At 44.4% G+C, this 112,164-nt stretch overlaps 1 protein-coding gene and 2 long non-coding RNA genes across 6 annotated transcripts; all 3 read right to left on the bottom strand.

Annotated features, from left to right (window-relative positions):
* Positions 1 to 52,323: 52,323 nt before the first annotated feature.
* Positions 52,324 to 57,802, bottom strand: LOC106559529. 2 transcript variants are annotated; one of them, XR_005367232.1, is made up of 5 exons: positions 57,671 to 57,802; positions 55,152 to 55,224; positions 54,587 to 54,736; positions 54,278 to 54,346; positions 52,324 to 52,578 (listed from the first exon to the last, which is right to left on the bottom strand). It is a non-coding gene; the product is annotated as an uncharacterized LOC106559529 (long non-coding RNA). The 2 variants fall into 2 exon arrangements; XR_005367233.1 differs by lacking the exon at positions 54,587 to 54,736.
* A 1,437-nt stretch (positions 57,803 to 59,239) lies between these two features.
* Positions 59,240 to 88,890, bottom strand: LOC111097892. 3 transcript variants are annotated; one of them, XR_005367231.1, is made up of 4 exons: positions 83,905 to 88,890; positions 81,828 to 81,900; positions 61,602 to 61,845; positions 59,240 to 60,262 (listed from the first exon to the last, which is right to left on the bottom strand). It is a non-coding gene; the product is annotated as an uncharacterized LOC111097892 (long non-coding RNA). The 3 variants fall into 3 exon arrangements; XR_005367230.1 differs by lacking the exon at positions 59,240 to 60,262 and adding an exon at positions 60,952 to 61,365; XR_005367229.1 differs by lacking the exon at positions 59,240 to 60,262 and having other exon boundaries at positions 60,952 to 61,845.
* A 1,634-nt stretch (positions 88,891 to 90,524) lies between these two features.
* TLR4 (toll like receptor 4) lies at positions 90,525 to 101,308 on the bottom strand. Its single transcript, NM_001002950.2, is given in 4 exon segments — positions 90,525 to 91,193; positions 91,195 to 93,350; positions 96,790 to 96,956; positions 101,208 to 101,308. Coding segments are annotated over 4 exon segments (2,502 nt in total). The 5' UTR covers positions 101,301 to 101,308; the 3' UTR covers positions 90,525 to 91,107.
* Positions 101,309 to 112,164: the final 10,856 nt, after the last annotated feature.

Here is a 112,164-nt window from a genome sequence, read left to right as displayed (position 1 = left end):
TCCACGAGGCACAATTGGAAAGAAGTAAAGGCAAGGCAAAAGTCCATATCATCTTCCCCCTTGTTTTACATCCGTTCCTTATACCATGTTTCTTTCAGAACCCCATAATCTTCCAGAATAAGATCGAGTTTCTCGGGTCATGAAACTGGGAAGCCAGACTTTAGAAAGCAGGGGTCCCTCCAAGGCAACCCTTCCATCTCCACGTTCTACTTGATTAGGTTTTCCATTTCCTCATCACCTCTCTCACTGCCACCACCTACCCTCCTGGTTTCCAGACTCCTCCAGCACCCAGCATTATCCTCAGAGGAACCAGAGGAAATTTCAGGTGCAATACGACCATATCTCTTCTTCCGTATATCCTTTCAAGAGATCATCTTCAAAACAAGGGGCTCTTTGACATAGCCTGTGATGCCCATCATGCCTCGCTACCCTCTCTAACCATGAACCTCTCCCTTCTCACGTTTGTGCTCAAGCCAGATCACACTACTTCAGGACACTAGATCAGCCCAAGTTCCTTGTACCTCTGCACCTTGCTGTTCCCTCTGCCTGTATGGGTCTTTTCCCATTTCTCTTCCTCTCCAATCACCATTCACTTGTAAAACTCACTTTTGGAAGTATGTCCTCATAAGAGCAGATGTTCTGCTAGCACTCTTTGTCCCCTCCGACTCAGTACTTCTTATTGCATTAGAACTGTCTTGTTATAACCCCTCCTTCCTCAACCCCAGCGTACACACTAGACTAGGATTTCCTTGAGGACAGAAACTTTCCCTTCCCCTTGTATATCCAGAACTCCTAATGTAGGGTAAGGCCCACAGGAAGCCTGACAAATGCCTAGAATGAATAAAGGAATGAATGAGAAGACCTAAAGCCAAGGACATTTATTTTTCTAAACTTCACCACCATGTCTACAAAAATCTGAGGACAGTTTTCAGATCACCTTCTCCCTCACCTTTTGGAATGAGCTGGAACTAGATATTTGAAGGCTGAGACTTAGAGGATCCCTAAGTTTGTAGGAAGTTAGAGAGAGGTCACAGATAAAATTAATCTAGCTGTGTGACCTTCAGCACATGACTTGACCTCTCTGCTCCTTAACTTCCTTATCTGTTTTCTTTTTTAAGATTTTATTTATTCATAAGAGACACACAGAGAGAGGCAGAGACACAGGCAGAGGGAAAAGCTGGCTCCCTGCGGGGAGCCCGATGTGGGATTCGATCCCAGGACCCCATGATCACACCCTGAGCCAAAGGCAGGTGCTCAACCATTGAGCCACCCAAGCGTCCCATCTTCCTTATCTGTTATTTGAAGTGAGTATAATACTCTTTCAGACTATTGCAGGAAAAGAGAAACTTAAGAGACATGAGCCAATTCAGTGTGTGGACTTTGTCCCAATTTAAACAGGCAGACTGTAAAAAAGATATCTTTGAGGTAGTTTTGAACTTAATGAGTCCTTGATATCAATGAATTATTGTTAATTTTGTTCGGTGTAATAACAGCATGGTGGTAGGTAGATAGGATGGATGGATGGACAGATCAATTGAGCAATCGATATTTCCCCATTAGAGATTCATAATAAATATTTATAGGTAAAATGGTATGCTGTCCTGAATGTGTCTTAAAATATTCCAGAAAAATAAGTAAAATTCCATAGATAAAACAAGATTGGCAAAATGTGGATAATTGCTGAGGATGGGAGATAGGTACATAGAGGTTCATTATACATTTTCTCTAAAAATTTTTCTATGATAAAGTGTAAAAATATATATAGTACCCTCACAGAGTTATGAGAAGTTAATATTTATAAAAATGTAGAAAACTGTTTCCCATACAGTGTTATTATAGTATATTAAATGCATATATCTCATTTATTTGCACTCACGTATTCATTTGCTTTTACAGACTTAATCACATTCCTTATTTGAATGTGATTCCTATTTGAATTTGCTTATATACAAAGTTATGCACTAATAACAAAAAATGAGGTAATAAGACTGACAGCTAATATTAAGGAGGCACTTATTCTAAGCCAGAAAAGTAGGTACATTGTCTTCTTCAACCTTCATGGGAACCCCAGAAAGTGGATCTATTTTAAACTCCATATTACAAGTGGGTTAGCTGAAGCACTCGAAGATGACATCATTTTCTCAAAGTCACCTAGTTAGTCAAAGCTAAACTAGAGCTCGAACCCAGATTTGTCTGATTCCAAAGCCTTGACTAGCATAAACATAATGAAACTCGTGGTATGAATAAGGGCAAAACTGGAAGACATTTAAAGGTGCTCACTTGGTTTTCTGGGTTGGTGTGATCTAGTGTGAAAGCCAAGCTCTTAATAAGATTACGGAGGAAATTCTTAACTCTTCTTCCCATCCTCCTTTGATCAGTCCCCTAAAGGTGAACTGATGTTAAGTAAGCGAATGACCCCTAGTCTCAGAAAAGTAAGTCTAACCCTGCATCAATCAGTCTGATTAAAACTCACAGGATGGTGAAACTCTCTACTCCGTCCAGATCACAGAAATGTAAAATGTGAAGGTGCCTCAGTCTCTATGTCCTCCCTCTATTTCAAATCCTTTGAATTTAAGATGCAAGATGATTTGTGATGCAATCTGGCTATTGTGGCTTCATCTTCCTCTTTCCACATTTATCTACCACTTCTTTCATCTGAACAATGAGGATGTGTATCTTATGAACTCTCCGAGTGCTTTTACTCCTGTTTGTTTACTATTGTATAGCTGAAGTCTGGAAGAGTGTTTTTCACCATCAGCTGCATATTACAAAACCCCAGGAGGTTTATTAAAACATAGTGATTCTGGGGTCCCATCCTATGTCAATGGAGTAGAATTTGGTGGATGACCCAGGGATTTATTTTTTTTAAGTGCACTTAAAAGATTTATTTATTTATTAGACAGGACGTGGGTCACGGGAGGGGAGGAGAGGGAGAGAATCTCAAGCAGACTCCTCACTGAGCATGGAGCCTGACATGGGACTTGATCTCATGACCCTGAGATCATCACCTGAGTCCAAGCCAAGAGTCAGACACTCAACTGACTGAGCTACCCACGCACCCCTTAAGTTCACTAGGTTATTCTAACATGCAGCCAGGATTGATAAACATTGGCCCAGAATAAAGCCTGGCATAAAATAGGTATTTAATAAACATTTGTTGAAAGAATAAATAAATGAATGAATAAATATTCTGTCTTAAGATGTACTTAATAAGATGCATTCTTTATCTATCCAAAGCCCTAAGCACACACACACACACACACACACACACACAAACTGTGAGCTGCTTGAGAGTGGACATTCCATATATTTTTCATTTTTCATTTCTTAGCACATAATAGAATCTCAGTGTTTAAGTACATATGCTGTCATACATGCCCAGGACAAGGAAAAGAAGATCTATTGGACAGACGAAGAAGGGTGGTGATGTAAATGAGGATACATGGAGCACACCTGGGGAGTCAGATGGAGCTGAATTTGAATTCCGGTTTTATTACCTACCACCTCTTTCAACTCTGGGAAAATTTCCTCATTTGTGAATGAGGGTAAACTCCCCCTAACAGCATTACTGTGCAGCTTAAATGGAAAGACAAGTATTGAAAAGTATTTAGTCCAATGCCGAATATATTAAAGATACCTAAATAATGTCACCTTCCCTTCTATTCCCTTATCTTTGAGATCCAGGTAGGTTGGTTAGCTGGAACCTTTGGAAGATAACCAGAGAAGAGCAAGACAGAGAAAATGAGAGATTGGAGAGAGCAATGTGCAAAGAATAGAAATAGGGAAATCTAATGGTGGTTATAGAAAAGAGAGATAATTACTATTAGCTAAAGCCCAAAGAAGCCAAGTCTTCAGGCCTTGTATTTGGCCTTCTTCCTCTGTCAAAACCAGATATGTAACAGCCATAAATTACTGTCCTTCTGCATAAGCACCGGATGGTTAGTGCCAGGGACACAGCATCCATCACCAGGTAAGCAGCTCCATATTGAGGTAGCTTGGGCCAAGCTTCCAACCATTTGGAAAAACTCCAAACACCATGTCTCATGCCTTATGTCCTAGCCTTTCTTGGAAGGAGGGACATGGTGCCATTGAGAGAACCCTGGCCAGGGAATCTGAAGCAGATGGGTTCTAATTCAGTTCTAAATATGATCCTAAATGTATTCACCGGCAAAATAGAGTCAGGGACTCCATGAAATTGCCTCCTGAGGTTCTTTCTAACATTCCATAAATCTGGGCCCCTGAGGCTGGTTTGAAAGTCGTCTTTATTCCATTTCAGCATTTAGTGATATATTCAACTAAGAATGCTACTTAACAATTTAAAGAAATTGTACTTGGTCTCATCTTTGGTGATACTAAAACAGGACAACTTCTTTTTTTGTAACGGATTGATCTACAAATTGGGTGGAAATCAGGTCCTTTATCTTTAATTTTGCTAATGATTTGTATAAGCTCTCACCTGCTTTAATAGCATAAATCCTTGTATTTACCTCTTGAGTTTTTCTTTGTCCTCTGATTTAATGAAAACTACGAGGCTCAAGTGTTCCTAAAGGGAAAGTTAGACAAAGATATAAGGTGGCTCCAGAGCTGCTTCTAAAGGGTTATTGGTTATTAACCTCCTCCTTGGAGGCCTGGGATGAGCATCCTTCTCCGTGATCTGGGGAGCAAATGTTTTCTCTCTTTCATCTACCTTGTTTCTTCCCCCTTCCATTTTTTTTTCTATCTTCCTTCCTTAAAAGGCTAAAGTTTAAATTGCCCAGCCCTCACCCAGCTGGAAACTAGACAGAACCAGGGAAATCCCACACGCTGACAAATTAGATCAGCTAAGCTCTCAGCCTTAGGGAGAAAACATTTTATCTATGATGTGTTCTTCCTTGATTTTCTCCTTGGACTTGCCTTTTCTCATCATAGTGGTGATACCTTGGCACGGACAGAAGTAGTCACCTATGTGGCCCAGCTTAGCCTATCCTGGAACCACCTAGGGCTTTGAATAAAGAACATCAAGGGTACACTTTGCTCCCTCTTTGTTCTCTGGGGAAATACCTTCTCCTGAGAGCTCTCAGGGGCACCGGCTGGGTCAAGGTTGAATTTGAGCATTCGAGGATCCTGAGTCACCTCAATTGCCCACTACTCCTACCACAATTGACAGACATTGGAGAATAAACAGTGTAAGTGAGAAGAACTTAGAAATTCAATTGATGCGCAAATACCTTTCCAAAGGAATTTATTCTGCCCACCAAAGAAATGCTTCATGGATCTTTAGTTTTTAGTTTGTTTGTTTCCATTGCAACATGCTGTTTCTCATATAACTGCTGTAGTTTGTAAGATCCCTATGGTCTCCAGCTCCTGCTTCCTTTTTATTTTATTTCAATTTTTTTTCCTGCTTCCTTTTTAGATTCATCTCCCCCCACTCTTCCCTTGCCCTCTCCATTCCAGCCACATACATCTACCTATTTCACAAGGACAACAAGGTCTTTCCCCTTTAGGACCTACACACATGCTTTGCCCACTATCATGCAATGTTTTAACAGTGTTTATGCCTCCCCTCAAACACCTACCCCAAACAAACACACGTTTTTGTCTGGATCTTTCATTCCCTGAATGTAAGTTTTATTGTCTACTTTGCTATTGCTGTCTCTCTAACATTTAGAACAGCTCTTGGCACATAGTAGGTATTCCGTTAATATTTATTGAATGGAGAGATCTCTCCATTAGCACGTTTTTAGCCTCCAGGAAAGAGAGCAATTGGGTAATTGAAGAGAAAGAAAATCATAAATACAGTAATAGGCAGGGGGACAGCTGGGAAGGGGAAGGCATGTAGGCAAGCTCAAAGGTCTCCTGGTCAGCAAGAAGACCATTTTCGGGCATGGAAGCTCCTCCCAACAATCTGGCACCACTCAGAGCAATGAGTCTTCTCTTCACAAGCAGCAAATACATTTGCAAATGAAAATAAATAAAACTTTATTGAAATATGAAATTGCAAATGGAAATGGCTGGTTGGGGCCCTTTGTAGCAATTATGCAAAAGACATTCATTTGCTTGCTTTTATATGCAAGTAAAAAAGATACTTTATTTTTGCAATTTATTTATACAGGGAAGCTTAGCTCGGCTCAGAGGTTTGCATGCATCTTGGCAGCCTGTTTCATTCAATTTTCCAATCAGCTAGAAGACATATAGTTTCATTAAGCAGCAGGGTTCTTCCAGGGTAGGAAGTGGCTGACTCTTTAACTTTGAACTCATGATCCTTGTGGAGTCCACGGATTTGATAAATTACGTGGTCAGTTACCAAAACAGGGTCTCATTCATGCCACTGGATTGGCTCTATTGGCGCAGTGGTAACTGAGGCAGCACGTCCTGTCCCCGATTTATCTCATCCTAATCTGCAGGCAGCATGACGATAGACATGCATATCCTAAAAGATGGGGTTTGAATCATAATGCTGGGTATACGGTGACAGTGTCGGTTATTAGTGGCAGCTGTAGCTGGGTATAGCAATGGCTAAGATAATCCTCCCCAGAGTCGGGCAGAACTGGTCTTGAATTCCAGTTCTGCCACTTGTTCAGGACAGGGCTTCGGGTGCATTACTTACCCGTACTAAGTCCACATTTCCTCAATGGTAAACTGAGCACAGTAGTGATAAGACATAAACGCAGTGCTTGGCACATAGTAAACTCTACACTGATGGAAGCAGGAAAGAGTCAGAGTGGGAAGCAATGTCACTGAAGCACTGGAAGGAGCAGAGATGTCCAAGTCCAAACCAGCCCTGCTCATAATCTCAGAGCCAAGACCTTGCTACATGATCCTGGACAAGTCACTTCAGCTCACTGAGCGCCAAATTTCTCAGCTGTAAAATAAAGACGATGATACCTAACTTCACCATATTGCTTTTGAGATTAGCTTTGGTGCTTGTATAGTTTCCCACCTACAGGTGGGTTCATAGAAGGTACTAAAACAAAAAGGCAGTTGTTATCGTTGTTGTCATTGTTGCTGTTATTATCTTTACTTATTAGTCTCTTTGTGCCTTAGCTTCCTTATCGACCAAATATAATGATGATGAAAATCCCATTCCGATGCTGCAATTTGTCTATTCTGTGCTTCATTCCACCACCACCACCCCCCCACCCGCAGACGTAACTTCTCTGCTGAGAGCACTGGCCTTCAGCCCAGACCTCAGCTCCTATTTCACCCTCTTCCCCTGTGCTCTCATTAACTACTACTCTTTACAATTAAATTGTGCAATGAATGTCAAGTACCTGGGTTGAAGGAAGTCTAGCTTACTGCTCTGAGTATAAATTTCCACCAACAGTCTTTCTGGTTGGATCATAATTCAGGGGCCATTAATCACCTACCTTGCCTCCAGGACCCAGCAGAGGCAGAGGAGTTAATAAAGACCTCTTAGAGAAAAGAAAAAGCATCACAGCTAGTGTTGGGAGATCTTTTGATGGTCATGGAGTGGGCTGTAGATTGCTGGCGAAAGCCCTGGGTAATTAGAGACCTTACAGCTGGAAGTGGTATTGAATCTACCACATGTAGCAAAGGTTACTGCCTTATGGAGGCAGATACAATGTCTGCCTATGTGGTCGACATTAAGGATCCTTTGGCAAGAACACCCTCCTCTAGCTATAAATCCCCACCCCAGCACCACTTGTTACAACAGCTAAAATTCTACGAATAGAGATTAGCTCCTCTGGATCATTATTAGTAACTTTATTATGATGAAAATAACATCCTTTATGATATTTTAAAGTACTTTATAGTTTATAAATTGCTTTCACTTTATCATATTTAACCGTCAAATCAGGTAGGTAGGTAGGGGTAGGAGATACTATATTTTCCTGATTTTGTAACGGAGGAATATTTAAATGGTTTTCCAAAGGTCTCACAACCACTAAACTGGAGATCAGGGACTCAAAGTCCTGCTGCTAGATAGCACGTCTACTACTTTCTCCATGAACGCCACATTGTTTAGACTGAGGAAGAAGTTTTAGGACTAAGGGTAAGGACTGACAACAATTGAGGAAGAGAGTTAAAACACACGATAGATGTTGGATCTCTCAGAAAGAAATTAATTTCAGCTTTCTCTGGAGACAGAGAGATATTGTTAATGCCTTTGGTGCCATGTTTTGTTGATTTTCACATGAGCAAAAACATGAGAAATTGGAAAAGAGTATAGGTCCTGGTTTCAACAGATCTAAGTTTACTTCTTGAGTCTGTGTTTTTCATGAGACATTGAATCTCCGTTTTCTCGCTAAAAGATTAGTGTATAATACCAACCTTGCTGCATATGATGAGGCTTAAGTGAAATAATTAATGTGAAGCAATCGGCACATAGTAAGTGCTCAACTAATGATAGGTATGATTTATTTTACTGGGCTCTACTCTTTGTTCATCATTGTTCTGCAAGATTTTAATAGTAAGGATATTTTTGGGCTCAAGTGAGAGAAATCTCAAAACTCAAACAGGGTTAAGTAAATAAAATGTGTTGGCTGACAAAATGGAAACTTACAATTACCATTGGATCCAAGTGCACATCTGATGTTCTTAGCACAGGCATAAATTCATGTGTTAAAACAAAGAACCTCCAGATATCTCAGTGGCTCCATATTCAAAGTTTTGCTTGTTGGCAAAATATATATATTTTATATTATATATATATATATATATATAATTTACACTATCATATATATATATCATTGATATATATATACCATAGCATAAATTATCATTAAATAAATATTCACTTCTATTCCTCCCCCATTGTGACTGAGTCTACTTTCTACCCCACTGAAGTTGGGCTTAACCATGACTTGCCTTTGGCCAGTGCAACATTGGCAGACATCACATGAGCAAAGGCCATACCTATAGTTATCCATTTTGGCTTAGGCTCCCACACACATGTGACCCACCATGAAAATAATGTGGCTTAGGTAACTACTACCAATCCATCCGGCTCCAGACTAGGACACATAGAGCAGACATCATGGCCTGTATAGCTACTGCTCTAACAATAGACGCATATGTGGAACAGACTTTAATCCAACCTTCAGCCTGGATGCTGGCATCTAGCCTACCCCATCCAAGTTGCAATCCATCCACAGACCTGCAAATGTGACAGTAAATGGTCAATATTTAAAGCACTAAATTTTGGAATGATTTATTATATGACATTATTGCACTAAGACTTCTTTCTGATATAGGTTAGTCGCTGCTGGGACGGGGGGGTCCTCTGCCCTGCTAGAGGACTCAGGCCAAAATAGGCTCTATTTCTCTTATTTTTTACCAGCTTTCTTACAGCAAATTGACTTACAATAAACCACACATATATAAATTGTACAACTTGATACATTTTGACCATGCATCACCACAGTCACCATCACTACAATCAAGAAAATAAACCCCCAAGTTTAATCATACCCATCTATAATCCCTCCTAACTCAATCCTTGTCCTTCACCTCTGTCCTTAAGCAACTATTTTCTTGTTACTATTGATCAGTTTGCATTTTCCAGTAGTTTTTATAAATGGAATCATTCATCTTGCATTCTTTTTTGTCTGCCTTTAACTCAGCATAATTATTTTGAGATTCACCACTGTTGTGTGAATTAATAACTTATTCCTTTAAATTGCTGGGTAGTATTCCACTTTATAGACACGTTGCAATACTTTTAGGTCATTTATTGATAAACATTTGGGTTGCTATCAGTTTTGGGCTGTTATGAGTAAAGATGCTATGAATATTTGTGTACACATCTTTGTAGGGCCATATGCCTTCATTTCTCTCAGGGTAATACCTGGGATTAGAAATGACTGGGCCTCATGGTAGTTGCATGTTTGGCTTTTACCTACCCCCTTTTAAAAATATATTTATTTATTTTAGAGAGTGTGTGTGAAAACAGGGGGAAGGCAGAGGGAGAAGGAAAGAGCCCTAAGCAGATTCCATGCCCAGCATGGAGCCCAACATAGGTCTCATGACCCTGAGATCATGACCTGAGCTGAGATCAAGAGTCTGATGCTTACCTGAGCCACTCAGGTGCCCCTAAGCTACCTCTTATTTAGATCTTTATCCTCAGAGGGTACATCACTTCTACTCAGAGAGCATTGACCTGACCTTGCCACACTGGCCTACCTCACTGTGAGGGGTAAGGAATATGGAGTATCCCTATCTCTACCTCACCAGGCTTTTGTCTTTCAGCATCTTGGTCCTGCTTTTCTCCCTGGTAGCTTCATTCCCAATCAGGCTCTTATTACAAGATGGCCAGAAGGTTATTACCCTGTCAGGCTAGCATCTCATTAGATCAGCAAGTCAAGGGAAAAGATAGTACTTCCTCTCTACATGTTTTAGCAAAGTCCAATGTTCACTCTAATTTGGCTAACTGGGATCCCATGCTTATTCATGAACTATGGCTGGGGAGATCAAATAAGCCAATCGTCAGGCTGGGGCCAGGGGATTTGATCAAACCTCCTAGACAGTATCCGAGTGTTGGGGAGAGATGATTCTCAAAAGGAAAAGGAAAGACTTTCTGCCAAAATAAGGAAATGCAGGCAAAGACACACTTAAACAAATAAAAACCTGCTACAGTGATTATGATGAATCATGTCCATGTTTATGACTTTGTTTTTAGTACCAGGGGCCTCTCACTGAAATCGAATTATGCTACTTTACCCATCTCTTCTCTTTCTGTCTTCCAATGGGCTAAGATGTTGTTAAGATAATGCCAGACCTTGGGATGCCTGGGTGGCTCAGTGGTTTAGCATCTGCCTTTGGCTCAGGGCATGATCCCAGGAGTCCCAGGATCAAGTCCCACACCGGATTCCCTGCAGGAGCCTGCTTCTCCCTCTGCCTGTGTCTCTGCCTCTCTCTGTGTGTCTCTCAGGAATAAATAAATAAAATCTTAAAAAAAAAAAAAGGATAATGCCAGACTTTGAATTCATCCATTTCTAAATATCAATACCATATAAAAGGAAATTAAAGTTTTGGGGCTGGGAAAATTGTAAAAAGACAAAGCATGACAAGACAGGACGAGCCCTAAGGTTCCATCCACTTCTAAGAGTATATTAGTCTATGGTTCTACAGGTCTTGTTCTATCATTGTAAGATTCTCTGATATTAGGATTCCAGCATGCCTTGATTCTTGAGGTAGTGTGTGCTCTTGAGCAGTGCATACTTTTATCTTGTTACCGAGTTCAGATCATGAGGTTGATATACCCCTCAGGACAGATTGACATTTTGATGCTCCTAGTTAGCAAAAACATGAACTGGGGAAGCTGCATTAACAAGCAAATAAATTTATGGTAGGCTGGCACTAAAACGAACCTTGCCGTTTGTCAGCAGCTTTTAAGAAGTGAAATATGTATATAGCCAATAGAACTGGGGGAGCTCTCTGTTCAAAAATATCTTTCTTCTCTGTTTCCCTAAGATGCAGAGAGAAGGAAGGGAATGTGGCAGATATTATGTGGCTGTGGGATTATTAATGAAGGGCCACTTTAAGGAATTGAAGGGACTTTTTATTGTTATTGTTCTTGCTCTTAACCCAGCTTCTGTAGTACACACTTTATAAGTAGGCACTCCCTTTGCTTTTCCCATAGACACCAAAGGTTTGTCTGATTTGTTTCTGGTCACAGTGATGACCTCATACTCATCTTTTAAATTTCTTTTCTACAAGAGAATAATATCTTGAAGGTATCTATTTTTCTGAGAAGTAACATTCTCAGGGTGCACAGAAATATAGAGCTTTCTTGTTAGGAGATCTAAATTTGACCCTGTGATCTGACTCCAATGAGCTGAGTCTTTGAGCAAGTGGTAACAAGCCTAGGTGTGCTCATCCACAACAGCTTCACCGAGAAGACTTAGTGATCCATCATGTAGGATGTTGGAGACAGGGGAGAGGTATGATAAGTGATAATTCTCTCCTGCCACTCCTTGCTGTCCCTGAAATAAGTTCCCTACTGGATTTTAAAATTCTTTAAAGAATTTTAGTGTAGAGAACAGAAAGCAGGTAAGTGGACAAACCATAAAGGCATGTTTTGAGATTTGAGTCATATCTCCCAGGACACCTGGGTGGCTCAGAGGTTGAGTGTCTGCCTTTGGCTCAGGTCATGATCCTGAGATCGAGTCCACATCAGGCTCCCCAAAGGGAGCCTGCTTCTCCCTCTGCCTGTGTCTCTGCCTCTCTCTGTGTGTCTCTCATGAATAAATAAATAAAATCTTTTTAAAAACTCAATATTTTCAGGCTGTTTGATTTTGATTGGCTAAGAATTAATGGAGTCTTTCTACCACAGCATGCAATTAAACCAACTAAATTTTGTGGATAATCTTAATTTCATATATCCATTCCTTTGTCTAATAAACCAATACAATATCCCAGAAAATCCAGTATTTAAAAATCTAAACTGTATCCAGGACTCTCATATTGAGTAGTTCATAAATCTTTTTTGAGAATTTGGCATTCAGGAGATGATTCCCTGGAGTTTCCTTTCTTGATGCAAGAAGTCACTAAAATCTCATAAATTGGTCACTGTTAACCATTCCTCAATTATCCCACTGGATTTTAAGTAATTCTAAAACATAGTAAGGATAAGAACATTTTCCATTTTATGAATGAGGAACTGAAAGTTTAAATGTATGAAACAATGTGCCTTACGATATTTAGTAGGAGATATTGCTGTGGAAATCAAAGAAAGAGAAATTGGATATCAGAGAACTTTGGAAACTTGAAAAATATGCATTAGTATAGCATAAGTGATGATTATTTTGATTGGTATGAGATAAGCAAGAGTTCAGGTAAGATGTTAGAGAAACACCCCTTCTAAAGTGTGTGATTGCAAAATATGACCACAAATTCCTCACTTCCCTCTGTGTAATGTACCTTTGCGATGTGGAATTTCTCATTCTCTCATTAGGAAATATAATCTATCTTTCTACTCCTGTGAGATGTTAAGCCTCTAAATGTGAGCTAGCTTCTAACAGGCTTGGACCTCACCGTTGCATAGTTTCTGAAGGAGCTCTCAGGAAGGCTTGCAGCTTCCTTTCACAATCCCTTGGAACCCAAGCACCATGTGGGGAAGCTGAATTAGCTAGCCGGGGTGTTTCATGAAAGAGAATCAAGGTGGCTACGTCAGCAACCCCAAAGAGTGACCAGACATATGAGTGAGGCCATTAGACACCCTCCAACCAACTTGTCAACACACTAGTCAAGAAAATATGTATTTAAAGGTCCGCAAAGCTCTTAAGAATAGGTCATATTTTACTTATTTCTAGCCAACTCTTTAAAATTTATTATCCATAATATCATTAGAAGTTGCTAATTTAAATTCACCTAATATTGGACTTTTAGAATTGAAAGGAAGCTGAGAAATCACTAAATGTATACAGAAAATGACCCTGGGTCTTTTGGTATGTCTACTATTCACACAAGATTATCTATATGCCTTTTATTATTTATATGCTGTAATGGACTTATAAACTATATTTTTATTTAAGACCTTTGTCCTTATACTTCCCACTTATCAGTCTCTGATACTTGAAGACTACTGTCATGACTAACTTCTATCACAAAACTCACAAAGCTTTATATAAAAATGCGTGTGCACACACAGAACACACACACACAAAGAGTCTTTTCCCTGAGTTAATGATCCTGAACTCCCCCCAAAATGTCCTCAATGAAAGAGAAGGACTCTTGGTTTTCCTTCATCATCTTCTTCTCTGAATATAAGCTTGTAATAAAACTTAAGGGCTAACCTTTGGACAGAGATGGTAGGTTTATTCTCTGTGCTTCACTCATTACCCAGAAATTTCCTGTTTTATGGAACTCTTAGGAAAATTTTCAAATTTCTTGGCAACCACGTCAAGAGTCACAGATTTTGTTTATAAGAATACTGAACAGGAAAAACTTTTAGCTATGGAGAATGAAATAAGAGAAAATGAGTTCATCTTTAAATTAAAACAGCAAAACCTTGGGTGGAGTACAAAAGGAATTGTTTGGTGCAAAGGAACTTACTGAGCCTTTGAAAAAGTATACGAGACAAGTTGCTGACAATGAATACGGATTCCAGTCTCTAATAGAACCAAGTTTAATCTAGGCTTTACTGTATACTCTTTCTGTGTCCTTATTTGAGTTCTTTATCCTGAGACCATCATGCTGTGTTTGTAAAATACTTATTGTAAAAATATCCAAATAGTATAGTTTCAGTGTAAACCCTTCATATATCTTTGTGGCAGTTAAGGAGTACGTAATGAATGTTTACTTTTATTACCTGGAATTGTTCAATGGAATCAAATTATAAGCATTATCTAATAGGTAGTATCATTTGAGTAAGTTTCTTAACCTCTTTAGATATTCTTTATTTGTATGAACTGATTAATACAACTGAGCTCAGAGGGATGTTGATTTCATTAGGAGAGTTAAGGGTTGACAAAGCATGGAAGAGTTCTGTAAACTAGGAAAACACATAACTTTGACACGGGTCTATGACAGATATGGTCCTTTCTCTCATGGAGTAATACCTAGTGCAGGAAATGGCCAAGAGAGTTGTCATTTTAATAATCACTATAACAGAGAAGAACAGAGCACTGTGCGAGCATAGAAAGGGACCTCCCGTCTAGATTTAGGGAAATGACCAAGAGCTCCCAGAGGAAATGGTGCAGAAACTTACATGGGGAAGTTGAATAAATGAGGGTCAGCTGCAGGAATGTGGTAGACACTGGAAACAGAAAACAATAGTATAGAAGTAAGTGAAGTCTTGGATGCCAAGAGAGCCTGGTGAATATGAGAATTAAAAGAAATCCAACATGACTAGGGTTACGAGTACCAGAAACAATTTGGGGCACCTTAAAATTACTATTGTAATTGATCCTTCTAATTCTATGAATTAAGGCCATAATCTCTGTTTCAGGAATAAGAAAACAGAATCCTAAGATAAGGTCATGACTTAATGAAAGGTTTAGATAAAAGAGCTGGGATTGGAACTTGGTTATTCTGGTTCCAAAGTCATTGTTCTTTCCAATGACCAAGAGAAGAGCTCAAGGGAGAGGAGAATTTTAAGGAGTTGATGCTCTGGACACTTTTGGTTTCCATCCATCCATCTTGAGGAACAGGGTAGGGTGGGTAGGTAGTCATGGGCTTGATATATCCTTGTTGAGGGTGGCATGACGGAGACAGGTGTTGTCCTCCCCAGAGATCAACTTAAAGCTTAATTCCTCTGGGAGAAAAGGATAGTCTTTGGCAAGCATGATTCTCAGATGGTCCAGATGCTTAGTAAACTCTAAAGAAGCTGTGAGAACAGAACAGGCAGGCTGCACAGTGAGAAACATGTCTTTAGACAGAATCCTGAACATTTAGACCTGATCAGCAACTGCAGTCTCACTGAGAATCTGCGTCCCACTGTGAGCGATTAGAGCTTTCTGTAAGCACAAGTGGCCTTCCTGATAAAATTCAGCTCCAAGGAATTAAGGAAGAGGCCCTCATTTGGTTATTTTTCAAGGCCTTTCCTATCTCAGGCCAGCAGCTTTATTGTTCTGTGGCTGCTTCAAAGGACCCCCCTCTGGAAAGACTCGCACATTCTCTCCCTGAGCCTTATCAGCCTCCCTCAGACCAGCTCATTTGCCTAATGGTATCACCACAAAGGCAGCAGAAAGCTCCAAATCTGAGCTGAGCAACTTCTCACTTTGGGCCAGCTGCAGGAACTTCCCTGGCCTCTATGTTAGAGGCTCAGAACTCACTGGGTATCCTATTTCTCCAAATCTTGACCTGGTTGCAGTCAGCTGCAAACCTGAGAACTTGGGACTCAGACATTCAAGACCTACTGGGGTCTCCAACATGTGTTTTCCATCACTTTTGGACTGGCATTGCACCTAGTGATGCCAGGGACTGCCTGCTGACTCTCCCCTGAATGGAACTATGAAAAGGTACCAGGGTGGAGAGAGACCATATCGTGTCATGCATAACAATCTTCTTGTCAGACAAAGCTACAGAACCTTATGCTACCTAGACGTCTGACCTCATATAAATTTTCAAAGCCTTGCCTCATTTATAAAACAGGAATATCAAAACCTACATTATAGGGAGGCTGTTAATATTGAATGATATTATGCCAGAAAAAATGTGAGGCATTCACCTATTTCGTCAAGAGATACTTATTTTTAATTTACTATCAGTATGACTTTCCTCCCAAGAAGACTCAGAGAGATACCTTGGATTGCAATAACTGTAGCTTCTTTATCGTCTCCCTAGCATTGATGTTTGAGAAATGTTTATTTAAACGGAGCTAAACATCTAGAGAAGACCCTGGAAATACGGAGAGGGGCAGTTTGGAATTAGGACACGAGGGTTTACGTTACGTGACATTAAGAGACTTGGATTGGATTCTAGAACTTTGCAACAATATTGGACACTAAGCAAATAAATCGTTTCTCCTCTTTAAGTGCCAGTCCTGCAAAATGGGTATAATTATGTTCTCAGATAGCAGGGAATAGTCATCACCGAGACAATATATTTGGAAGACCTCCACAAACAAAAAAAAAAAAAAAAAAAAAAAAAGATTATTTCTATTATTTCTAATGCACTAATAAAGAACAAATATATATTAAGATACTGAATTTCTCCTGTCTTAGGCACTCTACCTGCAGGCTCTCTGGTTCCATAATAGAACTCTGTGAAGCAGGGTATAGTACCTTTATAACAGAGATAAAAAGACTAAAAATCAGAAAAACTAATGTCACAGGTGGTATTCCATGCTTCCGGTTGTTTGGGCCGACATGGGAGACATCCCTCGTGACTCTTTCTCATCCCTCATATTAAATCCTTCTACAAATTAGTTCTACCTTCAAAATACACCTAGAATCTGACCATGTCCTATCACCTCCATTTAAATCCATCATGTCTTGCCTAGATTATTGAAAAAGGTTTCCGTGTGTTTTCTCTAGCCACATATAGTATTTTCTCCAGAATAAAGCTTTAGAAACCTTAGTCAACCTGTGTCCGTCCTCAAGTCAAAACATCCTCGTGGTTTTCCAGCACAGAACAAAACCAGAAGTCCGAGCAATGGTCTCAAAGGCCTGGTGTGTCTGGGTTCTGGTTTTCCTTGAAGACCCGAGTCATGCCCCACCACTCTCTACTTTGCTCAGCCAATCAACCCTCACCTCTTTCCCTCTCTTTGATTGGGACACATATGCCACTGTCTCAAGGCCTTTGCGCTTGCTCTTCCCTTGGTCTGGAATGACTTTCCTCACATGGCTCATATTTTTACTTATGGTCTTCTCAAATGTCAGTTTACAGGAGGTCATCTCTGATCATACCGCATAAAAAAACAACTCTGTCTCTCTCCTTGTCTTCCATCTTCTTACCTATTGCCCCTGCTATACTACCAGGTAAGTTCTGAACCTGCTGACTTATCGTCAACACCAGAACACAGCTCTAGGTGGCCTAGGAAGAAATCTCTCTCTTTTCCCCAACTTTATCGCATGATGCTTTACCTGAAATTAAATGTATTTATTTTAGTGTATAGATTGATGAGTTTTGGCAAAGAAATGTGCTATATTCAGATATAGAACCTTTTTAGCACCTCCCAAAAAGTTCCACTCCCCATCCCATGCAACAAACTGGTTTGATTTCTGGAACTATGATTAGTCTTCCTCTTCTAGAACCCATTTAAATAGAATCATGGAGTATGTACCCTTTTGTATCTGGCTTTTTGCTCAACATAATGCTTTCAAAATTAATTTATATTTTTCTTAACAACAGTAGCTTTTTATTGCTAAGTAGTATCCCACTGTAATGAAGAGACCACAGTTTGTTTATCTATCTATCTGTATCTGTCTGTTTATAGACCTAATGATGAACATTCAGCTTGGTGCCGATCTGGGGGCTCTCAGGAATGAAGCTGCTAGGGACATTCACGTACAGGTCCTGTTGTGAAAATATTGTCTTAGCTCAACGTGTACGAATGGGATTGCTAGGTAATAGGCTAAGTGTATGTTTAACCGGGCTCTAAATCTCTATTTTTGCTGATGTATCCCCACTGTCTAGAACAAGTGTCTAGCATGCAGTAGGTACTCAGTAAATATTTATTAATTGAAAAGTTCCAACATTTAATAGTGAGAGTGGATATATGGCCAGATCTGTCTGAGGCCCAAGTGAGAGCTCCATCCATGGCTCTAAACTGACTGCTCAGGGGGAAATTATGGATATGTATGATCCATCATGGACTGTGTGAGCCATGCTAGCATGAGCAGCCCCCATGAGTCCCTTGGAGAAACTGTTTACAGTGGGGCGTGAGTTTTAAAAATCCTGACATGAGGGAATGTTTCTCTGGCCTTTATATTTAACAGGCCTTGCTTGACTGTTTCCTTCTCACCGGGGAGCCGCTGTTATAATCCCCAGAGTCCTCTCTTCCCCTCCCCCCATCTCCAGACTTGCAATCCCATTATCCTCCTGCCTGGAGAGACAAGCTCCTCTGACAACACTGCCAGCACAGAGACTCACGTGGATGTATTGAATTCACCACCCGGTGACTACAATTAAAATTCCTCTCCTTTGATTTATTTTGGTTGGGGGAAAGAAATCATTTAAGTTCTTGGAGATGCAGATAAGAGATGATACATGTCCCATCCATTTCCCTGATAGCAACACTTCCTGCCACTAATGCAGATGGAAAAGAAACTTCAATCACACCCACACTTGACTACCTGTAGTGGAGGAAGGATGAGGTGGTGGGAGGGAGAAGAAGGAAGAGTAGAGGAGGAATAGTCCAAAGAAAAGAGATAATGAGAAACATGCATGATATTTCAGGGAAGAGGATTTAAACCAAAGAGAGATGTATGTCTGCTTGATTCACAATTGTCTTTTCTGCTGAGAACGCAGCCCTTCTTTTCAATCCATTGAATAGAGTCAGATATCACCTTGAGGGCAATATGATCCAGAAGTTCTCATCCTGGGGTCTATGGAGAGACTTGTAGAGGATTCATGAATTTCTTGACGCGGAGGGGGGACAGTAAAGGCATCTGTCTTTCCTCAGACACTCAGAGGGGTCTAATGACCACCAAAAACTTGAAAAATATACTGACCCAGTAAATCTCTATATTTTACATGTATATTTTACAGTTAAGGATACTTAAATCCAGCAAGATGAGGAACTTACTCAAATTTTTATTGCTGGTTATATTTGTGTCTGAGCCAAAACTAACACCCGAGTCTCCTGATTCTCATACTCCGTTTCTTGCTGTTCATCTGCATTCCTGCGAGCAAGTGTGATTTGCTCTGACTTCCATGCAGACCACTGCAACCCCTGGAGGCGGGCAAGGCGGGTGTAACTGAAGCCATTTGACACATGAGGAAAGGGGTTTGGAGTAACAGTCCACTTCCTCTAAGATGTGCTTAGTAGACCTAAGCTGCTGGGGTTTCGGGGTTCATGATTCTAACTCCTTCTTCTGCCAGCAGATCCTTTTACCCCCACAAGTCCTCCATCCACATCTCCAGCCCTACACAGGAATGGGCATGTCACTCGGCTGAGCCAATCAGAATATGTCACTGCCTTGGTGACTATGGTTGGCCCAAGTCAAGGGGACACTCGAGCCAAGCTGAGCCAATCAGAAATCTCAAAAACTCAAACTGGAAGCTTTTTCTTTATTTATTTTTTCTTTCTTTTCCCTCTTTCTCTCTGGTAAGAGATTAAGAGAGAGACCTCAGATGAAATGGGACTGCAGAGAAGAGGCTGGGAGAGTAAGACCTACCCAGCAAGGATGAGGGGAAAGAGACAAAACTGAAAAACCGGTGTTTCAACATCGATCCATTGTTTCTTTTCTAAGGCTCACTTTTCCGTTGCTGCCTCCTCTGGGGAGGAAAAATGGGGGAAGATGTCGGGGTAAGCTTGTTCCACTTAGATGTGCCCATGTGTAACCGAGTGAGTTCTGGCAGCGTGTACGCCGGGTGGCCAAGCACAGGCCTTGTCCCTTGGACTCCTTCTCTTTGAGAATGTCTCTGATATCATGGAAAACAACGACTCCCACACTCGCGGAACAGGAGAACGCCTGCGGGAGCTGTCTACACCACTGAATGCAGGGTCCCAGAGGGAGAGCCATTCACCCATCCTCCTAATTTCTAGTTACAAGGAGGGAGTCTCACCTCCTTCTTTCTTTCTTTTTTTTTTTTTTTTTTTTTTTAGCTTTTATTTATTTATTCATGAGAGACACAGAGAGAGAGAGAGAGGCAGAGACACAGGCAGAGGGAGGAGCAGGCTCCATGCAGGGAGCCCGACGTGGGACTCGATCCCGGGACCCCAGGGTCACGCCCCGGGCTGAAGGCGGTGCTGAGCCACCCGGGCTGTCCCACCTCTTTCTGTACATCCTATTTCTCTCTCTCTCTCTCTCTCTCTTCTCAATCTCTCCAGATATGCTTTCCCTTCCTCAAGCTTTTAGTATCTGTGGAGTTCTGATGCCCCCTGCTGCTGGCTGCTGGTTGCTAGCTGCAAGAACCACACTTTTCCCTGGTTGCTTGCCTCTCCTTTTAAAAAAACAATACATATATATTTTTTAATTTTTTAATTAAAGTATAGTTGGCATAGAATATTTCATTAGTTGCAGGTGTACACCGCGGTGCTTCGGCATTGGTGTACATCATGAAACGGTCGTCACGGTAAGTCTAGTTACCCTGTTACCATACTGACGTGGTACAGACTCCGTTCTCTGTTCTGGAAGGTTCTGCTTCTCAATCCTCTTCTCATTCTTGGTTTCCCTTGTCTCTGTATCATCTGTTCCTACTCTCATTATGCTTTCCTCCTGTGTCATCTAAGTGTTGGGCTCTCCTTCCTCACCGTTCCTGTGTCTTAATCCCCATATCTTGGTTTGAACATCTTTCTCTTCACCTTTTTGCTTCTCTCTCAACTTCAGTTTCCCATGGACTTCTCCCTGCCTTCATCTCTATCCCAAATCTCTGAATTCCTATATCCTGATTTATTTCACCAGCTCCATTTCTGTTGCACACCCTTACCCATTCGTTGGCAAAACGAGTGGAGAAACACACCAAGCGTTCCTCACTGATCTCAGAAAACTGAACGAGAAGCTGGTCAGCTTACTCAACAGCTGAGGTAGTTAGCTCTTTTTTACACATCATCCCTCTATTTCAGGGGCAAATCATTTTCACTATGTTCTAGAAAGTTAGATTTCTTCTGCAGTGTTCACCACAAACTTGCTGTGTGACATTGAGCAAGCTATTCTCTGTTTCTGAGCTGCATGTTTTAAAAAATGTATGCTTGGCAGGGGTGGGGGTGGGGGGGCGGAGTAAGTATTAGAAGACTCTGGGCCATCTTGGAGCTCAGAGAAGGGAGTTATGGTTCTCAGGCTCCCCGTGGGAGGACAGTGCTTGTCACATCTGTGCCTCTGGAGCTCTCCTCGTGAGATGCCTGCTCAGGAGGTCCTGTTGACGGATAGATTCTTTTGTTAACAAATGGGACTAATATTCCAAGAACCCCACTGGCCTAAGTTTGTTTCTCTGCCAAAGTGAACTATCATTAGCATTTGAGGCAAACACCCAAACGACCTAACCAACGTGGATCTCCATCCATCTGGGTTCACAGGATGGAGGCTGTACACGATTAAGCGGAGGGCGCATGATTTACAGTAATCCCCATGACTTTTCAAAGGAGAATGCTGGCTTGGGGGTACCACCGGAGGTTGTGTACTGAACACTACCATATCAGACACGCACCGTACCTGATTTCACCAGGGTGCTCACACTTATCTGGCAAGGTGTTAATTTATGGATCAGAAAACCGAGCTTCAAAGAAGTTAGCTATGTTGGTGGCTGGTAAGTTTAGCAGATCCAGGGTTTAGAGCTGAATCCTTCAGATTCAAAAACCTGAGGGATGTGAATCAAAAATAGACCGAATCACAAGGAGACATTGGACTAGATTCTTTGCTTCCTTGGGGCTCAAATCCCTCCATCTGTAAGAGGAGGGGGACTCACCTTATGGTGTCCTATAGGATCTCTGAAATTATAACACATTAAGGTTCTGATACTCTGTCAACTGCTCACTATCTCCCCTGACTTCCCACCCGTCTGTTCCTCCCTCCATCCACTGAGACCACAATCACACAGGTCGCCTGTTCTGGGGGGTGGGGGGTGCAGTGGTGTTGGGGCCAGAACAGGAAACTGACAATCAGAACGCTCTTGCTTCCCTCACCCATGGGGAGCCTGCCTCCTCTACAATTCCAGTTTCATTTGCCTGCCAGTGACTCGCAAATCCCCACCTCCGTCAGGTTCTAAGCACCAGAGCCCTGATGTTTGACCAGCCATTTCTACTTGGGGGACAGAACTGATTTTCTCTTACGATGGAAACCACTCTCTTTCTTTCCATCCGTGGCCAAATACAACTTTGCCTGAGGCTTACTTCTCAGTCATCCCAGACCCCTCCTTCTGCTCAACTTTTCATACCTGGTCATCTTCTTTTATTTATTTATTTATTTATTTATTTATTTATTTATTTATTTATTTATTTTTGGTCATCTTCTTTTAGTTCGTCCTCTAAACCTATCCCCTCTACACCATTACCTTCACCTCCACTCTGGACTAAGACTATCGTTGGTGAGAACATGTTCACGCCGAAGCATTCTACGTCGGCGGGTTTCTCTCGTTGCTAAGACTATGTCATAATCAACTTTTGGTTTCTCACAGTGCTTAACATCTCATCTTTATACATGTGCTAGACACTCTTTGTTTTTGCTTTCTGAAGGTCAACACTGTGGTAGAGGGAACAATTCAAGCATGAAAGGGAAAGGAAGGGAATATAAAAGACAGAAATAACGTAGGGAAGGGGAGATAAATATTTAAATGTTTTCCTGTATTACAGAACTCACTCAAGATATAAAATGCGCTTTGCTCTTGGTTCGCTTTTTATGTTTAAGTGGTGATCGCAGAGAAGGAAGACCAAAAATATCGAAAGATGAGAATAAGGAGTCAACTGAATATCACATTGGGAATGACAATTTCAATTCTCTGAAATCAGAATCTAGTAGGGAAGCAGCACTCGCTTTACGGGGTTTTGCCTCTGAAAACACCTTTTGTGAGTGTACAGTTATCCTGCAAAGCAAGATTCGTCCGTAGCCCAGATACACTCTCTCTTCCAGCTTTAGGGAAACCGCTGGGCATGCAGTGGCCCCTGGTGGTGCCCTTCCAACCATTATCATCGCTTCCCCCACAGCGCAGCCTCCCCAGGACAGATGCTAGCAATCGATACCAAACACCTTACACTTAAATCCATCAATGAAAAGGCTGTTACAATAACAGCAGCTATTTTATGTGGCTACTGATTTCTTTCGTGCCTCCCAGACCCAAAGGTAGGAAATAATAACTGGTCATTTTTCATCAAGACAGACAATATAGGGGGACAATCGGAGCAGAGCTGCTTCCTGTGAACTGTACCGCCCATGCAAGCCCTGCTTGCAGAGAAGACAAAAGCCTACTTCCTGCAAGGTGCATATGCATATACCAATGGAGAACAGCAATAGGAATCTCCACCAACTTGATAATGCAGGCAGCACAAGCCAATTCTGCATTCCTGGGCAAACCCATCACCCTGGCTCCATGTGAGACTCCAAACGAGGCTGTGTGCCTGGGAGAAGGACACCCTCAGGCCCATTTCACAGATAGGCAAATGGAGACACACGAGGGACAGGCTCTAAGGCTGCAGAACCTTTTTCCCCCTCAAATGGAAAAGCAGGAGATGATTCAGTGATACAGACCCAGGCATTACTGGAGTCACAGCAAATTGGATTTTTGAAGAATATTTAATTACTTGGGGAAATGTTTATGGTATAAAGGTAAGTGAAACAAGAACCATGTGTGCATGGATTATAATCCTGATTTTGTAAAAGTTTTATGTAGACACATATACATATCATGTATCAACCAAAAATATCTCTGAATGGTGATATGCATGATTTTAGGCTCCTCCTTATGCTTCCCTGTGTTTTATAGATTTTTTCAATATGTATATGTTCCTAACATATTAAATTTTAATTTGAATTAATAATATATAGGTTTACACACATACATCAAAAGCAGATAATTTCAAGAGAATAATCCATTTTTTTTTAACTCTCTCTTGTTTTCCCCCATGGAAGCAATAAAACCATGACTGAAGTCACATGTTTTATCTCTCTGAGCTTCACAATCTTTATCAATCTAAAGAAAAAAAAAAGCGTATTTCTACCGCTTGCCTAATTTACATGGCTTTTGAAAAACAAACGAAGAAACAAGATTCCATGCCTTGAACTCAAGTGTGCAGGCAAAAAGGAAGTAGAGGTATGATGTAAGACGGGGATCCCTACTCCTGAAACCAAACATTTATTTCGTTTCTTTCTGTCTTTGCCAAGCTGTAGGTTGTAGCAGCCCCTGTGATTATCTCTCCACAATCAAATGGGTGCAAATCTAGGGCAACAGATGCATCTCCAGCAAAGGGGGTGGGAGCCTCTAATTATAGGATTTATGTGAGATGAGATTTGCACAGAGGCAGAGAGACAGAATGCAATAGTGGTGGTAGGAACTACTCCCCAAGCAGAGAAGGATAGGGAGGCTTTGAGAGGACGCTGCTCTCTTTGTGCCCCTCGGTGGTTCATAGAAAGAAAAGGAAGTGAAAACTGTAACCAGGTGTCAAGCTATTAAATTAAATTTAAGGAAGCTATATTAAAATCTTAAAAAAAAAAAAAAAGTGTGTGGGGTGGGGGTGCTCAGTGGGTTAAGTGTCTGCCTTTGGCTCAGGTCATGATCTCAGGGTCCTGGGATCCAGCGCCACCTCTGGCTCCCCACTCAGCAGGGAGTCTGCTTCTTCCTCTGCTCCTCCCCTTGCTCATGCTCTCTCTGTCTCTCAGATAGGTGAATAAAATCTAAAAAAAAAAAAAAAAAAAAAGGAAAAACTATTGAATAGCTACTTTCTGGTGGGCACTCTGGGATTAGGAAGGCAAACAAGGCAATGGTAAAGAAATGAAAGTTAAGAATAGTATTTTTCTAGCACCTATTGGGTGTCAGGTACCGTGATAGACTCATTGATCATTTTTAATTTTTACAATAAATTTGTGAGGTTGAGATGAAATCGTTTACCTACGGCCACCGGGATAGGTCAGTTGCCTCCATGCGTCAGGCACTCCTTCAACAAGAGCATCCTAGAATGCCTGCAGGTCTGCAAGCATGCCAGGCTCTCCTACACTTGGCTTCTTTATCATGTGCACCTGGAATGTTCTCTGCATCTTCCTCACTCGAACTAAATCTCCTTCAAGAATTAGTCCAACTGCTGTCTCCTCCAAGAAGCCTTCTATCACCCACCTATTCTCAGGCTATTTTATCTAATTATGTGTTTGGTTTCTGTATCCCTACTACACAGTGTTCTTCCCTTAGAGTCTCTGGTGCCCAACACAGTGTCCAGAGAAAACTAGGTGCCTGATAAATGTGTGTTTTCTAACTAAAAGACTGGATGGCTTTGTGGAAAGAAAGGGAAGGATAAATGGATGAATAAATAAAGGGAGATGTGATTCAAAGCATCAATGAAAGACAGCATGAATGTTTCTGATAGGGCTCTGAATGCTCAAGACATAGATGGTGAAAGGAGGTTAAAAAAAAAAAAAAAAAAAAAAAAAGACTGGACCACAGCAGAGATGCAGAAACAGATAGGTCACAAAGACCAACATCAAAATAACACCACATCCAGGAAAACCATGACTATTTTTAGCGTGCGGTTTCCGAAAAGCAGCGTCAGATTTATTGCATCTGGCCTATGCATTTTGAAAATGTCCAGCCATCCTGCCTGTTTTTTACTGGGTGCCTTCTCTTGGGCTCATGTAAAAGCTGGGCCCCCCCAAATAGGGACAGGGGCAAATAGCTGCCTCAGTCCTACTGCATCAAACTGTGCGTGTTTGTAATTTCCCAGCGGACTCTGATAGTCGTGTTTAGGATCTTCTACTGTCCTAGAAATTCTTGTCCTGGAGAGAAAGCTGTATCAGATAGTCTTTTATACCCCCATAAAATCAGGCATTTGTGGTAATACAACCACCAATTATAAAAACAATACTCCTTTTCTTTCAATGCCTTGTCATTGACAGAGGATTGGGGTTAAGGTTCTGTGCATTTTCTCATTTCATCTTCACAATGTCCTTCGTGGGGTGGGCGTGATCATCTCTCTGAGGAAATTGAAATTCAATGACATTACTTACTTTTCTTTGGTCCTAGTCCCTCAGATACTTTTCAGATGTCCTCTCCTTTCTCATTCTCTCTCCTCCTTTATTAGAAACTATTAGTGCTCACAGATACGTGGGCCTCCTCTCCTTCTGGATACATGGAAGGACCACCCTTCCCGGCTTTTTATAGTGAGGAGGGGCCGGGTGACCAGATCTCACCAATGATCTGGGAAGAGAAGTCCGGGTGTTAATTGCTGGTGCGGCAAGTTCCTTCGGCATCCCCCCTTCCCTGTCCAAGTCTCTTGCTCCCTTCTTCCCCTATTGAGGCTTCATGTTGAGAAAAGAGAGTCACAAAAACCAGAGCTGCCTGGATAGCTGAGCTACTGCCCTCACGAGACGCATGGACTTTATATAAGTGAGAATTAAACTTTAGTGGTGTTAATTCTAAAACCTTTGAAAATTGGCTATTAATGCAGCATAACCCATTCTCACCAGATTAATGTAGATGCTCCTATGAAGAATAGCAAACCTAATTCCTGGCCTCTGTGGCCCCCATAGATCAGTGTCTGAACCCACACTTCCCAGAGGTTTTTCCAGTACTCTACACTTAGGGCTCCCCTGGTGAGCTCCTACAGACCATTAATCATGGCCTGTAATCATCTCAGGAAGTGCACTTAACATTCAGTCCCTGATCAATATTCCTCCCCCGACTTCTCCACTCCTACTCCCTTCCCCTGAATCACTGAAATAAACAAGCCAGACTCTCCCCAGGTGACCCAGACTCCAGGCTGCAGTGCCAGCCAGAGCCCCTCTACACCAGTCCAGACCCACCGGCCTAGGAACCATAGAAAAGACCAGAAGGTCAAAAGAACGTTTGCAAATTTGGGCACCCCTGGCGCTGGTAGGAGTGATCCAGTGGCATTACAGACAGGAGCATAGCGGATGGGATCCACCCAACCCAGCGCTCCCTTCCTCTAAGCAGAGCCATTAGAAAACTTACAGTTTCCACGCTAACGCGTCTTGGGGCAAGACATTCGCTGGCTCAGAAGACATCTTCAACCTCCGAGCATGTCCGACTCCTTACCTCGTTCTTTATCATTTCACGCCTACGTGTTCCATCCAGGGCCTTGACTACCCCACTTGACAGTCGGAGAAATCTGCTCTTCTTCCCCACAGCAGCTCCTGAAGCATTTGCGAAAAGTTGCCAGGTGTTCCTCGGCTGACCACAGCGTTTTCATTGTACGACTAAGGAAAATAATCCCCAGGGGGAGGGGGATTAGCCAAGATTTCACAGCTGATAGCTAACGTTTCTAACTCCGCATCCAGTGTTCTTCCTTTTTACTTACTCATCTGTTTATCCAACAAATATTTTTTTCTTAAAATTTTTCATAAAATGTTTAAACTTTTAAAATTTCTTAAAGTTCTCAAATTTTTTTTTCTTAAAAATGTTCAATACATGACACATGCATAGCAGGTGATATAGGGCCTCCAGTTTGTATATGATTCAGCCCCTGCTGAAGGGAAGCAAACGTTCTAATAAGCTATGTGGACATTTGCAAACGCTATAGTCAAAAAGAGGTGGGGGCTTCTATTTATTAACTGTCTTCTAAATGTCAACATTGACAGTACTCCTCGTGTATTATTTCATTTATGTTTTCCGCCACTGTACAGTTGGCGGTCTCACCCCAACTCACCAATTTAAGAACAGAAACAGCGCTCCAGGTCTCTACGACTGCCTGCCAGGCCACTCCAGTGCCATAAAGCCATTTTATTACGCTCACGGTTTCTGTGGGCCGGACATTAGGACAGGATACAGCAGGGAGAGCTTGCCTCTGCTATAAGGTATCCAGGCCATGGAGAAGACTCACATGGCTAGAGGCCGGAATCGTCAAGAGATTTCTTGCCCTACAGCCTGGAGCCTGAGCTGGGGTGAGCCGTGGCTGGGTGCAGCTAGGACTGTCCATTCGGAGACACCTACATGTGGCCTCTCCGGGTGGCTGCGGCCTCTGGTGGCAGCTGGGTTCCACTGACTTAGCATCAAAGTCACGCAATGTCCCTTCCACCTTCTTCTAAGTGTCTATAAGGCAAGTGTGGATTAATTTAGAAATTAGACTCTAGTTTGCAATGGGAAAATGTCAAGGTCATACTGCCGTATAGGATGGCAGATACCACTGTGACAAATACTTAAGGTTCATGTTGTGTGGCTGCTACATGGTGGAAGCAGGAACGTGACTCTAGGCCTGATTGGCCCCGGCAGATTCTGCCTTAAGACTTCAGGAGACTGGTGGACCACTGTTACTAAAGAAGTCTGTCTCCAAGGACAAGATGCCATTTGTTAAGGACTTGGAAGGAGGGAGAGGTTTGCATTCTAGATCTGGAATAAAAGATGGTTAGAGTCAGAGAGGCAGCCGTCAGGTGCTTCCTTCACCGTCTCTGGGCCATCTTCTACACCAAGCAAGGGGGCATGGAGAATTATCCTCCCCTAACATCAAACAGCAGCACCAGCCATTGGAAAGTTCTTGAGACTAAAAGCTGGCAGTTTTTGCCAGATGGTAAGGTCCCAGATGCTACTGCCAATTAACAGGCAACTGAGCCTGTGCAGCACAGCCCAGCTATAGGCAGAAAAGGGGACAGAGCTAAGTGGGAGAAAACAGAACAAAACAACTCAATTTGGGAGGCTCGGGGCAGGCTGAAATCCAGACAGAGCGTGATGGCAGCCACAGCCCATTGCCCTCCAGCAGTGGCCTCTTGCGTCTCTGCGTAGTAACCAGAATTGGCTTTAGAGGGCATTTGGCATAAGAATTTGAGGAGACTTTTGTGGGTTAATGGTATACCCTATATTGAGAAAGTCAGGCAAAATCAGGTTCAGACTAAAGCACAGAGAGAAAGAGAGAGAGAGAGAGGCTTATATGAAGATCTTGTGGAAACCCAAACTGTCACAATTTCCAGTGTTTCCCCAATACATTCCCCCGTAACCACTGACACCAGGATCCGAGCTCGTTGTATCATATACGTACTTCATTACTTGTTCATTATTGGCTGGCGCCCACCTGTGAATGTGAGCTCCATGGGGAGAGTCACTTGGTTCTGCATCCTCAACACCGAGGGGTGGTCAAGCATGTGAGGATCGCTCAGTGCTTGGTAAATAAATCAGCACTGGGGAGGGGAAGGGGGGCAGACAGGCTTGCTGCTACAGCTTTTCCCTTAGTCTCTGGAGGATACATCTGACCCTGTAAGGTTGTCAGGGAGCCACAACTGGTGTTCTGGACACACCCCGGTTCCAAATCCTGTGTGGGGAACCGGACTTCAAACATATTCGGAATGCAATCCCAAATCTTCTACTTAGTAGCTGTGCAAACTTGGCCTGTCATTTAGCTGTTTTGAACTTTGATTTCCTTTAAATATTTTCATCTGAAGGTCATTGTGAGAATCAAATCAAATCGCAAAAGCATTTTGAAGATAATGATGAGGCAGGGGGCTCAGTCATCTGGTCCAGCAAATCCCAGGTTACTTGCTGCCAAGCTTGGATAAGCGAAGGAAAAGAAGAAAGGAGAAGCAGGGAGGGGAAAAAAGGGAACAAACAGAAGGAACAGGAAGAAGAGGAAGGGAAAGAGGCCAGGCTTCTCCCACACAGGAGCCCTAGCCAGACAGGAGGCAGAGCCAGGCTCCCTCGAGAGGCTTGGGTCTCACCCACCCCCCGAACTAATCCGTCATTTCATGCTCCCCAGCCCTTCTGATTGGGTCTGACAATTAGCACAGCCTTGGCTCTGTGTTTATGGCACGATGAGGGCTCCAGCAGACACCATTAGCCCTGACTTTATGGGGATTTATTCAGACTATTACCGTGACTCATACTTTAGTAATGAGGTCTCTTTTCCAGGGGCTCAGTGCTTTGTTGCTGGCGTCCCTCCACCCTGCCTCTCACGGGAGCCCCATTTCCATTTTCGTCCCAGAATTTCTTAGCTTCCCTCTTGGTCTCAATCACCACCATGGGTGGGGAACAGACCATGGTGTCTGTGACTTCCCTTTTGCAAAGAATCATAGACTCAGACACCCAGCTAGACCAAGTTTATAAACGAGGAGTGACTAAACATACAGTGTGAAGAGCATGGGGCTTGTTTTCTAGAGAAACAGGAGAGAGATGTTGGACCTGCTACAAGAACTCAGATTTGGAGAAGTGTTTATATTCCTTTACCTTGCTGGATGTAATTTAGAATTTAGAGGTGGAATTGAACTTAAGAGACAGACAAAAATCTCAGTGCATAAATGGGGAAACCAAAGCTCGGGGCTGGGGCGAGACTTACGCAACATCTCACAGGAAATGGTGTTTAGATCTTGAACTTGTAACTTCTGACTCCTCTTTCCACCCTTTCTTTCAATGTATTAATTTATTTATCTATTCAAGCAAATACTCAAATCGAGGATCAAGGGTCAGCTGTGTCCTGAAACCTTCCAAGACAATTAGGATTAGCTTGGTCCCTACCTCCCTTTTGCACCTTCTGAACCCTGAACATAATTACCAACATTATGGACTTTAACACAGCATTTATAACTTTGCGTCAAAGGGGGCATCTCTTTCCCTAGTCTGGAATCTTCCAGAGAGAGCTCTGGTCTTATTCACGTGTGTATCCCTGTCATTGGCTGGGCACAAGGGCTGGCGCAAAGCAGATGCTGTTTGTAGATAAATATTAGTGAATGAATGAATGAACTTTGTCTTCTGATCACCTGCTAAGTACCAGCGAGCACTATAGACTCGGGACCATCCTCTGTTCCGGTTGCCTCCTGGAATGTGGTCCAGCACATTGTGGGCAGACATCATCCTTTCTCTTGTCCTGATCTTTGATTTTCCCAAACTACCTGGGGAATATGTAGCACTGTCCTCTCAAGAGACTGATTAGTGCTGATTTAGAAGTTCATGGAAATTGATTTGAACTTGAAGGGGAAGCAATAAGCCCTTCATCCTTTGGGAGCTCACATAACCATTTTCAAGTTCAAAGTTCCCTTTGCCTATTTGAGTGAATCACTGAGGGCATTCCTAGGCAAACCAAACCAAATACATCTTAAAAAAAATTTTTTTAGGGATCCCTGGGTGGCGCAGCGGTTTGGCGCCTGCCTTTGGCCCAGGGCGCGATCCTGGAGACCCGGGATGGAATCCCACATCGGGCTCCCGGTGCATGGAGCCTGCTTCTCCCTCTGCCTGTGTCGCTGCCTCTCTCTCTCTCTCTCTCTGACTATCATGAATAAATAAATAAAATCTTTTAAAAAAAAATTTTTTTTAAAGGCAAAAAAAAAAAAAAAAAAAAAAAAAAAGCTGGGCACTAAATCCCAGAAAAAAGAAGGAAATGGAAGAATGGAAGGAGCCAGAAAGATGTTTAATTCACCTGCCAATCTGATTTGGACATTCTCAGGGTTGCCTTATGCCTCTTAAGTCCCAGGTGAGGCGGTGACTGTCCAGGGGAAAAGACCTCAAGACAAAGACCCACGGTGGGCTGTGAGTGGGCAAGATACAAACAGGCAGCCGTTTCCACCAGGTAGGCTATAAATCCAAACTTTATTACCTTTTATTATGTTGTTTCAACAGACTCTTAAAGACAGCGCAACGGTCGGTTGATAGCTGCACTAAATCTCTTTCATTTTCTCCCCATATTACTTTCGCCTCCTGGATTTTTTTTTCCTCTCTCTCTCTTTTCATGAGTCAAATTTTATCGGTCTTCTCTAGAGGATGGAAGTAGAATAGAAACATTGTTTATGATTGGGAAACAAAACCCAACAACCCCCAAACCCCAAAACTGTGAGTAAGCAATGAACGTGTGCATGTAACCTATATATGTATACATTCTATTTGTGGAAATACACACACACACAGATATATCCACAAATCTCAAAGTGGAGGAGAAGCATAAATCCAATTATGACAAATGAGGTTGGGGGGACATGGCAAGAATGAAGTTAAGAGCAATTTACCGCCGAGAAGTCAAAAGGCTGAAATGGAATGAAAATAAACTAGGGATCACAATTTCTAAAAGCCCTGCTTAAAGAACAGAATTCCGTTAAGGGCTAGAAAGTAGTTCCAAGAGTACTCTGAGGTACTAAAGTGAGGCAGAGAGGCAGGTATACGGGAAGGAGGATGAGTTCGTTAGGGAAAAGTTAATTCTAGGATCTGTCTGGGCTCTAAAGTAAGGCTCAGACACAATTTTTATTGCATTTGATGAAATAGTTATTAAGCAGATATGGAACAAACAGGTCTAACCAACTTTCCTTTCCTTTATTAATCAATAATTATCACCTCATAGATTGACTAGTAGGTGCCCATTTCCATATTACCCATCCTTAACTATGATTCACAACCATAAAAGAACCAACCACCTCCAATAGATATTGACAATTGTCTCACTTTGAAAACCCCTTAATCTACTCTTCACTTATTCTTTTTTTAAGAAGTATCTATGTATTTTTTATTTATTTATTTAAGAGAGAGAGAGGGAGTGCACATGAGCAGTGGGGAGGACGGAGGGAGAGGGAGCAGCAGAGTTCCCACTGCAGGGAGTATGACCTGGGCCTCGATCCCAGGACTCTGAGATCATGACCTGAGCGGAAGGCAGACACCTAACCAAATGAGCCACTGAACTGTTCCTTCTCATTCTTGAAACTGCTCCCACCACTCTGATCTGTCTCTGAGCCCCTTGCCCTCTGTTCCCACTGTCCCATGTTATCTCTGGTCCACCAGGCCTGGAAGACATTTTTTTTTTCATCTTTATACTGTTCCTTCTTTTAGATCTGATTGTCAGCTCCCAGAGAACTGGAATCATGTGCATCTTGAGTTTGGCTGCCTTGTTCAGGGCCTGGCTCTGGCATTCACTAGCTGTGTGATCCTGGCAAGTTATAATCCAGCAAGAAACTCTGTTTCTTCATCTGTTAAATGGGGAAATGCTCCCATCTATGATTGATGTGGGGTGGTATTAAGGATTAAATAGACAACAGATGAAAAGTGCTGGCCCTGCTATACCACTTTCTGGCGAGAGGCAAGAGGCTCTTACGTTTCCTCTACCCATAAGAAAACTAGCTTAACAGCCAACCGTTTGGAACATCATCAGGTAGGGTAATGCAGTGGTTACAAGCTCAGAATCTGTAGCCAGACTTTACAGATTCTCTTCTAAGCTATACCATTTACTACTCTATGACTTTGGACAAGTTGCTTAGCCTCCCTTTGCTTCTTTTTCCTCATTTAAAGACCCTAGTAACACCTACTCTATAGTGTTCTTGTAGCTGCTAAGTGAGTTGATTCAAGGAAAGTGCTTAGAACAGTCCCTGACACATAGCAAAGGTTTAATAGATCTTAACTAGTATTCTTGTGATTTAAATGAAATAATACACATGAGGGACCTAGGTCATAGTAGGAGCTCATCAAGTGGTAATCCCCATGCAGAAGGTGAAGTCATTCTACTCCTAGGGCTAAAGTCTGTTAAATCCAGATAATGCATTGCAAGAAAATGGAATTTTTATCTCTTGTAGTCAAGGTGAATGACGGATCCCATCATTACCAAGTATTTGTTTTTCATTTGTATTCTTTTTGCTTCAATATTTTGTTCAGGTAGAGTGCCCATGAGATCATGCCCAGAACTTGCATGTTCACCAGATAGGAAACTTTTGTTGTTTCTAATGAGGAAGCCAATTCTTCAAGCCTTGTTAGAATTGCCAAACAGGGTTTCCTGCTGGGCGGTTTCATTTACTTGGCATCTCCTGCTGAGAGACACCGGTACCATTCAGGGAGTGGGGAACAGAGAAGACAGACAACTGAATGAGAAATACCAACTGAAAGTTGTCATCACCTTCCAGAGAATAGGAACAGATTATTTTTTAACAAAATGAATTTTAGGAGTGAGACAAACTCATTGCATTTATATATACTGAAAATGTCAGAGTTAAAAAATAAAATCTTAGAAAGCATCTAATCCTACAATGGCAGTGTTCCAATTGGTTGATAGCAGCTGCAGGAAGCAGTAGAGAGAATGATCCTGAGGCTACTTCCTAGCCTCATGCAAAGGTGTTGTAATCCATTAGTGGTGTCAGCCATGGGCAAGGAGTTGGACAATGTGGGACCACCTTGCCACGTCTCTCGTCTCTCTATTCCGCATCTAGTCCAACTTCCTAATTTTACAGATGGGAAAACTAAGAACTACTAGCCTGCTGATGTTTTCAGATTCCCTATGTTGGGGAAATAGGGGTTTAGATTGTGTTCATTTTTATTTTTCATTTTTTTTGACTGTGTTCATTTTTAAATGCCATTTTAGTAAATGCAAATTTACGGAGATAGGAAGAACTGAATATAAATAAGAATGATGTGTGTATTCTTGGCAAGAAGTTGGATACAGCTAAATAGATTTTATCTAACTCTTGAATAATGTCTGATTTCCTGGATAGTTTAAGCCACCTTTTTCCTGTTCCCCACTGGTAACAATCCTTCCTGACTATAAAATCTATTAAAAATGGTCTGACCCTTGTTAAAATCTCTACTGATTCTAAAAGACTAAGATGTATAACTAAGTTAGACTTTACTAAGAATTTAGGAATAAATATAACAGGAAAAGCGTATGTGATATTTGTGGGCAGTCTTCTGAAGAGTTTCAGCCTGGAGACATTTTTTCTAGGTGGTTTATGGATTTATGAAGTTATGTTGCAGTTTTTATTGTTGTCCTAATAGCAATACTAGCAATTGGATTAAACTAACAAACAAACCCTCCCTTATATTATCTCATTGGTTCCTTATATTAGCCCTGTGAGGTAATTTAATTCTTGTTTAACAGGGGAGAATTTGAGCTTCAAAGAGAATCGGTTGGAAATACCAATTAAGTCATCCCCGACCCTTCCTCCCCCTCCCCTTTGATCACTCATCTTTGGAAGGAAATCACAGATTGGACACACTAATGTCCCTGATCCAATCCAGAATTTCAGTCTCCCACATCTCTTCCCTCAACCCTGGTCAATCAACAGGTATAAGTGAAGTTGCAAAATGTTAAGTGCTAGATGAAAAGCACAGGATTCTAGAATAATTGAATGAAGAACATTACTTCTGTGGGTAGAATCAGAGGACATGTGGGTTAGAGGGACTGAATTTGATTCTCCAAGCCAGATACAAGAAAGAAGAAGAGGATTAAAGAAAAGTCTCAGAAAAGTGGCATAGAATCCTTACCTTGAAATTTAATGAGGAAGAAAGATACTGCATGGTCTCCTTGGAGTTAAATAAATAAACGACTGTTTCTGACCCTTCTCTCTTGTTTCTTGGTTGTTATTGTCAAAGCTGACATGCAGCCACCATAAGAGGTTCTACTGTAGTCAGTGACCCTGCTCAAACATACCACATGTTTTTAGTGACACATGAATCTCTTTGTGAATTTGTTCTCTACCATTTGCTTCATGTGTGACCTCAGGTATATGATTTCACTCCTAGGCATTTCCTTTTCTTTTTTCCCTACACTTTGCCTAATCTGCTTAGAAGGAATAATGGTATCTATCTCCTGGGGTTGGTGTGAGGATCATTACTGACATACAAAGAGCACTCGATATATAGCATGTACTCGGTGCATTAGTTTTCTTCCTCATTTCTTATTGTCAGAAGTACCTATCTGGCTCAAAAGGAAAGAAAATATTTGATTTTCCTCAAGTAGAACCAAGCCTGTAGATGAGAGTATCAGGGCTAAAATTGAACTTTGTGTGTATATGTGACACCACGTAGAACATTTCATCAATTTCTAACTCTGTTCAGCTAGAGACTTAGGGTAGATCTACAGGAAGGCATAGAAGTGACTCCAAATTATATCAACCTGGTAAATTGCTCAGGGATTGTGATGCTTTGCCATTAAAAAAAAAAAAAAAAAAAAAAAAAGACTTTTAAGTCCCCAGTGGCTTCTAGCTTGATCTAACAGAAGTCGTTCTTCAGAAATGTTACTAAATACTCATTTAATGAGTGCGAGGCAAGAGGCACAATCTAATATGTATGAGAACAGATAATGCAAGTTGTAATAGGTTCCATTTCATAGAATAAAACTTAATTCATATGAAGTCATTGAGGTGAGATAAGAAAAACTGGAGTTTTAGGATTTCGCGACCCAAAAATGCACACATACACATCTTTACCCGTATCCATACCTATATGTATATGGATGCATTTTTTTCTTTCAGATGCAAGTGGTAATTTTACCTACCATATCTAAATATTTTCTCAATAAAGATCCTTGTAGGATGGATAAGATTCTGTTATAACTAGCACACCATTTAATATCATCCATGTGGATGTTTCTAAAGTACAAAGAAGCAATTTCTACTATTAAGCTGTCTTATCATTGCCTGCCCCACAATCTTTGTAATGCTATATTAAAAAGGCTCACTAAATAAAACATTTTAAATAGTGTGTGTGAAGGCTTATTTCAAGCTGCAAGCTATGATTGCACAGATTGACCACCACCATTAATCAGTGTTCTTCGGATACAAATGTTCTATCAGATATTAGGATAAAAGGTCTCTTTGGAGAAGTAATAGGTTGGTCTGCCATTACTCGTTGCATTGTAACTTGAGAGGCTTATCAAGTGTCATCAGGGCCTTATTTGAAACCAAAAACACACAAGTAGATCGTTTCTCTGGGAAGATGAGTAGAACATAAAAGTTACCTTGAGGAACTCAGACGGTTGGTGGGAACAGGAGGTTGTGGGAATGTTGATCATCTGACATGGAATAGAGATGGGTAAGAGGAGAAGAGTGGCCCCGGGACAGAGCCAGGTGATGGACACGGGTGCCCACTCAGAGTCTTCCAGTTAGTCAACAAATACTTGCGAGCATATACAATGGAAAATATATATTTATTTCTATCACAGCATGTGTAGGTCTCAATAGTAAATGTGAAGAGTAGAGCCCTTGCCCCTAGGGTTTGTGGGCCTGTCCATGTACTCTTTTTAAACGTGTGTTTCCTGGACCAGCGGCACCAATATCACCTGGGAACTTTTTAGAAATGAGTATTTTCAAATCCCACACTAAACCTACTGAGTCAGAAACACTGGGGGTGAGGCCCAGTGCTCTGTGTTTTAATAAGCTCTCCTGGGAGATTTTGAGAACCACGGGTCTAATGGAAAGTGTTCTATGACTTCAGTTCCTCAAAACCACTCTGGCCAAGAACGTGTGAATGGGGAGCAGAGCATAAAGTGGCAGAAAAGTGACTGATAAGATTCCTTGAGCTTTTGCTCGTCTCTGCCTATAGAGAATTTTGGTACTTCTGTGATATTGCCTGGTGCATGGCATCCTGGAATTTTCTGCCCACCAGAATTATTGAAGAACTAGTTTATTCATTTATTAATTAATTCATTCATTCATCCTACAAGTATTTGTGGAACATTTATATTAAGCACTGTTCCAGGCATGTGGATGCAGTGGCAAATAACACCAGCATTATCGCTGCTCTTTCGGAATTCAGAGTCCATAAGGGATCTCAGAATATAAACCATAACAGCAACGAAATAATCAAAAATGTCCCCCCTCCCCCAAATAAGATATTGTGGGAGAGAAAGCCTGTCTGTCTTGGGGGTGAAGGGTGATGTAATGTGAGAGTCAGTATCTTTCTAGAGAAGCTCTATTTAAGCTGAGCTGAAGGATGGATAGACAGGACCCAAGGAGAGAGACTAGTCTCTGCAAAGATCTCGAGAGAGACCAAGCTCCGTGTGTTCAGGGAACTCTGTGTTCAGGGAACTCCAGAGGGCATTTGCAGCTAGAGTGCCGAGAAGGGGGAGCAGGTGTCTGGCTTGGGATCGACACCGTTCGGGCTGTAGAGACGTAGGGAGCGAAGATTCCCCTTGAGTTTGAAACGATCCCAGTGGTTGAGGGAGGCAGGCGGGTCAGCACGGAGGAGCGGGGAGCAGGAAGGGCACCTTGGAGGAGCTGCCTGCGCGGTGGGGACAGATGAGGGGCCTAACGGGAGGGGCTAACAGGGAATGGAGCAGCTTGGGAAGCAGGAGTCCTGCCTCTAGAGGTCATCCCGTCACTGGAATGACTTCCAAGCCCTTGGGACGCACAGGCCCTGCCCTTGCCGAGCCCCCAAGGCCGGACGGAGAGAAAGGGGTAGCACCTGTGTAGTGTTCTCTCAGTGACCTTAGGCAGGCCCTTGCTCAGAAGTCTCTCCTTCCTGCTGCCACCAATCCACTCTTACCTCTTAGCTTCTTTTTCCTAAAAGTGTTGCCCTCTCACTGTTCTGGAAAGTGCACGTCTCCTGGGGATGAAAGCTCTGAACTGTCTTTGATAATGCTGAGCACATCAGGTTTTCCTGACAGAGGCAGGTTAAAAGGTTCCTCGGTTACGATGCTAAATGCTCTGACATGACCTTGCTTTCCCTCTGACCCGGGTCAGCACAGGGATGTGATGTGACTGACACTTCTTACCCCGCACATGGCCTCTGGTGACTGGAGGCTGACACCTTCACCAGCCCTCCCCCCAGGGTGCCCAGCCGTCTCTCCCTGTGGGGCTGACAGCAGGTTGGCTTTGCTGACAAATGACTCATTTCCAGCCACATAAAATGGCTTCAATCTTCTTTTCTTTGAAGTCTCGCAGATTACATCCTCCGCCCCCCTGCTTTTCTGACAACTTCACTCCAGCAGTGCATTATGTTAAAAACCACACTTAGTATGCCAGAGCGGGGCTGGCACAATTAGAGTTCCGTTTTCATCACGGACGTTGATGTGCTGTAATGACCTGCTTGGATCCATGCTCCTGTGGGCCTACGACTCCCACAGAGGGGACCACGGGACCCATTGTCCTCCCCACCGGAACAGTCCCGCCCCAAGGGGTGGGAAGAGACTCTTCCTCCTTCTCATTACTGCATGGCACCATGGACTAAGTCACACAAGTCAGAAGCCAGGGCACTAACTCAGGCTCCTCCCCCAACTCCATCCCTCTTAGGCAATCACTCACCAGGCTTCCTCCTCTCCCTTGTGTTGGCATCTCTCCAATGCCCACTGCCATGCCCCTGGATTACTCTACCACCACCTCTTTTTCAAGAGTGAAGACGGCCCCCAACTTACGATGTTTTGACTTAAAATTTTTAGATTTTACAATGATGCAAGAGCAACCCATATTCTGTAGAAACCACTTTCTGAATTTTGATCTTTTCTCAGGCTGGTGATATGTGGTGTGATACTGGGCAGTGATATCTCATCTCACGATGCTGGGCAGTGGTATCAAGCTACAGCTCCCAGGCAGTCAGGCAGTCATGAGGGTGAACAACCGATACACTTACGCCCGTTCTGTACTGACACAGCCATTCCGTTCCTCACCCTCAGTACATTACTTCAATAAATACATGAGATGCTCAACACTTGTTATGAAACGGGCTCTGGGTTAGATGATTTTGCCCTACTCTAAGCAACTCTGAGTGTTCTGAGCACGTGTAAGGTGTGGTAGGCTGAGCTAGGACGTGTGATAGGTTAGGTGTAGTAAATGCATGTTTGACTAGGATATTTTCAATTTAGGATGAGTTCATTAGGATATAACCTAATCACAAGTTGAGAAAGATCTATACTTGCAAAATCCTCGATGTCAGCCTCTCCACCCCCTGTCTTGCCCCATTCCAAAATGGTCCCCAAGTTAATGGTTCTAAAATGCAGACCAATTCATCTGCATTCCTTGTCCTCAATCCCTTGCCAGCTTCCCACTGACCTTCGCATAAAGTCCTCAGTTTAGAATTCAAAGATCTCCCTGTCTCTCATGTGTCTCTACCCCAGGTCACCTTCACCTGAATCCTAGGGTACCAAGCTACTTGGAGGGACCCCCCCACACACACACATCTTCCTGTTGGATTCCTTCAAATATTTGCTCAAGCTTATTCTTATCTGGAATGCCTTCCCTCTCTCTCTCAACCTCACTAATTCCTTCTCATCACAGAGGGTTCATTTCACCTCTGAGATCTCTTTCATGACATGCTACCCCAAAGGGATTAAGGGCCTCTTTCTGAGTTCTAAGACTCTTTGGCCCCCTCTACCCTGACATTATTCTCATTACCATATTGTTTTTTTTTTTTTTTAATTTGTCTTCTGCCCCACGGAAATATGACCTCCATGGGACACAACTGGTGCCTTGGACGACTCTGTATACCCAGGCACATGCAGTGAAAAGTGATCGACTAATGGTTCATCCTGGAGGCCTGCAGCTCAGCTTTGATAGCAGTTAGGTTATCAAAGGTTAGTGTGTGCATCCCGTTCTTCCGTGTATGACACATTTTAGCATCTCTCACAACGTTTAATCTTTGCAACCAACCTATAAGAAAGCCATTGTAACCAATCTTACACATCAGAAAAAGGAGCCTCAGGGAAGTTGAGTATCTTGTTTGTTTTCATGCCGTTAATGCAAGGTAGTTTAGTGCCTGTGTACCTGCTGTGGGAAACCTGCATGGATTTGGGTGCAAAACAGCTACGGTTATAGAGCTAGACCATGAAGGATCAGAAGGAAGTTGTCAGTTGGAGTGGGGTGATTAGGACGATTATTCCAAGCAAAACCAAGAATGTCTTGCTATACGCTAACATCAGTATGAAGGAGGAAGGTGGTTAAGAAAAGGTCCTAGACTGAAGGCACCTCTGCCAAACAGTAGTTATGTGATTTAGGGCAGTTTCCTCACCTCAACTTCGTCATATGTTTAATGGGAATAATAAAAGCTCCAAACTCATTTGATCATTGTGAAGATACCATGAAAAAGTGCCTCACTCTGGGAAACGAACAAGGGGTGGTAGAAAGGGCGGTGGGCGGGGGGTGTGGGTGACTAGGTGACGGGCACGGGTAGGGGCACTTGATGGGATGAGCACTGGGTATTATTCTATATGTTGGCAAATTGAACACCAATAAAAAATAAATTTAAAAAAAAAGTGCACACATATTCCTGGGAACATTCTCCGACCAAGGGGCAATGGCTCAATGTCTAACAGGTCTTCTAGCACTGGTATCTCAATGGTCTATTGTTGTGGAGGAAACGACTCCCAAACACAGTGCTCCCAACCATTGTACTCTGTGTGTCAGGATTCCAAGAAGAGCTCAGCTGGGTCATCCTTCTCTGACCCCTGTGGCATTGACTGGAACGTCCACTTCCAGAACGGCTTCTTCGCTCATATGCCTGGCATCTGGGCCGGGATAGTGTTTGCATAGGGAAAGGATGCTAGCCATCAGATTGCCGCGGAGCTGGACCACTGACCAGAATGCCTACAAAGACCCGATAGATCAGAGTGGCCTCTCCAGGGGCTTCGGCTTCTTGTAGAGTTGCCACTTGTTTCCCAGGGAGGCAAGAGATCTGAGCAGAAGCCATAAGGCTCTTATGAGACAGACGCAGCAGAGGTTGCAGAAAATCACATCTGACATATTCTCTTGGCCAAAGAAGTCACTAAGGCTGGCCCAGATTCCTAGAGAGGCAGTGAAACTCCACCTGTCAGTGGGAGGATGACAAAGAAAAAGAATTTGCAGCCATCTTTAACCCCCCCCCCACACACACACACCTGGTGCAACTGCTGCTATTATAACATTAGGCAGCAATCGCAGATACTCTACTGATATGAGAGTTTGGAAAGGATGACGGGGTGGGGGGGTCATCCTTTGAGTGTGTTTACAGTTAAGGCGATTGCATAATTGCAATCGGTGGGCATGGAGCTGCTGAGAAACTACCGCACCAATGTGGTCAAGTAGAAGGCAAGGCACTCTCCGACCACTCCGCTACACCCCGCAAGGCCCGTGAGAACTAAGCAAGTGGATTTCCCAGCCCCAGGGGGTGCATGTACAAAACCAGGGACTCTGGGGCAGCACTCTCTGAAAATAAGTGAGAATGCCAGGAGCATCCCTGGGACTTCTTTTCTGAATCACCTGAAATGAAGCAGCGGACTCTCTCCAGCCTCTCTGTCTCTTACATGAGGGAGGTCACACTGAGCTATTTTTCCAAACTGTCGAGGTAAGAGGATAAAAGGTCTCAGCTATCTTGGCCATCACAAGCTGGAGTTACTCATGGGGAACAAGGCAGGAGGACACAGCAAAGCGGATGTTGTACATGAAAGACACTTTCCAGCACAATATAGTTCACATTTCTTGTCCTTACTGACTGTGCTCATTTTTTTTTTTTAAACCATGTGCATTCTTGTCACCACAAGATATGTATGGCCTCTTTTCTCAGTTCATTGATCTGGTTTTTAAAAAAAAAAAAAAACACATATCTCCCTGGGGCTGACCTCCTCTTACCTGTTAATTCTATTAATGCCTCTATTATAAGCCCACAGCCTGAGAAAGACCTAAATAATTTAGTGACTTCTATTCTTATAAATTCTGGACACCAGTAACACAAAATTAAATACAAACATTCATTCAGAGACATACTTTCTCTCTCTCTCTCTCTCACACACACACACACACAAGCCCACACATACACACACACACTGGAATGTCAATATATCCCGATTGCCTGTACCAGTCACGGATTTTCCCTGGTGTCCAGGCATAATTATCAAATACACACACACACACACAAACCACATTTAATTCTCAAACATGTCCCATATGGATGGTCAATTATGCAATCCCCTTAACTGTAAACACACTCAAAAAATGTACCATTCACAGACACACATGCAAACATGTACATACCAACACACTGATTGCCCCGTTCCCCGCAAACACATATAAAGTTATCCAACCATTCTAAAATGTACACACTCACTGGAATGCATGGATGCCCTCAAATTTGGAATGTGTACTTTCTTTCTTTGTTGTTTTTTTTAAATATTGTATTTATTTATTCATGAGAGACATACACAGAGAGGCAGAGACTCAGGCAGAGGGAGAAGAAGGTTCCCTGCAGGGAGCCCGATGCGGGACTCGATCCCAGGACCCCGGGGTCATGCCTGGAGCCAAAGGCAGGTGCTCAACCGCTGAGCCACCCAGGCGTCCTAAATGTGTACTTTCAAATCTTTGCCTAAATCCTCCTCACGCCAAGGAAACACCCATTCCCATGGACAATAACAGGCTCTCAGACCCACAAACATGGGAGACAGAAATCCAAGAAAATGACATGCAAGGGAAAGTGAAAAAAAAAATGCACGTAGATATGCATACTAACACGCCCCCCACATACCCTATAAAAATGGCACCTTCCAGGAGTCCATACACACCCCACAGAAACACATAAATGTTTGTGCTTAAATGATCCCCCTCACATGTACACATACTCAGACACCATCATGAATGTGTTTTTTTAAATTATGACAGAATCAAGCATCTACTTTTAAACACAAAACCGCGTAAAGGCTATGACACAGTACGCCCATGCATGGTCACGCACACACTTCTGACCCCAGAGCTCTCCTCCCATCACCGCTGTCCCTCACTTCATCCTTAGAGCCCAGACTTCCCCCAGATGCCCATCACCTCACAAATCATCCCAACACAAACAGGTTCTGTCTTGTTTTTAACACGGACCTCCCAATGCAGGAACCCAACGGGCTGAAGTACCCGAGGCTGGATGGATAAAGTAATGAAATTAGGTATCCGTGCCACGCAACGCTGCCCGAGTCCAAGAACCAGTTATGAGCCGCACGGCCGTTCCTGCTAAATGGGAAATGGAGACTGGGGTGGCTCCCACCTGCCTCATGGCCCAGACTCACTGCCCTGGCCACCAGCATGGGCTCCAGGAACACTTATGCAAATCTTAAATTGCTCCCAATCTAGACAGACTAAGAGCTCTGGAAATCACAGAGGACAAAGAAATTCCACGTAGGAGAGGGAATGGTCATGAATGATGAAAGCAAAGGACCGGATGCTGAGGGAAATGGCTTGAACCCAGAGTCAGGACCTCAGTGCTAGGCCTGCCTTTGCCACAGATAGGCTGGGGGACCTGGGGACAGGTTCCCATCACTCTCTGGCCCTGGTCTCTCCACCTGTGATTTAGAGGCTTAGACTCGACTGTCTATTTTGTAAGATCCCTGAAAGCTGTGATTCAAAGTACTTGGACGTTTCTGAGTCAGGAACTGCCAGCAGGTAATAACTTTTATTTTGATTAAATCGGGGCACTGAATCCTTCGGCCTCTGTGGTCCAGGAGGACGCGTGTGGCGATTGGAATTGAAAAGCCTCAGTCCAGATCCTTGCTCCACCCAGAATCAATTAAACGAATCCATAATTATGTGTTTAGCAGCACGCGCACGCAACGCTGGTTATGGGATGAGAGACTCCTCTGCAACAAGCTGCATCTTCACAGGCTGGATGGAGAGGATGGCGTACCAACAAAGAACCTGGGTGTACGTTATGTAAATGCTCACACATGATGGTCGAACCGTAGCGTTACGTCCCTCATACCACGTCGTTACTGTGCTAGCACACCTACAAAAATCCATGCCCATCTCCTTTTTCATATCCTCCTGCTTCCTGTTGACACATCTCGGCCTCTGAAAATCTCAGGGCAAGCTCCGAAGCTGCCTCCCACCCGTCCCTGCTTTGGCACTGAGACTCTATGTCTTATATGGCAGGAAGGGCCGAGCAGCTCATAACTGGTTCTTGAAGTTGCGCGGCGTTGCATGGCACGGATACCTAATTTCATTACTTCTATCCATCCAGCCTTGGGTACTTCAGCTCGTTGGGTTCCAGCCGCGATTAATTGGTAGATCTCCCACTGATTCCTGATTAGCTGCTTTTGATTAGGGCCTAATGACTTCATTCGGTCCCTAATTCAGGGGGATGAGTTGCAAAACTGCCAGCAAACTGCTCAAACAGAATTACATTTTTTCCCAAGCCCCGAAGACATCACTTAAACTCTGTGTACACAACACTCTCCCTCCCTCGTTCTTCTTCCTCATCGCCTCCGGACTGCACGACACGGAATCAGCAGAGGAAGGAAGCTTGTGACCCAGCTCCTGGCTGCTAGAGCAGATGTCACCAGAAAAAGGCCTGGAAGCTGACAGCCTGGCGCTCAGGAGGAAGTCGCCCCCCACGGCACCAACTCCCACTCTGTGCCTCAAGGGAAGGCTTGGTGTATCCGAATTCCCCTGAAGTCTACACCTTCCACCCTTACCACCTGCCTTCTTCAGGAACAAGATACCACCCCCGAGTTTTGCCTTGATCTTTGGCTGCAGACACGTAGAAGCCCTGACCCAGAGCAAACATTGGAAGACCTAGAGAAGAGTCTCTCCCCGGGATCTAGATTGACCATGACTGCTGCTGGTGCCCGAGTGGCTCTGGCCGCCCCGACCGTGCCCCCCGACGGCCTGCGCTACGGCACAAGATAGTCGGAGATGCGTGATCTTGCCGCAGGGAGCGAAGACCCTTGTGGTACATGAGTGATACAGATTCCCAAGCTGTGCAGGCCCATCTCAGAAGGTTACTGTCTCGCCCAACGTTTTATTCTACAGATGGACATACTTATAAAAGTAATTTGATAAGAATGTCTATTTAACACTTGCCATATGCCAGCTCCTGTGTGAGGCTGCAGAGAAACCCAGATGACACGGGGACCGAGACTCCATCCTTTCTCTCTGAGAGCCACTGTTTACTGGGGAAGCAAATCCTTTGACGTGTCAACGTACTATACACTAAATATTTGGAACATAACAGGTGGTAACTATAGTCTGATAAAATCCCATATGCACGTATGCATGTGTGCGTATCCGTACATGGACATAGAAGGAGATACTACACAAATGTGAGAATAGGCTAAAATGCAAACCATTTAAAAGGCAATAGCCAGGGAAGTGATTCTACATTTTTGCAGGTCCTCGAGTATTCTCTCCAGAGTCAACTGCTGTTAGCCGTCACTTGTGTTCCCGTCAAATGTTTTATTATTTTTTTATTTTATTTATTTTTTTAATTTTTATTTATTTATGATAGTCACAGAGACAGAGAGAGAGAGGCAGAGACATAGGCAGAGGGAGAAGCAGGCTCCATGCACCGGGAGCCCGATGTGGGATTCGATCCCGGGTCTCCAGGATCGCGCCCTGGGCCAAAGGCAGGCGCCAAACCGCTGCGCCACCCAGGGATCCCCCGTCAAATGTTTTATATTCATATGTACACGTTTTAAAATGAGGAGAGTGAAATTCAGGAATACAACAAAAAAGAATGACTCGGCCAAAGCTGAGTAAGATGATGGTGATGGAGGCGGTTGTCGTCCCCATACAGTCATGATTTTATTCCACGGAAACTTGAATGGCCTTGCCAGGCTCAAGATATGGCCCAGCAATCTCAGTATTGGCAGATGCGGGTTCAAGAGCACAGCACCTCACAGAATAACAAGGAATGAAGGAAGGAAGGGTGTAGGAGGTTTTGGGGGGGTGGTTAGGAGGTCGATCACAGAACATCAGAGAGCTTCTATGACAGTGGGACATTATCCACACTGATTCTTCCAGAACTGCTGAGCACTGTCCCTTATTTGTGTCCATTTCCTCCACCACAGAGACTTAGCCAGGCATTGGGCAGGTCCTCACAGTCTGGTGTCTACCCTTAGCTGGCCCTGACTGCTGCATCTGAATCAGAAGCTGACTCCAGGCCATCCATCCCACATGCCAGTTCTCCCCCCACCGTTGGCTGATCATGTTCCATTCATGCTCCCAAATTACCCCAAAACTGCAGGCCCCACTTGTGAACTGTTTGTGCCTGGGCTCTGACACCCCACGAAGACCTTCCGAGTCAAGCGATTGTCACGGCAATAGATGGTATAGATAGGATAGCTCTACAGTGAGAGAGGTGGCACAGCAAGACAACATACATCCTCTGAAAGAATCGATGGAAGAATGAAAAAAAAAAAAAAAAGGTCATTCCTAATTGTTGGCTCGATTGGACCTAAAATGACTAAGTCTTGATTTTGTTCTTGGAGGAGGATGGGAGTCGTTCCGAGCTACGGGGAGGATACGACCAAAGGCAAGTTAGCGTGGGCAGCCCAGGCATTTTAAAGGACTGTAGGAAAATCAATGCATTTGGAATAAAAGTCTGATATGCATCACTGGTGAGTGAGATGTTGCCTATGACGGCACCCTGCGTAGACCAGGTCCTCCATTCGTGTTCGATGACTGACGCTGAGAATAAACACACAGCAAACTCACAGGGGAGTCTGAGGCGATCACAGGAGCTTTGTAGAATTCAGCCAAAATAGTTGGTTGGGAAAGCCACAGAATGGGCTCACCGTGTGTCATTTTCTAGGACCCCCAGGAGGCCGACACTGTGCGCCAGGTAGACAAGTGGAAGCCACACATGCCAGTCAGTGGGAGGAGGGACAGATGTGCAGGTGTTGCTACTGAAATCAGCCGACTTGAATGAGCCTGTATTTGGGTCCTGGACAATCTTAAACATTCTATAGCTTGCCTTCCATGCCTTTACCTCTCCTCTCTGCACAAATTGAGCAAATTGAGGTGGCAATAAATTGATGAAATGTACCAAACTGCATTTTCTTCAGTGTGCTGAATTAAAGTTTCTCTCCCAGCAAATGAAAGTGGGGGGATTTAAACCAGGCACTATCCCTGAGGGAATTAGTGATGCACTCTTAGCAAATCAGAGACTAAACACCGGTATTTTTGTGTGTGTGTGATGTTCAGAGACAGGTGGGGGGGGGGGGAAGGGGTAGCATCAGAAGGATGGGGGAAGACAGAAGGGGCTGCAGCAAATAAACAGGCCTTTGCCAAACCCCTGCTATGGTTCTTCCACGACTCATGTCTTTCTCAATAGCAGGATTTGTAATTATACCTATCATTTGTGGAGCACTCACCAAGGGCTAGGAACTGTACTAAGCACTTTACACACATTATTTAATTTAATCTCCATAACCACCCTGTAAGGAATACATTATTGCATCCAAGTAACAGATAAAGAAACTTTAAATCAGAGAGGCCAATTAACCTGTCGGGTGTCACTTTGCAAACTGGTGACAAACTAGGACTCTAACACGGATCCCTATGATTCCAAAGCCCAAGTCCCAACCCTTTCTCTCTACTCCTTCCCATTGCCAGGCGTGGTGTGAGATCTTGCTTCAGGGCAGAGCAAGGGTGTCTGCTCAATGATCAAATAAACTATAGCGAGGAGTTATGTCTGTCTATATCCTACTTTGTAACCCAGCAAATTTGAGGCAGCTTTCAAAAATGCCTGCAATGAAATTTTTAAAAACTGACAAATAAAAGCGAAATAAAAGGACCAGACTAATGTAAAAACAATACTGGAGCTAGACATGCAGTGTCGAGCTAGCTAGCATATAAAGATGATTACATTTAAGCAGCAAAATCAGCTTGAGCATCCCTTCTGCTGAAGCAAAAAGGAAAATCCAGTTGTTCACTTGAAGTCTAATACTTATCAAGGAAAAGCCTACCCATCCTACAGAGGAAATATGCTGATAAAAGTTGTCATCCAGTAAGAGATGATAGGATAGTCAACAGGCATGCTTTGAGAGTTTACTATGAGTCCGTCCCAGAGCTAGGGGCTGGGGATATGGTGGGGAGCTGAACACCATACTGAGCCCTGCCTCTTAGAGCCTTAGGGCAAGTGACGCAGCTACAGGGTAAGGGCTTGGGGCACTGGACCAAGAGAACGTGACTGGGAGAGGAACAGCATTTGCAAATGCCCAGAGCTGTGGGAGAGCGTGTCCTGCTCAAGAATCAGAGAAATCGAGTGGCTGTAACACAAGTGGGGACAGAAAGACAACAGGACACACGGAACAAGAGTTTGCTAGGGACGGTTCATGCTGGCTGGCAAGAGCCCGTTGCACACACCTGTTCCAATGAGGGTGGAGGGTGGTGGTTTGAAATCAGCCATAGGGCATATGTTTGTACCATGGGAATTGACTATACAGGTAGGACCCTTCATTTCCTCTGCAAGTGTTGACCACCCCACCACCACACATAATCATACTTCAGGAAGGTAGTTCTGTCAAGGAGGTAGAGGAAGAATCATCCGAAACTGAGGAGGTCAGAGGAGGCTTCCTGGAAGAGACGGCATTTGGGCTGATGATAAGTGAGCAAGATCCCAATCCAGCAGGAAGGCTTACTGAATCCAGAGACTTAGCAGCCACCCAGGGGTTGGAAACCCAAATGATGAACCTTATTGAGAGGCAGGGTGCAGAGGTAGAGTGTCCTGCTCAGCTACGAGGTGTTCAAAGAGAAGTCAGTATGGGAAAACCTCACAGGTAGTTGTTACCAACCAGTCAGCAGTTGGTGTTCCAGAAAAGGAATCCTAGTCCAGTGAAAAGAGGAGGCAGGACCAAAGGACACCAAGCAAAAATCAGTCCTGAAGGATTGCCACGTCGTGCAGGTAATTTATTTATTTTATTTTTTATTTTTATTTTTTTTTTTACTGTTTCTTTTTTTAATAATAAATTTATTTTTTATTGGTGTTCAATTTGCCAACAGAATAACACCCAGTGCTCATTTAGACAGGGCCTCAGGGATGCTACCTGGAGCCCTAGGTCAGCGCCTCTCCCCCTTAGGAATATGCAGGAGCCCAACAGCTCAGTAACCTAGTCAGATGCAGATTGACTTAGTCTCTGCTGCGCATCTCTGTGTTTTGTGATGCATCAAATAGGCTGAGGTTGAGGCTATAGGTGGGCCTCCAGTAGCCCCAGGTGTTTGGAGAGTGGAGGCAAACACAAGGGCGGACTAGGATCTGGTAATCTGGAGAAAAGAATGACGGGGTGTAAAAGGGGCGAAAGCTGGAAAGGGAAGGGGAAATACACAAAGCAGCTTCTCATGAGGAAGAATGTCAGGTCTAGGAGTTAATGGTGGAAAGGTTCATTAGGGCCGAGATGTCCGGTGCCTTCAATCCTTGGCTAGGATGCTCTGACTTTATCCAGCGGGCATGGGCGGTGGGGTGGCAACGAGTGTGTCCGAGCAGGGCCATTAGCGCTGTGCCCAGAGCCATCCTTCGAGACTAATCTGGAGCTGGTGTCTACAGGTGGGACTGGACAAGAGAGGGGCTAAGGGCCTTTAATTCTTCCAGAACTCAGGCCGCACCACGCTAACAGAATACACTCCTGCAAAGTGGTTAGGAAGTGGCAGCTGAGCTTGGTGAGCCCCATTCCTCACCCTCTTCTCCCATATCCTTCCTCCATTCCCAGCCCACCCTTTAGCTTACTGAGATCCTCCTCACGATCAGAAGATTGTCGTAGAAGATACTAGTGCCCCAGGAAATTTTGCCGTCTTAGGTGTCCCTGAGAATTTTAAGTTTTGCTCTGCGTAAACATGGCCATGGTCTTTCCCAAAATACTTGTATCGTCTTGCGGTGTTTTTCTTTATTAAACTGACACCAAGTGTTGGAAACGAGGCTGTTAACTTGAGAAGAAATGCTCTTATTCCTTCTAAAAGGAGTGTCCAATTACGATTTCACTGAAATAACATGTGAGCAACTTGACCTCCAAACTCCATCCTGGGCACACTCAGTGGCATCACCATGGAGATAAATACTCTCCAAAATTAAGCTTTGGTGAGTTTAGCAATATTCCTACTTTCAAGTCGGGAGAATTACATAGAAGTGTTGGCTCCGCCACCTTGCTTTCAGGCAAGGCACATGGCCATTTTGAGCCTCGGGTCCCCCCTCTGTAGAATGGGGTGATTATCTCTGTCTCGCCTGAGAGGATCATTGTGAGGGTCAAATGAGACACAAGGAGCACTTCCATCACGGGTGGCTCCTTCTCCTCAGGGTTTCCACGTCCTTCCAAGCCCAAGTGAGAAACTCCATTCCACCCTGTGCACGTTTACACACACTTGGAGGGACTGGCTGGCCCAGTTGACTACAGGGGAACCCTAACTGTCCCCAAATCCTGGTACAGCCTCTTTTCTCACTTGAAGGGGAAGATTCAAAGGAAAGAGACGGAGATTGGCTTCGGGAGGTGAATCCCTCTTCTTCCCGGCACTCACCTTAGTTGTAGGTGGCCAGGAAGGTGCTGCCCCTGAGTCCCCAGGTCCTCCCTTCGGCCGCCCTCTGCTCTGTCTAGGTCAGCCTGGCCCATGAAGGCTGAGGGAGGGGGAGGGCACAGCCTCTGGATCCTCTGGCCACTGGCATCTAGGAGGGATGTTGTAAGCTTTTCTCCCAAGAGGAGACATCTCTATTGGGAGATCTGAGGGATCATTTATCTCCCTGAAACACCCAGAGATCTATCAGCCACTGATGACGATAAAGGGATGATAGGCAGAAAGGGAAAGGCAAGTGGCCGTTTGGGTGGGTGCGCGGTACATTCTCGGGGTCACGCACCCTTCCCCAAGCTCGATGCAAAAGGGGCAGCTGACACAGCACTCGAGGTGAGGGAAGAGACCTGGGAAGCCCCGCAGTGCCCACGGGAAAGACAGTCCGAGGACCTGAACTCCAATCTCAGCCTGGTCACTTCTCAGCCGAGGGACTCCCCAGAGTCACAAGGGGTGCCTTGCTAGTGACCAGGTTGCTCCCCTGACCTCGCAGGCTGCTCTGACGACTCCGTGATGTAAGAGGTGTGAACACATCCCCCCCAGGCCTTCCCTCTGCCACCACCACCCTGTATCCCACTCTTGCCATCAAAACTGGCCTTTTTATGGGATTGATAAATTTCCCCATCCTGGGTTTTGAGCATGTTGGTGCAAATGGTTATTATTTCATCCTCTGGTAAAACAGGGTTGCACATTGGCAATAGCCACGTGAGGTCTTGAATCTTCAGTCCCTAAACTAAAGGGGTGCTCCAGAACCCCCGCAAGCCTACCTAGGATGGGAGGACAGGACAGGGCCAGGGGGGCGCTGAATGGACAGGCTCCATAAGCTGACCCCAATTTCAACTGCAACAGACCCCATATCTGTTTTACTATGGGATTTCCGAGCAAGAGGTGCTCTGAATAGAGCAAAGCCACTGCAAGGCAAGGTGGGAAAAAGAGAACAATCATATGAAGACTACCTTAGAAGTGCAGTGGCAGTGGCTCTTCAGAAACCCATCCAGAACTTAGCACGCCAAACAGAACCGTGTTGCAAATAGATACAAGAATGGATGGGTGCTTTCAACAGGGGAGGCATCCCCAGATGGAGGCAGGGAAGTTCAGGCATTCCTGAGCTGGCCGTGTTGCTGCCATCGTGCCCACTTATCACCTGTGTCTCTCACTCTCCCTGATGTCACTCCTGCTGTCCCACACACAGGGGCCTCCAGTCCTTCCCCCCGCCCCCCAGGAGGTGGTGAAAGTAAAGTCTAAAGCATCAGCGGTTTCATTTTATTCTATGCTGCCGGCTTCCTCAAGGAAGGCCCATTTTTCAGCTTGTTTCTTATGAGACCATCAGAGTATCTGTGATTCCGCAGAGGACACAGGGACCCATCAGCAATGCTGTCTGGTGGTCCAAACCCGCCTTCATCGTGGGCAGTAGTAATAATGCCAGCGCCAACGGTGGTGTGCCAGGATCCGTGTGGGTACGTCCACATGTCTTCTCTTTTCCCAGGTAGATATTAGGACCTCTCTTTTAAAAATAAAGACAGTCTCTTCAATAAATGGTGCTGGGAAAATTGGACATCCACATGCAGAAGAATGAAACTAGACCACTCCCTTGCACCATACACAAAGATAAACTCAAAATGTATGAAAGATCTAAATGTGAGACAAGATTCCATCAAAATCCTAGAGGAGAACACAGGCAACACCCTTTTGGAACTCGGCCACAGTAACTTCTGGCAAGATACATCCACGAAGGCAAAAGAAACAAAAGCAAAAATGAACTATTGGGACTTCATCAAGATAAGAAGCTGCTGCACAGCAAAGGATACAGTCAGCAAAACTACAAGACAACCTACAGGATGGGAGGAGATATTTGCAAATGACGTATCAGATAAAGGGCTAGTTTCCAAGATCTATAAAGAACTTCTTAAACTCAACAGCAAAGAAACAAACAATCCATCATGAAATGGGCAAAAGACATGAACAGAAATCTCACCGAGGAAGACACAGACATGGCCAACATGCACATGAGAACATGTTCTGCATCACTTGCCATCAGGGAAATACAAATCAAAACCACGATGAGATCCCACCTCACACCAGTGAGAATGGGGAAAATTAACAAGGCAGGAAACCACAAATGTTGGAGAGGATGTGGAGAAAGGGGAACCCTCTTACACTGTTGGTGGGAATGTGACCTGGTGCAGCCACTCTGGAAAACTGTGTGGAGGTTCCTCAAAGAGTCAAAAATAGACCTGCCCTAGGACCCACCAATTGCACTGTTGGGGATTTACCCCAAAGATACAGATGCAGTGAAACGCTGGGACACCTGCACCCCGATGTTTCTAGCAGCAATGGCCACAATAGCCAAACTGTGGAAGGGGCCTCGGTGTCCATCAAGAAATGATGGATAGAGAAGCTGTGGTTTATGGATACAATGGAATATTCCTCAGCCATTAGAAACGACAAATACCCACCATTTGCTTCAACGTGAATGGAACTGGAGGGTATTATGCTGAGTGAGGTAAGTCAATAGGAGAAGGACAAACATTATATGGTCTCATTCATTTGGGGAATATAAAAAATAGTGAAAGGGAATAAAGGGGAAAGGAGAGAAAATGAGTGGGAAATATCAGAGAGGGACACAGAACATAAGAGACTCCTAACTCTGGGAAACAAACAAGGAAGGGGTGGTGGAAGGGGAGGAGGGCGGGGAGTGGGGGTGACTGGGTAACAGGCACTGAGGGGGGCACTTGATGGGATGAGCACTGGGTGTTATGCTATATGTTGGCAAATTGAACAATAAAAAAATAAATAAGTAAATTCACTGAAAATGAAAAAAATAATAAAAATAAAGACAGCTAAATTAATTAAAAGAATTAAAATAAATAAATAAAATAAAATAAAATAAAATAATAAAATAAAATAAAATAATAAAATAAAAATGAAGACAGTGAGGCTCAGAGCAGTTTAAGTACCTAGCCCAGAGTCCTATCACTGGTAAGTGGCAAAGCTGACGTCTGAACTCAGGTCTTTCTTTCACTCCCAAAACTAATTTTTAACTGAGCTGACTTGCTCACTAAATATAGCCCTAGACCTTCAAACAACCCTGGATGAACACTTTTCTGGAAAATGCAACGTTACAGGGATTTTAGGCCACTGCACGAGCTCCCTCCAGCCATTTTCACTAACTCAAACAGCTCCGTGCATGCAGGAGTCCTTACGCTTCCACAGTGACTCGATCCAACTTATGTCACACGTAGTCAGTCCTCTTTGGCTCAATCAACAAATGCCTGGAAATGGGACCAAAACGTAAGTGAAAGGCTGGAGAAGTGCACGGATGAGTGAGGGACTGAGAAATTAAAAGTGAACAAATGAGTGAGTGAGTGAGTGAGTGGACACGGCTTCCTACAAAATCCCCAAATCCCACCGTGAAGTCAGCGAGTCCTGTCGTTGAGACTGGGACTTGGGACAGATATGAGAAATTATTCCGGGGCTGGGAAGTCCCAGGAAGGAGGCTCAGAAATGCTCACAGAAACACTGGCGAGCTGAGCGCACAGGCCCACTGTGGAGCAGGGAGACCCGGAGCCGAGCCGGAGCCTCGGTGACGGTGCAAAGCAGGAGGCTGCGACCCGACCCGTGTCAGCAGGAACAGGCCCCAGATAAGGGGAGAACCACAGGTCCTGGGAAGGTCAAAGACACACGCTTTTATGCCTCAATTAACGTCCCCCTTGTAGGGCTTTCAAATGCAATTTAGCTTTTCTCTGCTGGGCCAGGGAGACACAAAGACCCTGGGTGTCTGGGTCCTTCTGGAACGCAGGCCCCCGAGCCCACATCAGTAATTCAGTTTCCTCCCAGCAAAGGGAATAAGGTCTGGGCGGCCAGCACCTTGGGTGCTGTGCGTGAGCACGGGAAGGACCATCACAGGGCGCTGAGCGGTGCCTGTCACAGCCCAGAAGGCGTGGGGCACCTGAACTTGGGGCGGGGGGCGTAAGAGATGCAGTTCTACTCGGGAAGGCGCCGCGGAGAGGTGTGGGGACTCGGAGGGCACCGAGTCACCAGGTGTGGACGGAGCATCCACGCGGTCAGAAGACCCACCTGCTGGGCTCTGGCTTCCCCACTCGCCGGGTCGCCTTGGGAGTTCACGGGGGTCTCTCGGTTCTCTCTCTCCCTGGAGGGCAGAACAGGCCTGTCCTGGAGGGCTGCGGCTCTGGGAAGGCCCCCCTGGGCCGCCCCTCCAGGCCCACATCCATTCACCCAAGGAGTCCTGAGGTTTTGTTGCCGGCCCGGTATGATGTGGGTGACGGCTCCGGGGGTCCTGGAGGTGGAACCAGGGCCCTAAAGCCAACAGTTGCCTGCACCCAGACGGGGAGGACTTTGCAGAGTTGGGGGTGGGAAAGCACTTATCAGAATCCTACTAAGGACTGCACCGGGGAGGAGCCGCTGCACAGCGAAGTGCGGCCAGGCCGGGTCTGTGGAAAATTCAGCTCTGGGGAGCCCTGGGGGGCTCAGCCCTTGGGCATCTGCCTTGGGCTCAGGTGGTGACCCCTGGGTCCCGGGATCGAGTCCTCGCCGGCCCTGCAGGGAGCCTGCTTCTCCCTAGGCCTGGGTCTCGGCCTCTCTCTCGGGGTCTCTCGTGAAAAAATAAGTAAAATCTTAAAAAAGAAAACAAAAGCATCTGTGGGGCAAGGAAGAAACCGAAACCGGAGCAAGCCCAGGCAGAGGTCGGCCTTCCGGAGCTGAGGGCGAGGCGGGCTCCCCTGGGCCCAGCGCCCCCCCTTCACCGCCCCCCCCCCCCCGCGTGCCCTGCCCCTCCCGGCGCGGACCCCCCTCCGGGCACCGGCACCCGCGACGCAAGGGCCCGCAGCCCCCCTTCTCGGGTCCCAGTCCCCTTGCAGGCCCGAACCGGGTCGGAACTGCGCTCCTATCCGGGGGTTCTTTCTTCCCCCAGGAGTCCCCAGGTCAGACGGAGTCACTGAGTGAGGGGGGAGGGAGGGGGGAGGGAGAGAGGGAGAGAAGGAGAGAAGGAGAGGGAGAGAGGGGAGGAGAGATGGGGAAAGAGAGGGAGAGGGGGAGAGAGAGGGAGGAGGGAGAGGGAGGGGGAGGGGGAGAGGGAGAGGGAGAGGAGAGGCGGAGGGAGAGGGAGAGGGAGAGGGAGAGGGAGAGGGAGAGGGAGAGGGTGGGGAGAGAGGGGGGAGAGGGGGAGAGGAGAGGGAGGGAGAGGGGGGAGGGAGGGCGGGCTCCTATCCCAGAGCTGGAGGAGCGACTCTGGCTTCCAGCAGCATCTCCCTCCCCCCCCCCCGCCCCCCTCCCCCAGCGCCGGGAGCCGGGCCGCGACCTGCGCTACTACGGGGATGGACGCGCCCAGAGCAGCGCCCCCAGTCCTCAGTCTCGGGGCCTTTATGCCCCCAGCGAGCCCGAGCCGCTGCCTTCTCCGGGGGGCGGAGGGGCGGGGGTGCAGGGGGTGCAGGGGGCGAGGTGCAGGGGATGCAGGGGGTGCAGGGGGCGAGGTGCAGGGGATGCAGGGAGTGCAGGGGGTGCAGGGGGCGGGGTGCAGGGGGTGCAGGGGGCGGGGTGCAGGGGGTGCAGGGGGCGGGGTCCTTCCCAGGCCCGCGGCTCACGGGGACCCTGCGCGACGCCGGCCTCACGGGGGCTCCGGGCGCCAGCGGGGACCCTCGGGCTGCCCGGTCCCCCCCAGCCCCGCCCCGCCCCCGCCGCCCTCTGATCCCCGGGTCCCGTCCCCCCGTCCCCCCTCCCGGGCCCCCGGGCCCCCGCGCATCCCGGGGGGGGTCCCTGCGCCCCAGGCTGGCCCCGCCAGTCCTCCCCCCGCCGGGCCCCCCCGGTTTGCCCCGTGTGCCCCCCCCCAGCCCCCAACCCCCACGCCCGCACCCCGCCGCATCCCGGAGGGGGAGACGGGGAGGACAAAGCGCTCACGCGCCCAACAGCCCGCCGCATTGTCCCGGGGGGGGAGAGCAGGAGCAGCAGGCGACCTGGACCCCCCGCGGCCCGCGGCCGCCACGCGACGAGAAGTTTTAGGGCCGAGGGGCCGCAGCTGTTAGCTTGGATCGAGCCGCCGAGTGGCATGGCGAGATGCGCCCTGCTGTCAGGCCGCCGGCTGAGGGTGGTTGGTACTGGGCGGCCTGGGGACTGCGGGCCACGGGCGCGGTTGCCAGTTCTCCTTTTAAGTTCACTGACTTCAAAGTTTTCCGTTTGAAGCTGTTGAGAAAGCCTGATAGACGCACGAGAAGAAAGCACAGCAAGATTTTTAGAAATAATGTTAAAACCCCCCAAACACGCTGAAAAATACTTCAAGTAAAGAAAGAAAAAGGAGGGGGGTGTGGTGGGGAAGAATAATAGCTCAAGCGACTGAAGATGCTGAGAGCCTGAGGGGCTGCCTGGGACCCCCCCACGCCCACCCCGCCCCGCCCCCCCCCCCCCCCCCCCCCCCCCCCCCCCCCCCCCCCAACCATCCCCCCCACCCCCCCCCACACCCCCATCACCCCCCACCCCCCATCATCCCCCCACTCCCCCCATCACCCCCACACCCCATCACCCCCACTCCCCCCATCACCCCACCTCCCCCCATCACCCTCCCCACCCAGAGCCCTGAGCCTGACCTTGGGGAAGGTGGCGCCTCTAGCTGACCTGGAACTGAGGGAAACCCAGCCCAGGCGACTGAGGAGGGAAAACCACCACCTTCTAAGAGTCAGCCGCGCATTTCCTCTTCCTCCTTGGTAGTTTTGCAGATTCTCAACTAAATATGAGAATGATGCAGCCCCTACGAGGCTCCCTGCTAAGCACTTCCCCAGCGTCACTGATGACTCTTCCAACACAGGTTGCACTTTGCTTCCATCACAGACTGGAAAACAAAGCTCAGAGGCTTGGGGCACTCTACCCAACTCACAGGCTTGGTGCAAAGGCCTGGATTCGGACACGCGGGGGTGGGGGGAGCTTTTCACCAGCCACTCTGCCTGCACACCTGTAACCAGACAGAGGAACGCACTGAAGGAGTAAAGACAACCCTGACTGCGAGAGGATCCGAGCTAGTACTTTAAAGACACGGGCACCTCTACGCAGACACAGTGTATGAAGACACTCGTGTTTCACAGATGGGGAAACTGAGGCACTGGGAATTTCTGCCTGAGTTCACTTACGTACTAAACAAAGAACTAAGCTCTAGACCCAGGTCAGTCAATGTCACGTTCATTCTTTTTTTTAAGATTTTAGTTATTTATTCATGAAAGACACACACAGAGAGGCAGAGACACTGGCAGAGGGAGAAGCAGGGGAGCCTGATGCGAGACTCTGATCCGGGGACCCTGGGGTCATGCCCTGAGCCGAGGCAGGTGCTCGCCGCTGAGCTCCGGGGGCCTCAGGTTCATTCTTCTCATAACTGTGTCACAGAGCCACCAGCACTCAGCAGAAGTGCCAGTTTGAATCGGCCTCCAAAGGTTTTCCACCAGGCCTTAAGCAGCTCCCCGGTCCGGGCAGCGGCTGCGTGTTGGGGATGTGGAGAAAACCAGCAGAGTTCCAGCACCAGCTTCGAAGAGAACACCAGATCCATGTCTGTGTGGAAATCGATTTAAAAAGAAATTCCACTTTTAACTCTTTGAGGAACCTCCACACAGTTTTCCAGAGTGGCTGCCCCAGTTCCCATTCCCACCAACAGTGCAGGAGGGTTCCCCTTTCTCCACATCCTCTCCAACATTTGTGGTTTCCTGCCTTGTTAATTTGCCCCATTCTCACTGGTGTGAGGTGGGATCTCATTGTGGTTTGGATTTGTATTTCCCTGATGGCAAGTGATGAAGAGCATTTTCTCATGTGCATGTTGGCCATGTCTATGTCTTCCTCTGTGAGATTTCTGTTCATGTCTTTTGCCCATTTCATGATTGGATTGTTTGTTTCTTTGGTGTTGAGTTTAATCAGTTCTTTATAGATCTTGGAAACTAGCCCTTTATCTGATATGTCATTTGCAAATATCTTCTCCCATTCTGTAGGTTGTCTTTGAGTTTTGTTGACTGTATCCTTTGCTGTGCAAAAGCTTCTTATCTTGATGAAGTCCCAATAGTTCATTTTTGCTTTTGTTTCTTTTGCCTTCGTGGATGTATCTTGCAAGAAGTTACTGTGGCCGAGTTCAAAAAGGAAGGGGAGGAGGGCGGGGGCTGGGGGTGAATGGGTGACGGACACTGAGGGGGGCACTTGACGGGATGAGCACTGGGTGTTATTCTGTATGTTGGCAAATTGAACACCAATAAAAAATAAATTTATTATTAAAAATAATAAAAATAATAAAAAGGAAATTCCAACATTAGCCCCCAGTTCTCGAGCGCAAGCCTTTGCTTCGAACTGACTAGGACCTTGGGTGCAGCTCTCCCTCCACCCCCACCCCCTTCCTTCTGTGTTGTCTGTAACACTGAAAACTTGGAGGTGAAACACAAAAGCACTAGTAAAGCAAGACCCAAGGGCGGGGTGGTCACCTAGCCAGGATGGTTACCGCCTACACCTCCTAAACTAGACAAGGATTGTCTTAGCGCGCCCTTAATGGTTCTTACACACCTAGAGAGAGGAGAGCCTGAGTACCTTTGGGGGACAGATCTTTCCAGAAGCACACGGGCTTCTTCTTACGTGAAACCGTAAATGCCACCCACAATTCCAGTCTGTCTACTGGACTATACAAATTTAGTCTGATCTCTCTTTGCCCGGCTATTATTTTTTTAAGTTGCACCCCCCCCTTACCCTCCACCTTAATTTTTTCTTCTCCGAATTCAATATCCCCGACACACTAGATCCTTCCTCGGAGGATATGATTTTCAAGCATGCCGACGTCCCCAATCACTCTCTTCAAGAAGACCCAGAGCTTGTCTGTATCCGTCTTCAAGTACAGACGCCAGGGAGAGGCAAAACTTTGGTCCCACCAGAGCCTTCTAGCTAAACCTCTACTTGGGCATTACACTTTCATGAGTGTTGTCTGAGTTTGCATTAGCTTGCCTCCACCTGGGGAAGGGAGGACCTGATGCCAGCAGCAATATTGTTAGTTCATCTGCATCTCTGTTGGGGACAGGAGGAGCAGGTAATTAATTGTTTCTCTTCTGCACTAGGCAGAGGGCTTTCTTTGGAAAAGTTGAGCATCCCTCATCCAGCAGTGGTTTCTGCAATTAAAGCTATCCACAGCCAGGAGTTTGATTAATAGCTGGGAGGTTTCTCCTTTGCTGACAAATGAGAAAAAAAGAAATCAGATAGGGAGAAGCTGAATGCATTTGCTTAGCACAGGGCCTGGCTAATGTTCTTTCCAAAGGAAGATCTGCCCTAATCTCCTAGGGCCCGGCAGGGAGGGGAAAATATCCCTTAAAAGTTTGCAAAGTAATGGATCCAACAAACAGATGTGCCTATTCCTTGGGAGCAGAGCAGAAAGGGCGATGGTCGGTGGTCTCTGTTGCTGCAGATGACTGCTGCTCCCGGGACACAGATGGGGAGAGAAGGCCCAGGGAAAGCATCCCCCACCCGGGGGGCTCCCAAGGTCACACAAGAGAATGGAGGCCAGCTGTTGCTGGACTTTACATTCCCCACTGCCAGGGAGCCACTTCGTTCCAGCTGGAAGGGAGGGAGCATCACAGTCACAGAGGCTAAGCCCTGAATCCAGGACCCGAGACCTCTCCAGCTCCCCGCCCCCCCACTATATCACAGCTGCCTGTGGCACAAGGTGTATTTATGTAGCAGCCTAGAGTAAGACCTGTAAGAGAGAAAATGCCTCGAAAATTCCTCTCACTGTTCCTAGTTTTTCCCTCCAGGAGTATCCCGGATAATTAAAGTCCCCTGGCTCCTGGGAGATTAGAAGCCAGTGACCCCCCCCCCCCCCCCCCCCCCCCCCCCCCCCCCCCCCCCCCGCCCAGGAGCACTGGAGCATTCTCCTCTCCCTCCTGAGCATCTCAGGTTCCCAGAACCTCTGTTCAAAGGACCTAGAGGGGATGCAGTTGGGCGCGTTGAGACTAGCTGGCCTGTGAAGGAAGCCTGTGGCCTTTGGCGCTAATCCCTCAGCACCAGCACAGGCCAAAGGAAGCAGAGGCTGCCCCAGATGCTCCAGGCTCTTCCAGGGCCTCAGCTGGGGACTGAGCCCTAAGACGGTCGGTAACTGTGTGCACTTAGGTCATTTTAGGTCTAGGTGGAAGGCAAGCCAGACATTAGGAGCATCGGGCGGGGAGCTGGGGTGTGTTAGGACCTTGCCCAATGAATTCTTGCAGACCTTGGATCACTGCAATGAGATGGCTCTTGAAAGTTCCCAGGCCCTGTTCTCACAGGTGTGCTTCTGTTTGATCTGCATTTTTAAATAATAGGGGGGGAGAAAAAAGATCAAGAGAAGAAGAATACTTCGTGACCTGTGAAAAGTATCTGAAATGGGGATTTCGGTGTCCACAAGTAAAATTGCATCAGAGCGCGACTGTCCATTTATTATTTACCTTTTGCCAGCAGCTGCTTTGGGGCAGCCGTTCAAGGGCAGGGTTCAATAGTTGTAGCCAAGGTAGTGTGGCCCACAAAACCGGAGATACTTACTGTTTGGCCCTTTACAGAGAAAATTTTCTGGCGCCTGGATCAAGTCCTTCTAGTTTCTGGCTGGTGATCTCTTCCAGGCTCGGGGCAGCCCTGGCTCCCTGGCTCTACAGGCTGTGCACAGGGGGGCTGTGTGCGCTCCGGATGTACACTGCACCGCGTCAGTATGGGGCCTGCATCCTCTGACACAGGCATGGTGATAATTCTTCATGTAAACGTGGACTGATAGACAACAGTCTCCAACTCCCTGCAGAGAGTGGGAGAAAACTGTTTTCCCTAGAGTGCGACACCCCCTCTTCTGTGCAAACGCACGTGCTCTTGGCAAAGCCCTAACAATTCAAGTCATAATGGAAGGGAGTCTCACCCATTTTATTGCCATAGTTACCAAGATTGCAAGTTTAGATGCTGTATTAGCAGTAAGTGCACGGTAATAATAGAAGTCAGGGAGGAGGGGACGAAAAGGATTCTGGCTCCTGTTTCTCCCTACAGCATCCTTCAGGGCAAATATACCAGACACAGTTTGCATTAAATTGCAAAGTTGGCGGTTTTCTTAAAAAAAAAAAAAAATCCAAATAATTGCTTTAAAATCTCCTGTCTTCCCCTGACTGGTTAACCCTCACGCAGCTCTCCTCATCCTGAAACAAAGAAAAGGAGGTTAAAAGAAATATAAGTGGCCAGGGTTACCATGGAAACCAAAGTGGAAGGCAAGTGAAAGTCAATTTAAGGTTTAAATGCATATGAAGCAGATGTATATGTGCGGACGTATTTGCATACAGATACTCATCTCTCGTCCTCTCTTCCTGGGGCCCACCTCGGACCCTTCACCTCCAGGGAGACTGTCCTGACTACTTCGAGCCCCAGTAATCTTTCGCTTCCCGAGCTCCATTTGAGCTGCAATCTGGATGTAGGAATTAACCTCTTAATCCACGCGGCCCGTCAGGGAATCCCAAGGCCCCTCAAGGTCACGGAATGCTCCCTGATGTCTTATCCCTGCTCTTCTCTTGCTGTTCACGCCACCTGGAATGTCCTTGCTCACTCCTGCCCTTCTACTCTAACACCTATGACCTTCCTTGTCTCCGTGTGGACCCAACGTGATTTCTGGGCAGTGCTTTCCTCAATCCCTTGGCCTCCCCCAGGGTCCCCATCCTGGGTAAGGGCCCCTCCTGGATGCTCGCATAACACCCCCCACCCTGTTCTCCTTACACTGAGTGTAAGTGCAGCTTACATGATGATCACCCCCTCCCTTGCCCCCTTGCCCTCCAGACCAGGAAACGCTGGAGGATGGGGACTGTGTTTTATTTCATGGACCGTTATTACTCCATAGAAATATAGAGATCGAGTGAATGAATGAATGAATGAATGAATACTAGAATGAATCATTCAAATTGCACAACTTAGGTCACAACATCCATTTCTGTAGGCCAAGAACTGTTGCTAATTATTGTTGCTAATTGTTACTATTGTCTTTAAATGCACCCTGTACGACTCTCCCCCTCTTGCTTCTAAGAGGGATCCTGGACATAGGAGGAAGGTGCAGAGGGGTGCAATGCAGGGGCTTGGGATGCGCAAGATGTTAGCTGGTGAAAAATGGGTACAGGACCCCCTGGTACAGATCTGTGCTCTGGTACAGATCGGCAGCTCAGAAGATGTGTTTCACGGACTTCCCTCCTCAGAAAGGAGTTCTCAGACAGAACATATTCTCTGGCACCCCCGAAAGTAGGCACAGGGACAGCGAACGACAAGTTGTAGAGCGCAGTTTGCATCTCATAGGAAAAGGCTCACAGAGTTTTAAAGTATTAAAAAGTTTTCAAGTATATTTAAAGTTCAGTATTAGAAACGGCTGTCATGTGAGGTAGTGAGACCCCCAGCACAGGGAGCACCCAAGTGCACATGGAATAATCATATACTTCAGGACATTAAGGAATGAAAAGTGTGGTGTATATCCAATAAATCACAAAAATAAAACTAGGTTTTGGGGGAGGGAGCCTGTGGCGCCGAGAGGTGTCAAGAAGTATGCAGAGAGGAGTGCAAGAAGCTAACCGTGTAGCTCAGAGAGTAAGCATGGGGAACGGTCTGTGTTCCTAGAGGACGGGGAGCCTGGGAAAGGTTTGATGTCGAAGGTTACGGGATCACCGATGGGCTTTCTTTTTTTTTTTTTTTTTTTTAAGATTTTATTTATTTATTCATGAGAGACACAGAGAGAGAGGTAGAGACCCAGGCAGAGGGAGAAGCAGGCTCCATGCAGGGAGCCCGACTCGGGACTCGATCCCAGGACCCCGGGGTCACGCCCTGGGCTGAAGGCAGATGCTCCACCGCTGAGCCCCCAGGGATCCCCAACTGATCGGCTTTTTGAGGATCATTCAAAACTGGTGGTGAGCTGGGGAGGGGAGGGGGGCCGGAGGGGCTTTAATACCACGCAGTGGCCCAGTGGCCAGGTAGGGCTGGGGGTGGGGGATGGAGGCAGGTGCAGCAGGAACGCTCGTCTGGCAGAAGGGACAGGCTGACCAGTTGGGCTGCGGCCACTGTCAGCGCCCAGCGGGGCCGGGCGGCGAAGGTCGCGGTCACCTTGGGCGGCTTCCCCACGACAAGCACAGCCTTCCCTCTGCTGCGCTGTCAGCTCCAGTCTGCGTCAAACCCGCTCTGTCTGTCACCGAGTTATTAAAGTCTCGGATGGCAGTGCTGCGTCAGGCGCTGTGGCTCCAAACTGGGTCAGCCAGGGCCGTGTCCCGGTGAGCGGCGGCCCGGAGGCGGTGCCTTCCCGGCCCTGTCCCTGGCCACCCCCCACCTCCAGGCCTCCCCTAGCAACTGATGCTGCACATGCACAGCTGCGGCTCCTTGTGTCCCGGGGCACCGCTGTGCTGCAGGCTCAGCAGGCTCCGGCGTCTGCAAGGCTCCTGTAGCCCCTCCTTCCCGGGGGAGGGTGTGGACAGGGGCCACCAGAAGTGAAGGCCGGCCTTTCAGGCCCCTGAGGGTGCAGCCGCCCCAGAAGGCTGCTTCAGGAGGCCCGGGGGCTGGAGGGGAGCCCACAGCCCCAGAGCAGAGGAGGGTGGGGGGGACACTTGAGGAGGAGGCCCCAGCTCCCCCAGAGGAGGACCTGTCACACAGCAAGGGAGACAGAGATGTGGATTAGGTGTCGAAAAAGGAAGGGGACTTCCCAGGAGCCTCCTCCAAGACAGAGGGGGCTACTTCGATTTTCTTTTTAATTCAACCCAATGCATATTTATTGAACACCTACTATGTAGCAGTTGTCCGCAGCAGCAGACGAAACCAGCATGTCTGTTCCTGTTTTAGATTTTATATTTCTAGTCCAGGGACAAAGACAAATGGATGATAAATGTAGTAAATAATTAAATAACATGAATTTTATACAGTCGATTCCTGAACAACACAGGTTTACATATTTTTTCAATAAATACGCTACAGTACTATAAATGTATTTTCTCTTTCTTTCTGGGATTTTCTTATACTCTTTTCTCTTGCTCACGTTATTGCAAGAATACAGTATGTAAGACATATGACATTAATGCGAAATGTGCATTAATTGACTGTGTTACAAGTAAAACTTCTGGCCAACAGTAGACTATTCGTTAAATTTTGAGGGGGTCGGGATCCCTGGGTGGCGCAGCTGTTTGGCGCCTGCCTTTGGCCCAGGGCGCGATCCTGGAGACCCGGGATCGAATCCCACGTCGTGCTCCCTGCATGGAGCCTGCTTCTCCCTCTGCCTGTGTCTCTGCTTCTCTCTCTCTCTCTGTGACTATGATAAATAAATAAAAATAAAAAAATAATAAATTTTGAGGGGGTCAAAAGTTCCATGTGGATTTCCGACTGTGCAGGGGGTTGGTGCCCCTAACCCCTCTGTTGTTCCAGGCTCCACTGCAGTATGTGACAAGGTGATAAGCTATAGGGAAAAACGATATGTATATATAGAGACAGAGACAGAAGCAGAGAGAGAGAAAAAGGGAAGAGGGATGACAGGGAATGGGGCTGTAATTGATAAAGGGCGGCCAGGATAGGCCTCATGTAGAAGGCAGTATTTAAACAAAGAAGTGAAGAAGGTAATAGAGCTCACCAGGTGGATAATCTGCGGGGAGCATAGTCCATGGGGAGAACCATTTCAGAGGCCCTGCGGCATAGTGTCTGGCAGATCCGGGACACAGCCAGGACCGTGGAATCACGTGGAAGACAGGAATAGCAAGAAGAAAGTCAGAGGGGTGGAGGGGGCAGGAGCAGAGTCTTAGAGATCCACATAAGGACTTTATCTTTCTCCAAGAGTGATAAAGGAGGGCATTTCCCAAGAAGATAGATCATAGCTATTAGCCAAAGGTAGCATCGTCTGGAGAGAACTTTCTACAACAGTGGTTCTCCACTGGGGATGACTTTACCTTGAAGGAAGCACTTGGGAATGCCTGGGGTCATTTTTGGTTGCTACAGTTGGGGCAAGTATGCTATTAGGGTCTAGTGGGTAGAGGCCCGGGTTGCTCTTCAATGTCCTACCAGGCACAGGAGAAGCCCTCCACAGAGAAGAATTATCCAGTACAAATGTCAAAAGTGCCAAAGTTGAAACTCCCTATGGTAGAAGGAAGCCAAGCTTCAGCTGGCTGGCAGTCGGCCTGTTCTTTGAGTAAAATGCACCACCACTTTGTAGAGAACCCAGCAAGGCCAACATATCCACTAAACACGATAGGAATGGTATCTAGGGTCCATGACAATTTTTTAGGGCTACTAAAACTTTTACTCTTCTTATATCAAAATAAGAATACATAACTGATCCTGGGCTATAGTCATCTTTATCCCAATACAGTCATAAAACATACTGTTCATTTCTTATTTATTTATGTAGGAAGGGACCCATGAAGGCATATGTTCTAGGGCCCCAGGTGTCATGCTGTCCTCCTCTGACATGAGACTTGGGACAACTCTGCCTTCTTGAGCCTTCCACATACCAGTGCATCAGTGTTCCTAGGCCTAAAGAATTCAGTCATGTCCTCTCATCTTCCCTGTCTAGGCGAGTACAGTTATCAACCCAACTTACTGCCAAATTCAGGCAGATGGCAGCCATTTTCGTAGACTCAAGAAGAAAACTGTCAGAGTTAGAAAGGTCTTTAGAGCCCCTCTGGTCTGGACACCTCATTTTATAAGATATGGTCATCGAGGTCCAGGCAAGGACTATGTTACGCAGCTAATTTGTACCAGAGTCAGAACTTGGGGGACTGTCTTAGGGCTGTTGTACCAGCTTTCATTTTCCAGTCTCACATTTGGTTTCTACTGATTTCCTCAGAATGAAGTTGATGTTACTTGATGGGGAGGAAAAAAAAAAAAAAAACACTGCTGAATGTCATTCTTTGTTATTTCTTATCACTTCTCATTTTTCAAAGCTCTTTAATATACTAGTTCACTTGATCTTTACAACAAATCTGTCAGAAGGGGTTGGAGGAAAGGAAAGCTCATATCTTGAATGTTTCTGAGATGCAGAAACTGAGATCTGGGGAGTCCTTCTGACTTGTCCTGCATTACAAAGCTAAGAAGGGGTGGAGTCACAGCCTTGAATTCCAAGCCCTTGACTTTTCATTCAGGACTGTCTTCCAGGCCATCACTTTTTATTATTCTTGATTTGTTGCATGGTGTCTACATCAGACTTTGTGTTCAATAAATGCTTATTAAGCAAATAGTTGAACCATCCTGTGGTGTAGATTAAACCCTGTTCCCAGAAACATAACCAATCAGTGGCTTGTGCCTGACACATTATAGTCAAAAGACGTTGGTCTTATTCACGGAAGTGTCAGTGAAGAATGGGGGATTGGGAGGCATGGTAATTTTAGTTCACTGCTGTTTTTCTAAAAGGTCTCATTATACTTTAGCATTGTTTTCTGTACCATTTTTATAAGTATAAGAAAATAGTATAAGTTTAAAGAAATAAAAATGATAAGGTGTCAAAACTCTAAATTGTCTGGGAATTACTACTTGAGACATCCAAATAAATCAGATTACTCTAGTGACTTGCTTGTCTTCCTGCCCTATATCACTCTTCTCTTCTGGGCTGGGGCCATTTAACCCCTATACCCAAGCTCCAACTCTACTCCACGCTTAGGAACGAGTCTGTGCCTGGTCTATAGAAATGGTAAAGGCTCTAGATCAGTAGTTCAGGGCCTCAGCAGCAAATCACTCAACCTACTGGACCAAATCTGACCTGCTCCTCCACACTGGGGCCAGGACGCCTGCATGGCCTATGACTCCACCCCAGCCTTGTGGCATAATTATAGACACTGGGAAACTGGATCCTTGTCTTCATTCTTTTACTCATCACAAACTCAATAATGAATAACCTACCATTTGTAGGCATCTATTCTTCCAGTTATTAACAAATGTGTATTGAGGACGTATTTTTTGTCAGGCATTGTGTCTAGTACTGGGAAACAGAATAAAAGATAAGACACAGTGCAGAAGCTCATAGTCTCTAGAGTGCTCTAGAAGTTCATGATCTGGAACAATGTGTAGGGAATATACCTGTGAGTAAACTGTAAGCTGCAAAATAACACGATTGGACCTACAAACAGACCATGCACAAAGTGCTCTGAGAACACATAGTGGGGAATGACTGGTTCTGTTTAGAGCAATGGAGTGATTGAAGAAGGCTTTGCAAAAGATGAAAAAAAAGTCATGGAGGATATTTCAAGGAAGAAGTGAGAGGACATTCCAGGTAAACAGGATAGCAAGTGCAAAACCAGACACGCGTGAGGGGCCGCATCACTTGTGAGAGAGGTGAAAGTATCCCAATAATAATAAAGCCCAGTGCTGAGTGCTACCAATGGCCTAGGCAATGGGTTAAGTATTTTGCACACAGGATTTTATTGAATCCTCCCTTCATTTCTGAGATTTACCTATTTTCATAGATGTCATATTTCACCTTCAAAGAAATGCTTGCCATCATGAGGAAGTGGGTGAACCTAAGGAGTGCATAGCTGGCGAGATGGACCAGTAATTGGGCAATGATCTGTCAATCTACAAAACCTTATTCTTAAACCCTATACTGTGCTGCTTCCCTATCTTACTGATGTGGAGAGACGGGACTAGGGAGATGAATTCTTGTTCAGGATTACACAGTTGTGACAAGTTGAATCTGAAAGGAGGCCTGGGTCCGTCCGTGTTCTTTCCGCTACCTAAACTGTCATTCTGTGCAGGGATTTATTAAAGAGATTTCAGTGTAGAGACAGGAACAATACCCACCCCCCCACCTCAAGTTAGTGACAAGAATCCAGCTACTCAAACCCACAAAAGGAGTGTTACCTTTATGATGCAAAACAGATACATCAATGCAAATTGGCCCTGTGTCCTTTGCATCATGAAAGGGAAAACTACCCAGCTAGAGGAGTTTCAGGGAAAAATGAAAAGGAAAGACAAACAATGGGCTGATGGAAGAGGGATTTGGAGTCCTTTGGGAATGAAAAAAGAAAAAGACAGTGGATTTCAGGTTGAGGCAGAGGAAGCACTTGGGAGTCCAGCAGGGGAGGGGGAAGTAGGAGCAAAGGATGTACAAGATGCAAGAAATAAAGAGGACAGTGAAGGCTGCTCTTGTCTAGAGAAGCTGACAGAACACACATCAGTAAAGACGGCTTTGTCTGAAATCCACAGAGGAGAAGTGGGGAGGGGTATGGTGAGAAATTAATGGAGGAAGAAGCAGAGTGTTGAGACTAAGGGTCCCACCGGTGACGAAGCGCACAGTCCCAGTAGGAGGAGAAAGGCATGGCTGAGGAAGTTACAGTCTGAGAAAAAAAAAAGAGTAACACAAAAAAGAAAAGCTAAGAGGCTTAGAAAGGAAGTCTTGGAGGATGAAAACAAAATCACACAAATACAGAGGAAGCACAACTCAGAGTAGGAGACGCGTACTACAAACAGAAAACAGAGCATGTGGGCTCTGAGTGAACAACAAGCAGAGATCATTTTTGCCAGAAGACAATGAGAAAGAAGGCGATGCAGATGCAGAAAATATAAATGATTCATGAAAGGAGCGAGGGTCGGTAGCTAACATTTACTGATCCTCTGTAACGTACCCAGTGTTTTACATATGGTCTATCATTTAGTTCTCCTACGTTGTCAGCACATTTAGCCATGTATTCCAGATCCCGTAGAGATCACGTGTCTTGACTAAGGTCATACCTTCAGTCATGCTAGAGCCAGGACAGAATCGAGAGTGTGCCTACGTCCAGACATGCTGCTTTACCCATAACCTGTGTCCATGAGGACTGGTTGGTTATACACTGGTCACTAGAGAAGGGCAACATAAGTCTAGAAATTCTATTTAACATACTCTTTGATGTCAAAATTCAACCAATGGTAATCATCTCAAGCGATATGCATAGTTCTTGGAACACAGAGAACACTCTGGAAATGTCCCTTTCCATGATTTTAGTTACCCAGAAATCATACCTGAAAATTGATATGATTTGTGCGTGAGCAAGAACAGATACTTTAAAGGCCGGAGGTGGAAAATGCTACCATTTGTGATAATTTGGTTACTGAGAACTAGTCATAAACATCTCTTCCTAATTGTGTGTTTAGTGACATCATGTTGGTATCTTGAAATTAGACACAATGGAAATATTTACACCACAGAAATCAGCCAACACTATCAAGGTTTTCTACTCCCCCTCTCCTGTCCCTGGAGAACTGGTTGTTAAACTTTCGCTAGCACACCAATAAATATTCACTATGTGGGTAGGAAGATGCATGATCTCAGTTATATAATAGGAAAGGACAAACATAATGTTTTTTTAATGAGTTTGCCTTTCCCTAAAACACACACACACACACAAATACATTTGGAGAAGCAAAATGATTTTTTTTTTTTTGAAACAGTAAAGCAGATTTATTTGGAAGAAGATTTTAACTATCTTAGGGAAGAACAAGGCTTTGGGAAGTGGCTAAGTATGACCTACGAAGCTTCATGTTTAAAATTGGAATCAAATTACAGATATTCAGACACATATGTTAAACTACTGAAGTGTAGTAGTGATATTTATGAGGGTAGCTTCTGGAATAAATGCCTCCAGGATTTAAAGTCTGGCTTTGCCACTTACTAGCCATGGGATCTTATAAACCAGTTAATTAACTTCTCTGTTGAAGGTTCATTTGTAAAGTGAGGGTAATAACAATGCACCTCAGAGGTCATCAATAGAACTCCACAAAGCAGTGCAGGTCAAGCTATCACACAGTGCCTGGGACACAGCGATCACTCACCAAACGCTGGCTCTAGGACTATACTGAACCACAAATTGGGCCTGGAAAGTGGGTAGAATGTATGTGTAAGCAAGAATAGACATGATAAAAGGGGTGCCTGGGTGGCTTAGCAAGTTAAGGGTCCAACTCCTAATTTCAGCTCAAGTCATAATTTGGGGTCATGAGATCAAGCTCCACATCCAGGTTCACGCTGAGTGCAGGACCTGGTTAAGATTCTCTCTCTCTCTGCCAGCATTACCTTGATCCTAAACCAGAGGAAAAAACCCACCATAAAGGAGAATTACAGACCAATATCCTTGATGAACACGAATGCAAAAGTTCTCACCAAGATACTAGTTAATAGGATCCAACAGTGGTACATTAAAAGGATTATTCACTGTGACCAAGTGGGATTTATTCTTAGGCTGCAAGGATAGCTCAATACCTGCAGATCAATTAATGTGATACCATATTAATAAAAAAAAAAGGGGGCAAGAACCATATGATCCTCTCAATGGATGCAGAAAAACCACTTTACAAAATACAGCATCCTTTCTTGATAAAAACTCTGTAGTGTAAGGATAGAAGGAACCCACCTCAATATCATAAGAGCAATATATATATATATATATATATATATATATATAGTATGTATGTATATGTATATATACACATCATAAAAGCAATTTACATGCTTTTATATACATATACATATATGTATATGTGTATATATATATATATATATCGTAAAAGCAATTTATGAAAAACCCACAGTGAATATCATCCTTCTCGATGGGGAAAAACTGAGAGCTTTTCCCCTAAGGTCAGGAACACAACAGGGATGTCCACTCTCATCACTGTTATTCAATATCTTACTGGTAGTTCTAGCCTCAGCAATCAGACAATGAAAATAAATAAAAGGCATCCAAATTGGCGGAGAAGAAGTCAAACCTACTCTTTGCAGATGACATGATAAATGTAGAAAACCCAAAAGGCACTACAAAAAAATTACTAGAACTGATACAAGAATTCAGCGAAGTGCAGGATATCAAATCAATGCGCAGAAGTCAGTCACATTTCTGTACACTAACAATGAGGCAGAAGAAAGAGAAATCAAATAACGGATCCCATTTATAATTGCACCAAAAACCATAAGATACCTAGGAATAAATCTAACCAAAGAGGTAAAGGATCTGAACTCTGAAAACTATAGAACACTTAGGAAAGACCTTGAAGAAGATACAAAGAAATGGAAAATCATTTCATGCTCATGGATTGGAAGAACAAATATTGTTAAAATGTCTATGGTTCCAAGAGCAATCCTGGTAGGGATTTCAATAAATTCCCTATCAAAATACCATGAACACTTTTCACGGAGCTGGAAAAAACAATCCTAAAATTTGTATGGAACCAGAAAAGACCCCAAATAGCCAGAAGAATGTTGAAAAAGAAAACCAGAGCTGGTGGCATCACAACTCTGGACTTCAAGCTATATTACAAAGCTGTGGTCATCAAGACAGTGTGGTACTGGCACAAAAACAGATACACAGATCAATGGGACAGAATAAAGAACCCAGGAATGGACCTTCAACTCCATGGTCAACTCATCTTCAACAAAGCAGGAAAGAATATCTAATGGAAAAAAGACAGTCTCTTCAAGAAATGGCACTGGGAAAATTGGACAGCCACATGCAGAAGAATAAAACTGGACCACTTTCTTATACAATGCATAAAAATAGATTGAAAATGGATGAAAGACCTAAATGGGAGATAGGAATTCTCAAAATTCTAGAGGACAACCCAGGCAGCAACCTCTTTAACCTCAGCTGCAGCAACTTCTTGCTAGACACATCTTCAAAGACCAGGAAAACAAAGCTATTGAACTATTAGAAGTTCCTCAAGATAAAAAGCTTTTGCACAGCAAACAGTCAATAAAACTGAAAGGCAGCCTACAGAATGGGAGAAGATATTTGCAAATGTCTTATCAGATAAAGGGCTAGTATCCAAAATCTGTAAAGAACTAATCAAACTCAACACCCCAAAACCAAAAATCCAGTCAAGAAATGGGAAGAAGACCAGAACAGACATTTCTCCAAAGAAGACATACAAATGGCCAACAGACATGAAAAAATGCTCAACATCACTCAGCATTAGGGAAATAGAAATCAAAACCGCAATGACAATCATTATATGGTGTCACTCATACGGGGAATATAAAAAATAGTTAAAGGGATTATAGGGGAAAGGAGAGAAAATGAGTGGGAAAAATCAGAAAGGATGACAAAACATGACAGACTCCTAACTCTGGGAAATGAACAAGGGGTAGTGGAAGAGGAGGTGGGTGGGGGGACAGGGTGACTGGGTGACAGGCACTGAGGAGGGCACTTGATGGGATGAACACTGGGTGTTAGACTATATGTTGGCAAATCGAACTCCAATAAAAGGCTATCTATGTATATATTTTTAAAGATCTTTAAAAAACAAACAAAAAAACGTAGCAAGATATCACCTCACACTGGTCAGAATGGCTGAAATGAACAACTCAGGAAACAACAGACATTGAGGAGGATGTGAGAAAAGGGACTCCTCTGACACTATTGGTGGGAATGCAAACAGGTGCAGCCACTGTGGAAAACAGTATGGAGGTTCATCAAAGGGTCAAAAATAGTGCTACCCTCCCCCCCCAGCAATCTTAGGTATTTATACAAAAGATACAAACATAGTGATTTTAAGGGGAATCTGCACCCCAATGTCTATAGCAGCAATGTCCACAATAGCCAAACTATAGAAAGAGCCCAGATGCCCATCAACAGATAAATGGATAAAGAGGTGGGTTGTGTGTGTGTGTGTGTGTGTGTGTGTGTGTGTACATACATACACATCTCCTATATATATATCCAAAGATGTATATAATGGATTGCTACCCAGACATCAAAAAGAATGAGATCTTGCCATTTACAATGACGTGGATGGAAACAAAGGGTCTTATGCTAAGCAAAATAAATCAGAGAAAGACAAATATCTTATGATTTCACTCTAATGTGAAGTTTAGGAAACAAAATAGATGAACATAGGGGAAATGAAGGAAAAATAAGACAAAAACAGAGAGGAAGACAAACTATAAGAGACTCAACTATAGGAAACAGACTGAGGGGTACTGGAGGGGAGGGGAGTAGGGGGATGGAGTAACTGGATGATGGGCATTAAGGAGGGTGTTAAGTGCACCTAATGAATCACTAAATTGTATCTCTGAAACTAATGATATACTATATGTTAATTAGATTGAATTTAAAATAAATAAATAAGATTCTCTTTCTCTCTCCCTCTCCTTCTGTTCCTCCCTCCTGCTCATGCATGCTCTCTCTTTCTCTCTCTCAAAAAAAAAAAAAAAAAAAAAAAGAATCGACATGGTAAGAGTTAGAGGAAACAGTGTTCCTTCTTCTTCTGATCATTCTAGGGCAGTAGTTGAAATTAATCTTTCAAGTGCTGAAATATTGGACCCCAACATATAGGAGATGCTTAAACTCCTCTTAGAGCTAGAAGGGAATACGACACATTGGGGAGTTCTTAGCTTCTTTCCTATGGGCTCAACTGGTTGGGTTCTATCAGTGTTTCTCAAGTCTGCTTATTATCAGAGTTGCCTAGGTAGCTTTTAAAAAATGTACTTCCTATTCTTAGAAAAGTCTTGTTAAGTCCTTAGGAGTTGGGGCCCATGAGTCCCTCACTTTTCCAAAGCAGCCTCTCCCCAGGAGACTTTAGTGAACAGCTGGGGTTGGTGACCACTGGGTACATGCCAGCTCTGTATCTATAAACCGAAGCTAGAGCTTCATATCCAGCTGCCAGCGCAGCTCCACCCTGGACGCTTCTCTTGCACCAGCCGCTGCACCAGCATTTGGGGCCACTGACAATCACAGTAGAGCACCATTGGGGAAGCCACTGCTTGCAGGGAAGCTCAATCCAACTCTGGTTAGGTCTGGTTCCTGAGACAGCTCTGGCTTGTGCTGAATCCACATCTGTCTGCCCCCCCATTCTCTCCCCACCCCGCTTCGATGTCCACTTGTCACCTTAACTTTCTTTCTCAGGGTGAGGTGGAGTCCGTGTAGAGTAGAAGTCAGCACACAGCCTGGCATCTTGGGAGAGCCCGGGAAATACCCATGGGAGCCTGTAGGCCAGAAATCCTACTGGAGTCCAGTGTAGCGACAAACAATGGGAGCTATTCAGCTCAGAGAAGGCTTGCCAAGAAAAAGGGAGTTTTATCTGGACCATGAAGGATAGAAAGGTTTTGAGGAGGTGGAAATTGGTTTTGGGAAATGGTGAGGCTCCATATTGTAGGAAGGGGCATGAAAAGAGATAAGCCTTAGACCTGTCACGCATGGAGTGGTGGGGTGGGTGGGTGAAAGGGGAGCATACTGGAGGCAAGTAGCCTCCCATGCATGGGCTCTGTATACACAGGGGAATCCATGGCCCAGTGGGGTGGGAGGATTTTAAGACCAGAAGAGCAAGGGGTCCGTGCAGTCATTGAGAGGGGCTCTAGTGCTCATATAGCCCTTATGACGTGCCCCCATTCCACCTCTACCGTCTAACTCCATTCCCACCCTAACCTGAGAATGTAATCATCCTTATTCCCACTTCATGTGGGGACAAACTGAGGTTAAGGGAGGCTGTGTGGCTGTCTCAAGGCCCCCCAAGCAGAAAGTGCTAAAAGTCGGAACTCAGACCCAGGTTGGCCCGTTTCCAAATCTCAGGCACCTCAAGGCATGGGATTAAATCCCAGACAAATAAAAGAACAGGTGACAGCAGTCATAGGCAGGGGATGTAAAGAGAATATTTAGGAAGAAAAAAAAGGGGAGTTGGGGAAGCAGGCACACATAACACACCCATGCGTACACGTACACGCACACAATATGCACCAGCACTTACTCTAGTCTGAGCAGGCCTCCCCACTGTCCTCTGGCTAATATATTCTGGGCCAGGTCTAGAGGATCTGGGAGAGAATGACTTGTCGGCTCATAGGAAGTGAATGATAGGACGGGAATTACCAATAATCCTACTCTCCTCTTTCCAACCCTCCAAGGGACTAAGAGGCCTGTTTTGTTTTGTTTTCTCTCTTCAGAAAGGTTTCTTTCTTTGCAAAACCACTGGCCTAGATTGTGTCTCTCTTCCCCGCGGTGTTTAGCCAAATGCAACTGGAGACATAACAAGATTGAGCCTTTGCCACGGGATACAAAAATAATAAAAACAAAGCCATGCGCGTTCGGCATTCCCATTCAGAAGGGCCTCCTGTCTCTTCCACTTGGGGCTTTTGTTTAAATTAAATTACCTTCCGCCTGTTGTCACCCAGGTTCTCTATGTATCTAGTGCTTGAGCCACTTGAGACGAATGAGCAGAGCCCACGTTGTTGGGTCAGACCGCAGGAGACACAGGCTGCCACTTTCTCCCAAAAAGAGCAGATTGTTTTGCGGCCCTGAAGGTCTCACTCCATGCTTTACAGGATGGAGATAAAAGGAGCCAAGGTGTCCAGGTCTCGTGATCTTTCAGTTCCTTCTGTCACAAGACCAGGTGTCCCGGACGCTCGGTGGAGCAGTGAAGGCAAGGCCTCGGCACGCCCTGCTCACTGGCCTCTGGCTCGGGCCTCCCTCCCTCCGATCCATCCAGCACTTCATCCCCTAAGTGACAGAGAGAGAGCTCTGACCTCGTCTCTCCCTGGAGCAAAGGGCTTCGCCGTTTCCTAAAAAAGGTCCTTCTCAATCTGCTCCCCTTTCCAGCCCTTTCTCTTCTTTATGTCGCCCATCCTTTTATTATGGAAAATAAACACAGTAATAGGTATGGCTTATTGCGGGCTTGTTATGCGCCAATCACTCGCTACTCGCTACTCGTTGCATCTCTTTTCTGTATCCCATTGTGATGTCCTGAGGCAAGAATCTGCATTGCCCTCGTTTCACCAGGCCGGATGACCAAGCCCAGGAACAAAGCCATGGCAGACGTTTCAGAAAATCTTTTCCAAATCGTAATCTGTTCTATCTCCTAGCTGTAGGTGGGGGCACGGCAAGGGGTAGAGGCTAGCTGCAGCCTCGCTCGGCTCTCGCGCCCGAGACCCCTGGGTTTGCATGAGCCTGGACTCGCTTGCTTGCTGCTCTGCGCCTTCGGTGCTATCTGATAATCCGAGTCAGTGAGGTCATCGCTTCCAGCACCTTGAGGAATGCTGGCCTCGAGGAGGTCCTCCACCCAGGTGGCCCTGCTTGCCGGTAGCTCTCTGGCCGCCCACGGCCCCTTGCCGGCGGTCAGGACCGTGCCCACCCCACCGCTCTTCCCTGTTGGGCCCCATACACGCTGCTTAGTTTGGGCTCTCCTGAGCCTGGATTGCTCCTGAGCCTGGATCGCTCCTGAGCCTGGATCGCTCCTAAGCCTGGATCACTCATGAGCCTGGATCACTCCTGAGCCTGGATCACATGTTCTGTTTGGGTTGGGTTTTCATGCCGCTGCCCTTCGGGGCCTGGCAGGTAGCAGGGGCTCAGGGACCGGCCCCCAGGCCCCACTGCTAAGGAGTGGCCTGGGCACAGGTTTCTGGACTTCTTCCCACTTTGTCTTACTGGCTGGGGGGACGGGAAGCCTACCAGACGGGGACTGCCCGCTGCCACCTGCAGCATCCCTGCCTCCACCGCCCCCAACGGCCGCTCCGCATCTGCTCAGCAGCTGGTCACCGAAGGGGACCAGGCGCCAGCTGCACCTCTCACCTCGTCGTCCCGGCTCAAGGCTGGTGTGGTGTTAAGCGCCCCAGGCCCCCGGACAGACAGGCGGCTGTCGGCAGTGGACAGACAGTGGAGCGGCATAGATAAACCGTATTCCCCAAGGGGCCCCGGAGAAGGGAAGCCCTGGGTGCGTTCGTTGAGCATTCCCTGCATCCCAGGCCGCGCAGCTGGTGCCTCGGGGATGCTCCAACCACCCGACAGAGGCAGTGTCTGCAGGAGGCTCTCAGAGAAGGGTGTCCCCCCAACCCAGGACAAAGGCTTTCCCACGGGCCGGAGCGACTGAGGCCCCGAGGGCCGCGTCTGACTCTACCTCCCCCTGGACAGGCCTCATCTCCCCTCCTGGTGCCCGCAAAGCGACAAGTGTCAGCGCCGGTGGTGCCTGGCGGGTCAATCTCTGGTCCTCCACTGACGGGAGGAGGCTGGTTGGGATGGAGGGACACACTAAGACACACGGGCTGCCGGCTGGTGGATGGCACGGGCCCAAACACTGCCTAGGTGGCATCGCTGCCATTCATAGGTATGTATACTCTTCATGGGTATGATTTTAGCTCTTACTATTTTGCGGTGGCAGAAGGACTTCCTGCCCCGGATACATGGCTGAACTAAAGCTTCCACAATGACACACACTCGCACACGAAGGCCTCGACAGCAAGTGGAGCCACGCAGGTAATCCATCCGTGGCCCCCGCCGCTTCCCTCCACCTCTGCCCACGTCTCGGATTATCAGCAGTGGGACCGTTGCTCCTACCCCCCACACACACTCTAGGGGTGGCCACTTCATGCCCAGCCAGCATCCTCCAGGGCAACAGGCAGATCCGGTCCGGGTCGAGGCCATGCCTCTCGGTGTCCCTGTCACATTAGACAGAACAGGAGACGAGCAGAGAGAGACGGAGGAGCCCGGGCCCAAGTGCGTCGTACCCGCGGCCTATCGTACAGAGTTCTTGGGAAGCTTCCCTTCCCTGCTGTCCCCCATTCTCTCTCTGTTGCTCAGCTGGCATGTCCTCGAGGTCGGGAGGTTGTCGTCTCTTCTCTCTGTACCTTTTCGCCATCTGGTAAGAAAACTGCACACTCGATGAACGCTCTCTGGTTGCTGGCTCTATAGCTAATATCTAAGTGATTGATTTTATTCAACTGGAGCGTCTCCTTCAGGGAAGTAAAACTGCCATGTCATGAATCTTTGACTCTCTGGCATAAAAATACGGGAAGAAGAAATTCTATAACCCTGTTATGCAACTGACAACAATTACGGCCAGTGACACATTCCCCTAACGACAGTGATTCTCCTCATGTTGTAACATTCCAGAATGTCTTTTTGTTTCTTGACACAGAGGGTGGGGTCACCCTCAAGTTTCAGCTTTTTAAGTAAAACAAATCCCAAGTCACGTTACTGTCAAGCTGAGTCTTAACTTCCCCATCGTCCTACAGCACGGTCACAGCAACACCAGGATGGGAGCATGAGTCCTTTAAGGGACTGTCGTCCAGAGGACCAGATGCTAGGGAATTCCCTGGGCTTTCGTTCTGATGGGACCTTCTCCATCTCTTAACAAAAGCACACAAAAATAATTAGTATTTTTGAGTGATCGCTACATGGCCTGCCCTTTGGTTGTATTAACTTGTTTAATACGTTATCTTTCATTGAAAGATGAACAAACTGAGAAATAGTCCTGACCGATGACTTTGCCAAGGTCAACTGATGTCAGCTATTGACATTACACAATGAACTATTTCTACTGTATCCCCCCCCCCCCCGGGCTACAGCCATGCTCTTCTACTAATATTTCACAGATTCAATCCCTTGTGCGCTATTCCTTTTAAGAATTCCCTTTCCTTGGCCTCTACCATGGTCCACCCACAGCACTGATTTTTAAAAATTTCTAGATCAAATGGAACCTCCTTGATAAAGCCTTCCATGATTGCTTCTAAGAAGACCAACCCCCCACCCCATCCCAGTTGGCTTAGCAGTTTGTGCATGTACATACGTGTGTGTGTGTGTGTGTGTGTGTGTTAATTATTTGTTGACTCCTCTCCCTTACCAACCTGAATCTGAACCAACAACTTTGGAACATGTCTTTGTTGTTCGTCTCTGCCACCTCATGCACCTTGCAGTGTGCCAACAACAGAGTAGCTTGTCCATAAATGTGAGACGGAAAGATGAGTAAAATGAAGAAAACTTTGAGGGAGATAAAGGAAAGTGAGAGCCTTACTCTTGCTAACTCAACTGCCAATGAATCTGAGAGGGAGGGAGTAGCGTCCTCCTTTTACAGCTGAGGCAGATAAGACAGATAGGTAAGACAAGGCATCAGGATACAGATCTGTCTGACTCCTGAGTTTGTGTTCTTCTCAATACATTAGAAGAAGAAAAGGCACATTCTTTGGGGGGAATGCAGTGGACATTGTCAAATGCAGAAGCAGGTAATGGAGTTCACAGATAAGAAGGGAAGGAAAAGAGGGAAGGAAGAAAGAAATTCAGAAAAGGAGGAATGCGGGATGCTGACTGTTCAAGGTGGAATGGGAGACAGGCCTTCCTGGGTAAGAACCGACTTTGTGCCCAGTAAGAAGGTGCAAAGGAGGGAAGATGGAAGTGACATTTAGACAGATGAGAATGGCACCGGAATTGAACCCCGGATAATTGGACGAGTTTCTTTGAAAACCGTTTTGGGAACCAGAAAAGGGCAAAGACAAGGGCCCATGGCAGGCAAAGGACGAAGAATGATTTAGAGGAAGATGCCATAGCTCAGGAAGGGAGCGGCTTGACCTCGCGGCTTGAGGAGGGAAGTGCCTGGGAGGTCTAGCAGCACGACCACTGAGTACATCTTTGGTGGCTGTTTGCAGTGGCATATGGCTGAGGGATGAAACAGCCCCACGGTGAGAGAAGGGATAATCGTGGATGGCATTTTAAGAACGAGAACAGGAAGGAATGAGTAACCAGAGGTCTCTGCTGTGACCAATGGCCAATTGTGAAATTTACGCAGAGTGTTTACTCTTAACTGGCAAGAATTCACAGATGGTGGAAGACACCCGGGGTCACACTGCGCCTTCATCGCTCACTGTTTGGGAGCCTGTGAGATATCACTTTAAATGTCAAGTGTGGGAAAAGGAAGGATAATTGCAAGCATTATAGTGTAAGAAAGTGCTTGGATTTAGACAAACTATAGTTTTCTCCTTAAGATAATTCAAAGTAGCCAAGTAACACGTTGCTAAAATATAGAAGAATAGCATAAAAGTGATATATGGGTTAATTTTACCGCTTTTTAAAATGAATGGGCAAGACGGGAGGTATTCTTGGGATTATACAATTGGATCATACAGTTCAGAAGAGGAAACCCTTCCTTCAAGGGGTTTTCAAGCCCATGTGACACTGGCTTTTCCGATCTATGTAGTACTTTCCCTGAATTTTCTTGAATCCTCTCTTCCATTTCATTCTTGTAGCTGTCATAGAAGTGACTCCATAAACCATTCACCCCATGGACAAAGAGACAGACACCAAGGGACAAAGAGATCAAGGGTCTATTTGTTAAACAGACGGTGATAGGGTCAATGCCCCATCCAATTGTCCTAATTCTCTCTGCCATAATCTTTCACCTGCCACTGAACTCAGTGGATGATAGCTAAGCCTTTTCCAGAAATGAGGGAGAATGGGGAAAAATTATAAACGTGTGAATAAACTACTACTTTATTATTGAGTCTCCCATTTCTATACCGTATGGTAAGTTTTAAAATGCTGGAACCACATGTTAAGGATGCTCGAACATCTGCATATTGGAGTTAAGCCTCTGCTCATAGAATAGAATTGCAGGAAAGGACATTTAACTCCAGCCCCTTGCATTTTATAAGATAAGCAAATAGTCCTGGAGAGATGAACATACTAGAATGTCAGAGACCCGGCCTGACCCTCAAGGGCCATTTGGTCCATTGCTTTCCAACAGGCAAACTTCCTTATGGCAATATCAATTTTTTCCCCATATCTCTTGTATTATTAATTTTGTTCTCTGCTTTTGTTTTTGTCTAAAAAGGTCCACATTGTAATCTTATATAGAGATTTTTAAGGGGTCATATTCCTTACTCTTCACAAAACCTATCATAAATAGAAAATCACCGTGAAAATATATACATAATCATTAAAGATAATAGATTCTTCTGTTAACCACATAAGATCATCAACCACTTTGGAAAATGCTGATCCAGCCCCAGTGTCCCATTTTGTAGACAAGAGATTTGGGTCCAGGGCTAGGCTCTGAACCACACTACTACTTCCTCTACTCACTTACCTGATCTCAGCAGCCAATGTTCTAGTACCTGACAAAGGTGTTCCTTCCTCTTTGTGGTTCTCAGTTCTCAGACCTGGATAGGACATGGAGACTATGACAGTCCAACCAAAGATGATGTGTGGAGGGGATTCACATCTCTAGCCAGAGATTCATGCTCTGCCATAAATTTCAAAAGTGCTCTTTGCTGTAGAAAGTTTCTACAGCAGCTATCTCCCCACTGGGGAGCAGGACGTTCCTCCAGAGGATTCAGGATCTCAAACTTAAGATCAAAGCTACTGAATATCAACCTTCACCTGCCCCCCCCCACCCAACAATATTGGAAAAGAGGTTCCTAGGAAGACTGATAATGGCTCTGCAAGTCTTTGCACAGGAGATCCTGGTGTTTCCCAGAGAAAACCATTTTTGCAATCTTGATAGTCAATGGCAAGCCGAGTAGTCAGTTTGCAAAAGTAGAGCCGAAAGTTTTATTTTTATTTATTTTGGAATGAAAAATCAGAAAACTAAAATTGGCAGCAGATGCCTCAGACAGTTCAGAGCAGACCATGACATTTTTCTGGTATAAGTGTATGCGAGATGAAGAAAAGAAAATTAGCAACACACTAGGAGAAGCAAATAAGAGCCTAGGTCATAGTGTCTAAATGGATACCATAAGCTCAGAATCAAATTGGCCAGCACTTGCTTCACACTGGGTCTGACCTGGGAGGGTAAAGTGGGAATAACCCTACAGTGTGAAAGAGAGAAAGGACCTGACCAATAGGGGGTGTCTTATTTCCCTTTGCAAGAAGGATCACGTAATCCGTCCTGTTGACCTTGCTTTGGCTGTTAAGAATCGTAGCAATAACTCTCAAGGTCAAAACCAGTGACCGTATCGCATGTGGACTGTTATCCTCCATTTTCTGTGGTAACTGTCATTCTCAGATTTGTGCGTTACAATCACTTGGGCAACATTTCAACATACAGACTGAATCAGAATTTCTAGCAATAAGGATCATAAAGGTATCTAGAAAAGTGGATAGAAATAGATAATTAAAGTCCTCAAGTGATTCTTAAGCCAAGCACTCTTTAAAAAGCCGGAGGTAGTAAATTTTACCATCTTGATACACCGTTTCCATTTTTAATAGTTCTATTAAAACTATCTCCATTTGTAAGCTGCCCAAAGTCCTTAGTACAAATAAAGGGTGAGAGAAGATGCTAGAAGAACACAGAACAAATGAGAGAGAGACAGTGACTTAGAGACGCAAGGAAACATAGTAGATTTACCAGCTTAATCTAACTGCAGCATCCTGGAACAGAGAAGACTTTCTAACCTTCAGAGAGAGACTTCTGTTACCTTTCTAAGAAATGAAGTCAGAGGCAGCTTCTTTGGGGATTTTGTGAGAAGTTCAGAGCCTCTAAAACCTTTTTTCACATCCTTTTTTAAAAACTCCTTATTTCCATATAGGGCCTCCCAAAAAAAATCCCTCCAGTAGTAAGTGTTCATTCTTCATTGTGGAGGTGAGACTATCTCCAAGAATCTTAAGGGAAAGGTAGGCCAGAGTCCCCAAGATGGACCTTGCAGCCACACCTCAGAGTGGGGCCGTGGAAAGATGGTGGGACAAGACTCTGGGGTGGGGTGCAGGGGATAAGAACCCGGCTGGGTCATTTTAGGTCAGTCCTGTCGCTTGGCTCATGGGAAACAGGGCGTCGTTAGTGTGAGACAAGAGCTCAAATTGGCAACTGACTGGTTTTGATTTAATTACATAGTGATATGGTTTCTTAAGAGCATACAACACAATCCTTTCTCCTAAACGTGGGTTTAATTTTCAACAGAACACTTCTCGCATAAACAACATGTCGTTTCTAAACCCTTATTGCCATTCCCAGAACTGCTTGCAGCCTTTCAGAAACCCATTATTTTATAATTATAATCAAGACTATTAGGACAGGACAATTTGTGCCAAAAAGCACATTTACACTCAGAATTGTCACTTAGCACTGTCACAGAGAGGTATCCAACTCTATTTCTGCAGAGATCAAGTCAAATAGCAGATACTGCCTTTTAAACTTTCAATTTCTAGATGACATGGGAGTTACTGACCTTGTCGACTTTATTCTCCGGTCACTCCTCTGACCAGCCCTGGTAAAGTAGCCAGGAAGCCATGGCAGTTGTTACATGCGGGAGGAACGTAGTCCCGGGAATCAGGCCAACTTGGGTTCACTCCCTATTCCTCCCTCTTCCAACTGAACAATTCACATCTGCCCCTCAGTTCCTTTATCTGAGAAATGGCAAAGCTTGGTAGCTTCAGTACCAAGTACTTGCCCAAAGGATCATTTTAACAATGAAACGAATTGATATACATATTAGAATAGTCCTCAGCATGTACCGAAAAGAAAACCAAAAAAAAGCAAATGATAGTTATTATTAATACATATAAAAAGTGTGACTCATCCTCTCTGGGCATCCATTTCCTCATTGCTAAACTGAGGAAAGTAGTACCTAAGTCACAGGGGAACAGCAGCAATCGGATGAGCACACATGGTGCTCAGTGTATTTAGTTCTCTTTGATCAACTCTTTATTCCACCGGTTTCACTTTGAATTGAAAAGCTTGGTGCTCTCAGTAACAGAACCCAGAGTGTGTGATTTTATTCCAACCATCTGGAAAGTCCTTAGATTTTGGAACTTCCCCCATAACCTCTGTAAAGTCACCAGTCAGTGATTCTTATCAGGAAGTCTGACTAAAAAATGATACAGCTACTTAAGCATGTTGTTTACGGGAAGACCATCATCTAGTGGTCCTCACTTGGTGCATCGTTAAACATCTTTAATCATGTGTATCCCTGATGAACTTTTTCCCAGGCTCATATGGTTGTGACACTAATATCAATAAGTGACAACAACAGTAATCCTTCCCTTTGGTTAATATCAATCAAAAGTACAATGGTGAGATGGGAGGTTTCATGCATTTTTTTGAGAGGATAGTTTTCTGGGTAAAGAACAGTGCTATATAGTCCTGCTGTGAAGTGGAAGTGAGCTTACATCCTAAACTCAAAGGTCGCATTTATTAGCAGGTGGCCCTGGACACATTATGGAATGTCTCCAAGTGTTAGTCTCCTCATCTGTAAATTGGAAATAATTAGTATCTTCCTAATTCATTGATGTGACACAGTAAATGAATTAGTACATACAAAAAAAAAAAAAGAAGAAGAAAGTGTTTACACAAACGATTGGTCAATTAAAGGCAGTCGTTGTTAGTATTGTCAGTATTATCATTATAGCTAAATGAGGTCTGCCAAGAAAGTACAATTCACCCCTATTTTATGTATTGAAGTCTGAGCCTCAAGGCACTTGAGTGACTTTCCCACAATTATACAAGTACGTGGAGAGCCTAGACCAGATCTCACTTTGCACCCTCCCAGGTGGTTCACTGTCCGCCGCACTAGGATTCTGCTCCATTAAAAGAGTATGGGGGCACCTGAGTGGCTCAGTCGGTTAAGCTTCTGACTCTTGATTTCAACTCAGGTCATGATCTCAGGGTTATGAGATCGAGCCCCACATGGGGCGACACACTGATTGTGGAGCCGGCTTGAGAGTTCAGACTCCGTCTCTCTCTGTGGCACCCCCACTCCCTATCTCTCTAAAAAGAAAGGAGGAAGGAAGGAAAACAAAAACACAAACAATGACTTTTGTGCCTTCAATTCTAGCAGCAGTGTCTGGTAATGTGGTGTGTTTCAGAGCTGGGGTCCAGCCTGAAACACACCATTCTCCCACCCCAAGAGTCACAGGCTTGAGTTTTACTATGCGTATAAGGCCTCCTGCCTTAGAGACCTCAGGATTCCAGGCTTCTATGTCAACTTCGTATCAAGCTTGGGATTTTTCCTGTTCTTAAGGTAGGTCCTACAAGACCTAAATTTAGAGTTGTGCTGTGTCTCCCTTTCACTCTCTATTGTACCTTCTTGGTAGCCCTGTAGAGTAGGAGAGACGTACACTCACTACTCAAGAAAACAAACTAGAGCTAGCCTAAGAAACTTGTTCAAAATTATATTGTGAAGGTGTGGCAACCAGGATCCAAACCCAAGTCCATTGTACACATCTGCTAGACTAGCACCCCTATAATAAATAAGACCACATAGGATTTTCTTAATCCGCACTTTATTTATTTATTTGTTCGTTTGTTCGTTTATTAGAGAGCTGAGGGGAGAGGCAAAAGGAGAAGGGGAGAGAGAGAATCTCAAGCAGGCTCCATGCCCAGCCTAATGCAGAGCAAGAGCTCATAGCCTTGAGATCATTACCTGAGCCAAAATCAAGAGTCAGATGCTTAACCAACTGAGCCACCCAGGTGCCCTTTATACCCCCTATATTTAATAACAATGGCTAGACTATTATATGGGAAGAAAATAAAAGTCAGGTTTTACAGCCATTTCTGATTTCAGCGCATCAGGATGCTTCTTCCATTAGCTAAACAGATTATTACCGTTCCAGATGGTAGGTTGAAATTCACACTCTTGGACTCTGAGCTATTGGGGTCCTCTCATTTATCCAAGCTAAAAGAAGAGAGAGTAATGATACCAGCACAAAACCCAGTGCAAGATTCGTGCTGTATAGCTCCTCCCCCAGATCATCCATTTTAAATGCTGTGTTAAGTTACATTGCTAAGGTTGATGAACTCAGACTCTATCAGCTCCATATCAAGTTGCCTTCCAATGCCATTTAATGAAGAGATGGAAAGGAATAACGTATTTAAAGCCATGTGACAGAAAGGATCCACTGAGTGCAGGGTGGTAGGTAATTACCATGAACACAGAATCAACTGGGCCCAACTGGAAGGCCATTTGGATGGGCCTAACTGCATTAAAGTCCTGGGAACATCATGGGAAAGAATGTACTCTGTTGGAAAAGAAAGTTGAAGAGGGAAGGGCTTAGTCCTTCATCCTCAGAGGGAATAGTTGATTTCATGGGGTGCTTGATGTCTCTTATACAGCTCAGCCTTCAGCCCAACACCCCTCCTTTGGTTTCACCTTCGTATTTGGGTTCTGGTGCTGAGCTCTAGCCATAGCAAGGAGGAAATAAAAATAAAGAACAGTGGTAGTAAAATCTCTATAGGATATAAAAGGAAGGCATTAGAGAAACCATCTAGCCTAGTTGACTTGAGATATAAGAAAGACTGGGTTTAAATCATAGCTGAGCATTTACTAGCTGTGTGGCTTTGGATATGTTACTTAGAGTCTCAGAGTCTTTGTTTCCCAATGGGTAATAATGATGATATTACCAGTATCCAACTCAGGGTCATGGTATGGGAATTTAAACTTGATATCAGACATAAAGCCGTAGAGTAGGACCTAAATATAGTGACTGAGGATAACTGTTATAAGTCCTCTTCCCTTCCTCTGCAAAGTAACTTTTGAAATACTTGGAGTGAAGGAACCAAGTGGTGGAAGTAGTTAAGAACATCCATGCAGACAACAACAGAGACAAGAAACAGCTGTGGAAAGCTAGAGCCCCAGACATGCAAGGGCAGCAAAGAGCTGTGCTCTGGAACCGGCGTCCTTGAGGCACAGAGGACAACATCCCTGTAGAGATGGTTCTTCGTTCACTCACTAATTCTTTAAATAGGTGTTGTTTGATCTGCTATGTGCAGGCCATCGAGCTCAGGGCTAGGACAGCAAAGGATAAGTGAACATGCTCCCTGCCCTCACAGAGCTTAGTTATTCTTGTGGAAGACTGTGTTCATAAAAGACCCTCCAGGAACCTGCTGGTGATTTCTACCAAGGAAACAAAGTCCAGAAAGAGGCTAGGGTTCTGACAATCCCATGGGTGGGAGCCGAGTCAGAAAGAAACTGCATAATTACAATTACAGTCCTCCTGTGGTCCACGGGTTGGAAAATAGCAATTGCTATAATGCTGTTTTTGAGAAGACCACTCAATATTTCTTTCTGTTCACCCTTTATAAAGTCCCAGAGGAAAAAAAAAAAAGTCCCAGAGGATTACTCCTCCATAAAAATAGTGTTGCATATACGTGCAGTCATGCTTACTCCTGACAGCAGTTCACAGAGTAATGTGCTACCCTCATTTTATATTTGAGTTAGGGAGGCTCACATAAAAATGAAGCCCAAAGCAGGCATGGCCAACGGTAAGCCTGGGCTTGTGGCTTTCTCCAGAAGCCACAACATCCAAAACACTGGGGCAGGGGGGCCAAGGGGCTGGAGATGCTCTCTGGAGTCTGAATGGGGAAGCACTATGCCAAAGCTTACTTGTAGTGTCTTCTTTTCCTCTTTTCCAATTTTTATCCAGCTTTTCTGGTTCTTATGGATGACCCTTATTATCCATGCATACTTTGTTTGCCTCCCTCACACCCTTTATGGAAAGAAAAGTGGTATAATTAATTATATATATATATATACATATACACACATATATAATTCAGTATATTATATACAATATATAATATATATAGTTCAGTATATTTTCTCTCTCTCTCTCTCTCTCTCTCTCTCTCTATATATATATATATATATATATGCATATGTATTTGCCTAACAATTCACGGTTTCAGTGAAAAACCCTTGACCATTGTCAAGTACAAAGAGAACTACAGTGGTTTCACTTCTTGTTTTAGTAACTTGAAGTGTGAAGCAGTGGGGTGCCGTGGAAAGTGGGCTGCCCCGAGGAGGCAGGGGACCCACGTCCTGGCCCTGCTGCTCATTTACACTCTGTTTTATTGACAATAAACTCATTTCCTTGAACTTCAGTTGTGTCAGGAAAATGGGGAAACTAATTCTTAACCTGCTACCTCGCTCAGATAATAAGAAATTCAGATGTGGTCATAATTGTGTGACTATGTTCCAAGTTGTAGGATAGTACACAAATTTAAAGCGTTCTCTCATTAATATTAATTCCTCTCTGTTCCACTCCTCATCTCTCTTTAATCTGGAGAACTAAAATGGCTTCAAAGAACTGCGCTTGGGGATCCCTGGGTGGGATCATGATCCCAGAGCGTGATCCTGGAGACCCGGGATCGAGTCCCACATCGAGCTCCCTGCATGGAGCCTGCTTCTCCCTTTGTCTGTGTCTCTGTGTGTGTATGTGTGTCTCTCATAAAATAAATAAATAAATAAATAAATAAATAAATAAATAAATAAATAAATAAAATTAAAAAAAAAAAAAAAAAAAGAACTGCCCTTGGTCTGATTTTCCTCTTTCCTTCCCTTCCTTATGTTGCCATCATATCATTTCTTTCCCTCCTCGTCTGCCTAACCTGCAATTTTCAGAATCCCGTCTAGGAGAAGGAGGCCAGCATCAGCCTGGTATACAAGAAACATTCCAGCTGCACTTTGGTTTTCCTCCTTGGAGTCTTGAACATTTGCTTGAACTAACACACAGATGCAGAACACACACTCCAGTATGAACACAGACACATTCACCATAGCCTGGACACACACACAAACACACACCTTCAGGAAGACTCGGAGTCTAACACCACAGATGTTCGTATATAAGCAATCACATACAAACTTGAGAGTAGAAAACCTATCTCAAACAGCTGCAGGCACCACATCAAAGGCACGATCAGTAGAATCCCAGTGTTCCATGAGGACACGATCACACAGACACACGCACTTTGGCATTCACATACAGACAGCAACACTTAGAGGCATCTGCACAAATACACAGATTCACATTCATGACCGTGTAAGACTTATAAGCACACCCAGGCATGTTCAGAAACTCCTGTTATGCTCTGACCAAAATATGCTCTGGGGGCAGCCCCAGTGGCGCAGCGGTTTAGCGCCGCCTGCAGCCTGGGGTGTGATCCTGGAGACCCGGGATCGAGTCCCACGTCGGGCTCCCTGCATGGAGCCTGTTTCTCCCTCTGCCTGTGTCTCTGCCTCTCTCTCTCTCTCTTTCTCTGAATAAATAAATAAATCTTAAAAAAAATTATGCTCTGAAACACTCAGTCACAAACACGCTCTAGGGTGTGGCCACATTTTAAGTTTCGACAACCATGTTTTCCAAAAGTCCTTGCTGTTCTTCCTGGGGAAAAAAATTATGTGCTCTTCTAAGAATTCCCCTTAACATGACCCACATTAACCTCAGTGACATTATTTTCTCAGTAATAATGTCTGCTCTTTCCTAAATGTGGTCACAGGGAGTGGTACTCAACAGGAAGCAGCAACGTGCACTCCCCACCTAGAACCATTTCATATCCCCCTGAAAAAGTCAATGTTCCATGAGAAAATACTCATTTCCTGCAGAAGAAACTGCTGTAGCTCTTGTCATGTGGTCACCTCAGCCATATCAGCCCTATGTTTCTGGGACCATCAAGAACTGACCTCCAGGTCATCCTATTTCTTGGCCTGCCCTTAGCCCTGAATTGCACATTATTAGACCAGAAATTTGGACTTGTCTCTCTCTATTACAATGAGTGCCACTTTCAACCAAATTATTTTAATGTTTCCTTCATGACAGTCATAACTTAGTAGGTAATAACTTTAGAGTGACATCAAGTGACAAAATGATGGAGTGTATTTTACATATTCGCTTGAATGATAGTGCTTAAATATGGAAATTTCCAGCATGTCTCTAACAGCCTTATTTACGGTAAGAGTTTATAGAGGAGACATGAAAAATGAGAACTGGATTTTATAAAAACAAAAATGTATCAGGCAAAATTAGTTAATAAATAGAACATCCTAAAGAATGGCCAGGATATTTGTGGATATGCGTTAATCAGAATTCCTTTGGAACTAGTTGCTAGACTTTATTTAGCCTTTGTAAGGAAACTGGCTTAGAGTAGTGGGGAAGGGATCTGAATCAGGATCCTTTTGAGTCATCAAGCGGAATTTCAATTGCATTCAATAGAAAAGGGAAAAGTGGGCAAAGACCTGGTTCAGTTAAAACTGCCCAAACAGCTTTCAGAGAGCTAGCATGTCATGAGGTAGTTTCCACTCCAGAGACTCAGTTGAAGAACTATATCTCTTCCCTGATCTCTCTGGGACCCAGTCTCTTAGTTCTAACTCAGTTTGATGGGGTAAGAATTGAGTTGACTTTCCATGGACTCAGCCATGGACTCCTCAGCTGATTTGGTGGAAGCATCCACCTGGAGGTTCTGTGGTTTAGCACAGCTTTATTCCCTCTGCACTGTAAACTCCATGAGGTTGGCATCCTGCAGCCCTCGTGCACCACTGAATCATCCGCCCTTAGCACAGTGGCAGGTACATCGCTAACTGAACAAGTACTGGGTCCAGCTGGGCAAGAAGCACCACAGGAGCTTTTCATCCTCAAGCAGAGTTTCCTGCTTCATGCTAGCTTTTTTCTGCATCCTCTGTTCCTTCTGGACTCCACGGTTTACCATCCAGCAAGGCTTTTCGGAGCCGTCTCCAGAAGATGTGGCCGCCCCAGGACACTGTCTTCCCATTCCAGGTAAGTGTTCCTGCTGAGGAGGCGATACAGTTCCACCTGCTGCCGCAGCAGGGACTTCTCCACCTTCTGCAGGACAATGAAGATGATGCCAGCACGACTGCTAAGAAACTGCCAAGTCTGGGCAATCTCATACTCAAAGATGCACCATCGACTCTGGATGAAGTGTTGGGACACCACAACAATAACCTTCCGGCTTTTGTAGAAGCCTTCCTGGATGATGTTGGCGGCGATGGCCACACCAGGAATGAAGTCTCTGTAGTGAAGGCAGAGCTGAAAGGGGGGCACTCCCTCCTCCAAGTTCTTTACCAATTCATTCCTCACCCAGTCTTCATCCTGGCTTGAGTAGATAACAAATGCATCATAGGTACTTTCCCCTCTGTTATACCTTTTGCAGCCAGCGAGAAGCATCAGGTGAAAATAGAACTTATACGCTAAAACTGCTACCAGAGAAACCATGAGCACAGTGAAAACTGACACACTAATGATAGTCTTGCTCCTCTGACAGGTGGCATTCCTAAAACTTAGCAAGGGCATGTCCTTCATGTCTAAAGGTTTTGCACACACCATTTGTTCAACTTTCACCAAGAGCTGCCTGTGGTCTTTGACCCACTGCAGGAAACTCTGATGTTCACAGTCACAAGCAAAGTTATTCCGAGTAAGATTTAAGGAAACTAGATTACTTGGAAAATGCTGTTGTCCTTGTTCCTTGAAGGCTACTATTCGATTGAAACTGCAATCTAGGATCTGGAGGGAGAGGAGAGGTTCATAAGCTAGTGTATCCAATGACAAGAGGCTATTGTGACTCATATTTATCACCTGAAGTTTAGGAAGTGAGACAAATGATTCCTGGGACACCCGTTCCAGATGACACCTAGAAAGGTCCAGAATGGTTAAGTTAGTCAACCCTTTGAAAATATTTGGAAGGGAGTTGTCCGGAAAGGAATTATCAGCCATTTTCAAGACTTCGAGGCTGACCAAGCCATCAAAAATGCCCTGGAAAGCAACTTCAGTGCGAGTATAAGAAATATCAAGGTAACGGAGGTTTCTGAGGGACAAGAATACTGAAAAATCACTGGCCTGCTTCAAACTGGAATGCTGTAAATCTAGATATTCCAGTTGTTCTAAGCCCAAGAAGTTTGAACTCATGGTAATGATTTCATTGAAGCTCAGATCTAAATGCTTCAGTCTGGTTGTCCCAAAATCAGAGTGAGAGCAGCAAGTCTTGAAACTCAGGCGATTTCTACTGAGATCTAGAAACTCAAGGCTTTCCATCTTCATATCAGCAAAAGTGTTCATACCTTTGTTGGAAGTGAGAACAAACTCCTTGAGAGAGTCCAGCTCCCATGCGGGAAATTGTTCTAAGTTACAATTAACTATTTCCAACCGTTGCCATCTGAGATTTTTAGGAAGGTATTTTGGTGTGTCTAAATACAGATGCGCCAAAGAAATTGCAGAAATGTTTACCAACTGGTTAAATAAGTTAGTAGTATCCTTTGAGAAGCTATCAAAGTATGCTATCCGGAATTTTTCAATGGTCAAATTGCACAGTCCTTCCAGGAGAGAATTGTCAAAGCTTTCCAACTTCCTTTCATTTTTAAATTCTCCCAGAACCAACTGATTGATCTTTAAGCCAGCCAGACCTTGAATAAAAGTTTTCATTACATCTGTACTATTAAAATTACTTCTCAAAGTCAGTTCATGGAGTTTAATTTCTTTAAAGGAACCTGGTTGGATAAAGTATAAAGGGTTCAGGGACAAGTCTAAAGAAAGGTTGAGTAGTGGCATTTGATGTAGAACCTGCAAGTCTTCACGATAAATATTTTGGATCTTGTTATTGGAAAGATCCACGTTCTCCAGGTTGGGCATGTTAGAGAAATACGCAGGTAGCTTGAAGGAATGGATAAGATTGTGAGCCACATTAAGCTCCTTCAAGGTTTTGAGATGTCCAATGGGGAAATCCTCTAGAGATGTTAGTTTTGTCTCCTTGGCCACCAGCGTCTTTAAACTTGATAGTCCAGAAAAGGCTCTTGGAAATAATCTCTGGATAGGGTTTCCTGTCAATATCAAGATGGAGAGGTGGTTTAGGCCCTGATATGCATCATCTTCAATTACCTGAATTTCACACCTACAGGGAAAAGAGATACAGATTATATAATATTTCTGGGGAATTAAAACTCAAAAAAGAATAGCCATCCTAGTCATCTAGCTCTTTGTGCAGATGTGACATGATATGTGATTGTGTCTTGACAAAGACATGAAGCAGGATAGATGATGGCATGATCAAATAAGAAGCCCCACAGATTCAGTATTATCCTACTGGACACAATGACAAACTATTTTTGTCACACTAGGCACATGTGCTAAGCAGAGGCAGCACATCCCTCAGAAGGAAATCAGCTAAAGATCAATAATTGGGACACATGAAGACTGTACAGCTGATAGAGTATGTAACTACCTTGGATTAACTTTAGCCACTTCCTGTCACATATAATTGTGATTATCCGTCAGATTGGTACAGATGATACAGATAGCCGTTAGCTATAAGGCATGATAAATGACTGGTAAAGTGTCCAGTTCAAAGATATAAAAAAAAATTACACAAGAGTCACAGTTACCTCAAGATTTATGCAGAGCTTTCTATATATGATAGCTAGATATTTGAAAGTTGGAGTTATCACAGGTGAATGTTAGTAACAGGTGATAGGAGTGAGTCCTATGAAAGAAAAGGAAAGTGTACAATGAAACCTTACATCAAAGGAATGGACCTACATCAGGGGGATAAAAGCAGGCTTTTCTGAGAGCATGTGAGTTGAAATCTGAAGGATGGCTAGGAATTACCAAGAAAAAAGAAGAGCAGATATGAAAGCCCTGAAGTAGGCCATGATACATAGAGGAACCCTGAGAAACCGTGAGAAACTTCTGTGTCTGTGGAGTACAGAGAGGGAAGTGGAGGGACGTGAGATGAGGTTGCGGAGAAAGGAGGTTACAAAGTAGAGGCTTACAGACTGGATAAAGCATTTTGAATTTTTCCCCCAGAGAAATGGCAGCTATACTATATACAATATTCATGGAAGTGTCCTAGAGACAAGGTGCTTATCCAGATGAGAAATGGCAAGCTAATGATAAACACTTGCTAGCACTGCAGGTGCAAGCCAGTTAGCATTTGCAAATGAGTTATTTCCTGGTCCAACCTGAATGACATTTACAATTTCTCCACTTGTCCCATCCCCTCCATGAGGGTCATGGGTAATAAAAGTATTTTAGCCCAAGCTTTTGTTGATTAGTAACTCATAGAGGGTGGTGGGTGCCACAAAAAGAATAATTGAAAAGGGGGCAAGACATCTTGATTCTGCTATCTCCCTGGTCCTCTTATACCTCTGTGGATCTCAGTTATCACTTTTCTCAATGAGGCAACTAAACTTACTTATTTCTTACATTGCTGAGTTCTAGGATTTTATAACCTGTAACCTTATGTATTAGACTGGAGAGGTCTTGCTGTGTCTCTCTCTCATCAGAGGGAGCTCATCACTTTTGAGGAGCAGAGCATTAAGATGAGGAGAACATTTAACCTGGAAGCAGGAGATACAAATATGAATCTCTGCTGCCAACAAGCTCCACAAAATGTAGAGTGTGAACGTAGATCAATTACAAAAACTCTCTGAGCCTCAGTTTCTTCATCTAAAAAAGAGAAGACAAGTATATCAATAGGTTTCCATAGGAATAAAAGGCTGGCTGGAGGACTAGCTGAGTTACTATATGTGAACCCTGTAAAAGAGTATGAAAGGGCAAGGGACATCTATGGTACTATGTTTGTCCCTGTTGTAAGCCAAGATCTCCTTTGGTTAACCAAAGGGAGAGCTGTCCTGTCTCGAAGAATTTCTCTGAGAGAAATTCCTTGTGTATGTGGTGGTTTGAAGATGAATTATAAGAGACACTGTTTGATAAGAAACTACTTCTTGTTTTAAAAAGGGGGAGGGGTGAGATGCCTGGATGACTCAACGGTTGAGCTTCTGCCTTCGGCTCAGGGTACAATCCCAGGTCAGGGGCTCGAGCCCCACATCGGGCTCCCTGCACGGAGCCTGCTTCTCCCTCTGCCTGTATCTCTGCCTCTCTCTCTCTCTCTGTGTCTCTTATGAATAAATAAATAATTAAAAAATTAAAATAAAAAGGAAGAGGGATAATCTATCTTAATTAGAGTTCTTAACAAAATCCTTATTCAGAAAACTGAAATTTAGAAACTAATGAAGTGCTATAATAATATTTTTATCCTTATAAAGTCTACTTGTAAGGTTTTTAATATATACATGCTAACATTCATGATCACATTTATCCCTGTGGAGTAAGTCTCACCATTTCCATTACACAAACATGAAAACTGACAGTCAAAGAGGTGAAGTGACATGCCGCAGTCCACATGGCTATCAATGTTACAGGAGGACTTGGCTCGGCCTTCTGACCCCCACAGAGCTCTGTGCTCTACCCCACTAGCTTTAAAATGCTCCATTCCGCCTCTGTTATATACTCTGTCAATTTCTAAGTTAGAGTATAAAACATCAGATGCCCACTCTTCTTTCTACAGAAATATCTGCTATAAAGAGGGTTTTTGTGCTATGATCTTAGAATCTATTAAAAGTTTCTATAATAAAAAAACATATGTAAAATTCTTCTGTATTTTCCATAAACTATTATAGAGAATACGATCCATTATCCAGTACCTTTTAAAATAAGGCCCTAATGGTGATGATATTTTTAGGATTCAAGTCCCCTCAAAAATAATGATAATAATTTCACCTGTCCTAATAAATGATAAATTTCCCAGCATCAGGAAAGAAAGTCTTAGTCATTGTTCTTTCTCACAATGGATATTTTCCTTTGATCTTGTCACCTTTCTTCTTGGGTTACTTGCATCTTCCTATTTCCCTATCCTCTATCCCACTTTCAATATTCTAGACATTCTTTGAATCCCACTCTGTTCATGAAATCTGTCTTCACTACCCACTGCAGACAGAGTAGGCCCCTCTTCAGAACAACACAATATGTTGCCTCTAGTTTGCACTAGCTTATAACTTACTGGTGTATATTACCATCTTTATCTCAGGTTCAAAATCCAAAATCAGAATCGAGTAACATGTATTGCATGCCTAATATGTGCCTGGCACCATGCTCAGGATTGTGACATGTTCCTTCTTTCAAGTACATATGTATGCCCTCTTGAATCGCTGGGATTGTATATACCAATATACTCTTGTTTCCTAGCAGACTGTGTAATATATACCAAGTAGTCAGTAAATATCTGCTGTGAAAGAGTTTGAGTCAATTTTCTTCCCTGACTTAAAAGAATATCGAAAGATAGAGCTGTCCTTAGAAACCTTCTCATCCAGCTGCTCATTTCACAGATGAGGCAATGGGATCTGGAGAAAGGAAGTGGCTTATCCAAAGTTATACAGCAAGTGAGACATCTGTTGAATGAATAAGTGAATAAAGATGAGACTCCTGACATAAGAATGAAGTGATAGAACCGTGAACATTCTACCTTGGGCAATGTGTAAAAGCTCATTCATTACCTGGATAAATCCAGCACCTGCAGTTTTGGGAAGTTGGAGAAGCAATGGCTGCCTAAATGCCTCAGGGGGTTAAAGCTCAGGTCCAGTTTCTCGGTTGATGTGGGGATGTTGTTGGGGATTTTGCTGAGATTCAGCTCCATGCATTGGTAAGTAACGTTAGGAACCACCTGCAATGATCACATAGTAGATACAGCGTCTTAATGCATGCACCTCAACTGCCCTCTCTCCTTTCCTCTCCTAAGGCAGAGCAGTGGAGACCTCCATACAAGTATAGGGTCTGTCCATCCATCCATCTATCCATCCATCCACCCACCCACCCATTCATTCATTTATCCTCTCACTTTGTACTGCAGCTTTGGAAGGGCAGAGAACTTACCCTGTCCCCAGTTTCCTAACCTCTACTATCACAATGGCAGCTTTAGGGAGAGGTAACAGAATCAAGTGGTGAAAACATGAAGCTCTGGAGCCCAAAAGCCCTGGATTTCACCCAATTCTTCCATGGGCTATGGGGCAAAGTTTTTTTTTTTTTTTTTTTTCCCAGAGTACCCCTGCAATTGTATACAGCCTTGGGGAGACTACCAGTTAAGATGTCCAGACTTCACAGTCATAGCTCAACTTTTGCAGTGGCATTCTTTCCCCTGACTCATTGATGTTTGAGCATATGATACAGAAATGGAGAAAAATATTTAGGGATGTATAGACACCAGTGGTGGAACCTAGTAAATAAGGTCAAATAGTTTACGTTCCTTTGGTTTGTGTGTTTGTTTCCCTCATACTTTCCCCAATTCTTTGTAAACTCTTGTTCTCTAACCTCCCAATTTCTAAATTCTCTGATTTCTTCAACACAACTTCTTACTTAAGCCAGCTAATTTTGGTTTCCTGTTTAAAACCAATAAAATCAGTTAAAAGGATTAAATGAAATAAAGTATTTAAAGAGATTATCTCAAAGCCTGTTACAGTGAAATGATCAATAAATGTTAACATTAATTATTAGTAGTTTTTATTAATCCCCTACCATATGTGGGCATCTTTCTTATACGTTATATGCTTTAATTTAATCTTCAGATAAACCTTTTAAAGAAGAAGAATTCAGAGAGAAGTAATATGCACAAAGTATCACAGGTCACATGTGCAGCTCTTCACTTCACTGATATGTCTCCTGAAATGCTGCCCCTTATAGGAACCCCCCGCCCCGACCGTACTGTCTAATAGCACATGGTCACAGGCTTCCTTCCTTTACCCTCTTTCATCACACGCTGTATCTTCATCTAACATGACATTGTCTATGTGATTATTCCACATGTGTTGCTCATTTCCCACACTAGATTGTAAACTTTGGTATTCGTGCTCTCTGCTATGTCTCCAGCACTCAGAATTGTGTCTGGCAAATGGCTAATGCTTACTATTTATTGAGTAAATGAATGAATAACTGACTGAATGAAGATTTGCTTAGATCTGAATTGTTGGCATTTTCTCTAAGTGCTGTGGGCAAAGACCCATGTGATAGGGCTCCAGACTTCCGTGAGCTCACAATCTAGAGGAAGAGTTGAGATAGGAACACGACTCACACCACCGAAAAGGACCATAAGCCAGGCCTGGAAAATAACTTCCTCTAGCTCATAAATGGTAGTGATCAATTCTGGATCCAGGGATTATAGATGGCTTCTGAGCAAAAGAAGGTTTCAAGGGGAGTCTTGAAGGATGAGTAAGATTTAGATACACAGAAAGAGGAAGGGGGAGAGAAGAGTGTAGGCAAGAAGGGATGGAAACTAATTCAGAGCAGCTGGTACGCAGTAGAAGTGGTGAAGCCTAAGCCGGTGGGGAAGTAGAGCCCTATATCAATACTTTTAATCATCTAACAAGTGTAAGTTGAGGACCTACTATGTGCTAGGCACTGGGGGTAGTGTAAGCCTTGACAGTTGGCTTTTCTTATAATGCAGGTGCCTGATTTTAAAGCTTTGGTTGGGGAGGCATCCACTTCAAAGAAGGCTACCTCCAATAAACACAATGCCAGCCATGTCACTAGGTAAAGTGCCAGGCCACCTCCCCTCACTGAGCCTTCTTCTTATTACTCCCTCTTCCCACATTCACCTCCTCCTAAATCCCTGCTCTTATGGTTTAAATTCACCAAGAAGGAGGGAGCCAGGGAAATCCTAGCCCCTCATCCTCAGCCCCAGTAAGAACAGAACCCCGCATGCTTGAAAGCTTTTTCTCTCTTTACCCTCAACATTGTTGTGTGGCCCTACTTGTGCTGTATAATTTCCAGGATTTATAAGGAAGAACCTGTCAGTGCTTCAAAGTTCCCTGATGATGATTGCTGAAGAGTATCTTACAATCATAAAGAACCACAGGGGCTGGTTCAACCACAACACTGTTTATTGATAAGATAGGCTGAAACCAGCACAGAACACTAGGGTATAGTGATAAATAAAATTAGCAATGATGTTGTTCACTTATTGATTCCATTTCAAAGGGAAGGACAAATAATAGGTATACAAAAATGTATAATCCTGTGCTATTAAAAAAAAGCATCATAGAGATTAGAGGCAATGTGGAGGGTAGATGATCAAGGAACATTTCCAAGGGGAGGTGACATTTAAGCAGAAATATGAATAAAGTGAAGGATTAAATCATGAAGATTCTAAGACTGTATGGTCCAACATGGTAGCCAATGACTCCACACAGCTATTGCACACAAGAAACTTATTCTAAACTGACAGGTACATTAACTGTAAAATAATACTAAATTTTCAAACACTTAATACCAAAGAAAGAATGTAAAGCATTTTATTAATAGTTTAGTCTATATTAGATTTTCAAATAATATTTTGAATATACTAGGTTAAATAAAAATATTATTAAAACGAAATTTACCAATTTTAATTTTTTCAATGTGGCTACTAGAAAATTTAAAGCTATGATTTTTGTTAGCTAAAATGTAGTTAAATAGAAATTTGGCTAAATTTAGTTACATTTATTGTTTAAATTTAGATAAGATCATGTGACCCACATGGTGTTGCATTTGGGCAGCACTGATCTAAGAACAAAGAATTCTAGCTGGAGGAAATAGCCAGCGCAAAGGCCCTGGGATCGCAAACTGCCCTAATAGCACTCAAAAGTTATTACAAGTTGTTAAGAGGGCAGTTTGTTAGAACTGAGACTCAGGCAAAACAACACAAATAAACAACAAACAAAAATGTGCAGAGTGAGTTAGAAGAGAAAGGGAACTAGGAAGCAGGACACCAGTCGCTATCCAAGAATCAAGGCCAGGGGGAATATGGACCACTTATAGGGTGGCACTGAGGGGATGGGCAGGGTTGGACAGGCTTTGGAGACTGAGAATATAGGGCGTGATTTTATTCAGGGTGACTTTGATTAGAGGATCCATCCCTATTAACTTGATGGTAGTAGGGACACACAGAGGACAAGCAGCAGGGTTCTGGGTAGGGATTTGGAGGAAGGGAGGACTTCGACATGACAAATTCATCTTTGCTACATATTAAAGCACATTACTTCCCCAGGGCCCTCAGTCTCAGGACTCCAACTGGTTATGCTCTTCTTGAGGTTCTGAACCTGCCACACACTAAATCCCAGAATATTCCTTCGCTTGTTGGGTTCTACCCTGGGCCCCCCAAGCACTTGTGAAGTCTACACAGGGGAAAAAACAAGAGATCCATCATGAATGAGGTGACATAAAAGTTGGAAGGTGTTTCACAAAGAAACCATCGCATCAGCTGTCATTTTACGTGGTTCTCTCTCTCTCTCTCTCTCTCTTTTTCCCCATCTCTCTTTGTCTCTCTGTCTTTTTCTCTATTTCTCTCTCTCTCTCCTTTTCTTTTCCAATCGTGTTTCTTTTCATCCTTTGGAACTACTGTTAGATCTGAAGGTCTGAAATCCACTTAGAAAGTTCTCCCTATTAAGAGACAAAATCCAAAGCAAAACAAAACAAAACAACCTTCCTAAAATTGAAAAGGGCAAAGTGAAAGCCTGAAGCGGAGAGTACAGTCCAAAGGAATGACAGGAAGCAGACTTCTTGTAACTCTCTATTGAAGTAGGTATTATTGTTAAGGCTTCTATAAATGTTAAAACCAGCTCCAGAGAGTTCAACAACTTATTCAAGGTCACACAGCCCAGAAGTCAAAGAACAGTGACTTTAAGCAGATCTATCTGACCTAAAGCCCCTATTAGCACTTCAAGTCCTAAATGGGCCATGACGCCACAGGCTGCCTGGTTGGTGCCATGTAACCATGAACTGTTTGGTCCCTGTGGCCTCTCAGGTTCTTAAGGTAATTCGACTCCTTGTTGCAAATGAAACTAGTCAACTAGGAAGGACCCACAGTGAGAAGTTCTGCACAGAGAGCAGTTTTTCAGAAGCAAGGCAGATCTCACAGGAGGTGAACCGACATGAAACCACATACCTGCATGCAAGGGTCCCAGCTCTCAGGTCTCAGGCAGGAAAGGAAGGCCATGGCTGGGATCAATATCCCAGCCAGGCGGGTAGGAGACATCATTCTGGCATTTTCTGTGCCCAGAAGTGTCTCTGTGAAACATGACACGCTGTATCCGCCTCCTGGAGTGGCCGCTAGGGCTCTGCGACCTTCTCTCCCCCGCTGGTTGCCCCGGGACAATTACTGTATTGAAAGCAATGCTGCTGAGTTAAGGGGCAAGAGGAAGTGAGAGTGGCAACCTTAGCGTTCTGGGCTTTTGTTTCTCAAACATTTATGTCCCCAGTCACAGGAGGGGAAGTTAGAAGAAGAAGAACAAAATGTCTGCAGATCAGTGGTCCAAGTAACAGCAAGAGGAAGCTGGCTTTCATCCCAGGAAGTCATCTGACCTCCGGGTTAGTGAATTTAGGAAAACAGTCAGACCGGTCAAACAGCTTATGCAACAATCCAGGGAGGTGGCTTTCCTATTCCATTTGAGTAGTGGAAACTCACTGTATGTCTTATTTTCCTAGGGCTACCTTAACAAATTGCCACAGGCTGGGTGGCTTCAAGGGCAGACAAGCTATTCCTTATGAAGTTCTGGGGGCTGGAAGTCTGGGATCAGGGTGTTGGCAGGTTTGATGGGTTCTCAGTCTCTCTCCTTGACTTGCAGGTGGCTGTCTTCATTTGGTCTTCCCTTGGTGTGTGTCTGTGTCCTAAGTTCCCCTTATTATAAGGACACCAGTCATTTTGGATTAGGGCCTACCTGTCTGACCTCATTTTACCTTAATTACCTTATTAAAGGTCCAGTCCCAGAACAGTCATGTTCTGAGGTACTGAGGGACTTCAGTAGGGATTTTCAGGGGAATATAATTCAGCCCATGGCAGTGTCCACTCTTGTGAAATCTTGTGAAGAAACTCATGTTTGTAAAACTGATTGAACGTACAACTTTAGTGAAACCCAGTTTGAAAAGCACAGGAACACTGAGAAGAGATTGGAATGACGCATCACATATACTGAAATTTAGATTGGACGTGGTTAACCTCTAGCCCCAAGGCCGCTACCGATCCTAGATTTCTAGTCTGCAAAGTGGAACAATGGTTTAAATCACAACAGAAACTCACATTTTTGAAATTCATAAAAATCCAGTCATATGATAGTAGTCAAGTGATGCAAGTTGTTTAGCCTTAGTTTTCTAGTCTTTGAAATGGAGATAATCACATTTGTCTTATGTGATCAACTTTAGTTCATTTACATAAAATGCGTAGCCTGGTGCATGCTTCGTCAGTGTATCCCATGAACTGGTAGCTATTGTGATCATTAAACATATGAATAAAATGGAGATAAATACCTCAAAGTATTGGTGTGGGATTAAATAAACTGGCATCTGTTAAGCTTTTAGAGCAGGATCTGGGATGTAGCAAGGGCAAGGTAAGTTTCTGTTAAATAAGAACATAGGTACAAATGGGGATGTCACTGGCACTGTGTCCTAGATAGTTCTATCAAGATGTCCTGCAGGCACCTCAAATTCAACACACCTAAAAATCAAGCTGTGAGGGAGCATGTCATAGGGGGCTGAGCACAAACTCTTGTAGTCTTCTTCAACACAGCTGCAAAATTCAGCTAAAAATAGCCCCACCGTCAAAACTTTGCTTTGAGGGTTAATTGAGGTGATATAAAGGTCATAGTAGGTGCTCAATAGTGTTGAGTTCTCTGGAAAGTTAATAGCATTTCACTTTCACGGAGTCATCCCAGACGGAAATCACATTGATTTCCTCATTTTTTATCATCAAATACATGTTAACTATATTTACTTATTCTGTTTTTTTTAATTTAATATTTATTTACTTTTATTTTTCTATCGTTCTGGCATCTGCCTTGCTGACTAATATAACCACCCCTCCCACTCTAAGCCAGTCCTTAGAGTCAGCAAGTGACTTGCCCTGGTGTTCACTGTTCATGTGCAAATGAACCAATTCAAAGCTCCTGCTCTAAACAGCCTTCTTCGTCTGGCTTTTATACTAGGAGGCAATATTCTTCTAATAATAGAGAATCATCACAGAGCCAGGTACCAGATCCACAGAGAAAACCCCACAGCCTTCTGAAATTACTCAAATTTCAGAATTTTACTTGCCCTGTCTCTCCTTCCCTTTCCCACAGAAGCTACCTGGAAGGCTCTGGGCCTTCTGCTGGCTCCATCTGCCTCCTGACCCCCCCCATGGGCGCCTCTCCCCACGTGGCCCTGCATGGTGTGGTCTGCAGCCCTCCTCTTGGGAACCGTGAATAATGAACCTTATTTTCAAACTTTTTTTTTTTTTTTTTTTTTAGATTTTATTTATTTAGTCATGAACCTTATTTTCAATGGCAGTCATCTCTTGATCTGTTGGTCTCACCACACCTGAAGAATAAAACCTGTATTTAAAAATAAAACATTCTACCATTTCTTAGAGAGTTGATCCACAAAATAATTCCAAAACGTCAGTCTTCGTTACTATTATCATTACCACTTTTACATCCCTCGGCCTACACTAGTGGAATACACTATTAGCAGGTCTCTCAGGGACCAGGCTCATTTCTTCCAATGTCTCAACTCTTCTTATCCATCCCTTAGCCTGAAATCAAAGCAATCTTTCTAAAATGCAAATAGAATTACTTCATGTGAAAAATATTCCGATGCTCTGTATTGCCTAGACCTCATGCTTCATGCCTCTACCACCAACCATACATGCACACACTCCGCCTTCTAAGAAACAAGCCATGTGTGTTATCTCTCGCCGGACATAAGAAGACCCCATTACTAGAACACAACACTTAAGCAGATAGAGTAATATGTACGTAATGGTGCAAATATGCTTTCTTCCCATCACTAAAGAGAAAACCCAATGATGGTCAAGATGAGGAGTAAGAGGAAAGGTTCAGGACAATCTCCTGGATTGTGTTTCATGGATGTTTTATAGAAGTCTTCCTGAAAAATGTTCCTAACTATGACTGGAGGAGTAATGATAGTGCCTTGCAAAGATGCCCCCCCGCCCCATCTCATGGGATTAGCACACTGTGATCTACTGACCCGAGTCAAAGAGATCTCAGTTCTGTGTCTACACTGTGTCTACTGCCAGTAGACAGGCAGTGTATCAAACACAAGAGATAAATGCCTGGACCCATGATTTCTACTACATTTTAGTAATAACAACACCCCAGGCATAATGGTAGAGACTTGGCCAGGGGCAACTTGTGTTTCTACTCCATGGGGAGCAAAGTCAACACAGGACCCATGATCATTCGATCAGTTGAGGAATCTCCATCTTCATTGGAGTTTTGGAAGAAATATTTGATATTATTTGGCAGGTTCTGAGTATTTCATGGGAAATAAAGTAAGAGCAAAACTGACTTATGTGGTAGGTTAGGCTAATTTCTGTATCAACCTTCGGTGATTCAAAACAATACAAGTTGATTTGTTGCTCATGCAGTGCTCAGTGAGAATATTCCTGATTGGAGGTACTCCAAGAATGGTTTATGGGTCCAGGATCCTTTTATTTCATTACGGTGCCATATTCAATACGCAGCCTCTAAGTTTGCTGTGGAACGTGAAAAGAGCTCAGCTATAGATGCTCAGACACCTCTGCTCAGAAGTGACCTGCACGATCCCTGCTTTCACTCCATTGACCAGGCCTAGTCCCAAGACCACACCCAGGGGAGACTGTCTCCAAAGCTTCAAGCCTCCTATCCTGAACCCAAAACTCATAGGAATGCACACACAGAGTCCCTGGTAGATACCACGCCGCAGCACTAATTCTGTGTTAACGGAAAGGGGACACTAATCATCCTTGATCAGAGAGTTATCTGGGCCACAACCTTAGTATCCTATAATTTTCGTTTATGGTAATTAAAATAAAATAATAGGAGTGAACAATCACAACATAGCCTGACTCAGAGAAGAAAGGCCCAATTAGTTTGACATATCTAAAGAACCCAATTTGATTCTGTCCAACGGTTCCAAGTTTCACATTTTTTCACATGTTAACACCTCTCAAATCACAATGTGTCTCACAATTGACAATATATTACAATTATAATTTGTTTTATTCTTTCTTAGCGGCCAATAAAGTAATGGTACATCTCACAAAGGGGTATCTTACATTCGATGAAGAACAGTTTGTCACTAAGGGGACCAGCAGCAACAACAAACACGTTAATAAAGGAAACGAATTGTTAAAAGGAGAATAAAGAGATTTATCTTCTCAGGACTCACAACATATCCTAGGCTGATGTGTATACTGCATCTACAAGGGACAGAGAATACTCAATGCTTTCTTTTTTTGTCCCACCGACTCTCTTACCTTTGGATACCATTACCAGTCGTGCATCCTTTAACGTGCCCTGGACCGACAACCCTGTGATCTAAAGCACAAAAGAAAAAAAAAAAAGAAAATGCTGCTTTTAAGCAGAAGCATGAGGCATAGACTTGCTGGATCCAGGTGACTCAATTCCTGCCTCTGGGGCTGCGTCCTGACGTTAAGTACTGCCCTGGAGGTCTCAATATTTTCTGCCAAATACCTCCAGTACCGAGGGTGAGTGAAAGTACCCCCAGGAGCTATCAAGGCAAACAGTGAAAGTAGCACCTACTCCTCTCCAGCCTGAGATGGTTATGACCTTTCCTGTGTTATTTTAGAAATTACTTTGAGTTCCCATCTCGGTATCGTCTGTCCCCACCAGGAGAACGCACACTCCAGGACGGTAGAGGCTTCATCGGATGTTCACATTTGCTGTGCCTGAGTAGAAACTCAGTACGTAGCTGATGAATGAACCAACGAACAGTGAATCTGCATCTGGTTTTAATAGGGAGCTGGGATTTTAGGGCACCCCTCACCTTCTCATACCAAGTACTGCGACTCCTATAAGATACTCGGTGATTGTCCTGGGCCTTTTCTTTTCCGTTTCTACCTCCTAATATCGCCTGGGGACACACGGGGCCCAAGTTTGAGCAACGCAGAGATTCAGAGAGTCATAGCAAGTGGGTTAGGAGGAAAGTGTTGCAGTAAACCCCGTGCATTCTCCTAGGCTAGAAAAATCCTTCGTCTCTTTTACTCGTGAACCTGAGGCAGAGGTAGGTTCATTATCACCAAGAGACTCTCGCCTCGTCGTTCTATCTCACTACTCACCAAATTTCCCAGTTCACTCAGACTCTGGAAAAGCACCGTGTGATGGGGGATGGGGGCTATATTTTAAATTAGTTCATTACTTGATTTACTTTCTGGCATCATCATTCCTTGGCACGAGACTTATCTTTAACACCATGAGTTTCCTTCACTGTATGATAGAAAGAACGCTGTGGCCTAAGTGATAGCATTACTTGAGACGTAGGTGAGGATGTACCTACATACATTACAGTTTCACACAAATGTTGACTATCATTCATTCATTCACTAAATATACACTGAATGCTTAAAGTCCACCAGCCACTGTTCTAGGCAAAAAGGACACAGCCGTGAACAAAATAGACACCTACTTGCATATGCTCATGTTCTAACAAGGAGGGAGCCAATAACAATCACAAATTACATGGCATGATAGACTATTACATGTATGGGATGAACATTTTTGAAACAGAGCAGTGGGGCAAATGGTAAGTGATACTGAAGGTTTTGTTGGTTTGTTTGGGTGGTGGTGTTTTTTTGAAGTAGGCTCCATGTCCAACATATGGCTTGAACTCATGAGGAGGACCCTGTACTGAAGTGTTAAATAGGACAGTCTGAGTATGAAAAAAGTAGCATTTTGAGTAAATTCTTGAGGGGTTTGCTAACTCTGCAGATATCTGGAAGGACATTCCAGTTAGAATAGTGGTGGTCAACCGGGGGTGGTTTTACTCCTAGAGGACTTTCGTCAGTCAATGCCCCTGGAGACATTTTTGGTTGTTATGACTTGGGAGCAGGGAGTGTTGCTAGTGGCAGCCAGTAAGTAAAGTTCAGGGGTGCTGCTAGATATCCTATAATGCACAGGATAGCCCCTAATCTAAAATATCAATAGCACCAAGGTTAAGAAACCCTGGGTTGGAGGGATGATTGAATGCAAAGTCTACAAACAGGAAATTTACCAGAACTGGTAAGGAAGCCAGAAGAGAAAGACAGCCATCCAGTTCACTTAGGGCAGTGTAGACCACTGTAAAGATTTTGGGTCTTCTTGATTCCTACCCAGGCCTCCCCAGTGAAGGCATTGTCACTCTCTCCTCAAGATCCCTTAGCAACCGTCTGTCACGCTCAGGAGGGATGCATTATTTGTCTCTTTCACTATGCTTTCAGCTCCTTGATGACTGGTCAAACCTGAGCCACGTCCACACCCCGTGCCTAGCACAGTGCCTGATACCCAGTTCAGTGGATGTTAGTTGCATCAATGGTTATACTAATAATTTTGGGTGACAAGAGTAACTGATTTTTTATTTCATATACAGGCTAATACGGTCCACGAGAGGATGGATTGTGTCTGTAACATTCATAGCTGTAGCTCCACAGTACATAATAAGGGTGCTCAATAAAAATTGGTTGAATAAAAGAATGAATAGATTAAATATAGTAAGCCCACCCCTTAGTGCTGGCCAGTCAGATTTTCCTCTTCTTAGCAACCTTGCAAAAGAGGAAAGAGAGGTTGAAAAGGTTCAGCTGCATGGGGCACCTGGGCGCCTTAGTTGGTTAAGCATCTGACTCTTGATTTTAGGCTCAGGTCATGATCTCATGGTCATGAAATCAAGCCCTGCATTGGGCTCCATGCTCAGCAGGGAGTCTGCTTGAGATTCTCTCTCTCCGTCTCTCCTTCTACTACACTTTTGACTTTGTATGGATTAGATTAGGTTTCTTGAACCTCAAGCGGGGCATTCACTAGGTACTTTTCAGGGCCATATGTGTAATTGCCCAGTCTGCATATTTTCCCCATCATTTCCCTACCTGATCATCGCTAGCCACCTGCATTCCTCTAGTGTGGGAGACTGAAGGAGAAGAAAGCAACTTGTAGAATCAACCAAGTAGTTGGACAATAATATCTACTTACTCATGTTCTTACCTTTTTTCTTCCAAAGATGCATGCCCTGGGTTATACAAGCAAATGCCGTCCACAGTCGTGTGTTACGATGTGACCTACAAGTCTAGTATAGGATTGCAGCAGACAGCAGATCAAAATATGTTGTCATAGGCTGTCTTCTATAGAAAGGGCAGATAACCCTTTTCTTTCTTTTTTTTTTCTTTTAAAAAACAAAATGATTTATTTATTTATTTATTTATTTATTTATTTATTTATTATTTGAGAAAGGGGCAGGTAAAATTGAGGGCAACATTCTTAGTGGGATTAACTTATCTCAGGGACACTCCACAGATCCCCAGTTTTAGTCCTGGGCTTCGTGAGGGGTGATCTTCTCCACCCCCGGAGACCCTTGATCCTTCACTTCTTCCCAAACACAGACATTCTGGTAGCTACACACTTCAGTGTGAGTTGTTTTCCCCTGCTTCGCTTAGAGGTGTTGATTGGCAGGGGAAAGGGACATCGGCAGATCTTAAGGAGAAGAGCATGGGACAAAGAGACCCTTGTGAGATGATCACCGAAGGAGGGAATATTATAATGAAAATAAACCAAAAGGATGGATATTTACATGGTGAAGATGAAACTCGTTCTTCCCAATTATTTTTTATTTTATATGTTATGCTTCTATAAGTACTTGTCTCCTTTCTTGCTTTGAGTCCAAATAGGAAAAGGGGGAAAAAGAGAAAAAGAAAAACCATCCTTAGTGCCTTGGTCTTAGAAGGTTGAGGCTCCGGGGACCAGGAAGATGCAGAGAGAAGAGGAAATAAAAGGTTTGATGTGACATTGTGGAAAGGGATTGTGTTTGGAGTAACTAAAAAATATGTTTAGAATACTAAACATAACTGTGTTTCTATTTTGATTCTGCCCTTTTGATCTATGCCAAAGGGACCATGCTTTTTTCATCTTCAGCTCCTTTAGAGCTCAGCACAGGGAAATGCTCAGAGTAAATAGCCATCGACTGTCTCCTGAATGACTCAATAAAGGAATAATCTCAATGACTTGGCATGAAATAATAACTGAAATGCATGGGCTGTGCATTCTATTGGGAATCTTCGCTTCTAATACTTCATCACTTCCCAGCTGTGTGACTTCAACCAAGTCACTTAAATTCAATAAGTCTTAGTTTCTTTCTCTGTACAATGGTTCTCATAAGGGAAAAATGTGATAATGTGGGCTCAGACCATGGCGACTTTAAGAAGTATTATTTTGATTTATGTTATTACTTGGTGGAAATTTCTCATTGCTTGTGGAAGAGTAACACTCAATCCACCCTTCTGATAACAGACAGCTTATTCTGGGTTGATTTTGTAATATCTTACATCTTTGAGTTAGTTTCCCATGACTTGAGGAGATACAAAGTAAATGGCGGATGGCGCTCCCACTAACTTTGTATGTTGGGGTTTGATTCCCACAACCTATTTCCTTCAAGAAAGGAGCATATATCACCTTAACTGGGCCTTGCTAGAATTGAATATGGAAAGAAGGTGGTGGCTCAGGCTGTGTGGGGAGAAAAGTTGTCTTCTAATATTCCAGATCAGCTCAAAACTGACCTCCACCTGCTTCTCTGGTTCCCTCTTCAGCATCCCCTGTCCCCAGCTCCACATACTTCCATATACCAGGTCAAAGTGACTTTATTTTGCTCTGAATTTCTTTAGAAATATTGCCCTGGTCCTTATGTATACTTATCTGTGTAGAAAGGCATTTTATCATCGTTCATAAGCCCCCTCAAAACCAGGAACTCCTCCAGGGCAGGAAGCTTACTTTGCACATGTATGTATTTTACATAGCATTTCCCCTACATCGTGTAGGGGGGGAAACGAAATAATGGTAGAAGGAGGAAAAGAAAGAAGGAAGGAAGAAATAGTAAGGAGGAAAGGAAGGAAGGAAGAGAGGGAGGGAGGGATGAGGTGATGGGGGAAAGGAGGAGAGTTGGGGGAAAGGAGGAGAGGGGAGGGAGGGGAGAAAAAGAGAGAGAGAGGAAAATAAATGCATACACTTGATAGCAGAATACATTTTTAAAAACTAAACATTGGAAAATTATTGATAACACAATTACCCCAAACCAAATCACTACAACAAAGCACAATATGATGCTCAAGGTCATGCTCAAGGTCAATCTCTAAGAACTGAAGTGAATGCTCTCTGCGTTTCCTTCTAGTAAGGTGGTCTGGGAGTCCTTGGTCAGGGTTGCATGATAAGACCCCAGGTGCCTTGGGGCCTCTCAACAGCTTTTGCTTTATTTCCACCAATCACAAGCCTTTGCTTCTGCCTCTGGTCCCAGTCCAGCTGGAGAACACATGCTAGAGGATTGGCCACTCTAAAATCTCTCTTCTGCTTGTGGTAGGTGGTTTCCACAGAGGCCCCCCTTTTCCATCTAACTCCTTCACCCTTAAATGTGCTGAAAAGTGAGTTTGAAATTAGACTCAGAGCCATATGGCAAAGCTTGGGGGCAGCATATGGTTGTAGGTTGCTCAGTGCTGATCTATAACATCTTTAAGCTCACCTATCTCTCTTTACACGGGAGGCAGTGATAGGGTCACCATTCTGTGTTTTGAGTTGTTCTGTCCTTCATGTGGGAAAATGGGACTCAACACAGCATCCGTGTTAAAGTTTGTTTTAGTCTTCTTGGTCAAGGTGGGGGTAGAGTGCAGAGAAATATCTATACTCCCACCTGTGATCAATAGGAAGTAACATGGCAGGGATAGAGATTCAGTCTGTGAACTTAACTACGGTCTGTCTGGTGAGTTTAAGTCCATCTAACTAGTCTCACCAGCAGATTTAGGTGATGCCAACACAAACTGCAGATAGGGGCAAATCAGTCCCATGGAAACAGGATGCCTGCTTCTGAACAGTTAATATAGTCAACTGGCAGGTAAAGAGAGGAGTTCTGGGGTCATAGCATGGGAGCTAATTTATTTAAGAAGATGAAAGACCTGGCAATAAGGGGGTACAGAGGAAAAGTGGACAGTCAACAGCAAGGAATCAAAGAGAAAGAAAAAGCACACACAGAGAAGTCAATAATTCAGGATCTAGCTCTAAAAATGCTGGCCCACAGCATGTCTTCATCATCTCATGTCACTACCAATCCTATCATTACCGCGAGGACAAAAAAATACTTTGATAATTGGGTCAAGTTCTAGAAAGCTTAACTGGACCAACTTCCCATGGTTTGGCCATGCCTCACCATTTGTCTCTTTTATGGAGTCAAGTTTCCAAGAAAGGAAGCTCTGGTTTCCATATTTTCTTTGTGAAAACTAAGAGCTCACCAATATGGTTTCTAATACAATTAAACCTGAAAGAGATGGAACTTAAATCCAGGTTTCTTTTTTAATCCAAGCTGTATATTTATACACTGTATTTATACACCAAACCAACAAATAAGTAGATAGACAATGGGGAAACCCTTTAACATAGAAGAGGGGAGAACCATCACAGAATGCCTGGGGGATGAAAGATGAACAAGGAGAGAGACAACAAGACTAACAAGGAAGGTTTTAAACCTTTGAAATAAAATAAGGGCACCTGGGTGGTGCAGTCAGGTAAGCATCCAACTCTTGGTTTTGGCTCAGGTCGTGATCTTGGCATTGTGATCTTGGTGTTGTGAGATCTAGCCTCATGACGAGCCCTATGGTCAGCATGGGTCTGCTTAAGGTTCTCTCTCACTCTCCCTCAGCCCTTCGCCTCTGCACTCTCTCTTGCTCTCTATCCAATAAATACACAAATCTTTTTAAGATTTTGAATAAGACAAAATCAGTATGATTCTTATTATCATCACCACCAGTATCATTAGTTGAAATCCAGTCCATGTGTCAAGGAGTAGCTTTTCTTTTTTAAGATTTTATTTATTTGAGAGAACAAGTGAGCACAAGCAGGAGGAGGGGCAGC

This window comes from Canis lupus, chromosome 11 (assembly GCF_011100685.1).
Source record: "Canis lupus familiaris isolate Mischka breed German Shepherd chromosome 11, alternate assembly UU_Cfam_GSD_1.0, whole genome shotgun sequence".
Taxonomy (NCBI): Eukaryota; Metazoa; Chordata; class Mammalia; order Carnivora; family Canidae; genus Canis; species Canis lupus.
Note: the sequence above shows the minus strand (reverse complement) of the source record. Positions and strands in the feature narration are given on the sequence as shown.